The following is a 144,179-nucleotide window of genomic DNA, read 5'->3' on the forward strand; positions in this document are numbered from 1 at the left end:
GTCTTACTTCAGTTGACACAAGTTTTTATGCAGACTTTGGTTGACAAAATTCTTATGAGGATATCAAATGGTGTTGCTAAAACAAAAATAAAACATAAAACTAAAGTGAATTAAGTTTTGGCATATAAGAAAGAGCTATTATTAAATTTATTAAAAAATGGAGTGTGCTGCCTTATGAAGCAGTGTGTTCCCTATCACTGGATATATTCAAGCTGACAATGGAAGCATTCCTATTAATATGGCTTAAAAGGCAGTCTCTGAAGTGTGGAAGTTGGACAAAGTAATTTCTAGAGAACACTCCAACTCTAGGACTACATAAATTTAAACCCCATAATACCACACAAGACAAACTCCCAAGTGGGTTATACCACATGGTTTTCCAAACAATGCTCATTAGTAAGTAAATAGTTTAAACTTTCAAGCAGATTCCACTTGAAGGAATATGTATTTCTCACTTCCTTCTATTTCTGACAACTTTTTGTTATATGATTTAAAAATATACATGACTAGGCCACTGGGCTAAGCAAGAGATTATGCCTAGATTTTTTTTTTTCACTATTCTTAACAAAAGATCTAAAATAAACTGAAGACAGTAGACTGCTCTATTGGTAAAAGACGAATAGCAAGTGGAAAATTTAGAGTGGTGCTAAATATATCTACTTACTGCACTAGGAACTGCCTTATGAAATATTAAGCAGGTTCTATTTATTCCTCACCTAAATATTCAGATTAGATATGCATAATGTGCATATTGTTCATACAAATATAATCAGACATTTTTCATATTACATGGGAAAGAGCTTTATTAATAATGGTTACTAATTCAGTTTAGGTTGAACAGCAACTTTAGTTGCATAAAAATGATAGAATGACATATATTCCACTTTTAATACACAGGATCACTTCCTCCTGATTGTCAAATAATTATTTGAAGATATAAATAATTTTAAAATTTTTGGTTCAGGGACTTAGGGTGAAACTTGTATTTAGTCTACACAGAAAAACATAGATACACACGTACGTAATATATAATTTCAGAGGATTTTCAGACTCTGTTTTCTATGCACAAACACTGTAGGGCCCATAAATCCCAGGTTACGTGCACCTGGCCTGGTAAAACAATGTAATATAAGGTTTAGACAACAAATTAGTGCTGACAATGTTACTGGCATTGTTATTATATTGCACACTGTTAGGCATCCTAACTTCCTTGGCAAATTCAGTTTAAGAATCTTTAAATTGTTGCAGAGGCATTAAGTATTTATTATCACCCAAAACTGTGCCAAGTTTTGCATAAAACATATACATAATCTTTGAAACTTTTGGAGACATCCCTAGTAAATGCTGAATTTTTGCCTAAGGTAAATAACTCACATGACAAAAGACCCATAATAAAGTAAGTCATATCATACAACATTTTCTGGTAAACAGATTGTTAAAAATATAATCTTCCTGGGTGTTGTTTTACATAGGATCCCATAATAAAATCTCAGAAACTTAATGTTCCAAAATTAAATTTTGTTACTTTTATGTCTTATGTTATTTCATCTAATATTAAACCATTTATTGAGTTCAATGATAATGTGGAAAGACAAGTATGAAGTAGAGAAGGCAAAAGTATTCTAGTAGTTTGAACTCCTAATGAATCAGTCCAAAGAAAATATATGCTTCTAAAATAGTGCAGTATAAAACAAACCCAAAACAACTAAAGCAATTCTTTCTTCTGCTTTTCTTTGCATGTGCCCATAATAAAAGGTCATCAACAGCACACATTGATATTCACTCTGTTTGATATGGAAAATATCTGGCCTGAACAAAGAATAGCACATTCTGCTTAGTAAAATATTTTGGCATATGGAGAATTACCACACACAATCATTTTGTAATATTTTAGAAGCCACTTCAGGTTCTCACATTATAAACATTACAGAAATAGCAGTAAATGGCATAGTTAATAAAATACTAGGAATGATGTGGACTTATGTTAAATTCATTCATTCTACCTGCCAAACATCCATCCATCCAGTCATCCATCCGCCCATCCATTTTATATACTATGGGATGTATGGGGATGCAGTTGCTTGCATAATAGTTTTTCTGATCTCATGGAATTTTCAAAAAGAAAATTATGAGAAAAATACAAAATGGTTATATTAAATGATGAGATATTAAAAACTTCTAATTTTGAAATATTTATATATTGCTTCTCTCTTGCAGCTTTCAGATTTATTTTTTATCTTATCTTTGGCATTCGACAGTATGACATATATATATGTCATGGTGTGGGCCTATTTGAATTTATCCAGTTAGGAGTTCATTGAGTATCTTGGATGTGTATTCATGTCTTTAATTAGCTTTGGGAAGTTTTGGGCCATTGTTTCTTTGAATATTCCCTCTGCCCCTTTCTCTCTTTCCTCTCTTTCTGAGATTTCCACAATGCATCTATTGGTGTGCTTGATAGTGTCCCACAGGTTCCTCAGACTCTGTTCACGTTTCCTTATCTGTTATTCTTTCTGCTTCTCAGCCTGAATGATTTCAATTGTCTTATTTAAAGTTTTCTGATTCTTTCTTCTGCCAGCTCCAATCTGCTGTCAGAATTTTAAATTTCTGACCATGGTCTTTAGTTCTGTTTGGTTCCTTTTCATAATTTCCATCTCTATTAATATTTCTTTGTTTTCATCCATCATTTTCCTTATTTCCTTTAATTTTTCCCCATGTTTTCCTTTAACTCTTTGGGAATATTTAGGAGAGCTTTTTTTTTTAAAGTCTTTGTCTGGTAAGTCCCAGGTCTGGTCCTCCTCACTGATGGTTTCTAGTGTTTTAATATTCTCCTTTGCCTGGGCCATTGCTTCCTGATTCTTTGTATGCTTTGTAACCTTTTGTTGGAATCTGGACATTTTGATATTTTAATGTGTTATCACTGGTATTTTGACTCTGAGGCAATTGTTCCTTAAGCTTGTATTCAGATATTTTTATAACAGAGCTTTCCTTGAATGCTTGGAGTTAACAACAACAAAAAGAAGGCAAAAAAGAAAACTAGAGAATAGCTCTAAGCCAAAGAATGGTGGCCTCCCTGATCTTCCAGAACATGCATCTTGTCTTGGGCATGTGGGTGTGGCCCTATGAATTCCACTGTTAACATGTTTCCGAATATCCCTTCTTCCCCAGGAAACAGTTTCCTCACAGTCCTGCCACTGCACAGTATTTCTTACAACCAGAAATCCCTTGCCCCAGGAATCCAGTTGACTGCTCTCCCACAGCATTCTGTAGGAGAACCCAGTGAGCTGCTTTCTAAGGCAGGGCAAGTTCTAGGATGGTGAGTCCCTTCCTCGGGTTACCACCAGACAGATTGGACCAGAAATACATGCTCTCAGAATATACACAAGGTTTACTCTGCTCCCTCTGGGACCAGGACTAGGGATCTGCACTGGGAGAGTCAGTCAGCTGCATGCAGATCCAATGATGGGTGAGGGCGGGGCCAAAAATAGCCCACAAAATCCTTCTGCTTTTAAGTAGCCTTTTTCTTGATTTGGCCACTGCCCTGTTATTGCAGTCCTTTAACTGTTTCATGGAGCTTTGAGCAAGCTGTATCTCGTTGTTCAAAGCTTTTGTGGGGGAATGGAGTCCTAAAGCATTTTACTCCACCATCATTATCCATATAATGGAATTTTAAGAGATCTTTTTTCCTTCTAAATTTTTAACCTCATAATAATATCTGACATTTGAATGTCTTATTGTTTCAGAAGCTTTCCGTGTATTAACTCATTTGATCCCTGTAACAACTCTTTGAGGTAGGGACTATTAGTGTCCCGTTTCACACATGGGTATAAATAGAAGCACAGATAGGTTAAATGATTACCTGAGCTCACCTGGCTAACAAATAGCAGAAGCAGAGTTTGAGCTCATGCAGTGTCTTCAGAGATGGTATTCTCAAATCCTATAGCTGTATTGTCTCTCGATAATGGAGTTATTCTACTATCACCATAAATACTGCAACATTTCCTTTGACAATAGTAATATAAATTATTTTTATTGGTTATAATAGAATTGACAAGGGCTTACTGATATAATCTAATTTAATCATCACAACAACCCAATGATTTAGGAATTATTGTAATTCTTTTACAGAATGAAAACTGAGACACAAAGTAGTTAAATATCCTACCTGAAATCAAACAGTTAGTAAGGAAAAATAGCAGGCTTTTGAATCAGATCTGTTTGACTCCAAAATCTGGCATGGGCTTCCTCAGTATTTCTTGACTGATGACCTCACCCAGAGTGATAGTGGGGGGTGATAATTGAGCAGAGCATTTTTTGGGCAGGACTTTTTAACACTAGATTCCCTGCAATTGAAAAGCCAATAAAATTAACAAAGAGCACCACAAGAATCAGGATTTTGCAGACAAGAGGTTCTGTAGCCTTGTTTGTTTTTGGTGAGAGCCACTGGGGTCCAGGCTTCTGGGGCCTGGCTGTAGATAAAAGCATTTAAAAATGCTTTCTAAAGATAAAGAGAAGTCAATGGGTAGAACTCTTGAAGCCAGGCTTATAAGGGATAGTCCCAAGATTTCCCAGTCAGTAACTACAGCTCCTAGGGCAAGGAAGTAAGACACACCACCACGGAGAATTTCTATTATTGTCTACATCCCCACTATATGCTATATTATTGACAAAAGAGTCAGTGTTTTATGTTTAATTTTGCAGTTTTAGAATCTAGCACAGTGCTTGATACAAAGAAGGGAGTTAAAAAAAACGTTTGCTTCACAAATAAATGGCAATTTCTTTGATAAAAAGAGCCTGTGGTTGCAGATTCCTCAGTTTTGAAGAGATCTTAAATAATAAATATCAAGACATTTATACAAAATAGTTAAATGATTTTCAAGATCACACAGCTTCTTAATGATAAGATGGCTCTAGAATCCAGGCCCACTGACTTGTAATGCAGAGTGTTTAGTGATATTTTTAATATCAAATGCATATATTATGAGCATGTATTTTATGGTCTATTAACTCATACTAAGAAATTATCAGGTAATGTCTGTCTTTAAGAAGTTTGTAATATATTTTCTTTCTAGGGTTAATGTTGGAATCACTCACAACCCAAAGTAAGGATAGAGTTGATCCTTGGATCTCAATTTTCTTATGTGTTAAATGAAGGGGCTAGCCCTGATGCTTGCTAAAACTCGAGATTCACTCTTAAAGCTCTAGATTCCTATATTCTACTCTTCATTTTGGTAAAGGAGTTTAAACACATTATTTAATCCATGTTAAAATAAGCATGAGTGATACACTAGTTTTTTTGTTTTGTTTTTGTTTTTTAATTAAGCTAAAGAATCTCTATGCTGCTATAGGTGGCAAAACTCTTCTGCTATAACATAATTATCTATACTGAATAATTCAATTCGCCAAAGAATAAATGACTCATCCCTTTAAAAATTTACCTTCACCTGGGAAAGTTTCCATTCTCTGCTGATTTATCTGTGCATGCCCTATTGGTAGATGTGAGCATTTACAGATGACTTTTTTTTCAATGATTGACATCCAGTGAACAAATTTGTGTTTCAAACTATGCTTGAAGTAGTGTCCTTTAACTAACAGTCTTTGAAATGCTAAGTATTAATATTTATTCTAAAGAGATCACATATTTCTTTTTAATAATTTAATCAGTAGTTCCCAAATAGGCTTGTAGCAGAGCTTCTGAGGGAGAGAAGAGACAGTGTTTGACATTGCATTTGTCAAACGGCGTTACAGGTAGAAAAAAAAAAAAGAAAAAAAGTTGATAGACCCTGCTGCAAAAAAAATTACCTGGATGTTCCCAGAGATCTTTCATCAAATAGAAAAAAGGAAGTTCACAAAAGTTAATTGATTCAAAAGAATCAACTAAATCTAGACAAATGAATATTAATGATTATTTTTAAAGAATGATTATTTTACTGATAGAATTTAAATTCTAAAACTAGAGGTTGGTGTATGTATGATATAATAAAAGAATACAGTTCTAAAAGTGAGAAAGAGCTGAGTTCTGTTCTCAAATGTCACTGAATAATTGGGCCTTTCATTGTTCTGGATTTCAGTTTTCCTAGGAATCAAATGAAGGGACTAGCTTAGTTACTTGCTAAGGGCCCATCAGGTTCTGCTACTCTCTATCTCTACTAAATTTCTATGTCATTATTTTTGTAAAAGTATTTTATAGCCTCCATATCAAAAAGACTACATAGTACTTGAGGAATGACCACTACAATTCTTTTACATAACTAGATCCTAATTTCCTGAGTCTGTGGCCAGCAGATCAGTAGATCATGCATTTTAACCAGGTTCACATATCAGAATCATTAGCAGAGTGTCTTCAATCTAGAAACTCTTACTTAGTAGACCTGATAGTGGGCCTAAGTCTGTGTAGTTTGACCACTATCCCATTGATTTTTAAAAGAATTTTATTAGAGAAGTTGTAGATTTACAGAACAATCATGCATAAAGTACAAGCTTCCCATACACCACCCCACCACTAACACCTTGCATTGGTGTGGAACGCTTGCTACCATTGATAATAGCACTTTTTTGTACTTGCACTGTTTTTTTTAACAGTACTTATCTTTGTTACAATTGATAAAAGATTATTAAAATACTACCATTAACTATCATCCATAGTTTACATTAGGTGGATTTTTCCCCCATATACCACCACCACATTCTGTATATGTCTGTTATGTCTTGTTCGTTTATCATATTATTCATGTTCCCTGTTTTCCTTTTGATGTTCTATCTATTGATGACAGTGGTGTATTGAAGTCTCCAACTATTATTGTAGAAATGTCTATTTCTCCTTTCAGTTATGCCAGTGTTTGCCTCATGTATTTTGGGGTATCATGGATAGGTGCATAAATATTTATTATTGCTATTTCTTCTGGTGGATTACCCCTTTAATTAATATGTAGTCCTGCTTTCTCTCTTATAACAGCTATTGACTTAAGTCTGTTTTGTCTGACGTTAGTATAGCTACCTCAGCTATTTTTTGGTTACTATTTACATAGAATACTTTTTTTCCAACCTTTTACTTTCAACCTGTTTGTATCTTGGGTCTAAGGTGAGTCTCTTGTTAACAACATATAGTTGGATGATGATTTTTTTATTCATTCTGTCAACATGTGTCTTTTGATTGGGGAGTTTAATCCATTAACATTCAGTGTTATTACTGTAAAGACAGGACTTACTTTAGCCATTTTGTCCTTTGGTTTTTATATGTCTTACATATTTTTTGTCTCTCTTTTCCTTTATTGCAACCTCCTTGTCTGTATAGACATCTTTTGTGATGTATCTGACTGATACCTTTTTCATTTCTTTTCCTTTTTATTTTAAAAAAATTTTCCTTGTGGTTACCCTGGAATTATTTTACACAACCTACATCTATAACCTACTAATTTGAAAAGATACCAATTTAGCTTCAATAGCATACATGTCCTCTGCTCCCATATCCCTCTGTTTCCTCTCTTCATGTTGTTTTTGTCCCACTTTACCACTTTATATTTTGCATGTCCATTATCAGGAAATATGCCTTTTTCTGGTTCAATTGTATTTTGACTCATAGGAATTAAAGAGTAGAGCTGTTTATTGAGGATACAGTATTATTGGGTTTTGCATTTACCCTTTTACTTACCCTTACCAATCATCTTCATTTCTTCACATTACTCAAAGCCACTATCTTCTGTATTTTTCCTTTCAACCTGTGGAACTCCCTTTAGTAATTCCTGTGGGCAGGTCTTCTGTTGACAAACTCTCTCAGTTTCTGTTTATTTTTTAATATTTTAAATTCTCCCTTATTTTTGAAGAACAGTTTTGCCAGATAAAGAATTTTTGGCTGGCAATTTTTATCTTTCAGTATCTTAAATACATCATACCACTGTCTTATTGCCACTATGGTTTCTGATAGAACTCAGCACTTAGTCTTATGGAGGATGCCTTGTAGGTGACAAATTGCTTTTCTCTTGCTAATTTTAGGATTCTCTCTTTATCATAGGCATTTGACCTTTTGGTTGGTATGTGTCTCCAAGTAGCTCTATTAGGATTTATTCTGTTTTGAGTACATTGCTCTTCTTGAACATGTATATTTATGTCTTTCATAAGTGTTGGGAAATTTTTGACCACTATATCCTCAAATATTCTTTCTGTCCCTTTTTCCTTCTCTCCTTTTTCTGGGACACCCATGATATGTATGTTTGCATGCTTCATACTGTCACTCAGATTCCTGAGACACTGATCAATTTTTTCTATTTTTCTCTGTCTATTCTTCTGACTGTATGATTTTGATTGCTCTGTCTTCTAATTCACTGATTATTTCTTCTGCCTATTCAAATCTGCTGTTGTATGCCTTTAGTGTATTTTTAATCTCTACCATTGTGCCTTTCATCCCCATAATTTCTATTATGTTTCTTTTATACTTACAAATTCTTTATGCTCACACACTGTCTTCCTAATATTCTTTATCTCTTTATGCATATTTTCCTTCATCTCCTTGAATTGATTTAGGAGATTTTTTTGAACTACTTTGATTACTTGTTCCAAATTCTGTGTCTCCTCTGAAGTTTTAATATATTCCCTTCACTGAGCCATCTCTTCCTGTTTCTTGGTATGGCTTGTAATTTTTTGCTGATGTCTGGGCATCTGGCAATCTTGATGCGTTAACTCTGAAGGTCACTTTCTCCCCCTTGTCTAGGGTTTTATTTTTGATTGGCTTTGTGTTGAGGGTCTTCTTTGATGCTTGGTCTAACTTATTCTGGGCCTTTAGAATAGCTTGAGTTTACCTGATCAGATTTTCTCAGCCCTTCATCATCTGCTTCTTATCCTGGATATGCAGTAAAATTTTTAAAAATTGCACTTTTTATGTAATTGTTTCACCTCCCAGGGAAACCTTCCTGTCCTCTGTTCCTTCTCCAGGAATCTTGATCTGTTCTGTCTGTTTCTGTGTAGCATTTTCTCCCTCGTTCCTAGGATTTGTTTAAATTCTCTCTCTCACTCACCATCCCATTTTCCTTATACTTTTCAGTTGTAGGTACCTCCTGTCTTGCAGCAGTTCAGTTTATTGTCCCCCCCCTCCTTTTTGTGGCTGTGAGGCTTTTCTGCCTCCAGTTTCTTCCCCACTAGGGTACCCCACCCACCGGTGGAGCCACATGGGGTCAATACAGAAAGGTGGGTCACTCCAGAAAATTCCATTTTTTGTTTAGGTGGTCCAGCCAGCAGTAACTGGATTAATTGAGCACACCACTTGGCTGCTGCTGTTGTACCACACTCTCTCTTCTCCCTTACCCTTGGAGCCCTTTTGAATGCTCCAGTGTCTTGTGTTCCATCCTGCATCTCTGTGGACTTGGTTCCCTGTGCCTGGATATGTGTGGGGTTCTAACTCACAGCTATGAGTGGCTTTATAGTCTGGCGGGAGATGAAAGAGATACAGGCTGCTGTCTCTGAGGAACTCCCAAGCTTATAGGACCAAGTGAAGGGGAGGAAGAGGACTGGTGGGCCCAGGATGGAAGTTTCCTACCTGATATTTTTCTCTTTTTCTGATTCAGAATTGATGGAGTCCTTCTCTAGTCTCTTCCATCCTCCAGAGTTCTAAGTAAGTGGAATTTGTCCTTTTATTCACTGAATCTCTGAGGAGGTTTTTTAGGGGATGTTTTTGGTTGTCATGTTGATGATGTTACTGCCTCCCTTTGATATGCATCCCTAGTTAAGAACCACTCTTCCAGATTCTCTTTTTTTATGCAATTTTATTGTGATATATTCACATAACATACAATCATTCAAAGTGTACAATCATTTGTTCGCAATATCATCATATAGTTGTGCATGCATCACCACAATCTTTGAACATTTTCATTACTTCAAAAAATAAAATTAAAATTGAAATTAAAAAAGTATCCAAAACATCCCCTCATTCCCCCATTGTTCGTTTACTTTTTAAAATACAGTTTTATTGAGATATATTCACACACCCTACAGTCATCCACAGTGTACAATTGATTATTCACAGCACCATCATACATTTGGTGTTCATCACCAGAATCAATTTTTGAACCTTTTCCTTACTCCAAAATAAAAATAAAAGCAAAAAAAAGAACACCTTTTTTCCATAAACTGGGTAAAAGGAGTGTGAACCATAAGGTTTTCACAGTCACACAGTCACACTGTGCCAGCTACAAAGTTATATAATCATCTTCAAGAATCATGGTCACTGGGTTGCAGTTCGTCAGCTTCAAGTATTTCCTTCTAGCCATTCCAACACACTAAAAACTAAAAGATGGTATCTATATAGTGCATTAAGAATACCCTCCAGAGTGATGTCTCAACTCCGTTTGAAATCTTTCAGCCACTGGAACCTTATTTTGTTTCATCTCACTTTCTCCTTTTGGTCAAGAAGGTCCTCTCAGTCCCTCAGTGCTGGGTCCAGGCTCATCTCCAAGAGACATTTCCCATATTGCCAGGAGGATTTATACCCCAAATGTCATGTGCCACATGGTGGGGAGGCAGTGAGTTCATCTGCTGAGTGGGCTTAGAGAAAGGGGGCCACATCTGAGCAACACAGAGGCTCTCTGTGGGGTGGGGGGACTCCTAGGCACAATTTACAAGTGGGCTTAGTCTCTCTCCCTTACAGCAGCTAGCCTCACAAGGAAGTGCCTCCAGATCAAGGGCTTGGCCCACTAAATTGGCAGTCTTCAATGTTTGCAGTAAAATCAGCAATAACCCAGGTAGGGAAGTCCAACATTTCTGCATTTCTCCTTAGTTCCTCAGGGGGTCCCACAAATACACGTTTAGTCTCTGCCCATAGCACTCTGGGATGTATCAGGAGTTCACTCCAGCCTGTGCAGTCTCATCAAGTCCCACTTAACTTTCACAGCTCCATTCACCTATGGTATTCAAACAAACTGTTCATACAGGTTAAATTATCTAGTGTGCTACAGAAAATATAGATCCTGCACCAGATAAACATCTCCTCCCTTGGTCTCACACAAACATTGTAGTTTTAAATCTCAGTCAGTATCATCCTTTACCCTTGGGCCTGATTTGCCTTCGTCCTTTACCATATCTGCTTCTTTCATATCTCTAATTGAAGTCTGAACTTTTTTTCAGCTCTTTCAACCATTGCCATATGGGGTAATACTGACATTCATAGCTGCCAAGCTCTAGCTCCAAGTCTCAGATGTCACACAGGTACCCAAATTCCAGAGATCAACCAGGTTATAAACAAGGAGCTCAGCATCTCAGGATTTAGAGATAACCATTACAACTCAGGAATAGATGTGACTGCTATAAGAGCTTACAATCTAGGGGCCATTACAATAAGCATTCCCCTGACAATCTGTGCCCTAAGATTCAGTTCTCAGAGTTTACACTTATCATTAGTCCATATTACTGAGGTATTATAATGTTTGTCCTCTCATTTCTGGTGTGCTTCACTCAAAATGTTGTACTCAAGATCCATTCACCTAGTTGCATGTCTCACAGCTTCATGCCTTCCAGGAGCCACTCAATATTCTACTGTATACATACACCACAGTTCATCATTCTGTTCATCAATCAATGTACTCTTAGATGACCTGTGTCCATTACAAATCATGAATCCTGCCACCATAAGCACAAGTGTGCAAATGTCCACTCATGTCCCTGCTCTCAGATCTTTCAAGTATATACCCCATAGTGGGGTTACAGGACCTTGTGACACCCACATACCTAGCTTCTTGTGGAACCACCACACTGTCCTTCAGATAGGCTACACCATTCTACTTCCCCAACAGCAGTGAATACATACATCTCTCTCCAAGTTCTCTCCAGCACTTGTGTCCCTCTGTTTATTTTTTCCCTGCAATTTTATAGGGATATATTCAAATACCATACAATCATCCACAGTGTACAATCAATTGTTTACAGTATCATCATATAGTTGTGAATTCATCACCACAATTAGCACTTACATATATTCATTACTCAGAGAAAGAATTGAAACAAAAGAATAATAAAAAGGATAACAGGAAAAAAAAAATTAGATTAAAGTATAGCCACAAAGAAGAAAGAGGCAAAAAAGTAAAAAGACAAAGAAAAAAGAAAAAGAAAGGAAAAAAATGCCAACTAAAAAGCCACAAAAGAAAAGGTAAAAATAAAATAAAATACATTAAAAAAGTCAGACAACACTGATACCAAGATCCCATATCCTTCCCTTATGTTCCCCTCTTGTAGGCATTTAGCTTTGGTGTATTGCCTTTGTTACAATTAAAGAAAGCATAATGCAATGTTACTGTTAACTATAGACTCTAGTTTGCATTGATTATATTTTCCCCCAATATCACCCCCCCTTTAACACTTTGCAAAGTTGACATTCATTTGTTCTCCCTCATGCAAAAACATATTTGTACATTTTATCACAATCATTGACTCCTCTAGGTTTCACTAAGCCACACAGTCCCAGTCTTTGTCTTATATCTTCCTTCTAGAGTCCTACATGCTTCTGACCTTTCTCTTTCAACCATACTCACAGTCATATTTGTTCAGTGTACTTACATTATTGTGCTACCGTCTCCCAACATTGTGCTCCAAATCTTTCTCTCCTGTCTTTTCCTATCTGTCTATAGTGCTCCCATTAGTATTTTGCAGAGCAGGTATCTTGTTCACAAATTCTCTCATTGTCTGTTTGTCTGGGAATATTTTAAACTCTCCCTCATATTTAAAGGACAGTTTTGTGGGATATAAAATTCTTGGTTGGTGGTTTTTCTCTTTCAGTATCTTAAATATATCTTACCACTGCCTTCTTGTCTCCATGGTTTCTACTGAGAAATCTGCACATAGTCTTATTGATCTTCCCTTGTATGTGATGGATCCCTTTTCTCTTGATACTTCCAGAATTCTCTGTTTTGACATTTGATAATCTGATTATTAAGTGTCTTGGCATAAGTTTATTCAGATCTATTCTGTTTGGAGTTCACTGTGTTTATTGGATCTGTAATTTTATGCCTTTCATAAGAGATGGGAATTTTTCAGTGACTATTTCCTCCATTATTGCCTATGCCCCTTTGTCCTTCTCTTCCCCTTCTGGGACACCCATGACACATACATACATACACTTCATATAGTCACTCAGTTCCCTGAGACATCGCTCATATTTCTCCATTCTTTTCCCCATCTGTTCTTTTGTATGTAGGGTTTCAGATGTCCTGTAATCCTTTTCTTCTGCCTCTTCAAATCTGCTGCTGTATGTCACCATTGTGTCCTTCATCTCTTGTGTTGTGCTTTTCAGTCCCATAAGTTCTGGCAATTTTTTTTCAAATTTTTGATTTCTTCCTTGTGTGCACACAATGTCTTCTTTATATCCTTCATCTCTTTTGCCATATCTTCCCTCAACTCATTGAATTGATTTTTTAATTGATTTATGAGATTTGATTAATAATTAGTTGTTTCATTTCCAGTATCTCAGTTGACGTGCAAGTTTGTTCTTTTGACTGGGCCATATCTTTGTTTTTCCTAGTATGATTTTTTCATTGTTGTCTAGGCATCTGGTTTCCTTGATTGCCCCAATCAGATTTTCCCAGACCAGAGGGGCTCAGGAGGAGGCTGCATTCAGTATTAGGTTTCCATAAGGGTGAGTCCTAGATTGACAGACTTTTCTGTGAGGCCTCTAGACTCTGTGCTTTCCCTATCTAGCCCAGCAGGTGGTGCTTGTCAGCCTGCAGCTCCCCACTGGTGTAAAGAGGTCTGGTCCCTTTAATTCACAGTGGACCTGACCTGGGGAGGGGCCAAGGGTGTCAGAAGCCAAACTTAAGTTTTTTCTGGTTTCTTTGTTTTCTTCCAGGTCTGAATTCTCTGTGAGAGGGCAGCCACTTGAGCTGGTCCCACCCCCTTTTCTTAGGGAATATACACACCCTAGGGAGTTATCTTCTCCACTTGAATTCCTCCTTCATCCCTCTGGCTCTGTTAACTTCACCCTTTCCTGGGTCAACACAGAATTGAAAATGCCTGAAGCTTTCTCTGATGGGCTGCTTAAAATGAGAGAAAAAAAAAAAAAGAGCAAAAGCCCCTTTTCATAGCCAGTCCCCAGCCCCTCAGTGGGTACCCAGTTCTCTATGCCCCTTTTCTTGGGACACAGCCCTCTTCCAGTATTCTGAGCTCAACCATCTCCAAAAGTCTCTGTTTTTATTTATTTATGTATTTTTCCCCGTCAGCCCTGCCTCCTCCCTGCTGGAAGGAACCTGCTTCCCTTCCTGCTCCATACTATTATCTGTGTTTGCAGCTTGCATTCAGTAGTCCAAATTTTTTTATTAAAACCACAGTTGGAGCTTGGTTGAGTTACTTTCCCTGTAACCTGTTTCTTTTCTCCACCTGGCAGTGTTTCAGCTCGGCCTACCATACCTGAGGTGGGAGGAGCACCAGCTCTGGGTTTGTGGAGCTTAACCTATGATTCTGTGCTACAATCTGAGCTGCTCCACCCTTTCCAGGCTGGTGTATGATGTGTGTCCATTCACAGATGTCTCCCAACAGTTATTCCAGATTATTTACTAGTTGTTCCTGGTTATTTACTAGTTGCTCTAGAGGACTAACTAAATTCCACACCTCTCTATGCTGCCATCTTGCTCCATCCCCCTCCCAGATTCTCTTTTGACAAAATGTTTCTTGAGTTTTTGTTGCAGACAATGATCTACACTAAGAATGGTAACAATTGCAAAGTTATAATTAACCTTAAAAAAATATTATTTCTTTCCTAGTCATCTGTGGATAAGCTCAATCTTTCTGATTCCTTTCTTTCACTGGCTCATAGCTCACAGACCTTAGATATTTTAATTCTTTGGGTTGAAGCTGTGATAGTAAAAGACTGGGCAATAGAAATACTGTTGGCATCAAGAAGGGATGTTTATATAGAAGGAGGAACATACACATGTATATTTTAAATTACATATGCTCAAATACAGTACATAAACACATAAAAATAAGTAAATGCTAAACTTTTAATCTCTATCTTCTATTCGCTCCTCCAGATCCACTTTCCACCTTTTTCACCCTTCTCCACCCTGCTCTCTGCTCCAGGAGATAGAATTGAACAGTGTTAATAGTTCCCATGCCCTCTGGTTTCCAGTTGAGTTTGGCCAATAGATAACCCTGATAGGACTTCAGTAGAGTGGAGAAGAATGAATCCAGGATATTTATATCCCTGGATCACTCCTGGCTGTGTCCCTTAACCAAAGGTCGCTGATCCTCTTGAGTCAGTAAACTCTGTAATACTTTTTGTTTCCAAATTCTGATAATTGCTCCCTTCCCTCATCCCTTCAGGTGAGGTAACATCTCAGTAGTGACCAAGTTATTGTACTGGTCCTTATGGCTTTTCTGCATTTATACTCTGTAAACACATTTTGTAAATAAACATTCCAGGAATTATCTTATTTTGGGTATACTACCTCTTTCCTATTCACTGAGATCCTGGCTGATACAGTCTCCTATGTAAAAGGTATGTCTGAGAATCTTTTGGTCAATACAGAAAAAGGGAATGCATGGAAACTCATTCAGCTTTAGTTTGTAAAAATAACCTCTAATTCTGCTAAAATAAAGTATAAGACCTAAGCATCTGAGGAAGAGAACATAGACAAAAGCGGTATTAAATTGAGGTTGTAGTGGATACGATAAAATTGGATGTTTTATGATAGGTAAAAGTGAGGCAATGTGAATTTTAACTGTTTACAAATGCCAAGTCACAAGGCTGAGGCTGATAGTCCTTATTTACAGGTCCCAGAGAGACTTGATCTGTGATATTGCATTTATCTGTGGATGCCACAATAACAGAAAAATATAGGCAAGCTGGAAGTAGTTCATAGAGGAATAACAAAAGAGTGATGGAGGATTGACATGTGAGAACAGATTAAAAAGATAGCTAAGTGATGACCAAAGGGGAGCATGTCAACTGTCTACAATTATGTGACAGTTAAAAATTCCAAAAGAAAGACAGTGATTACTACAGATCAAGGGCATATTACTCTGTGTAAAGAGACAAATTAAAAAGGGAAGAGTTTAGCTCAAATAACAGTACCATTTCTAATGTAGAGTTATTTTATGTTTTTTAAAGCTAAGTGTTATATACTTTAGCCTTTGAAAAAGACAAATGCAATAAATTAAAAATCATATCAAAATATTTTATATGTGAATTCTCTACAGTATGTCTATCTATCAACTGTCATCTATTTATCATCTATATATCAATCTACTCTAGAAATAAGACTTTCAGAATCATATATAAGAATAAAATGATTGCTGCCATCAGTATATGTTTTGTGGTAGGCGTTTAACTGACAATTCATTTCATTTTTAGCATTGAATATTAACAATTAAGGAAATTGAAGATGAGTAAATTTGAACAACATTCTGAAGGTCACCCAACTAGTAAGTAGCAAAGCCAGGAGATGAATCCAGGGATCTTTATCTCCATGTTCTTGACCACTGGATAGTTAATTACTTTAGTATAATATTACAAACATAATTTTCCATTATTCTATTATTTATACAACTGTGTGGATTATTTTACTGTTCTATGAAGAATTTTGTTACTAATTTGCTTTACTACATGGGGATATACTTCAGATAACTTGGAATACGGCTACTGTGATGGTTAGGTTAATGTGTCAACTTGGCCAGGTGGTGGTACACAGCTGTCTGGTCAAGCAAGCACTAGCCTAACCATTGCTGTGAGGACCTTTGTGGCTGCTTGATAAACCAGAAGACTGGTTTGTTAAATCATCCGTCAATTGGCTGCAGCTGTGACTGATGACACAACGAAGGGCATGTCTTCCACAATGAGAGAATGCAGACAGCTGGATTTAATCCAATCAGTTGAAGACTTTTAAGCGAGACAGATGGAGGACCTTCACTTCTTTGACTGACCAGCGAAGTGTTTCCTGAGGAGTTCGTCGAAGTTGCCAGTTTGCTGCCTGAGGAGTTCATCAAACATCTTCATTAGAGTTGCCAGTCTGCTGCCTGCCCTACGGAATTTGGACTCATGCATACCCACAGTTGTAGGAGACACTTTTATAAATCTTATATTGATAGATGTCTCTTATTGATTCTGTTTCCCTAGAGAACCCTAATACAGATACTCATGGTCATTAAGTTTGTAAAGAATAGCTATTTCCAGAGTCATTTCCCATTCTTGAACTATTCAAGTTATCACCATCCTTTCTAGCTATGTGGATGAAGTAAAGCCTGAATGATTTCATATCCTTATCCTCCTAGATGCTATTCATTTGCAATTTTGAAAAATAATTTCTCAATCTGTGACCTTATGCAATTCAAATTATCCAATAAGTTATAACATATTTATGAAATTTCCATTTGAAAGTAATTTTGCTATTGGGACTTTTTTTTCCCTCTCTCTTTAATCATTTGCTTATCACACTTTATATTTTTTCAATTAAATTTAATTAATTTCATTTTAAAGATATTTTGAAAAGAAAACTATACTCATGGCTAACATCTCAAACAATCTTCTGACTGTTAAGTGAAACGAATAAGAGCCTCTTTCCCCTCCAAAACCTTCAACCTCCTTGGTTAGAGTTAACAACTGCTAACAATTACTTTTTTAACCTTCCAGGAATTTTTTATGCACGTATCAATGTACTTTTCTTTCTTTCCTTTCTTTCTTTTCTTTTTCTTTCTTTCTTTCTTTCCTCTTTCTTTCTCTCTTTCTTTCCCTCTTTTTCTCTCTTTCCTTCTCTCTTTCTTTCTTTCTTTCTTCACTTAGCCATGTATACTGTGTATCTTTCCTTGTCAGCACATATAGTAGCACTATATCCTTGTAAATTACCATAAAGCATTCTATTCTTTGAGCATAACATTATTTATCCAGTTATCTATTAATGGACATTTATATAGTTTCTAGAGTTCTTTATATAAACAGTTTTGTTATAAACACATTACTGCATTTAACTTTGCTTACATATCCCATAATGATAAGGCAAATTTCTAGCAAGGGCATTTCTGGACAAAGTATGTGTGCATTTAAAATTTTTATAGATTTTACCAAATTACAACTCCCCAAAGTGGGTTTTACATATTCACACAAAAAATTCATGAAAGTCTAAAAAAGCTCCTGAAGCTTTAAAACTTGCATCAAATTCCAAAACCTCATGGTATCAACTTCTGCTTTGTGAACATAAAATAGAAATTTGCTAAAGATGAACACTTTATTCTACATAAATGTTTTCCTTTTGGGCCAGGCTTACCTTTCCCACTTATATTTTCAAGTCAATAGCACATTACTTGTGTGTATTTTCCCATGGCTTAATTAAAAGAACCTACTAATGTTTAAAGTAACAGATTTGACCAATTCTTTGTTCTAGGCTTTGGCTCAGGCTATTTCTTTTACCAAGAATATCTACCTCTCCCCAACATTCATTTCCAAATTCTATCTACCCTTCATACTTTATTTCAAATGATACCTTCTCCCTCAGTCTCGTTTCCTTCCTCTGAACTCCTAACACTTATATTTAATTCTTTTATGGTGTACATTTTACACTGTAAGTCCTTGATAAATTGTAGCTATCATTACTAATAGGCTCTGGATCTTTTCAGCTCCATACACTTTCTTATCCTCCTCTCTGCTCTTGCCTGCTACAATGAATGGATTTAGCTCAAACTACTTATTTAGTATTGTGATGCTACTTTTGTTTGCTTTTGAATAAATGCTCCAGGTTTTTATTTTTAATATTAACTGATTAAAATATTATTTTTATTTTAGTGTTTCAAAATTTCTGACACATCAAGAAACAATTTTAAAATGTCTCTTTAGAACTTAGCTCATAAACAAATGCTGCTTTAAAAACTGAGAGTTAAATCTGAAACAAACTGGTGAGGGTAACATGGTTGCTATCATATTAAAGGCCTTTGGAGGCAGGCTAGCATAGTTCTCACACCACCGGACCTATTTATAGAGCTGACTCCTTTTTGCAATGTCAACAGTAACATTATACTTATTTTAATCCTCAGTATCTCAAATATCAGCCTATACTAGTTGTACAGTTCCCTCTTATTTGATATCAGAAAGCCCAATGGAGCCTTCTGAAGAACCTAGTCAGATTAGCAAAAATAACTCTTTAGAAGTTCCTAATTTATCTGTTTCCCTTTCTGAAGATGAAGAAGTTAAAACTACCTTCAAACCTGGTTTCTCACCTCAACCAAGTAGGCGAGGTTCTGATTCTTCTGAAGATATGTATCTGGACACCCCATCTTCAGGTACGAGAAGAGTTTCATTTGCTGACACCCTTGGATTCAATCTTGTGTCTGTTAAAGAATTTGATTGCTGGGATTTGCCAGGTGTTTCAACTGATTTTGAATTAGGAAAAGACATTTTCCACAAAGAAGAATATTTTTTATCTCAACTATTTGATTTGCCTTCTTCAAAAGAAGATCTTATGCAACAACTTCAAGTACAGAAAGCAGTGCTGGAGTCAACTGAGTTTCCTCCTGGGTCTACAAGTATGAAGGGCATTATTCGAGTTCTGAATATTTCTTTTGAGAAGTTAGTATATGTGAGGATGTCCCTAGATGACTGGCAGACACATTACGACATTTTAGCAGAATATGTCCCTAATTCATGTGATGGTGAAACTGACCAGTTCTCCTTTAAGATTTCATTGGTTCCTCCTTATCAAAAAGATGGTGGTAGAGTTGAGTTTTGTATACGTTATGAAACTTCTGTTGGTACATTTTGGTCAAATAATAATGGCATAAATTATACATTGGTTTGCCAAAAGAAAGAACAAGAGCTGGAACCTGTAAAACCACGGGAAGATGTACCTAATAGACAAATAAAAGGCTGCTTAAAGGTAAAATCAAGGTGAGGATATATCTTATATTTTTTTACTACTCATAATCTTAAAGCTTTTTTATGCCATTCTTTATTTCACACATTCCAAGAAGTAGCCATTCTATTTAAAAATATATTGCTTGTTGCGTATAAAACCATAGTGCCAGGCTTTAACAAAGTCAATACTATTCAGATAATAGCACTGTGTTATCTCTTCTAATGCGAGGAAAAAATATGGGTATAATATAAGAGATGGGAAGTAGTGCAATGTGTATATTACTTGCCTAATGAGTTGTAAGGTGCTTAAGCTCAAACTATGAAATTTAGATTCTTTACATGTAAAAACTGTTTTTTAATTTTAAGCATATTTATTTTGAGTAGTTTTTAAATGTCTGTGCTCTACTTTGAAACATTTCTGTTTATAGAGAAATGGTGTCTCAATAGGTACCTAGTGCTCAGAAGTTTGTATACTCACCCCAAAAGCTGCAACAAATTTCTTTAATGACTGACTGAGTCATACAGAGATGTTTTGAATGATACATGTTCTAAGAGTTAAGACTTTAATGACAAACTAATAAAAAGGCATAGCATTTGAGTTATGTATGAATTACACGTAAAATTTCGTAATTGTAACCAAATGTAACATTATGGAAATATTAGTATAATTTAGTAAAAATGGTGGGGCAGAATAAAAAATGACCCAAATAGAAATACACTATTAGGATATTGTGATATGACTCCTCATTAGCAGCTTGCTCTCCTGTTAACACGAAAAATAAAGAAACCTGGTTGAGCTGTCTCTATAGTGCAGAATGGGATAATTTCTATGACACTAGGTTAGTAGATAAAACATTCAGAAAGACAGGAAGAGATAGACCCCTTCTGCTTCTCATACTGTCCCAGTGGGAAAGTTTGCATGGTTCCACCAGCTAATGTCATAAATTTTTATTAAATTCTTGGGTGTCTTGATTGCTAATACTGCCCCCCCCCCGTTTGTTTTTTTTTTTTTTTTTTTTTTTTAACCCTATTACACTATTTCTGCTTTAGTTACAAGAATCTTTGGGTTTAGGGATTGTCCCTAAAAACAAATGGTTTGATGTTGGCACAATTTTAGCCTCTCTATGCCTTAATGCCTTCATCTATTATACTGGGACAAATAATACCTACTAAATTTGTTACTCCAAAGCATCAGTGTACTAAATACTAAATAGAAAAAAATTTCTATTTTTACTATAATTTAAAGTCATTTGAAAAACTGGCTTAATTAACTTTGTGAAGTATGTCAACTTTCTTAGTCCAAATCAAACTTCCTCAGATTTTAACTGATGATATTAAGAAAGATAATATAATAATCATCTCTACATATGCTAAAATAAAAATATATGTTTATAAAAATTTCAAGCTACATGTTAGCTATATAGACAAAATAAGGTCAACATTATTTCACACTGCTAACTTATACATCTAAGTATAACCATACTAAATACTTTACAAATGACATAATCATCAGTGACTATCTATTAAATATGCTGCAACTTTATATGCTAAAGAAAAGCAAAACTTAGGAAAGACAGTCATACTGTCAAAAGGAACATGAAAGAAGCAGTGTTTAACTCAGTGTATTCTTCTGCAATTTAAAGAGGCAGCTATAAAATTGTAAGCAATACATGCTGAATTCTGGTATAGATAAGGAATTCCTTTTATAAAACGAAGTTGATACTGGGATCAAAGCATGGGCAACTGATAGGCCTAATCTTCTACCCCAGTCATGATATTGTTGGAACATCTCCTAGCATAAGATATGTATGACTATATATATCCATACACACATTTGTATTCAGAACAGTAATCATTGGCTTCATAGCAGGCACCATTCAAGTTTTAATATTGCTTTTGGGAAAAACCTGAGAAGAACTAAACCACAAAACGGTCTAAAAGCCTGTAAAATTTCCTAATGAGTTATAAAAATGGAAAAAATCTCTCTCCTTCAAAACCACAAATACATTTTCTGCACTTCTATAAATTAAAAATGACCAACATAATTCAAACCACATTTTGAAGAAAGTATTTGCCTATGGAAGAGGCTTTTTGTGCTGAGTTTCAGTCCAACATGAATTTTTACATCTGATTTATATACCACTCAAAATGGAGTGTATAAAGGAAATCCTGACAGATCCTTAGAACAGCATGTGCCATAATAGAATATTTATACAGTTTTTCCATGATAAAATTTATATGCAATGGGGTTTCAAATATTCCTAAAACTCACACAAGAGAGCATTATCAAATTTCTAAATGAATATTGCAGTTGGATTTCATTGTGAAGAATTTGGTTAGGGAAAAATAGAATACCTTATTAGTGTTCTTTTACAAAATGTGTACTTGGCTAAAAGAAAAGTGAACTAATATTTATTTGATCAAAAAATTATAGCTTCTAAAATATCCTCCTCCCCCAAATAATTATAGACTCTATATGGGTCTTTCTTGAGCATTTCCACAATCCCTATGTAGCTTAATTTGGAGGTCATTTCATCTAGAAGATAAATATAGAGGAGAAATTTATGTGAATGTTTACTTCATACATGCAAGTAGATTAGTAATAGTGTATAATAAAAGTCAAAGTTAAAATGAAAATTAGGCAGTCCTAGTGTAGGGAATAATGACTTCAATTACTCCTAATACCAAAGTTAATTTCCTATAGGGTCTCTGAGATCGTATCTCCAGAAAATGTCAAAACCCCCTTCTAATAATAGAGAATGAACTGTGGCACCAAATGTAGCAAGGTGCGGTTTCTATGTCAATCACTCACCCAGGTACTATGTTTTCTCTAAGGAGATTTTTTTTTTCAGGTCAGAGTCTTCAAATCTCCATAGCGGAGTGGATCATCTATTTTTTTAAAAACTGGTTAGTCTATTCACTTTGGACAGAAAGAAATAGCTAGTGGAATATAAAAGCAGAGTTTGTAACTCATGGGCATGTGACCACGAGTGACCCAAAGGTATTTAATTGCACTGAAAGGAATGCATCATGAGATATTTGTTGTCATCACATGTGTGGCACTGGAGTACATGCTAACAAAAAGTAAACAGATGTCTGATCTACATCCCATGGCTTTTTTTAAAAGAATAACATGACTTCAAATTACTTTAAATGTATATAGATGGATAAGCTAAAATTAGAATGCAGAAGCAGTATAACTTCAAATTTAAAATTATGGGCTTCAGAGCTAGATATACCTGGGTTTGAGTCCAAGCTCTACCACATATTAGCTATGTGACCTTGGGCAAGGTAAGCTTGGTTTCCTCATACTTCATGAGATTTACTTGTGTTGATATATATAAACTTTCAGCAAAGTGTCTGGCACATAGTAAGTACTCAGTAAATGTTAACTGCTCTAAAAAGACAAGCTGACCCTAGTTTTAGGTGGATCTGATAAACCACAGAAGGACTCAACCTTGCCCAAAAGTCCCTACCATTCCTTAGTCTCTTGCAGGATTTAAATCAACAAGCAAAAGTAATTGAATTACACAATTTTTTTTTAATGTGGTCATTTAATATCTGGAACATCTTAAAGCTGAAGAGACTTCACTACTACAATTTCCACATCTAATAAGTGGGAAAATGGAGGCCCAGAGTGGAAGGGGTGGGGGTATTAATTTTGGTGTGGTCCAGATGTGTATTAATCCCAGTAAAACATGTATTTATTATCCATGTGGCTGTGGACATATTACTTTACTTCTGAAAGCCTCCATTTATTCGTCTGTAAAATAGGGGTTATGATGCCTGATGGTGTGGTGATTAAATAAAAACAAAATGAGATTATCTTTTTAAAGATAATAGATGCCGGGCATGAATAAGATAATCATCAAAAGTCAACTATCATAAATATTATCATCATCATTATCAAATCTTGTTCAGTTAACTAGTTTCCTGATTTCTGGACTTGTATTATTTCCCCATCTATCATAGGTTTCATTGTTCAGGTTCCAAAATTTTTCAACAAAGGTTCATTGAGGTTCTGTGAGTCAGATGTTGTGTTAGACATTGGCATCCAGCTGAGACACATGGCTGGGAACCCAACCCGGTAAAGATAAGAAGCCTCAAGAGAAAAGGGCTCACAAGGGCAGAAGGGCCAGAACTAGAGAGAGAGAGAACACCAAAACCAAGCCTGGATTCTTTGGGAGAACAATGGAAACCATGGATAAAAATGAAATAACAACTGTTACAATACATTTTAGGTTTTCTAGAAAATGTGACCCATAACTGACTTTGGAAGCTGACTAAAGGAGTGACTTTCTCAGCCCTCTTATTTTCTTACCCACCAGCTGCTAAATCTATGTGAACAGTTGGGTAAATAACTTGACTTCATTTGGTTTTGTATTTTATGAAGTCAAACTATTAATGTTTTTTGAAAGTAAAGAAAATGATACAGGTGTTTGATGGTATTTATATTTTGGCCAGGTGCATGCAAATAAATTCTTGAACTATTTTAATGTCAAAGGAGAAAACTGATTAGTTCATTTTGTTTTTTTACCTGAGGGTTAGAAGAACCAGGCACATTCAGGAATGGAAAAGAGAAACCCTTTCTTAAGCATGATTTTAAGAATACAGAGTTTAGCTTTCAGGGTGGTTAAAATCATTAAACTGAGGCCAAGAAAAGAATTGAAAAGGGGCATAAGATATGGCCATGTTGCCTGTTCCAGTCAGAGCCATTGAATTGTGACACTTCCTTAATTTATATTTACAGTATAATCTGGGGTCCTGGAAATATTGCAAAGAGGTGTAAACAGCTCCACGAGGCCTTTGGGACTTAATGTATTCCATAGCTAACTAAAGTCTACACTAAGTGGAAGCTGGGTCTGTTTAAGGCGGAGGAACTCTGGCAAGGTCATATGGAAACATAAAACAGCTGCACAGGGCCTGTCAAGGGGATTATTTGGAAACTCGTTGACAGCAAGGAGCCAACTAGCTTAAAGTTTCTTTGGAGATCCACCAGGGCTTCGTGGCTTCCTGGTTTTCTGGAGTTTCAGGCCCCTCTGAGCATAGACTTTTCAAAGTAGTTTTGAACCTTTGGGGAGAGAAGAGGATCAAGAGGGATCTCATCATTCAGAGTTTCTCTCAAGCTCAAGATGCAAGGAATTGCTATGGATGGCATGCCTCAAATGTGTCCTCTGGAATTTCAATGAGCTGAACTTCCCCACCTGAAGCCCATCAGCAGCCTATAAAAGTAAAATTGAATCTCAAGAATTCTGAGCCAGAATTTGAGCTCAGAGCTCAAAACGATGGCACCATTGTGAAGTGGTATAACGTATCTTTTGACCTTCTTTGAGTTCTAGTAACTCTTCTCTTGTCCCTTTTCCAAATATTTACCTTCTCATCCTAACAGGAATAACATAGAGGAAGTGATCTTATGGACAGATACCTGAGGTAGGCCTGACTGCACATTGCATTGCCAACTCCAAAGATCCTGTGTGCTCTAGACACCTCACTTTATAACCTTGACTGAAATTTGTATATATATGCACATGTATGTATGTGTGTGCATGTAAACTCCACCTTTAAATGTAGACACTTCTAGGATGACAAGAGCTATCTCTATCTTATACCCAGTTGAGGTCAGTTGCACAAACTTTAGATTCAGTCAATGGAAATTTCTATCTGTGTGATCTTGGATAAATTACATTTTGTACCCATTTTATTCAATGTAAAATAGTAATAATGTTTTCTACTTGGCAGGGTTGCTATGAGGGATATATTAGCTAACATACATAAGCGCCTGTCCCAGTTGCTGACACTTTGTAGAAACTCAAATGGTAGTATCTATGGCATTGGTGATGAATTTCACATTTTAAAATCTCTTATGTGGTTAGTTCTATGCCCAAGATAAATGGAAGATACCATTTTTTTTTTTTAATCTCATTATCATTCCAGCTGCCAGGACCCAGGCTAATACCATAGTTTCAAAATTAGTTATGTTACAGATTCCAAAGCTTTGGGGCACTACCAGGGAACCTAATATTTATGGCATTGCTTCTGTGGGGAAAAATGATTTCTAAATTACATTATATTCTGGGTTACAAAAAAAATTTTGGAACATCACCTGTTCATAAGTTGGAGACTAGGCTTTTTTTTTTCCTAAGCAAACTATAAAATGTTTCTTCTTAAGGTAGTGTTTTAGGTGGAAACTGAGAAAATTGAGAAACATTGGATAAATAGTCTTCAGGTGTTAATGGGTGGGCCTCAAACCCAAGCATTAGTTTCATTCTATGATGATATGTTTTGTTTTGCAAGAAAGAACATTTGTTTAAAATATGGTGTTAAGTCTATGAACATGTGCAATGAAAATGCTATTTTGAGGGCCGTGTTTACCATTTTCACCAACTCTGGATGATTGTCTTCTAAATATTTTGTGTTTAAATAGGACATTTGGCTGCCATTTGTCTTTACAGCTTTCCTTATACATCTATATCTCTAACTCTTTCTCTCTCTTTATCAGCTATCCCATCATCTTACTATTTCACATCTCACTTGTCTCATTCAGAGGAGAAGAAACATCAAAATGATTGCATGAAAATATAGTATGACAACTTGGTTTCTTATTAATTAATAGCACTGGTTAAAGATTATGCGAAAAAAGGAATAGTTGGTGAAAGTTCTAAATATCTGTTGATTTCAGTTGGACATAATTTGGCTTGAATACCTGCTACACACAATTTTATCTTATCAGCGCTGTATACCTATGAATAGAAGATGAAATTGAAGTTTATATAATTCATTTTCTCTAAGAAAATATACTATATAGCATTGCATGTCGGTCATTCCTCTTTTCCACATTAGTATATAAAAAAGAAAAAGCTTCTCAGGAAATATCTTTCAAATCTTTTCAGGTTTTTATTCTGCTTCTCTAATAGCTTTACTCAGTTTAACTGGCATGGTAGTGTTATTATCTATTATATAAATAATAACTTGTTTTGAAGCCTTAATTGCACGATCCTGCTGTTTAAAGATTTTATGACAAATAGAAATAAATTGCTAAATTGGACTGTTATACTGCATTGTTTAGTGACAGGGACTAATTGTACATTCAGCAAACCTGTCTTAGGAAATTTTAATATTCCTTCCCCCTAAAGTTATTATGAAAATGGTCTATGATATACATCAGTGCTCTTAAAGTCACAACTGTAAATGGAGTTCTAATATCTGTTAGACAATAATGACTATCCTGTATACAGGTGTGGATTTAAAATACACTTACTTCTTATGAAATTTGCAGCAGTAAAAAAGATAAATATCCCCCAAACATATACCTGTAAAGCATGCTTAATGTTGAGGCACTTTTCCTGATTTTCCTAGACCATTTAACACTGATGGCATTCTGATTTGTTTTACAGAATTAAGCCGTGAAACAATCCTAACCTATTGACTCCAAATCCATAAGAAAAACACACAAGCTGATTTTCTGTCTTAAAAATTACTGCGGATGTCTTTACACTATGACAAATCAGATAGCCTTGCTAAATTTTAGCCTCATAAACTAATCTAAGATGATGCAAAGCACTCACATTTTACTATCTCCTTTTGAAGATTGATATTTATAAATAATTTTATAATATAATGATATTACAACTTAAATCTTTTAAGGACTTACCCATGAAAACATTGAACAGAGGAACTGAAACTTAAGACACAAACAGACATTTGTAAACCAATGTTTATTGCAGCATTATTCACAATTGCCAAGAGATGGAAACAGCCCAAATGTCCATCAAAGGACGAGTGGATAAACAAACTGTGGTATATACACATGATGGAATATTATGCAGCTGTAAGACAGAACAAAGACATGGATCATGTAATAATGTGGATGAACCTTGAGGACATTATGTTGAGTGAAGTTAGCCAGAAACAAAAGGACAGATTATGTATGGTCTCACTAATATGAACAGACATTAATGAACAAACTTTGGGAGTTAAAAGCTGACAACACAGGCAATCAGGAGATAGAAAAAGGGCAGAGATCAGCCATTTGATGCTGAAGGACTACAGAATGTTTAGGATTGATTGCATAGATCCAGAAATAGATAGCATAATACTGTGTGATGGTAGCACGGTATTGTAAGTACACTGAACAAAGATGTCTGTGAGTAAAGCTGAAAGAGGTGGGATAGGAGAATGTATGACACCAAAGGTAAAGATAGATGATAAAGACTGGGACTGTATAATGTGGCAAAAACTGGAGTGGCCAATAACTGTTACTAAATATACAAATATAAAAATGTTTTTGCATGTGGGAAAGCAAATGAATGTCAACCATGTAGAAATTTGAAAAAGGGATGGTATTCAGGAAAAAACATAATGAAAGCAAACTGGAGTCTATGGTCAACAGTAACATTGTAATATACCTCCATTAAATGTAACAAAGGCAATATGCCAATTCTAAATGTATATGAGAGGGGGATATAGGGGAGTAATATGGGATTCTTGGTAGTGGTGTTATTTGCTGTCCTTAGTAGTATATTGTATTGTATGACATGTTATTTTTCTTTTTATCATTTTTTCTTATTGCTAAAAAAAAAAAAAACAATTTTTCTTGTAGTAATCAGTATGTTCAAGTGCTGATTGTGGTGATAAATGTACAAATTTATGATGATACAATGAACAACTGATTGTACACTGTGGATAAATGTATGGTATGTGAATATAACTCTATAAAATTGTAGGAAAATATATATATAGGAGTAAAAGTGTTGGAGAAAACATGGTGAGAGGGAAAAAAAAAAAATGAACAGATTTTAAAAACCACATTCAGGTGCAGCAGAAAAAGAGAACATTGTCTTCACAGATAATCTTAATTGGGTACATAAGGTTATTGTGTTTAGTTTAAAATATGTTATGATCATTGTTTCCAATGTTAATACAGCACTTGATAATTTCAGAACAGTTTCCATTGCATCTAATTCTATCCTTTGCTTTCAGGTAGAATTCTGAAAACCACCTAATCCAAATGGTCATATATTCTCTTCTTAAACATCTTATGGAAAGAGTGAGTTCTTCAATAAGGTGTTCTATCAGGAAGTTCTATGCTTTGAACATGGGCATTTCTCCTTTTCTATCTAGTGTTGAATTAAAAGTTAGCATTCCTCTCTTTATACTTTAAAGTTAAGCAGTTACCTTGTCTCCGCCACTGATTTCTATTTTCCACCTCAAATAACCTCAATAATTTTGATTTTTCCCTTGAGGTCTTAACTGGTAAATTAGTCTGTAGTGTTTTCCTGCAGAAGTCATAGAAGAAACCAATCCCCTAATTTATTCCCTTTAGGGGTGAATGATATAGATGTTGCCCTGGATGCTCTTCCTTACTAATGACTTCCCTTGACTGGGCCTTTTGCCTGTCAAGATCTTCTGCTGCTACTGAATTCCTACTATGTGGCCAAATACTCTACCAAGTTGTATACCACCATCATCTCTGTTTTGAGTTTTCAGAGTCTTGGTCTTGCCTCATGTGAAACCAAAAATAAAAATAAAAAAATTCAAGGAGAGTAATGCAATGCATGTAAACTTTTTCCTGAGGCCCTACAAAATTGTAGTGTGGTGGCTCTGCTATATTCTATTACTACCGTTTTTTTCTTTTAATTTTTATTTTGATATAGTTTTGGATTCACAGAAAAGTAACAGGAAGAATAAAACAAAATCCCCAAATTTCTGTTTACTAATTTTTAAAACAATATATGTGACTCATATGTATATATATACATATATATATATATATATATAGAGAGAGAGAGAGTGCTTTTATTTTTGGCAAGTTTAAGCAATTATAATTTTCTATTTTGTAGCTGATTGCTGGTTTTGCAGAATATGCACACATTTAAAATGCTATGTGAATATTAATAACCTCAGGTGTAGATAGTACTATTATCATCAGACATATTATAATGCTTTTAAAACTTTAAAAATGGTAATATTTTTCTTTTTTATGACAATAAGTAGGAAACAAACATATATTTTAGGAAATTAGCATGAATTCTAAATAATTATATATTTTATATGGCAAAAATATACCCCATCTGTTCTGCTTTGCTAATGCTGGCATTTTGCAAAACACCGGAAATGGATTGGGTTTTATGAAGGGGGTTTATTTGATTACAAAGTTACAGTCTTAAGGCCATAAAATGTCCAAGGTAAGGCTTCAACGATAGGGTACCTTCACTGGAGAAAGGCCGTTGGCATCTGGAAAACCTCTGTCAGCCAGGAAGGCATGTGGCTGGCGTATGCTTGCTCCCAGGTTACATTTCAAAATGGCATTCTCCACAATGTTGCTCTTGGGGTGTTTTATCCTCTTTTAGCTGCCGCTTCTCTTCAAAATGTCACTCACAGCTGCTCTGAGGTCCTTATGTCTGTGAATTCCTTTATAGGACTCCAGTGATCCAATTAATACCCACTCTGAATGGGTGGGATAACACCGCCATGGAAATTATCCAATCAAATGTTTCACTCACAGTTGATTGAGTCACATCTCCATGGAAACACTTACTCGAAGAATTCCAATCTCATCAACACTATAGATTTGCTCCCACAAGATTACATTAAAGAATATGGCTTTTTCTGGGGGACATGATATATACAAACTAGCATACCATCTTTAATGATAAATTATAGCTGCTTCATTATAGGATATGTTTAAAATCAGGTGATTAAGAAATATATCTGATTAACTCTGACATCACCACCCTTAACTAACATCTCATAGTTTTCATTAAGAATTTTACTAGAATTTTCCTAATACCATAAAGAACTTTATTGTACAGAACCTGAAGTCTTCACCCAAAGTATAAATGTATGGTAGAGGTAGGCAATGCATAACATTTGAAAATAGGAGCATTTTACTTCCTAGGAATAGAGTTTCAATGAAATTACTGGAAATTAAAGTTCTATCAAGTATATTTTGTTGTTTTCCCATTAACTTTCAAACTGCAAAGGTGGATGGGTTCCAAGTGAAAATACTACTTGTAAGGCTGAATTTTGCCGGACTTGGAATGATCTGTTGACTGAGCTACATGCAGTGATACTTCTTGTATTACATAGAATAAGCTTGTCTGTGAGAAATTGCAACCTGTGAGGAAATTATTTTTCTTTGACATTTTTCAAAATGATGTTGGCATGATTATAAGAGTTTCTGTCTTCAATTCCTGTAGAATTCCATAAGCACATATGGTAATTTTGGACAGATTTTCTTCCATTCTTCTAGTTTTGTAACTGAGAATATGTAATATCTGTTAGAACTCAGCTACAAAGCCAGGTGGGACTTTCATCTCATCAACAATGAACTGAACCCTATTGATAATATTAGTTTTATTACATTTTACTATGTTAATAAGTTAGCTTATTCTTTCATCAGTTTAGAAATTTCTAAAGAATATATGCTTTAAATCTATTATTTCTTGAGTGACGATAACATCATCTCCCTTTAGCTCACCTACTTACATTTGTAGTAACTAGGGCCAGTCCCATTTCACATAGGAAATTTAGGTAAAATGGGTTTATTTACTGAAGGCTGGGAAACACATAAGAAGAAAAGCTCCATTTGTTATCTGAGATCTCTAATTCCCTATGGCTTTAACCCTTCGTGCCTCAATAAATTAGCTATTAATTAAGAATTTATAGAGTCCTTATTAATACATAGACCTCTTCTAGGTAGTTCCTATCACCAAAATAAATCTGTTTGAGATAATATTTGTATACATGAAAATTAGCTATCCAAACAGTACATGCTAAATGGATTGGCACCAACTCAGAGGGGCTCATAGGAGATGAAAGCAGTAAGTGTTAGAGAAATGATTGCTGTGCCAGTTTGAATGTATTGTGTCCCCCAAATGCCATTATCTTTGTGGTCTTGTGGGACAGATGTTTTGGTGCTGGTTAGATTTGCTTGGAATGTGCCCCACCCACCTGTGGGTGGTGACTTTGGTGGGATACTCCCATGGAGGCGCGACCCCACCCATTCAGGGTGGGCCTTGATCAGTGGAGCCATATAAAACATGCTGTGAGTTTTGAAGAGGAGCAAGCTTGCTAGAGAGGAACGTCCTGGGAGAAAGCCATTTTGAAACCAGAACTTTGGAGCAGACACCAGCCACATGCCTTCCCAGCTAACCGAGGTTTTCTGGACTCCATTGGCCATCCTCCAGTGAAGGTACCCAATTGCTGATGTGTTACCTTGGACATTTTATGGCCTTAAGACTGTAACTGTGTAGTGAAATAAACCCCCATTTTATAAAAGCCTACCCATCTCTGGTGTTTTGCATTCTGCAGCATTAGCAAACTAGAACAGATTTTGGTACCAGAGAAGTGGGGTGCTTTTGCTGCTGAGTTTGCAAATACCAAACATGTTGGAACGGCTTTTCAAATGGATAAGGGGAAGATTCTAGAAGAATTGTGAGGAGCTTGATAGAAAAGGCCTAAATTGCTTTAGAGAGACTGTTTGTGGAACTATGGACTCTAAAGATACTTCTGACAAGGCCTCGAACAGAGACGATCAATGTGTTCTTGCAAACTGGAAGAAAGGCAATCCTTGTTTTAAAGTGACACAGAATTTGGCAAAATTGAGTCCTGGTGTCAGATGGAAGGAAGAATTTGAAAGTGACAACCTGGAATACTTAGCTGAGGAGATCTCCAGACTACGTGTGGAGGACGTACCCTGGCTTCTCCTTGCAGCTTATAGTAAAATGCAAGCGGAAAGAGATAAACTTAGAACTGAACTCTTGGGTTCAAAGAAACCAGAAGCTGATGGCTTGGAAAATTACGAGCTTCCAGGGGGTGGAATCCCAGAAGCTACAGCCCAATGTGAGGATGTAACCAAACATGGAACCCAGCCACCATTTCAGTACAAGGCAAGATTGGAGATGGAATTATCCAGAAAGGATTTGTGGAAACTCCTATTGTCTGATGGCTTTGACCCCTGCATGCTTCATGCAAAGCCAACAGAATTTTTGCGAGATCTTTATAGACAGAGCCATTGCCGGTCTGGACTGGGGGAGACAGACAAGGAAAAAAATTGCAGGAAAAATGTCTTCAAAGACAGAGCCATGGAGGTTGAGGTCTGGAGTCAAGAGGTCTTGGGCTGGGAGAGTGGAGCAGCCCACATGCATGGAAAGGGTGAGTTTGCCCCGGAGGTCGAGGGTGGGCATTCCATCTCGATGCTCTGGAAGAGTTTTGCCACCTCAGGTCCCAAAGAGGGTGGAGCACATTCCCAGGGAATTGGGGAGAGCCTGGCTGCCACCACACTGTTCTGAAGGGGTTGAGCGTGTGCCCTGGAGATGGAAGGGAATCCGGGAGCTGACCCGATGTTTGAGGAGGGTGGAGCCGAGAAGGTGGTCTCCCCAATGTGTGGGTATGTTGGAGCACTCACCTAAGCGTTTGGAGAGGAAAGGGCTGCCGAAAAGGCCCTTAGGAAGGGTTAGGCTCCTGCTCTCTCAAGCCCCAAGGATGCAACATTGTTCTGTTAATGACTCTCAGACTTTGAAATCTAATGGAATTTGTCCTGTGGGTTTTAGGAACTGTTTTGGTCCTGTTTACCCTGTTTTCCTTACTCTTTCTCCTTATGGCAATGGGAATGTTTATCCTATGAATGTCCCTCCTTTGTATATTGGAAGCATGTAACTTGTTCTAAGTTCACAGATCCACAGCTAAAGGAAAAGTATGCCTTAGGACTGACCATGCCTATATTTGATTTTGATGGGATTTTGTACTTAACTTTTGTTACTGAAATGGTTTAAGTTTTTGTGATATTGTGATGAAATGAATGTATTTTGTATTTGGAAAGATAATGTCATTTTGGGGTCCAGGGGGTGGAATGTGCTGGTTTGAATGTATTGTGTCCCCCAAATGCCATTATCTTTGTGGTCTTGTGGGACAGACATTTTGGTACTGGTTAGATTTGCTTGGAATGTGCCCCACCCAGCTGTGGGTGGTGACTTTGGTGGGATACTCCCATGGAGGCGTGACCCCACCCATTCAGGGTGGGCCTTGATCAGTGGAGCCATATAAAACATGCTGACTGAAAGAGATGGATGGAGTGCAGCTGTGAGTGACATTTTGAAGAGGAGCAAGCTTGCTAGAGAGGAATGTCCTGGGAGAAAGCCATTTTGAAACCAGAACTTTGGAGCAGACACCAGCCACATGCCTTCCTAGCTAACAGAGGTTTTCTGGACTCCATTGGCCATCCTCCAGTGAAGGTACCTGATTGCTGATGTGTTACCTTGGACATTTTATGGCCTTAAGACTGTAACTGTGTAGTGAAATAAACCCCCATTTTATAAAAGCCTACCCATCTCTGGTGTTTTGCATTCTGCAGCATTAGCAAACTAGAACAATTGTGCTGCAGGTTGCCTTGATTAGGGACAGCACTATGAGGAATTGAACTTGACATTGAAATTGTAGCTCTTGAGTAGGTAGAGAAGGGGCAGGAGAGCATTTAGGTAGAGTAAAAAATATTTGTGCAGTTGGAAGCTAAAAAGACATGTTGAAAGTTTCATTAGTCAATCAGACTGCCTGGAATGGAGGAAATTCTGAGTCAAATTTGAAAAGACAGATTGAAAAACAATTATACAGTCTTGTTAGGCTTAGGATTTTGAACTTTTATTCCCTAAGCTTAAGGGCAAAGTAGTGTTTTAGTTATATTAATGCAGAAAGAGTATACAGGATACATTAGACAGGAGAGAAAAGTATGATCTAGAGTATCAACCATATGAAGGGAAATTGAATGTAACTGTAAATATTGAATATAATTACCCAATTTTTTCTCCTTAGATCATTTTTCTTTTAATGATGTTATATGACTCATCATGGGCTTGAGAAACTACTTATGACATCTATGAACACCATTATATTTATTATCATGTTACTACCTTTTGCTTTTAGGGGTGTGTCATGGATTAAATTATATTTTCCAGGTTCATAAACATTTTTGCTTACTGTCTTTCTGTGTGTTGGAATGCTTAAAATACAGGTTTTCTCCTTTTAAAATTATTAATTATTAAGTTCTGCTATATGTCATTTTTTACATAAATAAGCAGGTATGTATTATGTTATAGATTTTTAGATATTTTTATACTTAGTTCATGAGAAAGTCATCTTACTACTCTCCTCATACATGGGGAAACTTCTTTTTGTAACTTGATTTTTATACAAATTCTCCCTTCAAAATCTAAAGTTTACATTTTAACTTAGTGAAAAAAAAAATTAGTCCAGCCATCTCAATGTTTGTCTTCTTGGATGGGCACTAATTTGGTTTCTTTTGTGATACCGGTGGCCTCACGGTTGAGAGGATTTGGGTCTTGGTTAAGAGGAATGAAAAAAAATCATCAAAATATCATTAGCAATGCTCTTACTGTGCTCTTCAGCTTGTGCATTGATAGAGAGTTAAAAAAAAAAATCAGTGACTGGAATCTTCATTCATTCAACAAATTTGCTGAAGTGTAGAACAAATGCTATTGTCAGATGCTACATCAGGGATACACCAGTGAAAAAGTGACAATTCCTGTCCTCTAGTGGAGTGAAAACTACAATAAATAATTAACATAAGGAATGTATAAGTTATGTTAGAAGATGATAAATGCTATTGAGAAAAGAAAATGCAGGGCATAAGAATTAGGAGTAAACAATGCAGCTTACTGAAAGTGTGACAATTGACCAGAGACTTGGAGGAGGTGAGGGAGTCAGCCATACACCTATTTGGAGGAAGAGAGTTCCAGGTTGAACGTACCAGCCTGTGCAAATATTCTAAGGAGGAAGTGAGCAGGAATAGCTGGAAGGCCAGCATGGCTGAAGCATAGTAAATGAGAGCACGCTTAGTAGGAGATTAAGTCAGGGAGCTAGGGAGCCAATTCATGGGTAGCATTATAGACCAGTACCTGTCTTTTAGCTTTTACACTAAAAGTAAATAAAAGGGAGCTACTTAAGTGTTTTAAGCATAAGGGTGACAGGACATGACTTCCATTTAAAAAGGATCATGCTTGGCTGCTATAAAGGAACAGATCATAAAGAGAGGACAAGAGACCTGTTTGGTGGCTATTTCAATCATCCAGGCAAGAGGTGAAATGATTTAGACTAGGATGGTAGCAGTTGAGCTAGTGGGAAGTAGAATGTATAGAAAGTAGAACCAATGGAAATACACAATTGACTGCATATAGGTTTTGAGAGAAAGAACACTCAAAGATGACTACAAGGTTTTTTCCTGAGCACCTGGAAGGATAGATTTGCCATATAATGGTATGGGAGAGACTGCAGGTGGATTGGGGTAAATGGAAATTGTGAGCTCAGTTTTAAATATGTTCGGTTTGAGACATCTGTTAGATATCCAAGTGGAAAGGTAGAGTGGGCAGTTGAATATACAAGTTTGGAGTTCAGAGAGAGATCTGGGCTAGAGATACAAATTGGGAAGTTGTTGGCCTGTGGATAGCATAAAAAACATGAGGCATTTATTTTTAAAGGAATATTTAAATATTAAAAAAAGAAAAAAACAAAACTCATCCTTCATAACATCATTTTCTTTGTGAAATTCATACCTTATTCCATTCGATCTTATTTCTTTAAAGAGAAATTAACAATTTGGGATATAAATGTCCCATTTTTTTCTTATGTTAGTACAAATTATGTACACACACACTCATCACTTTTTTTTTTAACAAAAATGAAATGAAACAATGTACAATTGGACCTGCTTTTGTATACTCATCAAGATACTATGTTTACTGCTCCAGGCTAGTTTGTAGAGTTGGAGGGTTCATTTTTGAGTGGTGGAGGCATCATGTTTTAAAAACAGAATGCTTATGTGGTCGAGTTTCCCTTCTGTTTTGCTGGGGTTTCATTAGGTGTCCTATGACTGTTCTCACAGGGAGGAATCACTATCCATGGGGTCCGTGAGAGGAAGGGAGTGTACAGGAAAGGTGCAGGTGAAACCAAGCAATCAGGGGTGTCTTTGACACCAAACTCCTTTCCTTTGTCTGCTTTCTGGCTGTCCAGAACCCCAAATGCTGACTTTTAGGTCTCCCTTTTCAGCTGAAGGACCTGGTTGCTAATTCTATTTTAGTGAAGGTGGAGTTGTGTTATAGCTACTCTGATCAAATAAGACATTTGACATTTGAGTTATCTTAAGCACTAAATCATTGTACCTATCATTATTTTGCTTTTCAAAATGTTTTGATTATTCTGAATGTGGACTACCAGTACTTTGCATATTGGGCATTTATAAGTTTATGTAAATTGATACTTTTGAGAAGAAAATTTTTTCATAAAATCAGTACCATATACATATAAATTAAGCAAATTATTGAAAAATGATGATGCTAAAAGATAGCAGGTGTAATCTTGGAAGTGCCTGCACTTATGTACCAAACCAGGAAAAAAATAACAAACACCAGAATACACACAGTTATGGTATTTTTATATGAAATATTCCCTCACACATGATAAACTCCGAACACATTTAATTATCAGCATTATTCACGAACTTGCATTTAAACCATTAAATTGCATGTTCTGCCTTTTTCAATAACTGTCACCTCATCTCTATTATTTTCACCTCAAGACTCTAATTGTTTCTTTTATGGGATCTAACCTACTAGTGTCCTTGGCAATATGCTTTATGGTGCTTGCATTTACAGTAATTGTTTGGGCAATTTGCCACATAGTACAACAACTGGAAAACATTTTGCCAGCCCAGGTCTTAATCTTCACAGACACCATCAGTTTTTATAATAAGCAGTATAGTTGTTAATGTAGAAATGATGAATGTCTCTCAACCTAAACAGCATCTAGATTTCATTTTAGTTAAAAAAAAAAAAAAAGCCAAAATTTAAATTCATGGATTTATGGATAGATAAAAATCTATGACAAATCAAAATTAACTGTTTTATAGACCTAACAATAGAAGAAGCACAACCCATACAAAAATTTATATTGATGCTACACACACACACTTAATAACATAGTATTTTTATCAAAGGACTTCATTTTATACTAACCGTGTCATCAAATAGTAAAAGCCAATGTACAATGGTCGTGCAAACCAGTGCATCTCAAATGTGGCTGCACACAGGAAATGTAAAAATAAAGTGCCCATACTCAGGCCTCCCTATGAAGATTCTAATTTGATTGGCCTTGGGCAGGTTCCATGCATTGTGCACATGGGTTGAAAACAACTGATGTAAACAAAGAACATAAACACAGGTGTTTTGAATTGTTTTAGAAAAACTAAAAGATCATTTAATTATTCTCACTATTCACCAAAAGATGTCATTTAAACAAAGGAAACAAAGGAAAATGAGTAAACCCAAATGAAAGAACACTTTTGTAAATGTGGTAGGAGAGAAGTTAAACATTAATAGCAATGTTAAAGGCTGTGAGATATCGAGATGCAATGAATAGGTTTTATAAATAAACCAGTTGAAGATGTTTTGCCCCTGTCATGACTTGGGAAAGGGAAAAGGACATATTAAATAACATGGTACAGTTAATCTTGGTTTCAGAATAAGGTAAACTTTCAGAAAGCATTCATTTTTCTTTTTGAAAAACATAACATTTTACAATTCAGGAATTCAAACTGATTAATATAGTCTATAATGCCCTGCATTATCTGACCTTTCTCCAGTCTTATCTCTCTTGACAAACCAATATATATACACAGCTGCAATTTAAGATCCACCTGTTCTTATCTTTTAGTTCTTTTCATTAGACATGTTTCTCTTTCTCACTACCCTGCCCTGTAATATTCCATCTGCCTGGAATATTCTTCTGCTCCCTCATCCTCATCTGACTAATCATATTCAACCTTCAGGTATCAGATGAAATGTTTCTTCCGCCAAGAAGTCTTCTCTGGCTGTCTCCTTTCACTGATTGTGTTAGTGTTTTTATTTTTTTTTTTTCTGCAGGACTCTGTGCTTTCCCAATCATGTGTTTTTAAATCGCCTATATGTTGTTCTTCCCTCATTTGATTGCTAACTTTATGAAGGCAGAGTTTGTTCAACCTTGACCTGTGCTAGCAATTTAACTTCTAGCACAATGTCTAGCACATATTAAATATTGTTGAATGAATACGCAATGAATTTTGTCCATTATTCTGAATTAGCTTCATGTCCAATAGGAGGACTGAGATTTTTAAACCCAGTTGATAAGGGTGTTCCTAGAGCACTGACTGTAGTCTTATGCTGCCTCATTAAAAGTGTGATAGAGATCCCCTTCTCTGGCAATAACTGCAGCTCAGCAGAATTAGGCTCTTGCAACTGACTCGCTTAGCAATCCCAGCATGTGGCCCAATTTTTTGTCACCTGTTCCTTGTTTGTATCTGATTCCCAACTCTTCTCCAAGCACCATATTTGCTTTAGTACTGATCTCCAACCTTTGTCTAGTTCAGTGAGTCCCTCTCGATTCATCGTCTTAGGATTTCCTTGAAATGAACGTTGCTCCATTTAATCTCCCAAAAGCCTTCAAACTGGGAGAGCCCTCTTGGCAATGATGAGCTCCTCCCCAGCCTACTCTCCTCCAGTGATAGGTCCCAGGGAAAGTGATATGGCACCTGTACTGTAAGCTTGGTAAAGCAGTTGGACTTATTCTCTTGAATCTACAAATTCAACTGCATCGTCACTGAATCTGTTTATATTTACTCCAGGCTAGAACCTGGGTAGGACAAAAACTGTTGGTTGTATTCTGGGATTTAGTATTGAAATGAACACTAGTCAGAATGTAAAGTGTAATTGGCTGCTTGTTATGATTATATTAATGAAGATTATTTACTTTAAAAATAGTATTTCCTCCTATTTACAAAGTTTTAATAAAAGAAAATCTACATAGGCACCCTTCAAAGTAGCAGGGACCTTAAATCTAATTCATAAAATTATATATTGATTTTGTTTGTGGATATGAATATTTATTTATATGTCAGAGTTTATATATTAAGAAAGAAGGGTCTATTTCTGAGAATTAGTAATGAAAGCTTCTATCTTATTTTAGACTGGGCTAGAGTAATAAAGTGGCAAGCAAATTAGTATCAGCAGCATATAAAAGTCCCAGGAGAAAAGTTATAACATAACATATTTTCCATAACATGGCATATACATAAGCTTCAAAACATACTTGAGTAACAGCATGAATGTGTAGCTAATTCTGCTGTAAGAAAACACATTTGATCCCTTTTTGCATAGTATGCTAATTCAAAGACTGAGCAACTTTTAATTCATAAGATTTTTTTTAATTGTTTCAGCAGGGAGTGTGGGTGTTAACTTCATCTTTTTTGCATAAATGCAAAATGCAAACGTAATAATAGCTGATGCTTATTTATTGCTTGCTGTATGCCAGGTACTAAACGGTGTACATCCATTTCCTCACTTAATGTATTACAGTGGCATGAATACTTATTCCTCCTTTGTGGTTTAATTGTAGTCTTTTTATCTTGACTCCTCTATCATGTACCTTTCTCTGTCTGTCTCTCTCTCTCTCTCTCTCTCTTAACTCCACTACCATTTCCCTATCCACCTTTGACTCAAATTATTCAACTGCTGTTATACTATTCATAATTCAGAGACTCATTTATTAAAAACAAGTGCTTTCTTCACTTTGGTCTGTCTTTAGCCATAAACCAATTTGACATTGAAGAAAAATATCAAATTGGATGTCTGACTGAATTTTGACTGATTTAGTCAAAATGGTTCAACTGGCTTGTGTGTGTTAACCTGCATCAAATCAAAGAAATGTGGGTTGAAGGGGAAGATGTCTTTGAATACGAAGTGGTCGATTCCACTTGAGTATAGAATCCTTTGTGAAGAAATCTGACAGAAGATAAAAAAAAAAAGTTCATAAAAGTGTGGGTGAGGGGTTGGCAAAGAAAATGTGTAATACAAAATGTGGACATTTGTGAGGTACATATTAGTTCACTGCATTAATAATTTGCATATGAAGAAGTCAGGAGTCTTCACATTAATGAATCCCTAACTAGTCTTTGACACAACAGACTGATCCATCCCTGGAGGAGTCATTACGGCCTATCATGTCAATGATCTGCATATTAATGAGTCTCTTACATTCTCATCAACAGGTAGCCTAACAGGCTTCCATTGAGTTCTTTTTCATTTGCTTTTTAAATATGTCCTCTCCTCCATTCCTTTTGTAATACTATTGTGAAGAATTGACAAAAAGGTGCATTAGGATGATTTTAATTCATGATGTAAGTTCACAAAAGCATCCAATTTAGAAATAATGCTTTAAGACTTACTGAGTCTGCCTAGAAAACTTTGCAAATATGGTTAAATACAAAAGTAGCTTGATAATAGGGCTGTAATTTGGATTTTAACATATCCATCCAATCCAATTTACCATATTTCTGTTTTCCTGTTATATCAGTTTATGGTATGATTAGCACAAGTAGAATGACTAGTTTGAAAATATGTTTGTGAAACTGGATTTGTTTAAAAATTGAAGTGAATTCCAACAGATTTCATATCATAGAGGTTATTAAACCCTAAAACTCAAAAGCAGTAGCTGATAATATTTTTTTTTTTAGTTAGAAATACAGAGGAAATAGTTGACATTACATAGCAATCAAGAAATATGCCCTGGATACAAAAAATTATGTTGATCCTTTCAAATTTATTATTTAAATAAAAGTATCCACATCAAGACAACTAACCTTGCCATACTCTGACTTTTATTAGCCCCAATTATCATATTATGATATCTGGTGATTTTTTTAAAAATGTGAAATCTGTGATCTCCTATAAGAAATACTGAAGAATTGAAGAGTGGCTCTTCTAATACCTTCATTAAATTTTACACCATTTCACCTGCTTTACTCTCCAGATGAAGGGAGGAGTATTGATTTATGCTTGCAGTTCTTTGTCAAGAGCCAGGAATGGGACAGAAATTGGGGAAAGTTTGCAGAAGCTTAGCACTTTGTTCCCCATAAATTAAAAAAAAAAAAAAAAAAAAAAAAAAACTGCATAAAAATATCACCATCTTGGGGAATGTTACAGGGCCCAGATGCTCAAGTGAATGTTTGGTACTCTGGTCTCATACTTGACTTTCCCAGTTCAGCAGGAGATCTCTTTCCTGAGAAGTGTCACTTCTGGACAATTTGATCTTGAAGTCTGGAAATTTCACGTCCCTTTGTATCCTTTCCATCACTCTCATAACCCATACACTGAGAATTTCACTTTATATTTTAAATGATCTTTTCTTAAAGCAGTTTTCAAAATAATACCATGTAACATAAATGCTATAAAGCTTGGATACTCAAAGCTCAGTATTTAACAAACCAGGCAATGGAGGTAATTGTTACATGTAGATTGCACAGAGAAAACACATTTACCAGGGTTTCTTTAACTGCAATTTACTGGCTCAGTAGTCATGACTCTGTGATAATAACTTACACTATCACAAACAAATCATTGTCATTATGAAGAAAATAACGCTCCGAATTTAGTTTTCTTGGGAAAAAAATACATAAGGCAATACTATTATTTTTGAAAAGGAGGCAGTATAAAGTTCTTAGCAATCACTTTGGAGGAGTTTGGGGAGAAAATGAGACAGTCTTTTCAGGTAGCAAGACTCTCAGCTGGACATTCACTAGTTTCTTGTCATCACTCTGTTCCACTGGTGACCATGGATTCCTTTAAGAAATCAGGAAAAATAAGGACTTTAGGTCAATAAATCTAAGAATTTCTTTCTGATATTTCTCTGATGTACAATCTTTGGTTTTCCCAGTATCCATCACTTAAAAACATTTACATTTCTCTCTTGATAGAAAAAAAATTGACAGGTGGCAGAGAAGTCCCTCGGGCCAGGTTTACTCAAAAGTCTTCTTTAACTTAAGATTCATGGATTCTGCTTGTAATTATATTTCATCCCAAAGCAACCTACATTTTTTTTGGTACGCACTTGGACCTCCAAGATTCTACTTAATTATGTACTAGATCCTCACAATTTAGTGCCTCTTTAGAAACTATACATTCCTAGAGAATTGCACATAGTGTTCAGATTCAATCATTGAATTAAATCTAAAGACGTTTCTTCCTGATTCCTTTGGGGTGAGCTGGAAAAATTAGCACCCACCACATTGGCATGACAAAACAGATTTAGACCAGCAAATCATGGTAGGAAACAGAGTTCAAAAGTGAAGAAACTGGAAAAGAGACTTATCAAAGAATACTTCAACAAGGTTTTATCTGTCTTTCAGTTACCACTTTTTCCTCTGCTATTGAAATTCTCTGCATCAAGAAGGAAAAGTACCATTGTCTTCAGTACAATTTCAAGATCAAGCACTGAAGCAATGTTCTAAGTTAGAAATAGGAATAGGGAAGATTTTTAGGGATAGAGTAATTCAGCTTTGTGGAAAACAGTAAAATGACTCAATAAAATCATCTGTCAGTAACAGCAATATGTTCTTAGGTGTGTGAATGCTTAAAGCAATTCACTACAGTTTGCTCAAGGGGCTTGTGGTTTGCCATGGTTTATGAATAAATTTTAAAAGTAATAAATTAGCTTGTATAATACATCTTACCCAATATATATGTTTACCCTAATCAGTCGTAGATATTGCTAATGTTCTACTATTTGAAAAGTTTCACTGGGGCATAAACAAAATAATGTGGAAATAAAGTCATTCCATTATTAGAAATAATATTAGAAGATACTAGCTCACAAATAGTATAGGTAGGATTTCTGATAACGCTGACAATAAGATTTAACTGAGAATTTATTTTTGGCTGTATTGCAATTTTAAGTTAACAGTTATTTTCATGACTCTATAAGCATTTACATTTCTTTTGAAAAATATTAAAAAATTCCCAAATAATATTTATAGAATACTCCTGTTAGTTATATAAACATAGAGCTCTAAAACTGGAAAGCATGTTATCTAGTCTCAAATCTGAGAAGGGCAAATTGGTTCCATTTTGAGCAATAAAAGGGCTGATGGCAGTGACCGCCTGGCTGTGTGGGGAAGGGTCACAGGGATAAGTCTGGTCTCAGCAAGGAAGTCCCTTGATCTGTTATCAGTGCTTGCCGTGGGCGCTGGAGAGGGAGGCCAGCACGAGTGTACTGTATTTGGATCTCTAATCTAATCCAGAGCCTTCACTTTGAAGATAAGAAATGTGATAGCCACAAAAATAATGTTCATTATCATGTGAATTATTAGTCCCCATATTCACCATTTAAGGAGAATATAAAGACATTTTAAAAATAGTGATGTTTTTTCCTTGAGATTATTTCTTGCTTCTTACAATTCCTGTTAATAATGCAGAAACTGTCTTCATTTTGTTTCCCTTTCTGGCATTATCATCAAAGAATTGAACTTAATGCATCTTTTCATTCTAAATTTCTTCTGTATAATGCCTTAAAAATTTTTTTCTTAGACACTTCTGTTCACAATTAGACATTTATCCCTCTAATTGTCTCTCTTTCAATCAATTATTTCAGCTCTGTTTTCAGTTTCAATCCTGATCAAGAAAAGACTGCCAGTATTGTAGCACCAAAGGAATAGAAATTATGCCCTAATGGTTAGCTAATTAATGTATTAAGGACTTTATCTCTAGTTAAGTACAAGTCTTTGCTTTCCTCCTTCATCCCATTTATAAGTGGCTATGAAATGTCAGAATGCTAGAACATCAATTTTTAGGGAAATATCACCATGATATTATGAAAAGAAATAGTAGGCAGTACATAATTATTTACCCTAGGAGAACCTTTTCAGTATTCAAGTATTCACTTATCAATACCATTGTTAATATAGTGTTCTTAAGCATCTTTTTTAAAAATCTGAAATGAGATTCATATTATTTCTTCTTTAAAAGCTTTCTATTCATTTTCTCCCTTTGTTTCTTGTTGGGGAGGAGGGTGTTGGGAATTGAATGAGGCCAAAAACTTAAAGAGGACTGGGCCAAACTTCTTGAGTAGTTTAACATTTACTTTTTTATCTATATGGAAAGAGAGGTGATGCCCAAGAAATGCATGTCTGGTTGTTTGAGCTGTACTGACCACTTTCTAGCAGAGTGTGAAGGAGACACAAATACAACATTCATGACTCACTTTGGAAATGATCATTTCTTATGCCAACTTTTTGACCCCTCTTGGAACAGAGTTGTGTTTCTGTTGCCTAAAACTTAATCCTGCTATTAACCCTGACTGGTTGGGTAATTCCATCACATCAGATTTAAATGTTGTAAAAGAGGTCACCAAGAGGTTTCACTCATATTTGAAGAGACATGTGGGACTTTTTGGCACAATGGCATTACAGGATCTTAAGAAAACCGTACTATTACTTATAGCAAAAACTACTAATTTTAACAGCACTAAAATTAATGGTAACTCCAAAAGCAGAAGTGCAACAGACTCAGAAACTCCACTAATATTAGCATGGAACCTAAATACTGACAATGAATAAATAATTGGATAATAAAAGTTGTGAATTGGTATCCCATGTACATGGTATTTCCAGAGGACACTTTTAAGTAAAGGGCCATTTCCCCTGATTTTTCCTTGGACAGTGATCCTCTCTTAACAACAATCCTCTATTAAACAGAGTGAAGCAAGTATGCTATCATGGACTCTAAATTTTATTCCTAATAGTAGCTTATGAATTAAAGAGATGAGATAGTATGGTAAGCATTGAAAATATAGATAATTTCAAATAAAAGATGGTAAGCATTGAAAATATAGATAATTTCAAATAAAAGAAGCATGGGAATTGGGTACTATGGTAGTACAGAACTAATGATCAGGATAGTATTTACTACATTTCACAGATAAAAACAGCAACAATAATAATATTTATTGAATACTTCCATGAGTTGGGCACTATACTAAAAATTGTTCAGTGGTAGGAGTAGACAATAATTTGGAGAAAAATGGGACATAGAGAGGTCAAGTATTTTGTCTGAGATCACACAACTAATAAGTGGTTTAGTAAGTGGTGAATAAGAGGGAAGACTGAGATTTGCATCTTTCTGCTCATTTTCACTATGAATTGAACCTCTATGTAAAGAGTACATGCCTTGGATCTAGTGTTAGCTTTGCCACTAGTTAGCTTGTACAACTTCTGTCATATAGTTTAACTTTGTTGGGCTTCAGTTTCTTTCTCTATAAAATGTTGGGCTGTGACTATCCAAGTGTCAGGTCCCTTAGAGAGAGCGTTCTGAGATCCTATGAATTCTAGGAATTTGGAATAAAAAAATAAAATAAACTGAAAGTCACATGGGCCTTAGAAGTAGAGAACCTGGAGAACTCAATTTTTGAGTCAACAGCTTACTCAGAAACACAAATTATTGTTTATTGGTTTATTAATTTATTAGATAGCTAAAAAAATACCCTTCAATTTCTACCCCATCAATGTTTCATCATTTTATTCAGTGAGGCACATATAAACAGTCTATACTTCAATGCATTCCTCCTCCTTTGGTACATATGTTATATATAAATATATTTTCTTTTGTGCACAGAGCTGCTGCTGTCCTTAGCATAGCTGGGTGTGACTTGTCAAAAATTCTGAGGCATAAAGAAGTACTTCCTGCACCACGTGCCTGGTGTTCTATAGCATCTGCCTGCAGCCTTTTCCATATGTGTAGTTAGACCACAGTGCTTCTAAACATAATGCTCCTAGAAACCTCTGAGGTGCTTGTTAAAAATGCTGATTCCCAACCCCACTCCAGAGATGCTGCTTCAGCAGATCTGGTTTCAAGTCCCAGAAGCTGCTTTGTAAGAAGTACCAGGTCATTTTCACTTAGGAGGTCTATGAACCACATTTTGAGAGGCCTCTTGAACTAACAGACTGCCAATTGATGCCCTGGATTTTAATCTTTCATTTTTCCTAAATTTTACCTTGAATTGCTTGACATGTTTAGAATAATGCTTTTTCATTGGTAAGGCATTTAACCATGATGCCTTAAGCTTGGAATTGCTACCTGGTCCCTCCCCTCTAGTCTAGCTAATGTTATTTGTTGTTTAAGTCTCACTTAAAGGCCATGTTCTCCTGGAAGCCTTTCCTGCCACACCCTGTACCTCACCAAACACAAATGGCTTCAGGGTAATTGCTTTGGATACTTAATCTTTCTCACCTACAAGCTTGTGATCCATGTGAGGGCAAAGACTTCATCTTGTTTATTGTGGTAATCTAGCACAATATTTGGAAATCTGTGTGCACTCAATAAATGCTTGTTAAATGATGAATGAATGAATGATGAATGAATATGGATGGCTATATATTTAAAATTAATATTGGACTGCATAACAGTCACTATTGGCAAGAAACCATTCACTTCTTCACATATTCAGTATGTATTTATTTAATATAAACTGTAGGTCATCACATAAAATTTAATGTTACACCCCATTTCTTTGAAGTGGGGGTAAATTTATCTCAAATTGTAAAGATGGTGTGAGTATTTGTGTGATGATATCTTGAGAGATAAAGAAAAAATAACAAAATCCATGTATTTTCAATTAATAAGCATTAACTTTTATTTCCCATAACTAATTAAAAAGAGCTTCCAACAAGTTTCTTTCAATGTACCTCATCCTCTTTCCCTCACTTTTGCTTCTCCTTCTGAATTGTCCATCTCAAGTGATGGCAGTTCCATCCTTTAAAATTCTCTAAACTAGAAACCTTTGAGCTATCTTGTATTCCTCTAGTCGTAATTACTGTGCAAATAGCAGCAAAGCATGCTTGAACTCATAAAACTGGTAAGAAGTAGGGGGGACAGGTTTGGGGCCAGGAGGAATGACTCTCTCCCAATTGCCTATCATCTATGGAAGGGGCCATCCACAAAACTAAATCCAAATGTCTTAATGCATTGATGCAAATCTGGCTTTATATTGACATAATTTTAGGAGATTCTCATCACCGTCAATCTCTACTGCCCTCCTGCTTCTACCCCCAGGTCTATTAATTTAGAATTTACAGTGGTAGAGCCTGTTGTTTCTTATACGAAGGCAATTTTGGGGACTGTTGTTATATTTGAGAGCTAGAGTATTCATCAAGGAAAGAAGGGTTAGGAAGCAGAGCTCCTGAACAATTGAGGTGGTTAACATTCCTTTATGAACTCAATTTCTAGTTCCTTAGAAGCCCATCTATGTAAATTTCAGAAGGAGGACCAAAATTTGGCAAAAGAGTTGGAAAGAACTGTTCAAAATGTTATGGACCCAGGCATAACAGACTGTGGATAGGGAAAACATTTTATTGTTGCCCATTGAAGGACTAGAAAAAAAGCCAGGAACCTAGCCATAGCTTTCTGGTCCATTGTCTACGTATGTGTGTTAGAGATTATGGGGGCAGGTTAAAAGAGCACCTGAGAATCAAACCATCTAGCCCATAAAACATCAGAAACAGTCTGTAGACTAATTCAAGTCTTTCCTCATCTGTTGTGCAGGATCCTCCAATAAACCACCAGCCTTAAGTCTCCCTGGCTCAGGTTGTGGAAGGAGATAGGCTGTAGACTTCTGATTCTCAAGAATGAAAGCAAAGTTAGGCTGGAGAGGCATTTTTTTTTAAATTCAATTTTATTGAGAAATATTCACATACCATACAATCATCCAAAGTGTACAATCAATTGTTCACAGTACCATCATATAGTTGTGCCTTCATCACCCCAATCTATTTTTTGAACATTTTCCTTGTACCAGAAAAAGTAAAAATAAGAATAAAAAATAAAAGTAAAAAAAAAAAAAAAACTAAATCATTCCTCCCTCACCTTATTTTTCATTTAGCTTTTTGTCCCCATTTTTCTACTCATGCATCCACACACTGGATAAAGGAAGTGTGATCTATAAGGCTTTCACAATCACTCTGTCACCCCTTGTAAGCTACATTGCTATACAATTGTCTTCAAGAGTAAAGGCTACTGGGTTGCAGTTTAATAGTTTCGGGTGTTTACTTCTAGCTATTCCAATACATTAAAACCTAAAAATTGTTATCAATATAGTGCATAAGAATGCCCACCAGAGTGACCTCTTGACTCCATTTGGAATCTCTCAGCCACTGAAATTTTATTTTGTTTCATTTCACATCCCCCTTTTGGTCAAGAAGATGTTCTCAATCCCACGGTGTCAGGTCCAGATTCATCCCCGGGAGTCATATCCTGCGTTGCCAGGGAGATTTACACCCTGGGAGTCAGATCCCACATAAAGGGTAGGGCAGTGCGTTCACCTGCTGAGTTGGCTTAGCTAGAGAGAGGGGGCCACATATGAGCAACAAAGAGATACTCAGGGGGAGACTCTTAGGCACAATTATAAGCAAGTTTAGCCTCTCCTTTGCAGTAACGAGCTTCATAAAGTTAAGTCTGGAGATAGAGGGCTCGGTCCATCAGACAGCCAGTCCTCGATGTTTGTGAGAACATCAGCAACAATCCAGGTGAGGAACCCCTAAACCTTTGCATTTCCCCCCAGCTCCTTAGGGGGCCCTGCATATGTATTTTTACCCCCTGCTCAAATACTTTGGGATGTGTCACTATTTCACACTAACTTATGCAAACCTACCAGGTCTCGCTTCCTATTAAAAGTTCCATGTAATTATGGTATTTGAACAAACTGTACACATTAAATTGCTTAGGAAATATAGATCCTGCACCAACTAAACATCTCTTCCCTTGATCTCACATGGAATTTGAAGTTTTAAGACACAGTCAGTATCAGCTTTTACCCTTTGGCCCGATTTGCCCTAGTCCTAACCATGACTGCTTCATTCTTATCTCTAATTGAAGTCTGGATTCTTTTCCAGCTTTTATAACAGTTGCTCTACGTGCTAATACTGACATTCATATCTGTTGAGCTCTAGCTCTGAGTTTCAAGTGTCACAGAGATACCCAAAGTTCCAGGGATCGATCAGGTTATACACAAAGGGACCAGCATCTCAGAATCTGGAGATAGCCATTGCAATTCAGGAATAGATGTGACTGCTGTAAGAGCTTACAATCTAGGGGCCATTACAGTAAGCATTCCCCTGATAAGGTGTGTTCTAACAGTCAATTCTGAGTTTACACATCATAGTTAGTCCATATTGGTGAGGCATTATGGTGTTTGCCTTTGTTTCTGGCGTACTTCATTCAAAATACTGTCTACAGGATCCATTCACCTCTCTGTGTGTCTCACAGCTTCACTCCTTCTGGCGGTTCCTCAATATTCCACTGTATGCACACACTACAGTTCACCATTCTGTTCCTCAGTCAATGTACCCTTAGGCTACCTCCGCCCATGCAAATCATGCACACTGTAGCAGAGGCATTTTTAAATCCATGAACAGTGAATTGATCAAGAAATCCTATTAATGCTGTATAAAAAAGTTACATAATGCAAATTTGGTTCCTCTTTTCTTTCCTCATTGCTATCACCTTTAACCCTTATCATTTTTTTTACCTAAAATGTAAAAACCTTAATATGGAGTCTTCCTGCTCCATTTTGTATTCCTTCCAGTCTCTCCTTTACTTTTATCCCCAGAGTTAGGTTCCTAAAAGTAAATCTGACCAGGTCTCTCCTTTTTAAAGAACCCACCAATCCCGTTGGTTACAAAGTGTCTAATGAATTCGTCCCCACGTTCCCTGGCATGCTAAGCCCTCACTCAAACTAACGTCCAGTTCCGTCTCTTGACACCGTTTCCCCCAAATACAATCCAAACATTTGGAACTTCTTGCTCTTGGATTACCTCTTTTGTGCTTTGTAACCCTTACTGTTAACTACCTGCTGTTCCCTCTGCCTAGAATGGCCTTACCTTTCCTCTCAATTGGAAAACTCCCTTTCTGAAAAATTACCTGATTCCCTCAACAGAGTGTTCTCCTCATTTCTGTCTTCTTTTTCTTATCTGTAAAATAATAATGATCATAACTTACTACTTATTATGAAATTTTGCTTATTATAATAATTTTAATAATAACAGGTTGCCATGTCTATTTCCATCATTGTAGAAATAATGACTTCCAGTGCTTATTGCAATACATGGCCCATGGTAGGTGTTCCAAAGTCATTGAAAGAAAGGATAACTCTTCTTATGATTAAATAAGTGACTGTATTATATGAATTAAGGTGCACTATAAATGAACTGCTCCACAAAATACATATTTATTGAGTTTTATTTTTAAGTGTATAATAGGTTTTTAATTTTATTTAATTGTTTGTTTTGCACATAATTAAAGCATTGTCCTGAACTTTGGAAGGAGTACTATTTTAAGCCTTATAAGACATGAAAAATTATTCAAGCTTTAATTTATTAGATCATTTTCTAAAAATAAATTTTATGCAGGAAGGAGAGAAGAGCAATGTCATGATAATGTTGGCAAGAGCTGTTAAGAGGCGAGAAGTAGAAAGGATGCTGTGCATTTATTCAATAGCATTTATATATTTATGCCACTATTATGTGCCAGACACTGTTAGCCACTGGGAGCATAGATAAATAAGCAACTTGCTGCTTACAAAGGACTCAGGGTACCTAAAAGGGAGACTAAAAATAGGCAAAAGTACATTTTTTTTCTAACACAGTCTTACATAGTGCTGAGCCCTGTTATCTTTAACCAACAAATTCTTCACCTTTTCCTCAAATTTTCTAAAGTTGTTTAAAACATTTATTTATATGTATACAGGAATCCTGTATTTTATGCACAATTGTTCTGCAAACGCATAACTCCTCTAATAAAAAATAAACACATTCTTTAGATGCAATTGGTCATATAACTGATACTTTGAATTTCAAAAAAGGATTGTATTGGTAGACATCCTGTACTGTAGGTGATAGAGCAATCCCTTTCTCTTAATAAATTATCTGAAACTAGAATTCACCATCTCATGTTATGCATAGAACATTTTGTTTCTTTGGACCTCTGGTATACTCGGAATTGGAGTAGTAATAATGCCTAGTTTATAACATCTCATCATTGGTTCATATATGACACTATCTTATTTAGTTATTTATTCAACCATTTTGTTAGCTATTTTCAATAATGTAATCAATAACTGCAAAACTACCATCCAAAATAATAACCAACTTCTAACCTTTTATTTTCCCCATCCCTTTCCCCTAACTTGCCCCATCTGATGTAACCATAATCTTGAAAATCAAGTACATCATTCCCTTGCTTTCTTTTTTCACATAACTTTGTATTCCTATACACATATAATTATTTTAGCAGTTTTAGCTTAATAAAAAAGAATATCCTTTGATGTAATATTTTACATCAAATGTTTGTTTAATATACTACTAATATTCATTCATATTGTTGTATACTTTTGTAGTTTATTAATTTTGTGTGCAAAGTAATATTCCTGTGTGTGATATTCCGTAGTTTTTTTTGTTTTTGTTTTTTTTTAATCTACTCTTGTGTTGATAGGCATTTGGGTTGATTCAAAGTGTATGCAGTTGAATGCTACCACAAAACTTTTTGTTGTTGTCTCATGTTCTGTGCAAGAGTTTCTCTTGGGTATATATCTAGGATTGGAATCAGTGGTCATGGATTATATCCATGTTAATTTTAGAAGATAATGTCAAACTGTTTTCCAAAGTGGTTGCACCTATTTATTTTCCTTCATATATTATATATATTATATTCATATATTCCTTCATATATTATATATATTATATTCATATATTCATATATTATATTCATATATTCATATATTCCACAATATGTATTTTCTCATTTGTTCTTGTCTTTTGTCCCATTCTATCAAATCATTGTGCTTTCTTAAGATTTGTAGGAGTTATTTATAAATTCTTGATACTTATTTGCTTTGATTTTGTGTAATACAAGCATGCTCTCCCAGTTTGTAACTTACATTTTTATTTTATAAAGTTTTTCTTGATGAACAAAAGTTTTAAATTTTAGTAAAGTTAAACCAATCTTTCATAACCAATTTTTAAAAAAATTATTATTAAGAAAAATTTTCCTACTCCAAGGTCTAAATGATGTTCACATATTTTTTTTACTAAGAATTTCAGTGGTTTTGACACTTAAGTTCTTAATCCACCTAGAGTTGATTTTTGTATATGTGATGTATCAATTTCAAATTGCTCCAAAAGGGTAGTCATTTTTGCCATCTCCATTTACTGAAAAGCCCCTCATTTCCCTGCTGTCTGATATGCCATTTTTCTCATGTACCAAAGTTCCAAAAATGTATCAGTCTGTTTCAAATCTCTCAATCTTATTTCATTAGGCACTTGGTCTGTTCCTGTACCAATATAATACTGTTTAACTAAGTTTTCATAAGAACTCCTGAAATCAAGTAGAGCAGGTTCCTCCTCTTTGCTATTTTTCAGAAATATTCTGGCAGTTATTAGCCCTTTACTCTTCTCTTTAGAGTCAGATTTTCAAATTCCGTGAAACTGTTTTGGGGTTTTGATTAAAACTGATTGAATCTGCAGGTCAATTTGGGAGAGAATTGACATCTTCTTAATATCTTCTTTTTATCTATGAATATGGTATATTTTTCAATTTTTCTAGTTCTTTAACATTTCGTGTTACAATTTTATTCTTTTTCTTGTAGGAGTCTTGCACATCTTCTGTTAGCTCTTGCTTTTAGATATTTTATATAATATTTAAATTTTATTTATTTTCAGCTTCCTTTCCTTATATTTATTTCTGAATCCAAAGTTTTTTTCCCTGTATTTCTAAATTTAACTATTTTCGTAAGATGCCCAATATATTAACACAGAGGTGGGTACCTAATTATTTGTCCCCAAAAATAAGTTAAAGGCAGGCACCTTTCCTTTTAAATCAATCACTTTTTTAAAAATTGAAGTATTTTAGAGAAGTTAGTTAGAAAAGAATATTAATAGCATTTTGGTTAGGTAAAAGCAAAAAGCTTTGAATGGCTGTTATTTTCCTTCTACAAACGAGATTTTAAGTATTGTTATGGAAAAAAGAGGAAGCAGGAGCAATTAAAGGCTCTTTGATAGTTTTGTTTAAAAACACATAGACATGTATATGAAGAAAAAAAGGGGCATCAGCTTGCAGTTGGAGTCCACAAAAATAAATCTTTGGATAGTTATTGGCTTTATTAAACAATACAGATTTACAGATTTAATCAGTTGTGTAAATAATATATTTTTCTAACAAACTTTTATTTATAAAGAAGCACTATTTTTATTTATAGACCCACCAAAGTTACCAAGTACTTTGGGTAATGTTTAAATTAAGCTTCATAAATATACACGAAACTAAAAATTACTTCCTTACATAATTGGGATGGAAGAATTTGCAATTTCTGAGATTTGGTGTAATAAGATTAGTCCTCCTGGGATTTGAATTAAAATTGCCTGTGCAATGAAGACTAGAATCTATTACACAAATTTATCAGCCATTGTCCAACTCTCTAGATTTCTTTTGTTGCAGGAAAAAAAAAGTAGTTGAGAAATGTCACTAGAAGAAAAGTCAGCTGAGACAGTACAAAAAAATGTGGATAAGGGGCCAAATATTTTTGATATATAGACTCATGAAATAACTGCACAAGAAGTGGGCTTTTTCACTAACTTTTCCTATTGAGTTTCATGAAGAAATTAAATTCTAAAAACTCTACAAATGTACCTACAAACAGATTATTATATTTGAAAGAAAAAGATATTTATCTTTTTCAATCAGTATGCAGAATACAATAGAAAAGGGAGAATAACCTGAATCATTTTAAAGTAAGAAAATAGATACTTGCATAAGAGCAATCTGAAATCAGTTATAAAATTGTCCTTTGGCAGTACACATATAAAATCTTTTAACTGAGTATAAATTTAGCTGCCTTTTCAGTTTTAGTTAGTTTGTTTTCTTCTCCTTTTCTAGAGAATTAATGTTACAACAGTTCAACTGAAAGAATTTTGAGTAAAATGGAACACACAAAAAATTAATAATTGAAACCTTAGAAAGCAATTTCCATGACCACAAATGGACTGTCAGCTCATAAAACTTTATCATTTAAACTGAGAAAAATCTTCTCACTTGTGAAGATTGAATTCCTGAATGATGTAATAATCTACATTTACATGTATTTTTACTTTAGTTTTATCAATTTTAATGTGATAATGTGAACTTGTCTAGAAATATGGCATTGTGTGAATTATCTTTAAATGTTTCTACAACAAAGCATTCACTGTTGCATCATTCCAAATATTAATTTTATTAAAAATATACAAAGTAGTACAAGAAAATATGAAAGGTTTTATATTACTTATTTGGCTTGTTATTGGCTTGAATTTCCTCCTGTCTAAAAATAGTTAGAATCTGTAGTCCCAGAAAAAATGTAAAAATTTGTTTTAAATTTAACAGTAAAGAAGAATCATCAGCAACATCAGAAGAGAGTAACTTTGAGAATTCAAAGAACACAGGTAATAGTTCTTATTTAATTTTAAACAAAATCTGTCTCTTTTGTTAAAACCTACAATTAAAAAAAACTTACATAGGTACAATTGTATTAACTTTTCAGATCCCTACATCCCAACAATTGTTTGTAGTCATGAGGACAAGGAAGGCTTGGAAACCAGTAATCAAAATGTAAAAGATGTAAACAGGGAACATGAAGAACATAATGAAAAAGAATTAGAGTTGATGGTAAGTGTTCCGGTTGCCAGGGTATTAGAGGAGATGAATTTATTTAAACTTCAAAGATACTGCAATGCCTGCCTTTCAATAGCTTCAACTAATGTAATTTCCAAATGTGAAAGTACAGCCTATTCTATCCCTGCATCTCTAGCATGATCAACAAGGCACTTTGATTTCAGTATGTTGCTTCTGGTCTCTGCAGCGGTAAATGAATAACATTCATTTCTTATCTCTTTACCAGTGGCCCTGAGTAATAGTTTGTAGAAATTACAGTAGTGGTAGCACTCTTCTGATGTGCATTTCTAACCTCTGTGACAAGTGTACACTTAGCATCAACTCCTTGTCTCTGAAATGAGAGGGCCGGATTAGATGATTGTTCAAGTCCAGTCCAGCTCTACCAGTCTCTGATTCTTGCATTTAGCAACATTTTTTCTTACTTTCTTCCTCATGAGATTCTCAAAGTTCAGTATCATTGTAGATTATCACCAAGTGAGAAGAAAATAGTCTAAGCTATAAGTTTTGAACAGGGAACAAATTCAGTACTGTACAATTTAGTATTGAATTTGTTATTGTAAATTTCACACTTGGTGAAACTTCAATCTATTTGGAATATTTTGGGGATGGTTTAGATTGCATTTTTATCACAAAAGAAGAAATAGAAGTAAATGAGTCACATAATGCAATTTACCCTTCACTATATTTAGTTGGAGCACATATCATTGGGATACATGGATTCATAATCATCTTATATTAAAATGACATTTGCCTCTTCAAGTGTCAGTGCTGAAACAGAAAAGAAATAGGGCTCATCTCTTTCTCCACACATTCCACCTTTTCTATAGTGATATGGGAAGCTGCATCACTGAAGTATGCAATTTACTTTGCTCCAACTTTAAGAAACTACAAAGTTGTCACCCATTGTGAGAATTCTCACCAGCTGAAAGTTAACATTGCCATTTTTTTTTCCAAACCACAGAATATAATGAAAGGACCCTAAAAAATCACATACTTCACCAACACACCTCATTACAATGAGCAGGCTCAATATAAAAGTTTGTTTAGAAGTTACTGAGATTGTATGTCCAATAAATGAACAGGGAGCTGTAATTTAGATGCTAATTTGCTCCATGCTGACGTTAATGCATAAAACAATGAAGCTCTATAATAGATGGAAATACAACCAAATCTGTGGAACCCACAGGCATTGGCTTACAAGACAGCTGTGCAGTTGACAAGTAACATGAGCCTTATGTGAGAAGAAGGGGAAAATGTAAGATTTGCATATAATTATTGAGATCATGCAAATGTCAGTTATGAGGAGAAAAAAAAAACAGGCATCTCACTGTTAAATCCTGACAGTTGGCATCACTGAAGAACTCAAATACATTTGAGTACCAGTTGGCAGAGGGTCATTAAAACAGAATTTGCACAGACATTAACTCCCTCACTTTTCTTTGAGTGACGTTTTGCTATTAATAGTTTGCAGAGGCTTTGCAGAAAACATATTAATAAGAGAAACTATAATGGGGGCACCTACAGCAAGTGTAAATGCAGCAAGGGGCACCCAGGAAGCTGCTCTCTAATTGATTAGCATGGAGCTATCAATGTGTATATCCTAAATGAGGAGAAAGTGCAATGACAAGTAAGAATAGTTGAATAATACAATGTGATATTTGGAACCTGGGAAGGAGAGTGATTAATTTGGACCCCTTTTCTTATTAGCCACATTCCCAAATCATACCCTACAAGTATCTCCCCAAAACATCCAGCTTCCAGAGTTTGTATGAAATATCCACGAATGAAATGAGTCAAGGAAATCTATCAGATACTTACTAGCCAAGTTAATGAAACATTCTGATTCATTTTGTATATTTAGAAAGATCATTTGGTCATTATTTTTTGTTGTTTTTATTCCTTAAGATAAATCAACGCTTAATAAGAACTAGAAGTACTTCTTCCAGAGATGAAAAAAATTCATTTTCAACAGATCCAGCCAATATTCCAAATAAAGCTGAGGGCTTAGAGAAGCAAATCCATGGTGAAATATGTACTGAATTGTTCAAAGGACCTTTGTCTCCAAGTTCATCAGAAGAAAGCTCCTTAAAGGGAGGTATGTCCTGCAATGAAAAATATTCTTCAGGAAATGAGTGTAGTCATCAACCTTCAGAGGAAATTACTTCAGATATGGGAGAAATCAAGCCATCATTAGAAGATACCAGTAGTGATGAATTAGAGCAATTACATATCAGCAGCAAAGAGGTACTGGATGATAATGCTAATCCAGCCCATGGGAGAGGCAGAGTGCAAATACCTTGTCCCTCCTTAGATCAACTGATGCCAGATAACCTTAATAAAAAACATGAAGGGGGAGCTAAGAACATTGAAATAAAAGATCAGGAATGTTTAAGAAGAAATTTCTGTTCAGATGTATCTGCATATCTGGAAAAATCAACAGAAAAAGGGTCTTTCAAGAAAGATTATGGCAACGGTAAGGATGAGGAGGAGCAAAGAATACATGTAACTGTTAATGAAAAACAAAACAAAAATTGTCAATCGATCTTACATGACCAAGAAAGGAAGATGGGCCACCCTGAAATAAGTGCGGTAGTGACTGGAGCTAGTAACAGAGACCTAACTGCTCTGCTGAGCAAAGAGACCACAATTCCCAGCTGTGCAGTAATAGCAGATACGTTCCATTCACCAAGACCAAATTTAAATTGGGAAGAAGCCATGTTAACAACCTCAGAGTGTGTTCTCTCAACTGAAGTCACCAGTTTAGCAGGGATGCCTGATCAAGTTTGTTCACCAAGAAATGGAAATGTTTCGAGGAATGATTATCTTTTCCAAGTTGAAGAAGAAAAATTAGATTGGATTAATCCTGAAGATCAGTGTAAGAACACTGAGCATAAACAAAGTTGGAATGTTCTGGAAAGTCAGGGAAAAGCAAGAGAGAGTCAGACAAATATAACAGGGCAGATCAAAGAACAAGCAGATTATGAAGACATGTGGGGAAAAAGTGATAATACAGGGAGTTTGAAAGCTACTCCTACGGAAGAATTGTTTACCTGCCAAGAAACAGTGAGATGTGAACTGTCTTCTCTAGCTGATCCTGGTATTACTGAGAAAGCAGAAGCAGGTACAGCTTATATAATTAAGACAACATCAGAAAGTACTCTAGAAAGCATGTCTGCTAGAGAAAAAGCAATAATTGCTGAGCTACCTCAAGAGACAGCACGAAGTGACAGGCCCATAGAGGAAAAAGAAACAGCGTTTGATCCACATGAAGAGACAAATGATGATTCACATTATACCCTTTGTCAACGGGATACAGTAGGTGTAATCTATGACAATGATTTTGAAAAGAAATCATATTTAGGTGATTGTATTGTACATGTAGATGAAGTGGAGAAAGAAGCAGCCATGTCTATGAACAAACCTGGGAAGACACATGACAGGGAGAAATACGGCATTGGAAATGTGTCATCTGTAGAAGAATCCTTACAGATCATTACAGGGGATCGAAAAGCATCTTCAAAACTGGATTTGCATTTAGAAATGTTGCCAACAGATGCAAAAATATTTCCAGAAAAGAAACATCATGGGCAGGTTCAAGAATTATCAAAGAGAGCAGACGTTGAAGCCCTTGTTCATTCTGCTTTTGACTCAGACACCAATAGAGCACCGCGGAAATGTTCTCACGTTTCCTCTCACCATACTAAAACTTCTGTGCCATCTTATGAAGAGGCAATTACTGTAGAGAATACAATGACTACCATGACTGTCCAACCTATTTTAACCAAGTCAGAATACAATTGTAATCTATCAAGTGAAATTCAGGGTATTGAGAAGCATCTTCCCCCTGGGTCTATACCTGAAGAAGTTTCCAAAAGTTCAAGAATAGTGACATCTGGTAGTAAAAGAGAAAGATGTATAGGCCAGAATTTCCAACAAGGAGAATACTGTGAGGAAAAATTTCTAGGGCCAAAGATTTCAATCAGTGAAACTTCTGAGAAAATGGAAGAGGCAGGGCATGAAAACGAAGGATTAAACTCTGGACAACACTTATTGTCTTCAGGTGACAAGGAATGTGAGAGCCCAGCCCAGGAAAGTCAAGCTCAAAGCAGTGAATCTCTGCTTTCAAAATACATCAATTCTAAAATACCTTATTTCCTTTTGTTTCTGATATTTCTTGTAACCATCTACCACTATGACTTAATGATAGGCTTGGCATTCTACCTTTTTTCATTGTACTGGCTATCCTGGGAAGAGAGGAGACAAAAAGAGTCTGTCAAAAAGAAGTAACCTCAGCAATATTATTATTCTCTCTTAAAACATAAGCTATTTAGCCCTAAACATTTGGATTGGTGAGAGACTTCATTGTTCAAAGAGCCAGTGCAGTTTTTCCCTTGAAGGATTATTTAAAAAAGAATGCGTTATGAAGTTTGCTCCTTCATATAAGTAATTATTCTATATAGGACCATTATGTTTGGATCATTAAATACCTATATGAATATGAGATCTGAAGCACGTCAAGTTGAAATTAGGTACAGCTGTTGCTCCTTAGCAGCCTATGAAGTTGTAATGCTTCATATCTCTTCACTACTTAGAGTACCATTTCTTGCATTCATTTCTTTTGCTATAAAGTTTCATTTTTTTCCCCTGAGAATATTTCCCCCCTTCAGTTTTTAAAAGTAGGTAAAGCATGGACAATGGCAGGAGGACCTTTTTGATCTTTTAGTGTTGACCATGAAATTTGCGTTTACTACTGTATCATTGATCAGCATATTTTGTTAGATCAAATCTTTCTGCTTTCATTTCATATTTTTTAAGAACAAATCCATGCATATTGAAATGTGTAAACCTACATTGAAGAAACACATTGTGTTTGCTTGAATAATACTTTATATTTATACATGCACACCTTAATCCCCCTTTATATCTTCAAAGTCAAGACGTCTATAAACTAAATTTGACAAAGACGGAAACAACTGGGGGATTATCTTTCTACTCTACAAAATTTTGTGGGTGGCCATCTTTAAAACTGTTTTTCTCTTGTAAAGGGAGGCTGTGTAACATAGCTTAATTTCACTGTTGACTATTATACAGAGTTGAAAATCAAAATGAAAAGTTCCACAGGCATCACTTAAGAATGAATTTGTATCTAAATGCATAAAAGCATTAAATGATAATAAAAATTTTACAAATGACCTGAGTATTTGTTCTACTTGGAAGTATTTTTGTCTTCAAACAAGTTTTTAACCTTTTCTCATTATAAGCCAATGAATTATCTGACAAGATGCATTTAGAGAACAGACAACTAAAGTCATTGGTGATATTCATATATGTTTACCAGGTTGTTAGGTGATACCTCAAAATTTTAAGTAGACATATAGGTAGATGTGGAAATCTACTGAGCGAGAAATGAATCTCCAGTATAGCTGTGACTTTGATTGTTGTTTTGTTGTTATCTATAACTGAGTGGTAAAATAATGGAACTAATAATTTATTCAAATAAGAGTAATACAAGGACTCATGTTTAGTTGCTTCAACAGCTGTTTATTGAGTGACCACCATATGCAAAATTCTGTGCTGTGTTCTAGGCAGAGCACTTCCTTTGATACCCCACAAAGCTGGGCCTCAGGGAGAATACGAAAGAGCCTATTTGGATGATTTGTTTTTCATAGGAACTTCTTTCAGAGAGCACGCAACATTGTTCTTCAAAGAAAGAGTAATCTGTTTATGCCTCGCCCCAGTAAAGGCACATTCAGTATGTAAAACTTGCCTATATAATACCACACATCTAAGAAGTGTGCATTTATGAGAAAACAAAATTAGAATAAGGCATTTAAACTGCATTTCATCCTGTATTAAATTATTTCCTTAATTTTCATTCAGTACACAACTATTTTCAAATCCTGTAATTGCATGCTTCTCTCAAGTCCCACTGAAACTGAATCCTTTTAGTTGAACAAATACAAACATCCTGAAGTAGAACTTAGGGCAAATATTTGATTGTTTGAGAAGGCATATTTTCATTTATTGTAAGTGGAAAATTCTTGGCAGTGCCTAGAATATTATCTCTAAAATTGCTGTCCAGATAATTTTGTTGACAGGTCTAAATTATAATGGAGTTAAGGTTAGCATTTCTTTAGTTCTTAATGGCTTGGTTTTTGCATTCCACCTTTAAGAGTTTTAGTCAATATGTCTTATCTTATCAAGACAAAGAATTCTACGTTACTTTATGAACACAGGTGCCTGAACTGTAATTATTCCATTAAAAATGTAACTTCTTTTATCTCTTTTATTTGACATTTGGTAACTTTAACTTCCTAAACTCCCTCATATATATATTTGTGATATGACAATAGAAGGTTTAAAGGATTTTAAATACTCAATTCTGTATTTCTGTACATTCAATGAATAAGGAATTGGTGATTTAGCTGACTTTCCAAACATTATTTATGAAGAGTTTGAAATAAAGTCATAATAACTTGTGAAACTATCACTAGGTGGAGAGAGAGATTTTTACTACCTGTTTTGGTCAGATCATTATGTTGAACAAGAAAAATGGGTACCAAGAAGAACTGGCAGCCCCCGGTTAATAAAGATTCAGCTGTAAGTGATCATGGCAAGTGTAATTTTTGTAAGCATAGCTCTTCATGTCTCCCCAAGTATTGGTTAGGTGCCAAAAGAGGGTGTGGCATGATAGTAAGCAAAGAGAAATGCATTGCACATCTGCTTCCTAGATTGAGTAAGAAATGTGATTTAGTAACCATCTTTTATCTTGCTGGGGCTTCTGATTATTAGACAGAAACAACATTCTAAAAATTAATTGGCAAGTCAAGCAACTGTAGCTAGTAAAAATAAAAAACCACATTTGTGTAAACCATCAGTATCTCAATAAGAGATTGCCCAGTGAAAGAGTAAATGAGTCAATGAGATGGCACTCACCCCTCAACATTAAAGAACATTGAACAAATGTAGTTTCTTTATTTCCTTGCTGAGACTTAATGTTTTGATAGTGAAGTACACACACACACACACACACACACACACACACACAATTTTGACCCTATTTGTCATCTTATATCAGTCTGCTAGTTAAATGGAAAACTTACAAATACACAGACCAAATTTTGGGCAATAATAGTACTCATGGTCCTTTCCTAATTATTTTTTTCAGTCATAAATATTATTTCATATCACCAGGACTGTTGTCTTCTTTATTATGCTCACTTTTTGCATATAAATAAAATACAAAAAGCAGACAAGACAAAACAATAGAAAAGTAGCAGAACTAGTAAAAATGCAGGGAGGAGGGCTGTCAATTCCAGTGCCAGTCCCTCCACTGATTTCTGTAATCATGATCTCTGAGCTTCCTTTCACATTTTTGAGTGACTATAGAAACTGAATCATGCAATAAGGATCTTTCTTATTATTTGAATCCTGTCTTAGCCAATTCCCGTGGAACTGAAGAATAGAATCAATTTTGATTCTGCAACAAGGTACAAAAGAAATATGACATGCCATGCTTTTCCAGCATCTCCACGACAGACAACTTACATGAAGAGAACAGCTAACAAGGTTACTTTTACTTATTTGATTGAATTCATTTGCTTATTTTTTTTATTTTTGGAAATAATTAATAATAAAAATCATGACAACATAAATTACTTTTCATCTTTTAAAAAGATTTGGTCAGAAATCCAGTATGTTTCTATCACCTTTCCAACCTCTTTAAACAGCAAATTAAATTCTCACTAGATTTTGAGCCTAATTTTGAATGCTCACGTTTTACAATGAATGTCATTATTGTAATGTGTTCAAATTCTATTTACAAAAAGAACTCTAAAAAGTCCAGTGTTTATTTTGCACCGTTTGTATATTTCTAAATACATAAAAGTTGTCTTCATTTTTTAAAGTATGAAACATTACATTATATAAAAATTAAAGAAAAAATTCTCTAAGTGTCTTCCTAATATATCTAATTTTTCATATTCATAATAATCAAGTAAAGAGAGGCATGAGTAAATCAATAGTGGATTACAGATAAATCATTTTTATTTGACCATGATGTCTCTAATATTTTGGTAGCAGAGTTCAATGCCTAGTTAAGTCACTTGGTCTTGAATGAAATTGGTGCATCTTTCATCCTATTACCCCCAACCAAACCATCCAGCCTTATTTCCCTCTGCTCTCCTATCAGTCAAGCAAGTTGCATTGTCCCCAGAACATGCCTTGCATCATTTGTTTCTCCATGACTTTGCTCATGTATACCTTTCTGCCTAGAAGACACTCGGTTATCTCTACTCATGTCTCCCTATCCAAATTCTGCACATTCTTCTATATACAGCTCAAGTCCCTGTCCTCTTGAAGTCTCCTAATATTGCAGCTGGTGGAATCTCTCCATCCCCAGACCTCCTAAGAAACTTAACCCTTCTTCCTTGCACCCTCACACACTGGGCATTTGGGTTATCATCCTACCTGGACTGTCCGCTCATTCAGGACAGGGGGAAAAGGTTTCACTTCCCTCTTTCCACTCTCCCCTCAACCCTGACCATGAGAATTATGTAGTAATCCTCAGTCAACACCTGTAGAATACAAGTGAATTGCAGTGATGTCTGCTTACTCTTCTGTTCCTGAGAGATATTCTATGGAGAGGATATTATGTGGTTGGATATAAAAATGAATACATGTAACTGAGAAAACTAGGAAGTTTTAGCAAACTCTCAAAAAGAAGGTAGAAAAATGCAAAGAGATTGTGGAGAGGCAAGAAAGTGCTGTACTGAGTATGGTATGTGGGAAGGAGAGAAACAATCCTTTCTCTGCATTCCTTTTAACAATCAAAAATTGTTTTTATATATTTATAAATTCTTCCTAGTGCATGAAACTTTTCCTTTATTCTATTTTGTAGGGAAAATATACAGATTACACATTAAAATAATAATAATGCATACCTTAATTCACTGGCAAATGTAAAAGTAATAGAAAAGGACATGTTTTCAGATAGAGAAACTCAGTGGCTTATAAAGCCAACAAACATCACAAGGAATAACCTGTAAGTAACTCAATCCTCTCAAGTGCTGCCATGCCCTTTGAAAATGGCTGATCTGTCAATTTCACACCTGTGCTGTATGTCAACTTTAGGGTAAACAAATAGGACAACTAGCAAACGTTGTCAGTGGATTTTTTAAAAATATTTTTCAAAAAAAAGACATCTGCCTAATGAACACATAAGAGAGCATACACAAATGCACAATACACACATACACACATATGTACATATTATCCCAATAGCTGAAAAATGACAGTAATGGCAGTGAACATAATCTACTAGTACTGCTTGTAGTGATGTATGTAATATATGAGGGTTGATCTTTTCCTTGACAAGAAACCTCATTCTATCAGGTTTAGATGTGAAATTAAAATGATAACACAAAGACATGCCTGTTTTTGAGGCAAAGTCCAAAGGAAAGTAGCACATGGTCTAAAAATCTGATAGCATATAATATAACAGCTTAAAACCATTACCAAGTAGTCTCTTAAGGCTTTAACAAGAGCCGCATACATGCCTACTATATTGTAGAATTCATCACTATCATGTATCGGTTGACTTAATTTTGAGTAGAAACAGATTTAAATTTCCTAAAGACACACTCTATAAAACATAATATCAAACAGCAGTAAGATGGTGCTTAGAATTCATTATAAGAGGTTAGAAATTCTCTTTGTAAATACTTAAATAACCCATATCTGCTTTTAGTAATTTAATGTAGGAGGCTTTTATGTTAGAGTTTATAAAATATTTTTTTAGCTAAGAGGCATTTATGCAAATAATCACAGAGTAAATGATTTTTATATATACTCTAAAATTGATATTGATATTTTGTTTCTGTACATTAAGTGACTCTTCCCAATCAATAAAAAAAAAAAAAAATAGAATACAGGTTACTAGGGGCCAGGGAGAGGATAGGGAATGGAGAGTTAATTCTTATTTAATGCCGTTTCTGTTTGGGAAGACAGAAAAAAATTGGCAATCTGTAGTGTAGATGGTAACACAATATTGTGAATGCAATTAACACCACTGAATTATGTATCTGACTATGGCTAAAAGAGGAAGTTTTGGGTGGCATATATGTTGCTGGAATAAAAATTTAAAAACAAAATAAAACAATAAAAACAAACATAGGACTGTACAACACAAACAATGAGGCCTAATGTAAACCATGTACTACAGTTACTATAGTTAATAGTACAATTATATAATATTCTTATCAATTGTAATAAGGGTACCACACTAAGCAAAGTGTTAAAAATGGGGCAGGTATATGGGAACTCTGTATTTTCAGCATGATCTTTCTGTAAACCTATAACTTCTCTAATAAAAATAAATACATACATAAAAATCTTTGAGAAATCCAATTTTCTGTTTTCATCATGCATATAAACTTTTTTGTGTTTTTAAGTGAAACAGTTCAGAGTTCTACCTAAAGAAAGGAACAATGGAAAAGAAAAGACAAGATTGTTTCCTAACTTCACCAATATAAGTGAAGTATGTTTAATACATTTCTATTCTTTGAAAATTGGAAAGGAAAATAGGAAGTAAAGGTAAGAAATTATAAATATCTTTCACATTTATTTGATAGTCTTCTTTATGTGGGATCAGGCCTATAAATTGCACTTAAGTCGTTTGGCTCCTCCCATGTGAATTCTGTGGCCTACCTGGTGTTTTTCCCATCCTTAAATTACTATTTAATTGAAGTTAAAGAAATGATTTGTTGCTACATAAATAATCAAGGCACACAGTCATAGACTGAATCTGTTAATATTTTTAACATCTACATCTCTGTGTGTCTGTGAATGTGAGGTTCAGTTCAGTCTTTAATAATAATAGTAATAGCCAACTCTTGAGTGTTTACAATGAATTGTGCACTATTCTATTTGCTTTATATGAAATAACACATTTCATTTCACATCTCCATGAGAGAAATACTATTATAATCCCATTTTACAGATAGACACAGAATTACAAAGGGGTTAATTTTTCCAAGGTCATATATCCAGTAAGTGGCAAAGTCTAGATTTGGACTCTAGCAGTCTGTCTCCAGAGCTGATCCTCGTAACACCACGTTTTTCTTTGATCCAAACAAGCACACCAGGTAATCTTATGAATAGCACAGTTTTATGTTAGCAAACTGCATGGTACTCTAACCATATATTACATGTAACACACCATATCTCTTACACAGATAATCCTCTTTATTAATGCCCCTGAAAGATAAAGTTCCTAAAAATATTCTGTTCATTTAAATTCACTTTCAATCAAATCACTAAATTAAAAAACACTCACTGAGTTCCTTCTAACCTAGAAACAATGTGGTGGGTCTACATCCTACCTAGATCAACTATAGTGGAGAAGATGGATACATAAACCTATAATTGCAATATCTTATAACCAATGTAATAAGAGAGGTAAAATTTAGGAATGAAAGTGCACAAAGGAAGGACTGTTTGGTTCTGTAAGCACTTTGCTGCTTCCATTTCAGAGATGTGCTATCTTCTTAACCCTACAATTTTAGGGATCAAAGGAATCACAGTAAAACCCTCCAAATGCCTCATTACAACTAAGTTTTACATAAATAATTACAAGGATCAGGATATACCTTGATACGCTTGGTATAGTGCTGGTTTATGCTTGATATTAATAGCATCCCTTTTTTCTTTAAAAGTAACTGGTTTGGATGATAAATTATATGGTCAGCCTAATAATCCAAGAAAATATCCTAGCCAGTAGGTGTAAATCACTCTTTCTCAGAGTGATGAAAGGGGCAGCTTCCAATACAAATGTCATCTATAACCTACAGAGTTCTTGTCATTGGGGTCAGAAGAATATAATTAATATACACCAGGTCCTGATCAGCCTAGGTAATATACGGCAACATTTATAAAGATTCGGTAATGCAGAGGACAATGATGAAGAACTAGGGACATTCTGTAAAAAATGCACTGGTCAAAATTCATTAGCAGTAAGTCATTTACATTACTGGCACCAGATAATTAATTAATACTTTGTGAAACCAGAAATGTTATAATTAATTAAAACATCATTCAGGATGTTATAATGCCATCATTCAGGATGGCCAACATGGAATAAAATATAAGAAACTTCTGCAAAAGTTGTGAAGGCCACTGTAAATTCCTCAGAATTATAATGGCGCATATTGCTGGAAGCTATGTTGTGAATGCGCATTCTGCTCATCATCAGTAAGAGGAACACATTTTTTGGAAGTAACTGGACCTTATCACTGGGACTTAACCACGAGGTGGGACAATACTATTAGAATAACAAAAAACAAATGAAAATATAAGCAAATGATCCAAAATATCTAGTAAGAGACAAAGATATTTTAAGGCAGAACCACTGTCACTCCATCTAGGTTTAGCCTTGCAACAAACTTAACTTTTTGCATCGTTTTATACAAGTAACAGTGTGCTGAGACTGTGATTGACCCTGGATCTGCACTTCCTTCACATCTGCCTGAGTAACATGTGCATTGGAAACTTACTCAAAGAACCCTAAGACCCCAGAACATGTTCATGCTGAATGAATGGCAAAGGCTAGTTGCCCTGAAAACCTTTATCCACACTTCTATGACTTCAATCTACTTTATATGTGCAAGACACAGAGAAGTTTTTGAATAATGTTCTTTCTATATTTTCTCTTCATTAAAAAAAAAATCACTAAGGTCAATGGTAAGTACTTATAAAGCTGTTCTATCATTGAATGTGTACAGCATGTTATGGTTTATAAAGTTGGGCATCATCATTTTTAAATGTTAGGGCCAAGGGTAATTTGATAATAGTCAAATTGTACCTCTTAAAGCTCTTTGGTTGGCAATAGAAAAAAAAAATCCTCAAAGTAGATTAAGCAAAAAAGTAGAACTTATTATAAGGAAATAAGGCTATCTCAAACCAGGGCTAAAAGTGAAAATAGATCTCACTAGGGACAGGAGCTAGGAAAGGGAAGTCTTTCATGTTCTCTCACCTTTTTTTCCTTTCCCTGCCTCCATGTTTTCTTTTTTTGTTAGTGGACTTGCTTTCTCCACTTACTTTTTAAGATACATGGTTTCTAAAGTAGAATTGCCCAATGGTAGTCTTACATCTTGATTGTAAATATCCAAAAATTAACTGGCCAGAGTTTTCTTGGTCTCGATTGTAAATTCCTAGGAGAGAGAAAATGATTGGTTCAATCTGGATCAGATGTTTAGTTCAGATCCAATCCAGGGAACTGAATTCAGAGGGAATGTGAAGGAAGACTCTATCTAAAAAGGGTGTGGGTATTAAAGTCCCAAGGAAGGGCAGGTGGGAACAGTTGATTTGTAATGCATGTCTCTAATGGACTAATTTTCATATTTGTATGGATAGGTTTCTGCATCTTTCTTTTTTTGTAGATCGACATAATCCTAATTTCTATAAATTTGTAATAGAGTTTGATGTCTGATGGGCAAGCTCCTCTACCTTGTTTAATATTCTAGAACTCATGGTCCTTTGAATTGTAGGATCGACTTATCAAGTTTCGTGACACACTTTCACTGGAATTGTACTGAAAGCATAGATTAATTTAATGAGAATTGACTTTTTTAAAATATTGAGTCTTTCCATCTGTGGCAGACTAGGGGTCAGCACACGCCCCATCCCTTAGGAAAAAGGGTGGAGTCTTGAACACACAGTGCCCAGTGACCAGAACACAGACATTGAGCCTAATCACTGTTGGTAATCAACTTTCACAAGACTCAGCTGAGGTTTCCTTGTAAACAAATCTCAAGAGGCTCTACTGAAATCAACTTTCAGGAGACTCAGCTGAGGCTTTTTTCTAACCAAATCTAGTGAGGCTCTGCTGAGCAATAAAAGGCACTTCTCTTCCTCTTGTTTGCATGAGTAATATGTGCATTGGTAACTTTCCCAAAGAACTACTATCAAAACCTAAGACCCTTCCATTTCCCAACCAGCTGCCTTTGGGAAAAATCCTCTTGTAAGTCAGTCCTTAAATTCATGGGCCACTTTTTGCCTGGCGTGTTTTTTGGTCTTGGGGTTGAGTCTGGCTGGAGTACCATCTATGAGAATAGGTGGATTCTGCTAATTTATTCAATTTATTTTTTGGTTTCTTCAGTCATGATTTGAAATGTTCTCCATGAATACATTACACTTCTACTATGAGATTTATTATTGGTACCTTTTAGATTTGGTTGCTATTGGGAATAGAATCATTTTATTCATATTATATTTCCTGTTTGGTGATTATTGATACACTGGAATACCATTAAATTTTGTGTGTTCACTTATTTAGCTACTTTGCTGAACTCTCTTATTAGTTCTACTAGTTCTGAGTTCTATAGTTTGGTAATTATACCAATAGTGTATAGGAACACTGTTGATTTTTATATGTTCTTTTAAGCAGCTTGCCAGACTCTTTCAGTAGTTCAACTATTTTTTTTATTACTAATCCATTTCTTACTCCTATTTTCTTTTCCTTGGCTTCTTGAGGTAAATGTATAGCTCATTTATTTTAATTTTTATTATTTTTTATTAGAGAAGTTGTAGGTTAAAACAAAATCATGCAGAAAATAGAAACCCCACCCCACCCCCAGTTTTAACACTTTGCAGTAGGGTATTATACTTGTAGTCATTAGTACAATGATGAAAGAATATTACTATAATTGCCCATTAACTATAGTTCATGGTTTATTTTAGGGTTCACTGTTTTTGTACAGTCCTATGTTTCTTTTAAAATTTTTATCCTAGTAACATATATACAACTGGAAATTTCCCCTTTTAATCACATTGAAATATATAATTCAGTACACATGACAACATAGATGAACCCTGAAGACATTACATTGAGTGAAATAAGTCAGACACAGAAGAACAAATATTGAATAACCTCACACATATAAAATAATTAGAATAAGCAAATTCATAGAGTCAGAGACCTAGCATACAGGTTACCAGGGGTGGGGGTGGGGCAGGGAATGGGCAGTTAATGTTTGTACTATACAGAGTTTCTATTTTGGGTGATGGAAAAGTTTTGGCAATAGATGGTAGTGATGGTAGTATAACTTTGTGAACATAATTAATGGAACTGAATCATTTATGTTTAATCCTTCCTCTTTAAAAAAAGTCCATATAATACTATAAAATAAGCCTAATACTTTAGCAGCATAAACATATATATTATATAATCTTTACTTTTTAGTCACTTCTGTTTTTAATTTCCATTATAATTACTAATTTACATTGTATTTTCATCTTTAACAAGAGTTATTTAGCAGCACATTTAAAATATTCGTTTTATGTTCTTTCATGATTGGCTTCAAATTAATTTTGACTATTGTCCAATATAATATGGCTTGTTGCCAATTCTGTGAAACGTGATAACACTTCCTTTGTGACCTACTACATTGTCAATTAGGTTTTTATTCCATGTACACAAACTCTCTTTAGGATACAGAGTTCTCTCTATATATTTCTACTTGCTCAAGGCTCTTAGATTGGTTGTTAAAAACTGCATTCTAACTAATATTTAGTATGCTTCAACTATCATTACTTAAAATCTCCCATTAATATGGAGGTATCCATTTCTCCATGTAATTATATCCATTTTTGCTTTGAATACTTCAAGTATATGTTCTCAATTGCAAATAAGTTCAGGATTATTACCATTTCAGAGTGAATTGTTTCCTTTATTATTGTACATAATGTCTTTATTAATATTTTGTCTAAAATTATATGTCATCTGATATTAATATTGCTGCACTAGTTTTCTTGTGATTAGGATTTGCAAAATGTAGCCTTACCCATCACCTTATATGTCTTTTGCCATAGATTTATAGCTGTATTTTTAAAATATCCTATCTGTATCTGTCTTTTAATAGGCAAGTTTAATCCTTTATACTGTTTTGATTACCTGATATGTTTGTGCTTATTTTTTCTTCTTTATTCTTCCTTCTTTTTTTTTTAAACTCAGTTTTATTGAGATACATTCACATACCATACAATCATCCACGGTGTACAATCAGCTGTTCACAGTACAATCTTATAGGTGTGCATTCATCACCCCAATATATTTTTGAACATTTTCCTTACACCAGAAAGAATCAGAATAAAAATAAAAAATAAAAATAAAAAAAGAACACCCAAATCAACCCCCCCATCCCACCCTATTTTTCATTTAGGTTTTGTCCCCAGTTTTCTACTCATCCATCCACACACTGGATAAAGGGAGTGCGATCCACAAGGTTTTCACAGTCATACTGTCACTCCTTGTAAGCTACATTGTTATATAATCATCTTCAAGAGTCAAGGCTACTGGATTGGAGTTTACTAGTTTCAGGTATTTACTTCTAGTGATTCCAATATATTAAAACCTAAAAAGCGTTATGTATATAGTGTGTAAGACTGTCCAACAGAGTGACTGCTCGACTCCATTTGAAATCTCGCAGACACTGAAGCTTTATTTCGTCTCATTTTGCATCCCCCTTTTGGTCAAGAAGATGTTCTCAATCCCACGATGCCAGGTCCAGATTCATCCCTGGGAGTCATATTCTGTGTTGCCAGAGAGATTTACACCCCTGGGAGTGGGGCCCATGTAGGGGGGATGGCAGCAAGATCACCTGCAACGGTGGCTTAGTTAGAGAGAGAGAGAGCTGGGCTTATTTTTACAGTGTTATTTTGAGTTTTCTGTTTGTTACCTTGGTACATTATTTTCTCCTATGAATTAGCATTCACTGGAGTGAAAACTTTTTAAAAATTTCCTTTCTTTGCCCTGCTGCTTTAGAAGTTATCCAGGTTATTTCAATTCTGTTAGTGGTCACTTTTTATTTTTAAACATATTTAACATTTTTTTTTCCAACAAAGTAAATTATGGTTTCTGTTCTGTCAAAACATGGAACTTTGTATATTTTAATTACCTTATATTGCTATTGTTATCTTTTGTTCTTTATTGCCACATTTAACACAATGTTTAAACTCAATAGTTAATTTATAGGCATCTCATTAAGTTTGGGGTTGACTCTTGTTTCTGGCATCTTATGCCATCGGTTTGGATTCCCTCTTTTTCCTGCTTAATAATGGTCCTTTTAGTGAAGATATTTTTCATGAGAATTTCTTTAGTCTTTGTGGTATTTTTTGCATGTATGGTATTCAGTAGCGGATAGTTACTTTTCCTCAGCACTTTGAATATATTCCACATCTTCTGGAATCTTAAATTGTGGTGAGAATTTAGGTGTTAGTCATTGTTCTTTAGCAGGCAAATTGTGCTTCCTCTCAGGAAGTTTCAAGCTTTTATTTTTCTTTTAACTAGATGAATATTGTATTCAAAAAAATGTAAATTTCCCTTTCTCCTAAAACTTCATGAAAATGAGAATAAAAGGAAAAAACAATGCATAGAGCTACAACAATAAAAATATTAGGGGAAGACATGGTAGCAACACAGTTTTGGAACCTCTAACACATATTGACAAGTGGCAATTTATTTAGCAGACCAGGTAAAGCTCACATCTATCCCAGCATTGGCAGAAGCTCAAAATCAATCCGATTGTACCACATTACACAGGAAATACTGAGAAACTTGAGGTACTAAGTGCCTCTGAAAATGATAATGCAGTTAGAGCTGAAAACAGAAGGAATAGTTTAAAGACCATGTGATGGACTAGATTTGCTTGTTTTTCCTTCATATTCAACTTTCAATTAACTGTGCCTCCCCAACCCCATGAGTCCTAGAGGTTTATGCTCTGAGACACTAACATTTGGAGGCCCATAACTGACATAGCCCAGTTAGATCACCCTACCTTGAAGACCAGCAGTCAACAAGTCAAGCCAATACTCACAGCCATTTGAAAATTATTTCCATGGAGGTGTGGACCCTGCCCACTCAGGGTGGGTCTTGATTGGTTCACTAGATTACTTAAGAGAACTCAAGAGCCGACACAGCCACTTGCTGATGCTTAGAGATGCTTGGAGATGCAGACAGAAGGACGTTTGGAGATGCTAAGCTAGGAGATGAATCCCAGAGTTTGTCCTAGAGAAGATAAGAGAGGACTCCCAGACACTTAGAGAGAAAGCCACTGGAATCAGAAGCTGAAAGCAATGCAACCAGGAGCAAAGGACTGGCAGAAGCTAGCCATGAGCCTTCCCAGCTAACAGAGGTGTTCAAACGCCATTGGCCACTCTTAAGTGAAGGTATCCTCTTGTTGATGCCTTAGTTTGGACACTTTTTTGGGCTTAGGACTGTAAATTTATAGCCAAATAAACCCCTTTTACAAAAGCCAATCCATTTCTGGTATTTTGCATAATGGTAACATTAGCAAACCGGAACGAGGGTAAACAAGGATATTATGTTTATTAGCAGTCTGTGTTTCAATATTGTATATTTAGAATTATCACACAGCCATGTTTACTCCAGAGAAAGACTTTGTTTTGAGGCTTGGTTTAATTGATCCTTTCCTATTCAAAACAAACAAGAGATATTGGTTGAGTGTATTGTCTCTTATTCTCTCTGATGGGCACTAAAAGTATCTTAAAATTAGTGAGACTTTAGGTCAGAGATGCTATGAGAAATTAATTATATTCTCAAATATTTACAATGTATACATAAATGCCACTATATTATATCCTTTCATGGACTTCAAAACATATACAGCCAATCCTTACATTTGAAAGAAAAGGGAATGACCCATTATTGTAGGTTCCTAGACAGTTGGCAAAGTGTTTGTTTCATTGTAGTCCAAGAATTCCCCAGGACTTGAAAGATACATGCCACAATGGCTCGTGAAATCAAACCTCCTTTGTCATGAATTATGGGTACATGCATGCAAAGTACTTAATATTATTTTTCTCATATTTCTCTTATATATGCTATAGCAGGGAAACTGATGGTGGCCTGTACAGTGGCACATAATTCCACTGAGAAATCTGAGAGGCAACTCAAGATTTCAGATTCCTAGGCTTTTTCTTTTCCCCTTTTATTTTATGCTCCACCTTCCCCTCTTTTCTTCCTAATCTTTGCTACTAGGAGTGTATTTCTGCTTCCTTGAGAAAGTTCATCAGATACTTTAAAATAAGAAAATAAATTCTAGATCTCAAGATTTAAGGGCTAAGTCAAAGCAGATGAGTGCCATGACTCACTAAAATATGATGACATTAACATATGAAATAATACCCCATATTACTTAAATCATTCCCTTTAAATAACTAGAGGGAAAAATATGAACAATTATTTGTGATAAAAATCACATTAGTAAATGCATGACTTAGACTTTTGTAATGTTTCAGTTCCAAAAGGCATGACCAAAATACAGCAACATCAAAATACCTCATTGCAACCTTTCCTCGGTTGTGTCACTCTCCTGAACCATATCGTGGAGTGTGGCTGACTTAACAAGCTGTCTACTCCTGATAATTATTGTAAAATTCCTTTCATCTTATTCAGGGAAAACTCCTGTTATGTATTTACTTGTCATTATAAGAAAATACATCTTTATGGATTACCTCATCAACACATGCTTTAATATAACCTAGAAAATTGAGTATGGTTCCTCACATACCAAAACAATTCCTGTATGAGAAAATATTGAATTAAATTGGGATTTACTATCATATTGAGTAAACACTTTATCACTGATACGTTAATACTACCTAGGGACTTTGAGAGATTTTTTTCTTCCAATTTATAAATTAGAATTTATACTAGGTGTGACCTGGTATAGAGTTTTGTTTTCTTTATTTCTGTTCCTGTCTTTCAAAAGTGTCCTGCTTCTTAGAGGGATAGTTTTTAATTCGGTGCAAAAAGATTGGATCCAAAACATAGGTTAGACAATCTTTTTTTTTTTTTTGGTTATTACCATGAGAAAAAGTTCCTGTCTCACCATGGCTATTTCTCACATTAAAGCTCACTATAGCTGACCATAATTATTTCCTAAAGCTAAGAAATAGTTATACTTAGCTGCTGTGTAAAGTTAGAAATATGCTATATTTTGAAAGAATAATCCTGGTGGAATTGTGAAAGATTTCACAGAGGAGTTGGCCTATGTGCGGGTCCTTAAAGCTAGAATAGGATTTTGATAGGAGGTTAGAAAGTAAAGAAGTGTTTTATCCACGAGGGTCGAACTTAATTCAACTCAACAAATACTAAAAATGAGCTATAATAAGTAGAGTTAACTCCTACTGAACAATGCTAGGTTCTGGTTACTACTCTAAGTACCTAACATGAATACCTAAATTAATCTATTAAAAAACCTATGAGTTAGATACTGTTAGCAATCCTATTTTATATATGAGGCTCTGAGGCACAGAGCAATCTCTCATGTATTAAGTGGTAGAACCAGGTTTCAATCCAAAGCAGCTAACTTCAGAGCTTATACATACTGTTAAAAACAAGGACCCTGGAGCTGACTACCCGACTTCAAATTTTGACTCCATTGACAGCACTCAGATCAGAGCTCAGCACATGGTAAATGCCTAATAAATGTTCACTATTTAGTTATATTTATTACTATTCACAATAAACTGCTATACCATAACTACCTCTGTGTGGCTATGTATAAGTTCTTCAATGTGTTGTAAGTGATACAAATTTGAGAAATAGAAGATCTCAGTCCTCAATGGACTTGCATTCATTTAGGAGAAATAAATACATAGCCCAGAGGCATAATGGGTTAAGTATGAGCAAGATTAATTTCAACTGGAAGAGATCAAGCACGTCCTCAGGGGTGGTTTTTGAGCAGAAACACGGAATGGAAAAGTTTGCAGTGAAGAGATAAGAGGGGGAGCACTATGGAATGAAAGGACAGTGTGCAGAACACCTTGGCTCATGTTTCGTTTGCATAGAGTGGGGAGGGTAATGAGAGGCCAGGCAGGAAAGCTGTGGCCTTCTTCAGCTCTCATGGAGCCTTAAAGAAGTGTTTAAACAAAGCATTTTTTGGAAGACTGTTTTGGTAACAAGGCATAGAAAGGAAGAAGAGAGGGCAGGGCTATTACTCGAGACATTACTAGAACTATGTAGGGGCCTGCTGCCATAGCTTAGTTCCACTTTCATAATTCTAACAGCACACTATCAACAATTTGTTCTATGTTGGTGGATGAGTTACTCATGGTTTTGATATCTATTTTCTCATCTGTAATTAAGGATGCTGAATTGATAAGCATGTGATCATCAGCTTCTAGAGTACAGATCATCATCAGCTGGACTCTCTAAGCTTTGTTTTGTGTTTAAATACTTTGATAAATAATTTTTGCCCAGGATGGTGGTTCAAGATACTAGTATTTTCCCTCTATCAGTAAATTCTTATTTTTACTTAGTATTTCCACTCATTTGGTACACAATACTATATTGTTAATTATTATTTTACCTTATTTGTATTTCTTCTCAACTAAACTATAAGCTAATTGAGAGAATGACTACATTTTATACTTTTATATCTTCACAGTGCTGGTATATAATAATAGGCTCAAATATGTGCTTATTTAATGGATTAATGACAACACGAAATTCTGTTCGTTGATTATGGTCCTTTTCCAGTGGGTTTAAAAATTTACCAGACCCAGTTTTTAGAACAAATTTTACAGGTAAAATTAAAACAATGATTTGTTTTACCACCACTGTTTATGTAAACTTAAAAAATATTAATTTTTATTGTGTGACTTATAGCTTACCTACAAAACTAGAGCACATATCACTGGAAAGAGTGGAATAGGATGTTATTTCTTAAACATAAATGTTCAAATCCATAGAGTTTAGACGTTATTATAGAAAGATTATTTTTAAAATTATCAAAAGTCTAAATATATTATACATTCCAAATAAGGAAAACTGACTTCAAGTTAAATGGCTTCTACTTTGGAATTTTTGTTGTGACTTTCACATCATACTTTCACTGTTCTTTGGATTAGAGTAAAACATATTATCCTTTGATGTTTGATGCCTGAAGGGCCCCTTGATACTTTAAGTTGCTACAGCAAACAAAGTCCTGTTGATCTGAGAAACTACTAGAAGTAAATTTTAAAACTAATTATGGTTCTCCTGCTGAGAGTTTCTTTAAGAGCCACTTTCCACTTCTGTCAAACATTTGCAGTTCTAGTACAAATACATTTACTCTTTTTTTTTTTTTTTCAGAATTAATTCACTTGCATTTAAACTTCAGGATAATGTTTGCCTTTCGTTGTGAAATAGGGGAGGGTTATGAAGAAATTTTCAAAGAATTAAAAATTAACTCTTAATATCCCCTTTTAATTTTGCAAAAATCCAATGGATCCATTCCTAATAATCAAAGAGTTATATGATTATCTTATGGATTTATGAAAGTCTCATTGCCAATGCAAGGTTTTAAGAAATAAAAAATCAGATTCTTAAGAAATAAACTCTCTAAGTTGGCTGTATTGCTAATCTAAACATTAGTGGGAAATTGCTAAATGTTCTTTCTTCTTTTGGTCACATTTATGTTTTTCCTCCCATGAGAAACAAACATAGCAGCCATGATTTCCCTGCACTATTTTCTGATCAACCCAGCTGCAATGTAATTGCCTGTAGATGATAACTTCTTGCCAGTCAAGAGTTACAGGGAGAATTTCTGTTGTTAAGATGTCTCCCTGACTAACATTTTTTGTTGTTCTAGAAAAGTACGTGTATGGGATTTAGCCAAATTTGTCTCTAATATCCATAACTGAGCTTATGTTCAAAAAGAGGAATTACAGTCAACAATAAATCTAATAGGGCCATTGGTGAAAAGAACACTTGTTATTTCACCAAAGAACACTTGTTATTTAAAGATCAACTTTTGATACTTAGGTATCATATGTAAAAGACTTAGTTATTTGAACACACAGATTGAACTTGAGTTGGACTGTGCAAAAGCTTTGGTTTATTGCCACCATCTAACATAAATAATTCATGGAGAGTGTCTCTCGTAGCCTCTATTATATTAATGGCCTCAGTGTTTTGAAGGTTGCTGTTTAGAATTTACTAACATCTAACAAAAATGTGTAAAGTTAGTTTCATTAACTAGGTTTACCTAATGCACTTTTCTTATTACCATCATACCTCTTATGACATTCAAGAAGATCCATTTAATAAATTTTAAATGAATGACTCACTTTATTCTTGCTCATTTTCATTTGACTGAACTCAAGAGCTATATCCAATAAGAAGTAAGTTTAAAATGAAGTTTCTGTCAACTATTTTCAACTAGCAAACATATGACTCACCTTCCAAATAAAAGCATATCAACATGAAAGTTTCTCAAGTGCATATTCTAGGTCATAGTCTTTGTGTTAATGAATTCCTTACTGAATGGTAAATTGTAAGAATATATTACCTTATTCCTATAATGCATTACCTGTCAGCAGGTAATTACCCATCAAAACCTAACCAGAGGGGAAGATTGTCCTGTGACACCAGTGACCTCTACAGGTAATATTAAAGAATAAAGTATGCTGTAATTGGAAAAAAAATAGTATTATATATTAGAATATATCTAGATAATGCCAAAGCATTTAACATTTACCAGAAACTCCTAATGAGATAGGTTGTTATTGCTTTATAATCAGTTTTGGAAAGTTTGTAATACATAGATTAAATATATGTTTTGAGATTTTATTAAGCTATTTTGAGCACATTTACCTTTTGTATATCACCTACAGTTTCTACAGAACCTATCCAGATAGGTCCTTTAAAATCTGTTTGGAATTATTTGATTAGGGAACTAATAGAGATAGCAAATAGCCAGCTGGTTTATTAGCCTGCCTGGAGATCTGTTTCCATAATGAGCTGAGTGCTTATGATGTACGAAGCCCTTCACATGCAGTCTCAGGACCACCCAATGAGATAAGTGCATTATATAGAAAAGTATATATTGGAGAAAAAGACTTCTAAGTGACAATAAGTGGTAGAACTGTGAGGTGTGTCCCAAAGCCTCTGCTTCTGACCATTATACTACACTGGATAGATGAAGGTATTGTTTGTAAAGCTGTAAATAGATACATATACTTCAATTCTCAATGGCATATATTTAATGACCACTTATTTATTTAGTATGTATGGAGGGCTTACTAAATATATCATTATGGGCTGGTTCTGAATAGGTTGAATAATAGACAACAATTAATATGGAGGATTTTTAAAAAGAACAATGAATCACATTATTGGTTTAAACAAATATAGTTTGGTACTCTAACTGATGGTAAAAAGACAATGGTCACCACTCCAACCATTTCATTTATATAACTAAGTCATTATTTGTGGCACTTAAATCAACATTAAAATTCTCCAGTAACCTAAGAAAGATATGAGTAACTTTTATAGCTACAAATTTCTTATTGATTTCTTATATTAAATTTTCAGAAAGGATAGAGTTATCTTTCTCAAATTCACACTTTAGAGTTCACTATTAAGTTTATCTTTATCTTCTCTTTTCCCAAGTAACCCATGTAAAATGCGAGACACAAACAGAAGAATGATTATTTATGTTACTTTTACAATATAATGATGAAGGTGTGATATAGTCAAATATTGCCTATAGGGAGCCAACCAACTTACTATAAAATTCCTAAAATCTTAATGTTGTCATAAAAACAACAATAACAATAAAAACAAACAAAAACAAAAGCAGAACATCAGTACCTTAGTATTTCTTTGATTTGTCATGTATTTGTAAGTACATAAACAAAACCAAAAATAGAATTTTTAAAAAAGCACCAAGATTTCATAGTAAAGCCAAACCAAATCTTAAATGTCTATTCATTTCTTCCACCAATATTTAATGAGTACCTAATATGCGACAATCACTGAGACAGGTACTGGGTGTATTAAGTCAACAAAATAGACATATTCTCTGCATTCACAGAGATTACAGTCTAGAGGAGAAACTGGTAAGAACAAGTAAACAAATAATCAGGAAGTGTGTTAAGTGCTATAAAGGAAATAAATAGCAGAAGATCAGATAATGACATGGGAGGGATCTGCTTAAATCCAGTAAGCAGCAAAGGCACCCATAAAGAAGTGTTCTGAAAATGAGCAGAGAGGCCTGAGTAGTGAGAAGGAGCTAGCCATGGATGAGTAGAGGGAACAGTGTGAATGGAGAATCTGATGAGGGAAAAAGCCTGCTCTTGTTGAGGAACTGCAAGAATCCTAGACTGGTGTGGTGAGATATGATGGGCAGCATGACAAATGAATTGAGTTCACACCAGGAAGCATCTTATGGACCATATGGGAAGTTTGAATCTCATTTAAGTTGTAATGAGCTTTAGGCAGAACCTAACTTAAATGGACAAGATTAGAATGGGAAGATAAGAAAGGAGGATATTGTCATAGAAAAAAAGCTAGGTCTTAATATTTGAACAGCATCAATTAATTCCTCAGTTTCCTGTGAATGGACTAGGTCTAAGGATATTGTCTTAAAATATTAAATTGCCAAATTAATGATAAAGTAAAAGTCTTGTGTAGATTGAGTCTAATTAAATACTGATTATACCAGGTAAAGACATACTTTGCCACACTATATAGTATGTGCTACAGTTAAGTAAAATAAAATAGTTTCCCTTTTAAAGAAAAAAGCAGGAATTTTTTTCATCAGTCTTTAAAAAGAGTAGTGGAGAGAAATAAATCTTCAAAAAGGTAAATTACGGGTGATTTTTCCCTCTATAATAAGAACAGCCAAACTATAAAACAGTAATGAGTCAGTCTGTACATAAGGCCAAAACAACCAGTCAAGTCAATGAGGAAAAATTAGTCAAATAAGTTATTTGGCTTAAGAGAGAATTTAAATAGATGGGTTTTCTGCATTTCACACCTTTTAACAACTTATTGGCCTCATGTAATTAATTATAATTATTAACAAGTATAACTTGTTCTACTTATATGTAAAATAAATATTATAATGCTCAAAATAATAGGGTTTAGGGGAGAGTTCATATGAAGAAATTCTTACTTAGAGCCTGGCACATAGCAGTCATTTAGTTTATAACCAGAGTTCAAGGCTTCCCTGTAACTGAATCTGAATCACAGATAGAATTAAGGGTTTGAGGAAGCTATGCTGATTTACTAGCAGTTGGTAAATCAGAATAATTAGTTTCAGGTTATTTTTTAAAATTACATCAAATTTATAATAAGCTAGGAAACTCTATTCTTAAATTACTCTACAGTGTTTTTCAATATACCAAAAAAGAGACTTCTTTAATTAGATTGAGAAGGTAAGAGAATCAGTGAAATTCAAACATAACTCATCTTGCAGCTATCATCCTTGCTAGGATGTGCTTCCACCTTCTTATATGGAAGTAAGTAATCTAATCCATAATTAGGTTTTAGAAAAGAGAATTGAGAAAAAGCTGGATGCAGACCTAGCAGACAGTAGTCTTCACTCTGTAGTTTTGTGGGGTAACTCAATCCCATCAAAACATGAGAAAATAAAGACCATGTGTAATGAGAGGATACCAATAGCATTTCCTCCTTAAGCTTAATTTTGGTTTGGTCGACAGTATGTCTTAATAAACAAACCAAACAAAACAAAAAAGCAAAACAAACAAAGAACTCCTGCCCCCTACCACACATGGTAATTGTGTCTTCTCTTCTGAGTCTTTAATGCCTCATTTAAGTTTCAGACAAATGTTTATCACTGCCAGACCTCCAGATGCTGCACATCTGTAAAGAAATATGGACTCTTCCATTGGCTTCATGCATCTTTAACAAAGGTGCCATCTGTGGTCAAACACCAGAAATCTCTTTTATTGGTGATGATGTATAAAACTGAAAGAACACAACCTGATTTTTTTTTTTTCAGACCTAGGTACAGGAAATTGAGCTCACGGCACTGCAAGTCAGGAAAACTTTGTTTTAAGGCGTGTAAACTGCCTATAACTTTGTGAATGTATTCATATGCATGATATTAAAATAGCTTATATGTGCCTGAAATCCTAGATTATAAAAATAGCATCCGGTGAAAAACTGTTTTTAGCCGATGCGCTCTCTTTCTGTGGCCATTATAGTTTTCTGTGTCCTGTCTTTCCTGCACAGTCTTATTTGCCATCAGTCTTAATCCACTTTCACAAACAAATTAAGGTGGAGAGCCAGATGAGGTATGCAACTCTACTCCCTATAATTCATTTCCCTATGCCTCTGTCAGAATCAATAAATACTCATTCAAAGGAGCAGGGGTTAAGCAACTCGTTAATCCTCCTGCTCCTTCCAAAATATGGGTGGCTTGTTACGTGCCCTCTGAAATCCACAGTGCAAAGTGTAGCTCTTGAGCACTGCTAAGGACCTAGAAATACGGGCATAGATAATGGAGAGAGGAAATTATCAGTGATAATTACACTGGTGTATGTGCATTCTGTGGTTAATCCACTCACAGTATTTTCCGAATAATGTCTTTTCTTAATCAGGATATAGGTTATCATTGTTTTCAGAAATTCATCCAAGCCCACTATCTCCTTGTTGTTTAAATCTGTCCTTGAACATAAACAACAATCTGGAAATTTCCAATTTTATAAAACACTTTTCAAAGCACATAAAAAAGAAAGTTGTTCAAACTCAAAAGAATGACTAGTGATTGTTGACTTGTAGAGTAAACACTGAAGGAGATGCTGTGTAGAAACTCCTTCAGCAATTCATCTAAGGAATGTGGATAGTGACACCATAGAAATTCACATGTGATATGGGGGGTTAAAGGAAACCAGGCAAACATAGACCCTGAATGAATCTATATGCTTGGATTTCTCACTCTCCTTGACCTTAAAGTTATAAGTATGATATGTAGGGCTTACTCTTCGAATTCTTTTGTTGCCTCAAGTTTGGGGATTTTATCGTTATTCCTCGTGGATTTTCTAACTCTAAGGTTAGTGATGTGAAAAATAACATCAACCTGAACTTGGTAACCTCTACTTTATTTTATTTTATTTTTTTTAGTTTGACTTGGCTAAAAGCCATTAGAGCTCCTGTTTATTATCTCAAAACAGCATTAATACTTACTATGGGATTCATTTCCATGTAAATTTTTCTTTTAGAGAGCTTCGATTTAGAGCAATGTATGCATTAGGGTGAAAACATCATATAATTATTTACTCAAGAAACAAGAGAGAGGTGGGTTGAAGAGAGCATATCCCATGAGATTTAAGACTGACAGATTAGTAGCAGAAAACCTTTTGTCTGGAAAGTAAGAAAATGATCCTAAGAACAAAGCACAATATACCTCTCAACTTGTCAAAACGAAGGAAGGTGCTTTATATGTGCAAAATGTCCAATTCTCTATTCTCACACACTACTAACTTGGAAATTCATCTGACTTGGAAAATAACCAAATGGAAAATAAAACCTGTAATCATAAACACAAAATTTTTGTAGATAAAAAATGAAACCATTGGATTTTTCAAAAATAGGATTTTGTCACTTCATAATTTCAAATATTATTCTAGTGTATTAACCTACAGAAAAGTATAACAAGATGATAGCCTATGAATTAGACAGTGTAGTATATCAAATTTGTGAGTAATAAAAACAACAGCTACCATCTTCTGATAATTTACAATATTCTAAGCATAATGGAAAGTCTTTAAAGTCTTAAGTGTAATCAGTGTATTAAGTCAACAAAATAGACATATTCTCTGCATTCACAGAGATTACAGTCTAGAGGGTTTCCTTTAACCCTTTAAAAGTCTTTCCTTCCATCACTAAAATAAACCTATGGATCCAGTAGTATTTTTTCCATTAATTGATGAAGACTCTGAGAAGTATAGAGGTTAAGTAACTTGCCCAAGATCACATAACAGCGAAGTGGCAAAGTCGGGTCATATCCATGTGCATCTACCCTAAAGTAGTTGTTTTTCATCTTTTGTTTTTGTTTTTTGTCTACCATGCTCAAGCAGAAGTAATGAAATCCATTGGATTTCATGAACTCAAAATTATTTTCCCCTACTAACAAAATGATCACAATTAACTTATTTTGGGACTTGATTATGCAAAACCTATTTTTGCTTTTTTATTTTTTAAATAACCTATTTTAGAATACTTTTAAATTTGCAGAAAAATTGAGACATAGTAGAGTTCCCATATATGCCACACCTAGTTTCCCTGTTACTTAGTTATTTTTGTTGTTTTTCTTCCTCTACTAGAGAAGTTGTGGGTTTATAGAGCAGCCATGCATAAAATACAGGATTCCCATAAACCACCCAGTTATTAACAACTTGCATCAGTGTGGAATATTTGTTGCAAGTGATGATAGCACATTTTTATAATTGTACTATTAAATATAGTCCATGGTTTAACTTAGGGTTCACTGTGTAGTGTAGTTCCATAGATTTTTTTTAAACTTTCATTATGTTACCATATATACAATCCAGTATTCAACTCTTTCAGTCACATTCAGATATATATTTCAATGTTGTTAATTACATTCACAATGTTGTGCTACCATTACCACCATCCATTACCAAAATATTTTCATCATTCCAAATAGGAACTCTGCACATTTTAAGCCTTTACTTCCCATTCCCTATCCCACCCCATCACCTGGTAACCTGTATTGTAGTTTCTGACTCTATCAGTTTGCTTATTTTAATTATTTCAAATCAGTGAGATCATCCAATATTTGTCTTTTTGTGTCTGGCTCATTTCATTCAACTCCTCCGTGTTGTCTCATGTATCAGACATCATTCCTTTTTATGGCTGAATACTGTTACATTGCATGTATATACTACATCTTGTTTATCCAGTTATTGGTTGATGGACACTTGGGTTAATTCCTTCTTTTGGCAATTGTGAATAATGCCACTATGAGCATCACTGTGCAAATATACGTTCGAGTGTCTGCTTTCAATTCTTTTGAGTCCCACATTATCTCTTTATATTTTGCATGTCCATTATCAGGAAATATGATTATTTCTTATTTAATTGTATTCTCTTATAGGAATTAAAGAGTAGAGATGGACATTGAGGATACAGTACCATTGGGTTTTGCATTTACTCTTTTAATTACTTTTACTGAAGATCTTCATTTCATACTGTTCTAAGCCACTCCTTTCAACCTGAAGAATTCCCTTTAGCAATTCTTTTAGGCAGGCCTTTGGGGGGAAACTTTTTGTTTTTATCTGTGACTGTCTTAAATTCTCCCTCATTTTTGAAGTCAGTTTGCTGGATGAAGAATTTGGGGCTGGCAGTTTTTCTCTTTCAGTGCCTTAAATATATCATACTACTACCTTCTTGCCTTTATGGTTTCGGATGAGAAATCAGAACTTAATCTTATTGAGGATTCCTTGATTATGATGAATCACGTTTCTCTTGCTGCTTTCAAAACTCTGTATCTTGCATTTGACATTTTGATTAGTATGTGTCTTGAAGTAGGGTTGATCCTGTTTGGAGTTTGTTATGCTTCTTGGACTGTATATTTATGTCTTTCATAAGAGTTGGGAAATTTTCAGCCATTACTTTCTGCCTCTTTTCCCTTCTCTTCTTCTGAGACTCCCATGATGCATATGTTGGTATGCTTTATGCTGTCACACAGGTCCCTTAGACACTGGTCGGTTTTTCCTTTTTTCCATGAGGATTTCTGCTTCAGGTAATGTTCACGTTAGGGTATGCTGTCCCAGGGAGCCTGATGGGGTCAGTGTGTAAAAATGTCCATTTTTTCATTTAGGTGCTCCAGCAATTAGAGACCAGTTGAGGATTGTGCACCGTTTGCCAACAATTCCACCAGGAATCTCTTTTTGTGTCCTAGGGGCCCTTTTGTATGCAGGTGCTCAAGAGACACTTGAGTTGTGGCCTTGGGTCCCCTGCCTGAATGTTCATGGGGTTCTGGTTTGCTGCCCTGAGTGGCACTGTGGTCTCTGACCACAGCAGAAGGCACCTAGGCTGTAGTGTTGCTGCTGAGTGACTCTAAAGCCATGTGGCACCGAGCGAGTGGCAAGGGTCCTGACTGGCAGGTCCAAGTTGCAGATCTCCTACCTTCTCTTTTGGTGTTTTATTTTTTCCCTTTAATTCAGCATTTGTGGAGTGCTTTTACAGTCTCTATTGTCTTCCAGAGTTTCAAAAAGTGGGATTTGTCCTTTTATTAGTTGTTTCTGAAGGAAGACTTTTCCAGGGGCTGTCTTATGTTGCCATGTTGATGTCATCACCAGAATTGTTACTATTTAACATCTCTGCTTCTTTCAGTTTGCTTATTTTATGAAATGATACACACAAATATAAAGCCTTTGAACCTTCCCCCTACATACTACATACTACATTTCTGGATGTTTTCTTCTGCATGTATCTGCAAGTACAATACAAAATTAACCACAGAAATGCAATCAATCTCTCAGTCTTCTGTTTACTGCTTCAAGTTTTAGTATCTGGCACAGTACCAAGTATATAGCAGCTACTCAATAATATTTCTTGAAAGATGAAACAATTCGGTAATGTCTGTCTATAGATCAGCAATTCCTTAAGTAACATTCCACAAATGGGACTGATATAAGAAATGCCATTAAGACACACCATAGTATGGATTCAAGTCATGCTCATCAACATAAATAGCAGGAGTTGAAAGCCTACTCATAATAATCAGAATTGGGGTCACTTTTAACTCTCTTAGCTGTTTCTTATGGTGCAGATGATGTACTGTCATCTCTATTAATACCCAGACTATTTTTGATTTATCTGTTTTAGACATTTATTAAATCCTGAGATGATAGATAAGGATTTAGCTAATATATGACCCTTCTGTTTTAGTTTCCTAGGCTGCTCAAAGCAAATTACTATGAAATGTTTCTGCGTAAACAGTGGGAATTTATTCATTCACAGTTAGAGTCTGGGAAAATGTCCAAATCAAGGCATCATCAAGGAGATGCTTTCTTCCTGAAGACTGGCTGGCCAGTGATCCTTGGATCCTCTGCCACATGGCAAGACATATGGAAGCATCTGCTGGTCTTTCCCTTCTCTTCCCGGTTCCATTGATTTCAGCTTCTTGCTTCCATGGCTTTCTGTCTCTCCCTCTCCCTCTTTTCCCCTCTCTCCCTCTCTCCCACTGCTCCTCCCTCTCCCTCTCTATGTATTCATTCCATTTATAAAAGGCTCCAGTAATAGGATTAAGACTCATCCTGAATGAAGTGGGCCACATCTTAAGTGAAGTATCCTTATCAAAAGGTCCTACTTACAATGGGTACCCACCCACAGGAATGGATTAAATTTAAGAACATGTTTTTCAGGGGTTCACACAACTTCAGACCACCATACTTTCCTTCACCCACTCTCCTATATAGTTATATCATTATTTTTAGTCATATCCATGAAGAATATTTGTATTACAAAGCCTGCAAATGTTGTACACTGCAGAACCAAGTCTTTTACTTTGTTTTCTTTTAGCTTATTGTTTCACTTTTTGGTTTTCATGGTATTTCTTCTTGCATTTACTTTCTTACTCTTTTTGTCTTGTCATATATTAAATTTTTTTTCAAACTATCATATCAGAAATTCCATCAAATCACCTTCACCTTCAAATTTCCTTCTAAATTTACTGCTTCAGTTGGGATTCCTTGCTTTCTAGGCCTGTTACAGTTCAGCGGTCATCCTGGAATTTCCTTTCATTGTTCTCCTGAGCTAGGTCCACTGCTCCTGGGTCCTATGCTTTTCTCTTTCTTGATTTGCTTTCTGGTGTCACAGAAATGAATTCCTAATATTAGATGTAACAGAAGAAAAATTTCTGGGATCTTACACATTTGACAATCTCTAAAGAATAATGTTCATATAAAATGTTAAAGCAATTCCTAGGCAACCACACCCAAATCCAATGAGTGATAAAACAATTGCTTTCCCTGGCTCCTTTTCCTTATCAAGTTTGTCTGAATTACGGGCAATATACTACAGAAGTAGTCTTCTCAAGACCATAAAAATCATTTGGAACCTTTTTTATTAGCAATCTTGGGATTTCAATTTTGATTAATATTGAAGATTTTCATTATAATTACAATTCATTCTCACTAGATGTAGGTTGTATACATATTATGCATAAATACATACTTATACATATGTACCTACAAGAAGAACTCAGTGTAAAACTAACCATCACGTCCACCACTGCCAAGGGAATGAGTGTAGGAAAATTTTGGAGAACTGTTCAGACAGCAAAAAAGTCATGGAACTATGAAAAGCAGCATTAATTTAGAAGGATTAAATCTGGGGAAACTTGAATATGTAGTAGTCCCAAGTCACCTTATTATAATTCAACTCACTTTATTACAGTTATGATATTCTACAGATTGAAATTCTATTTGGATTAACATGAATTCTCCTTTTAAAATGTGAATATTTCTTATAGGTTTTATAGTAAGTGGTGCCATTTTGCTACTCTTTAATGAGAATTAGCTCCAACCCTCCAACCTCTACCCTCTTGGTGTTTCTCTTAACATCTAGCTGAGATTAGCAGTGTCAGCGTTGAGAAGATAAAGATAATTTTAGTGAGTGGTAGAGCCAGATCAGGGCAACATCATAGCAATGTAAGGCTCTGGCTTCAGTGCCAGGAGGTAAAATGTGTCTAGTAAACACATAGGAAATAGAAGAGATTCTAATTGAGTGACTCCTAATTGGGGGAACTGCTCCATCGCTAAAGGATAACAGTTAGTGGCTAGAGGTATGAGAAGAAAGAAACTGGCTAAATAGGAGCTAAACTGGCTATGATCAGAGGCAGAACTACAATCTAGCTAGAGACTGGAAAACTCCTGCTTGACCTTGTCCTTTACCAGGGCCTATACGGCTTCATAGGATCAGATGCTTGCTTATTTCTTCAACCCCATCTCCTGCTACCACTTTCCTCTCAGCTCACTAAAGTTTAGCCACAATGGCATTCTAGCTATTTCTTGAACATGTTAACCTTGTTCTGCCTTAAGCTTTCACATTTGATGTTCCCCCTGACCAGAACTCCTAGCCAAAAATTACCTGGTGTCTCCTTCATGTTGTTCATGATCCAGCTCAGATGTCACTTCCTTTGAAAGTTCTTCCAATTTAAAATAGATATTCTCCCCCAACCTAGGCATTCTCTTTCTCTATCATTTCACTCTGTTTATCTTCCCAGCACTTATCACTTTCTGAAATTATCTTGTTTGTTTATGTCTTGTTGCCTGACTTTGCATGAGACTATAAACATTTGAGAGCAGGAACTTTGTCTTATTAAATCTTGTGTCCTCAGTTCCTAAAACCCTGCCTGGCCTATAGAAGGTATTCAATAAATGCATGTTGAATGAATAACCAAATTAATGAACTGAGAAATGATGGAATAGGGATTAAGACAGAAACTCAGACTGCTAGTCCAATAGGATGGCAGCCGTGGAGGTAGGGGAAAGCTATGATGCTGCAGACTGTTGTGGTCAGTATGGAAGAAAAGCTCAAATTTGCTGCTGTGTGACAGTGGGAAAGTTACTTACCTTCCCTGAATCTGTTTCCTCAACCAGCTGTGAAATGGAGAGAATTATATATCTGTACAATGTAAAGATTTAATGAGGTGAAATAGTGACTATATAAATGTGTATAAGAAGAGTAAGGTACAGCGAAGGTGCTCAGTAAATAGTAGCCATTATAATCATCATTATTTGGCCAAATGAATTTTTGCATGCCTAGTGTGTTGACACTGTGGCTGGAAAAGCTTATTTAAGAAATCCCTACTCAATTTCCTTCTTTTTCTAAAGTATGCTTTTTAATGCAATGCATTATATGTTTATGAAGGTAACGGTAACTTTAGTGTATTTTGCATATCAAACAAAATATTCATATGGGCTTGGTTTTCAGATGCAGCCAACAATAATTTGGACCATAAAGTATGAATATTTTACCTAGAGTTGAAGTAGTAGTAATCATGAATAGGAGAGACATAATGGTTGGTCATAAACTATGATTAACCTAGTTGAAATGGAAGGCCTTAGCACCTCATAAGTGGTGAACTCGTTAGTAGGCTATAGAGGTTCCACATGAGTGAAGAAATCATGTATAATGGTTGCTCATTACATATCCTATTTATTTCTAGGGTGCTTTTTGTGAAGCTTGTTTTTCCAATTAAGTTTAAGCAAGAAGAGAGACAAGCTTGATATACCAACTATGTTTAAAAACAGTATTATTTTAGGAAATTGGTCTGTATTAATCAAAAGAAATTTAACCCTTAATGATAAAACGTGTTTGGTGTATATTCCATTTGTGATCAAGCCATTTAACACTACTTTAAAATGAAGACTTCTATGAAGCAGAACCCTTTAAGGGGCTATTTCCATGAGGATCATGGCTGGCCTGATTCCTCTCTCCTTTTTTATTATTACCATTACTGCTTCTTTAGCCCTAGTTTTGCCACTAATTCTGTGACATTGGGTGGTATAATTAATCACAATGGGCTTCAGTTTCCACACTTGTGGTGGTGTAAGAAGGACACCAATACTGCTTACCTTGTAGCTCAAAACAGGACAATACTTATGAATGTCAGAAACACGTTAAAGTACCATGTGCACACAACATGCTATTACAGAGCCCTTAGTGCAATGCCTGTTGTATAGTAGGTGCCCATTAAATATTAACTTAATGAATGGAAGCATTGTGAAAACTGGCTCAGCCTTTTTATGATGAGATCAGTGGGACCAGAATCTAACCTAGCTCTCTTACATGTATTATATATCTGTAAAGTGGTAGGTGATAAAGATACAAAATTTATTAACACTTACCTCATTTTGTTCTACATTAAAATATTTTGAGGATTATAATTTGGCTGTATTTCACCAACTTTAAAAATTCTTTTTGGTACACAGAAGCAAATATTTTAAACATTTCTTTATTTGAAAATTTTGAACCATGTAAACTAGTTTTCAATGGGAAAGAGTCATTAAGTGGAATTAAAAATATATACATTAATATTTTAATATGCTATAATATCTGCTGAAAATGTTCATATTTGAATAAAACTTGGAGCATGCATTGTTAGAAAATATCATGGTGCTATCATAATACTTTGTACTCAGATTTTCAAGTTCAATTTTTGGATCCTTTTAAAATAATCACATGAATAATCTCAGTTTATAACTTAAGGGGACAACTAATAGATTAAGATAAATTAAATTAGTAATCAATTCTTTATCCAGTAAAACAGAGCAATATAGGATACCCTTCTGATTAATTTAGGCAAAAACATTTTATTGTTTCTCAAGAGCAAATTTTGTTTGAAGCAACCACTTACCTCAACACATCCTTTAATTTTCCAAATTACTCAATCAGTCATTCCTACATTTACTTTTTCAAAAAATGTTTTGTGTGTGCCAGGGAATTTGTCAGGTTCATGGGAGCATAAATGGTTAAGATGGCTCTTATGCCTGAAGAGAGACCACGATGATGGGCAGTGCTAGTTTTTTTTTTGTTTTTTGTTTTTAAAAGGATGGTATCTACTTAAAGGCAAAAAAAGTCTGAAGATTTTGTTTTCAAAGTAACTAACCAAACTCAAAATATCTTCTTTGGGTTCTAGGTTGTAAGCATAATTATATACATGGATTGAAATATTGTAAGTAGATTCAGTTTATACTGCAATTTAGGAGACATAAAGGCAGGTTTAAGAGCATGTACCCTGAGGTCAGACTGTGTGGGTTTGAATCCCAGGACTATGAACTGTGTGACTTTGATCAAGTCACTTAATCTCCCTGGGCCTCAGTTTCCTCAGCTGAAAACTGTGGATAATTAGAGTACCCACTTTACAGGTTCTGAGGTTTAACTGAGGCATTATATGCATAGCTCTTAAACAGTGCCTGGCAGAGCATAAATCATAGAACTGTTAACTCTTACTAGCAAAAATAAAGTATTTATCTAATTGAATCATGATTGCATGACATATCAAGCAATATACTTGCTACTGGTAAACTGAAAGTTATGTCTTAAGTGAAGGAATATGCTGCTTATGCTGAGATGGAAACACAAACAAGGCATCCAACTTTGTCTTTCCACCAAAAATGAAAACTTTACCTTTTTAAGATGGATATGGGTTTAAGGGAAGTTATATTTACTTGAATTGGCTTATCTTAGTAATCAATGTTGTACTCCTTACCATGGAGGATATAGAAAGGGAAAAATTCAAATCACATAGACTAATTCCTAGCTACACACACACACACACACACACACACACACACACAAATACACATTATAATGTGTGTGTGTGTGTGTATTCAGTAGGATTAATTACCTGGTACTCCAACACATATCTATTTATAGAACTTTAATAAAATAAGTTCTATGGCTTTGGATCTAAAAATTTAGGGAACAAATCTCAGAGAAACAGAAAAGCCTCCTTTATTGAAATAAAATACTAAATCTCCCATGATTTGAGTCAGTAATCTTTTAATTTTAACAGAACTGGCCTTTGTCCTTGAGTGGGACAGAATACACAGGTCTGCTGGTTCTTGAGGCCCTACTAGATATGAAAATGTTTCCTAAAATGTGCTTAAGCCTTAGAGAATGAACAAGGCAACCCTGGTGGCTGGTGGTGCTGGTAACCAAGCCACTCTGAGTAGGAGAACATAATGGCCAAAGCAAAAGCTTCCCCAAAGTCCTTCTTACTGAAGAATCTCCTTTTGGTTTATAATCATTACAACTTTATCAGAATTCTGCTTCAGTGAAAACAAAAATGTCCTTAGTAACTTTTGTTTTACTTTTTGTTCTCTTTAAGACATAAAATTTAGAAAAGCAGTATTTATTTTATTTGCATACCTTCTTGCAGTTTTTCAAAGTGGGTAATCACACAAATTTTCTGTTATAGTCAGCTTTAATTTTTTCTGCTATATAATATTCCTTTAGGGGATTATATCACAATTTAGTTATGTTCCTGTGGGTGGACATTTGGGTTGTTTTTAGTTTATTTATTTATTTATTGCTTTTACACACAATTCTTCTATATGACAATAAAAACATAATATTGAATATATAAAAGCAAGGTTTGGAAGCCTACATGGTATCGTTTTTCAAAGACAAACAAGCAAAACTTTTCATCTCTTGTTTGGAGATGCATGCATTAACAAAACTATTTTTTAAAGTAAGGAAATGTTAAACACAAAATTGATGATAGTAATTGTGAGGATGATATATGCAGAAGCACACTGACTGAACAGCATTATTATAATATCCAATTACTTATACTTAAGCAAGTTCAAGAAGGTTCATTTTTAAAATTTTGTATTGTAACCCACATAATATTTTACATGTATAAAATACTAAAAATTTTCAAACTTGTCTTCAAACCAATCCTGTGAGCCAGGCTGAGTAGATATAATTGCCCTTGTTTTACAAGTGAGGGAAATGAAGCTGTGTGATTTATTTTCAGTAAATTTTGGAGCTAGAATAGAATCATTAATCAATCAATCAACTAATTTGATCAATTTGATAATTACTTCTCATCTCTGGGAGTCATTATGTTTCACTAGTGACTCAACTAGAAACCTGAGTGTTGTTTGTAATGTTTCATCTCTCTACTTCTACAATCGATTAGTGACCAATTCCCACTAATAGACTTAAGTCCTCCTTAATAGACTTTCATCAATTCCTTACTCATTATCCCTACGGCCATGACCTTATAGATCAATCTGTCTTCATTTTATCCTGAAATTACAACAACCACTTTTTCACCTGTCTCTAGTCAATGACTAGTCTTGTCCCAATCAAATCCATTGTCCAAGTGAAAACCAGAGTGTGCATTTTAACATGTGACTCTGACTTCCATTCCTGATATTTTTTTATTGTCTCTGCATTCCCTCAAGAATGAAGTTGACACTTCCTATTACAGTATTAAAAGGCCCTCCACAGCCTGGCTCCTTCAGGCACCTCCAGCTTCATTTATTACTATTCCACACACTCACACCATACATTCCAACTACTTAGTTTCCAGAGCACTCTTTTTAAGACTCACAGGCCCTGGGACTTCTTCCTTTATTTAGTACATTCACATCTTACCAGATATATAACAGTAAACCTACATTCCACAGTAGAAATAAATTACAGATAAGTGTATACAATTAGCACAGAGTTGCAATTGGCTAGGTAACATGATGCTACATTTTGTAGAACTGAGATGAATACATTCATTCAGTAACTATTTATTAGGCAGCTACTACATGCCAGGAACTCTTCTAGATACAGAAATAACTCCGCGGACAAGGTAAATAAGTTCCTGCTTTTGTGGAGTCTACATTTTATTTTTTATAATTAATTTGATTTAAAAATTCTCTCTTTTTATATTTCAAAGGCAATATAAATTGTGTGTGTGTGTGTGTGTGTGTGTGTGTGTGTTTCAAGATCTCAAACATTTTGCCAGTCTTTGAAAGCCCACAGGCCCTCGACAATGGCCCTCAAATACTCATTAAAACAGCCCTGCCAAGACACTGTAATTGCGCCTGTCCCCAACCTTTCCAAATGCTGCTTCCTCTGTCTGGCATACTTTCCATTGCATTCCCTACTCCCTGCAACCCAGCTGAACTTATTTACCTGGATTATTCTTATGTATCTTTCCAGATAAAGCTCAGATGCCTCCATTTCCAGAAATCTTTCCCTTTCTAACCCACCAGGCCCAACCTAGGCCTGAGCAACTTCAATAAAAGCATATTATAATGTTCCTTTACTTAAAACATTCCACTGGCATCCCATCCTCTTAAAATCCAGTTTTTACCGTGGCTTTTACATACAAACTGCCCCTTGGCCAGCCCTTCCAGTCTGTTTTCCTTTTAGTCTTCTTATTCCTCCCTCTGTTCCTGTTATACTGCCATTCTTGCTGTTTTGACACATGCCAAATATGGTTCTGCCCCAGGACCTCTGCACTTGCTATTGCTGCAGCTTGGAATGCTGCTCTTCATATGCTGTCATGACTTGCTTCCTTCATTCTACCATATGCTCAGCTACGGCCTCTTCACCAAGCCTCCCCTGACCACCTCATCTAAAACAGGACCTTCCTGCTACTATCTCTTTCCCAGCCTTTCATGTCTTCATTGCACTAATCCTTACCTGACATTATACTATATATTTGGTTGTTTATTGTCTTTCTCACTCATTAAAATATAAACTCTGAAAACTTGTTTTGTTCACTGTTATATCGCCAGCACCCAGAAGATGCTTGACACACAATAGGGGCTCAATAAGTATATTTGAAATGACAGAAAGAAAGAATGAATGAATGGCACTTAACACAGAAAACTACAATCTCTGCAAGTATCACAATCGGGGGTGGGGGGCATTGTGTTCCTCCTTGCTGCCTCATGCTTCAGGTAATGGCCAGCTCTGTTTATTTGCTTGTATTCCCACTATACTGTCAATTGCTAAAGGACAGTAACCATATTTTATTTATCTCAGTGCTTAGGATACGGTAGAGACTAGTGTAGGCTGATTTTCTCATTTCCATGAGAAAATGCAATGAGTAGAATTCCCTGTGCAAAGTACTAGGCTAGATATTCAGAATTTAAATATTTTATCAGGCTAGAACTTTTCATGGAATCTGAGAGAAACATTTTATTAGCCTTCATGAAATAAATAAATCATGGGTAATTAATTCCCCATCACAGGAGGCTCAATTGTGTATGTGTAGAGTTATTATATTTACTTGAAATAGACTCCTACTTTGCATATATTTTCCTACTCAGACATTAACCATACTTACAAATGTCCTTTAAAATAAGATACATAGAAAGTTAATGAAAATTTTTTTAAAAAAAGTAATACTTCAAACTGTGTCCTTCAAAACCCTAGTTCTTTTAAGGATCTCAGAGATGAGTACTGACAATTTTACTCATAGTCCATGGAAGGAAAAGAGAGAGACAAGGACCCTCCAGGATGAGTTCCACAAAAAGGGGCCATCTGCTTCTAGGGGGCACTTTCATTTATTCATTCATTCTCATTTTCCTTCATTCATTCAAATGTGTTTTGAAATACTTGCTTAATAAAGATAGATCAAACAAAATTGATTCCATACCTCTGGAGGTTTACCGTTTTCAGTTAATCCATAGCTTATCTCGTTCCCTGAGATGCTGCATTTTCTCCCTTCTGCGGCTACACAAGGCACCCATCATGTGTCTTCAGTCTCTCTTCTGTTTCTGCTACCCTGTGATGGAGTGGAAACCATTTTATTCATTTCCTTTACTAAAATATGTATCAAACTTGTGTCATGTATAGAGACCCTCTTTCAAAGGGGAGAAGGAAACAAACTTCTCATAGACGTATAAACCTATGAAAACATCTTTCTATTTAAAATATATACTGCCAAAAAAAAAAAAAGAACTTTTATAGCTGGTAAGCTTTTTAAAGCTTATCACCAAAATCAACAGACAAATTTGAAACATTAGAATTTTGCACCGCTCCCCCAAGTTTTCCAAGGATCCTGGGAAACTAGTTTGAGAAACTCTGCTAGAACCTTGACCAAGGCTCTTTCAGGTGAGAGACCCATTATTATGCAAAATATGTAGTAACAGTTCTCCTTGAATTTTAACTTTCATTTTAAAGGAACAGTGCTTCTAGGAGCCAATTAAATGGGCAGGGAGACTCACTGCCCCACAGGGGAACTTTCTCTTAAAGAACCTTGACCTTTATCATCTAAAGCTATAATTTAGAATTTCATTCATTTATTTTTTTCTTATCCATTCTCTGATATCCATAATTAAAGTCCTATAATTTTGCACTCTGAGTGAACTTGTCTATTGATACAAACTGTCGGTCTCTCTTCTCTCCTTTTTGTCTCTCCTATGGAAACTGGCTATGTCAAATGGCCTGGATGTGTGACAGACTAGGATTGCTGCATGCTGCTTAAACAAATGATTCATTCATATAGTCATTGACTCAGGACTCATGGTTTTAAGTTGGAAACACATACTTGAATAGTAGAGAAAAATTAATTGCTAAGTATTTTAATAGAGAATTAATAGTATTAATAATATAAAAAGTATTAAGTATTAATAACAGAAAACATCAATTAAGTATAATTATTAAGTATTTTGTTAATACTAGTCAATTTTTTTCTTATCTGCATATAATATGTAAATGATGTACTTGCAATTATTCTAGAATGAACTGTATAACATATCGCAGGAATACATAAAACAGATTAACAAAATCAAATTTCTTATAGATCTTTCATGATATCACTCCTTTGCAAAATATTTTACAAAGTAAATTACTCAGATATGTCCTGAACAAACTGATAGAGATACGTATTTAATAATTACCCACTAATGTTAAATAATGTATAATTTTAAAAAACTAAAATAAAATGCATACACTATTCACAGAAATCTGACATGTGGAAAAAATTGAGGAAATGCATCCAGCACCTAGGACCTCTTGTCAAAGAAGTGGCAGAAGCTTTGAGAAGATGCTGATGGGGTAGGAGAGAACTTGGTCACAGGAAACCAAAAGCAACTAAAATGTATACTCTGTTTAGGATGGTAAAAGCCAGGGAATTTCAGAGATGCCAATTCTTGAAAGATTTGTGCATTTTAGATTGTTTTGATATTAAATCTAAATTTGATCGGAGGAAACAGTCAGTGAATATTTTTCCCCCTCTATCACACTTACTGCAGTTTGGTCACTCTTTCCTGATGCATGTGGTCCATAAATGTGGATTAACTAAAATACAAGAATCTTCTGTCCCTAATTCCATTGGAAAGTACACACATTTTAGCTTTTCTGCTCTGAAATGAAAGGTAAAGTCAGTGTCCTATAAGGAAGCAGCAGCTTTAATGAGGGCGAGTCACAGCACTTAGCAAGGCAAACCTATTTATTTTTATTACACAACATGTTTAACTAGGACCTTTTAAAAAAGGCCAAATGACAGATAGGAGCCAAGATTAGATGCATTCCCAGTAGACAGCTGGCATGCCCCTGCCAGAACAAGGATTTACAGGAGTGCAGCTTGTATGAAATAGCCAACCATCAGAGAAGAGGGAGCTGCAGAAAAATAAACTCCCTGAGGAGAGTTTAAAAAAAAAAAAACAGGTCACAGTAATTTCCCACAGGACTAAAATACGTGACATGAGCTTTTGCTGTAAATCTGAAATTTCAGGTTAGAGGAACTAGGAAAGAAAGCAAACCATGGGGAATAAAGTTGCTTTTGTATTTGGGAGGGCTCACATAAAAAGTTCCTGAGTTCTTTTCCAAACTGACTAGGTAAACGAAGTGCTATTTCTCAAAAAAGAATTTGGTTCTAGGAAAAAAGGAATTACGTTTGTTTTCCCATTTCACATTCAATTACAGTAGAGAGTTTAATAACCAATCAACTAAGGTGCATGTGGTGGACAGAAACTTCCTTGTACTGCAGCAAAGTGTATTCCAAGACTTATCAAGTGACAGTACCCTAAATTGGACCCATGGCATCACTGAAGCAAACTCATTGTTGACCATTACCAAAAGTGATGATGCTATCTCTAGCTTCTTCTAAAAATGACTGTCCTGTTTATATTTAGTCTCTCCAAAGATACCACTCTCCTGCATTTAAACTAAGCAATAATTCAGTGCATAAGTTTGTATTTGTTTTGGAGCACCTTATGTTGAACACATTTCACTCTTCTTCCAGAAGCAGTATAAAAAGTATTGTCCAAGGCTAAAATAATGAACAGCTCTCCAGAAGTACTTCTCTGAGATGAGTGAATTCCAAAAGAGCCAAGCATGTCATATATTATGTAAGAGTAAATAAAAATCAATAGCAACTTCTGGATCCCATTTGCAGAAGTTGCTGGGGAAAAGGGAGTTGCATTTTATAGCCGTACACCCTTACTAAGAGATGGGACTCTGTCAGGAGATCCACAAGGATATAGAGGGAAAAGAAGTGATACCTCAGTATTACCAGAAACTAATGCAATTGCCTGGAACTCAGTTTGTTTTTTGAATTAATAAGGGATGACTTTTGATATGGCAGTTATGAATAATTCTGCATGTTACCAAAATTTGCTACAAATAAGAAAAGTTAACTATAAAGTTCATATATAAGTCTTCTAGGAGATCAAAACTTGTGAATTTAAATGGCCTCAATAAAGATTTTTGGGGCAGATTAAGGGACAAAAATGTTGAAAATGATTGAAAGTGATTTCCCCCAAATTAAACCATATAAGATGAGAGTACTTATTATATGTTATGAAAATCAGTGACATAAATTAAAAAATTTAAATAAACACAATACAATTCATTTCTAACACATTGACTATCTGATATAGGTATGGAATATGTAAGTCAATGACCATATCAAAAGACTAAGATGCTTGAGAAAATGCATTTATTTAATAAATAAAGCACTGAACATCTATCAGAGGGGGTTGATTTAAATTTAGGAGCGATTTCCTTAAAATAAACAATTCCACATTCACTTTGTGTGTGGAAAGAGAGGTCTCAGTACAGGCCTTCAATTAGCAAAGAGAAAGAGAGAGAGAATTTGATTATGTGCATTAAAGTTTTTAATTTCCCAGGACAGCCATTGAGAAAAGGGGTTTTGGGACCCAGAGTAAAGGAAACAGAAAGTAAAGGAAGAAGAAAATGAAAGAGGAGATGAGGAAGAGCAGTGAAGAAGAGAAGGAGGAAGAGGAAGAGGAGCAAGGATTTGGGACAACATCTTAGTGATGGGAAATGGCCAAGGGACAAACAAGCTATCTGATATTGAGCTTGAAATTGTTTATCATGCAGTCCTGAAAAAAGTAAACCCTTGTCTTTGGTACGGTAGTTTTGCCTTTTTAATTGCAGTAAAACATAATTTGGTGTACACCATAGTAAACTGAGCTTCATAAGAACAATCATTTAATTTTAACATATTGCTTTGACAATCTTTTAAAAACTTTTAAATGGATATTTTCAACCGTATACAAAAGTAGAGATTAATATGTCATCCTCTAGCTTAAACAATTATCAACTCATAGTCAATTTTGTTTTATATATAGCACTCCATTCTCTGCTGACTGCCTGCCCCAGATTATTTTGAAGCAAATTCTAAATATCGTATCATTTCATCCATACATATCTCAGTGTCTTTCTTCAAAATATAACTAAAACCACAATACATTATCATACAAATATTACCAATAATTTCTTTTCATAATCAACTATCTAGTCAGTATTCAAAATTTCCTGATTTATCATAAATATTTTAAGCTATTTTCTTAAAATCAAGATCCATATCAGGTCTAATTATTGCAATTGATTGATATAGCTCTTAAAATACTTTCATTCTAAAGCTTCCCCTTCAATCTCTCACACTCATATTTTTCCTGAATATGTTTTGTTAATGAATGTTAGGTTGTTCATCCTTTAGATTCTGGATTTAGCATCCCTAACACATTATGATAACAAAATTTTGAATTTTGCCTATTAAATGAGAAATGATATCTCAGTGAGTTTTAATTTATATTGTGTGATACTGTACATCTTTTCATGTTTAAGATCCATATGCATATCTTTTTTGTGTGTGTGTGAACTTGCTGTTCATCTCTTGTTCATTCTTTTATCTTGTAATTTTCTTTTCTATATAAGGATATTTAATCCTTTGTCTGTGATATAAACTGCAAATATTTTCTTCCTAGTTTGTCATCTGTCTTCTTACTCTGTTTATGGTAGTGGTGGTGATGGTGGTGTGAGCATATATATTGTCAACCAAACCAAAATTCATTTTGGGGCAGTCAAATTATCAATCTTTTCCGTTTTTTGTTTCTAGAGTTTGAGTTACTGTAAGAAAATTCCCAAATTATAGAAAAATACACTCAGGTCACAAGTTTTTGCTGGTAGGACTTTGAGGAGTAAGGAATTACTGCTCTGTAATAATAGGATGTATAGGCACATTACGGTTTCTTCTGTAGTAAGAGGGCTAACCATTTTTATTTAAGCATCACAACAAAGGGTATTTCCAGAGTGCTGGAGACCTAAGCCTTGGGTAAATGCAAGCAATTGATAAGTGGGTTACATATGGCCACATGTTATATACATATTCACAACATTTCTCCATGGACTAAACATATCACTTCAGAGACACTTTTACTTAGACCATCAATTTAACCTGAACCTAAATACCAACATATTAAAAAGGAAGGGGCACTTTATAAAATAAAAGACTTTTCCTTTGAACAAGGAAAACTGTCGCTCTGTAACTTGGTACATAAATTAGTCTATTCTTAGATAAGGATTAAGCAAAGTGATTCAGTGGTGTTAATCCCATGACTATCGACTTGACTTTCTTTGGTTCAATCTAATTGAAGTGCTAGAATTGTGGTTATGAAACAGTTCAGCCTTGTGAGCTTAAGTGTATCTGTTAATAATACCGTTAAAATGCTTTTCTAACTTTTCTCTAGATTGACACATATACAAGTATACACACTATAGATTTTATTAATATCAGGCACACCTATGATCATACTGTTTATGGCAAAGAGAATACAAAATAATCCGAGCTTCAAATTTTCATTTTAAAACAGTGTAGTTTCTCATTGATGCATATGAAATATGAGATACATTGAATTATGGCTTTTCAAAACATAGCAAAGTAGGAAAGTTACCTTGAAAAAAACATGAGAGCATAGCTATTACCTCAACTAATCCTGAATAACTACATGTACTCTGCCTTTGGTCTATAAACCAAAAGACGTATTAACTCTTGAAAACAGAGCTTTTGAAGGATTGTAACCATAAATGGGCAATGCCATTTGTGTTGGAGGCTACATAGTACAGACAGCCAGGCTTAAATCTCTGTTATCTCTATAGCCAAGTAACTTTTCCTGAGTTTTGGTTTCTTTCTTTACTTGTAGACTGATTTTGATAAATTGACACTATCTACCTTGAAGGATCTTTGGGAGGATGAAAGCAGTCCACCTGTATAAAGCTCCTATCACTTATTGGCTATATAACAGCTATTCAATAAACACTGGTTCTCCACACAACACCCTGCTCATGTTCAGTGCTGTGGATACACAGCCTAATGGCACAGAGTGAATCATGTGCTTGCCTTGAGATTCTAGGGAAGAATGCCTTTTCATTTGGCAAGGTCAGCCTATGCCAAATACTGTCCTAGGAACCTGAACTGCATCTCTTAACCTTTTCCAGCTTATAAAAATCTCCTTGGATTGCCAAAATGAACTGGGATATTTACTGGCTCCTATGAAGCATGAGTTATCAGGTTAATTTAAGAGCTCAAGTGTTTCATAGTACATTTGTCAGTTGGATTAGACACATCTCTACTAACCAAGAGAACTTTGCATAGTGTTTCCTGGCTCTATACTTAAACACTGGTTGGAGAAATGGGGAAAATTAATAAGGTGCCAATCAAAACAACAGTGAGGATTGGTCTTCAGAATGCTGCAAAAATAGATGGATATTCCTTTCAAGGCTTCAGGAAGCTCTGATTAATTCTGCATTACAAAGTCTGCTTGTAAGGAGACACAAAACAAATGCCCTTCATCGACTGTGTTCTCCAAAAACAAATGTCCTTCATCAACTGTGTTCTCCAAAGCCATTCACGAGTTATGAAAATTGGATCTGGATTGACCTCGATATATCCTGCACAACATCTATAAAGTAAAAGCAACTTTTTGATGAAATAAGAAGTGAGGCATATGTATTTAACTTAAGAGAACATTTGTTTAGAGACAGTTGCTAGCACAAATTTATAGATGAAGGAACTAATTACAATGAATCCCTTCTCCTTAAAGTTGATTTTGAAGGACCTTCACTTAAAATCCTCTTGTTAAGAGTTAGAGAGTGGTCTTTGTTTTAGCTATTTCATTGACAACCATGTGTTTAATCCCTCAGTTTAGTCTGGATCAGTGTGGATTTACATTACAAACTACAAAAGTTGGCCCACAGGCGGGACAGATGTGGCAAAATAAATTAACACTTCAAAACACTACCAATTTAGTGACCTACTTTTAGGGATGATTAACCTATAGTAAGGATATGAAACTAAATTAAATTCCAGTTAAACTCAAATATTTTTCTTCACATACTGAGTCATCTGATGCAGACCCTGCAGGGTATAGTGTTACCTTGCTTTCTGAACCACATAATTTAGAAATGTTCTCAATGTAAAGTTTATCCCTTATCTGACTTTATACAGGCTGTCTAGCTAGGGACTCCTGTAGAGTTAGTTACCCTGATGCATAATATGGTCCCACATGGTAGGTCAGGGCCCAGCTGCCCCTTTTTCCAGTCTTTGTTGATGGATTGAAAATATCAGGACAATGACTGCATGTCACATTCGTTTTATAATTCCCATTCTAACGTCTCTACAGGGGCTCTAATTCCACATAATATGCATAAAACAAAGCAATACATGTTACTTATTATTGAGAATGGAGAATCAGGGACCTATTGTGAGGCATTGTACGTATTGATGGAATTCTAAAGGTAGGTTATAAAAAAGTCATTTCTTGAAGCATTAATGATAAAGAACAAGGCTTCTTGAAGCTAAAATACTTAACATGTAAAGAGACTTCTATTTGAAGCATTTTAAGAATATGAACTAATGGAATGCAAATTGTATTTCTCATAGTGTACAATATTCGTTCTACAGTGAAAGAGATTCAGCGTTAATTGAGTGAAATCTCTAAGTAGTTAAAAGTAACAAATTTGTATGTTTTAAAGAGAATTTTTTTTACTTAGATGATGCACATGGTTGACTTTAGATATGCTTCTCTTGTTTAAGAGTGGGAGAAAAAACTTTCATAGAAATATACTGGTGAAAGAATTTTCTTACTACTCATTGTATAAGTAAATAGGAAAAGAGATGGAAGTGATAATGGCATCATCTGAGGGAAGGCAGTAAAAGGTAAGGTCTAGATTAAGTGGCCCATTCCTTTGGAATGTCATAGTGTTACCCTTAAGGTAACCTTAAGAAAATTCCTTATGATAACTAGAATGCATGAAAGACTGAGGGGCAGGTGCTGGAATGTCAATGTATTCATTTGCAATTAGAACTAGAGCAATCATGGACTAGAATACTCAATTGGCCTGATTAGCATATTTCTTTCATAGTCAAACTACATAGAAAACTAAATCATAATCAGAAGTATGCTATTTGAGAGTAGAATCTGAACAAAAGGAGTAAAATGAATTAAATATTTAATAACTTTATTCTAAGATTGCTTAACACATCCCTCTCATACAGTAAGGTGTTTGTCAGTGAAATCCATTGACGATAATCATTTCCATCCATCTCCACTGGAAGAATAGCTTTGCCATACAGATTGGAAATACCTAATGGCTGTTGGCAAGTCTCTCTCCCTGCATTATAGAATGTTTCAGTGAACTTGCTAATAGCTGCCTCTATGACTCTTTTATTTCTATGCTGACTATAGTCCTTTCAAATGTGTGCGTATGTGTTAATTGGATTAGAGTTAAGCCCTACTGTATGGCCTATGAGGCATTATGTCTCTTTCCAGTAACTGAATATCTCTTCTGTGATCCATGAGTTGTTGCTCTTAAAATTTATTTCTCTTTGGACAAGCTCATTTGCTTTATTTCCAAGTTCTTCGAGGGACACCTATATATAGCCTCATAATTATTCAGAAATGTTATACACTTTTTCTCACTGAAAACTAGAAAGATAAATGAGCTTAACATTTCTAACAACTAATAAAATGTTCTACCTCTTCATGTACTGAACTCGTTTTAGAAGAGCTAAACAAATTTCCACTTGATGATGCAATGATTTAGTATAATGAATAACCTGAATTATCTGTGGTTGCAGCTACTGATTGACTGGTTTATAGCATCATAACACCACACATATAAATCCTATATTAACCATTATATGACCTGACATAAGACATTAGGGGAAGAGAACTTGAGAAGGTTTTTCCCCAAGTCTAGGCTCCACATTTTCTCCACCTAGCCCTTGTCTTGGTTTGTTTTGGATAATATGATGTCAGCTTTCTAACCTTATTATGAGAACAGAAAAATGCATCTTTTCACTGAACATAAAGAAAAATAGACTTTTAACCAGCAAAAACAAACTGCCCCATCTAAATTTTTCACAAACGATACTCTTGGGATTTGTTTGATAGCACCCAGTGATTAATGCTGAGTAATACTGCATGTTAAGTGAAGGCTCAGACATAGTACTTTGAATTAGTTCATAATGTTTGCTTTAGGAGTAATAACTGCTTTCTAAACTTTTAAAAACCAATTTGGTTTCTAAAACACACTGCCCTAATTAAAAAGTTCTCAAAAAATTAGTCAACTCCTTTGATAATAACTGAATCCTTGTGGATAGTATCAAGCATTAGAAGTTCCCATGTTGAAACCACAATGCTGGCTCACAACAAAATGCTTTCTAGCATCACTTTAATATAGTAGTCAGAGTCGTGGACTAGGTGTTCACAGGTATAAATTTTAATCCTAACTAGCTATGTGATTTCAAACAAGTTATTTAATCCTTGGCTATTGGCCTCATGACAAAAGACGATAATTCGATTCCTTTGTTATAACCCTCCAGACCCTCATTATTTCTGTTTTGCATTATTGAAATTATCCTTCCATCCACCCTTGATGCTGTTGCAATCATCTTTCAGACATGCAGATTTGATCTTGTCAATGCCCTATTTAAAGCCCTTCAGTGGAATACGTACAGGGTAAGGTTTACATTTCCAAGTGTGACGTAAAGGGTCTTTCATGGTCTATTCCAAAGCTATCTTTTCAGTTAGCCTGAAAGGGTAACTTGTCCATATTCCCATTTCCTCCCTGGACAGACTTGCCCCTTAAGTTTGAGAGATCATTCTTAAAACCAAGTGCAAGGGAACTGAGAGAACAGGACTGTGGACACTGTTGGAGAAGATTAAAAGGGAGAGGAGATGATAAATGTGGGGAAGAGAGAAAAAATGATAAAAGCTCATAAGTTCACATAGTTTCTGTGTAAATACTTTTTTATTAATATTTTAGGTTTTTTTGTTTTATTTGGAGTTGCCGAAATTTTTCCAAACTTCTAGTGGCATAAATGGCTGCTTTGTAAAAAAAAATTTAAGTTAAAATTGCAGGTTTCTATATATGGAAAAACACACCTCAGTGAAGCCTTTCTATGCATACAGGCAAGACTAGTTAGCTTTTCTCAGTGTTGCACAGTACCCTCTATAAACCTGTATTTTGTCATGTGTCACATGAGGCAAATATGTTACTCTAGCTCCCAAGACCATCAGCTACTTGAGGTCAAAGACCGTGTCCTAATCCTTTGTTTCAATTCACTATATATTTTCAATACACTATACATTTGACTATTAGTAGATAATAAAAAATCAAAACCAAAATGAAACATGGTGAATGACCTTGAGCTCCATAGGCCTTAGTATCTTCTCCTGACTTATACATTGGTTCTTCTCCATATACATTTTGACCAAAGTGTGAAACAATTTAAAAGAGTCAATTAACATCATGTTGAAAACTGAGAGAGAATAAATAAATTGTTTAAGAAAGTAAAGTTACAATATGACATTGCCATATGCTTACTAAACACACACCAAAATTGCTTGGAAGAATCAAAAACTCTTGCTACATATATAAAATCCTGGTTGCACTCACCTATGGAAATGTCAACAGAGAAACAGTTGTATTGCGGGTCAACTCCTGCCCTTCATGACTCATATTTGAAACCACTGTAGTCTTCTCTTTTCATAGCAGCCCCAAGCCTTCTGCTTTCAGCTGCCACCTGTGGATAATTGCTCTTTCTTCAAAGTGACCTCTATCACCATCATCAATTAGGATTCTCTAAAACATACCTTCCACACTCATCCAACCATTCTCCTGTGATCCAAACCAATATACACAGAAATTTGATTTTAATCGACAAAGATGATAACCAGAGTTTACCTAGAAAGAGAAATAGCTTCTATCACACCCTATCAAACACTGTATATTTAGTATATTGTGACAATGTGTTTAGACTTTTAAAAGACTGAGTAAACATTATTATATTAAATTGGAAAGATTATCAAGCAGCAAAACAGACTTAAGGACTAGGTCAAAGGTTAGAGTTGGGGAAGATGAAAAGAGTGGAGGCTGTCAATGGTAAAAAAGAGAAACAAAAACAGCCATGCCTTATAATTCACCCAGGTACTGTGTATATATTTCTTGACTGCTTAAATGAAAATTTGAATTATAGGGAGTTTTATTTTGAAGCAAAAACCTTCCAGACTTTAGCAGCTTAATTGCGGCTTTTAAAAACTTGGAAAAGGTTTGAAAATTACAATCCCAAATTCTATGAAATAGAGCCACTTTAGTGCTTCTAGATCCTATTACTTTAAGCTTTAACATTTTTTCTTGAACTAAGTGTGGAAGATTAAGGTAACATAATTTGCCTCCTGGGTCAGCCTTGGCATTCTTTACCCTGCCCAGATGTATATGATTACATTTTCTATTCTGAGAACAATGGTTCATATGGTATTTTCATCATAAAGTGAAGGAATGAAATTTCTTTAGGAAAGCTGAAAAAATTGCCTAACTTAGAAAACAAGCTTCCTACACTGGGAAATTTTTCTGCTTCAATACCCAGTAGGGTAAGTGTAGTATGTGTGTGAGGAGTGTGGAATGATGGATTAAGGGTGGAAAACAAACACACAGAGAAATAACTAAAAAAGAATATATAAGCAATAAGATTTGGTCAAATTTTAGATTGTTCATGGTTTATACTAAAAAAGGAAGAAAAATCAGTGATGCATGCATAATCTAATAAATTTTACTTCTGAAAAACTTTGGCAAATGGTAAAGGTACTTGCTAAAATATATATATATATCTATATATATTACCACACATTCTCCAGTGTTTCTGCACTGAATCCTTGATTAAATGGAAAATACACTGAAGGCTCGCAAACGTTTTCCCATCTGCAATTTGACTTTACAAAACTTGGGTTTAGATTCTCTCCTCTACCGAATGAGTTAGGAAAATAAAATATAACAAGTAGGAGATCCCACAGTGAAGTTTGAGTTCAGCTCTCACTATTCCATAAGTGCTTTTGTGAGGTGAGTAGCCAGCATGCAAATTTTGATCTAATGAAGAATAGCTACACTCTCATAAAACATTTGCTTTACTTTCAAGGATTTTAGTATATACTGGATTAAGCATCCATACTCACACTCTAAGTAGATAACATACAATTCTGTTACTCAAAACCATCCAAATAATTAAGTGGTAAGTGATAGGAACAGTATTGAGAATATTCTAATCGTTCATTCTTCTTCTTTTTTTTTGACCACCACCAGCCAGGAATAATTTTCCCTACAAGTGAAATACAACTAAAAGTTGTATCAGTGTAGTATCAATTTAACAAAAATTGTCTGGATCAAAAAAGATGATGATCTCATTTTCGACGAAATAGAGGCTTCTTTGAGAACACATTTTAAAGCTGCTTTTCAGGGTAGAGATAGTATCAAAACATTAAATAGGAAATTTATCTTGATATGAAAGCATTCAAGAAATCCAGAATTTTTGCTTTGAAGCATTTTCTTATGAAGGAGATGGTCATTATATACAAGAATGTGGTGGAAAAACTATCTTGGTGATTGTAATTATGCTCTTAGGTTTGCCACAATCGACAAACACATTATCATTTAAATTTATTATTAAAATCACCTAATTAAAATCTATTTCTAGTACTTTGATATTTGTAAGCCACTTCTAAATAGAGTGTTGGGTCATTCAAATGGAAATATTTTCTCTTATACAGACCACTCTGCTCCATTGCTCCTGAAATGATAAAGTAATTAGAAGTATAGCCCAGTACAAATGGTAGAATGTGCGTCAAAGTAAGCACTTAACTTCAGATTGATGTGTTCTTAGGAATGTTCATTTTTTCCTTTAACTATTTTTCTTTTGGTAAGCAAAATGCTAGAAAATAAATATATTTGGCCATAAAATATTTAAATAATATTCCAAGAAAGGTAGAAATGGTCAAAAAGCTTTTGGAAAAAAAATGTGGATTTAAAAATAACTAAATAATAATGATGACTACAATCATCATGCAGAAAATACTTTTCAAATTAAGATAAAGGTAAGAGGAATATGGGAACTGAATAGTAATAAAATTATAGTGAAAAAACAATAGTCATTCTCTGTGTTCATTTTGTATTTGTCTGAAGTTTTAAATTTTGGTGACAGTTCCCTCTTTAGTACTTTTCTGAAGTCCTTATGTTCCTGAACTCTGAATCTAAATGTTGGAGTTATTTTGTTGATAATAGCAAGCAATGCTTATAAGCACATAAAAGCATCTGAGCTGCCCTCATTAATTAATACATAGAAAGGGTGCATCTGTTTTGATTTAATCATAATTTGAAACCACTGGCTCATGATTACTGCTGACTTTTCTATTCAAATGCCCTTTTATATTAGTGATGAAGTTCTCAGTGCCATTCCTCTTGAATAACTTAAATCAAGGCACAAAATATGAAACAGCAAAAAACATGGTAGTTTAGTAAGATCCACTCTTTGTATGAAAGTGGTTTGCTTTAAGGAGGCATAGTTAAGGATATGATAGTAACATTAAAGGAATAAATCACAAAGTATAATGATTTTTCTCAGCATAAAGTGAAATGGAAATTTGGTATTTTTCTGGTAAATTTGACATATATAGGGAGAAACAGCTGCAAACCTCACTCCTTAAAATGTGTACCCAATAACTGGTTTTAGAATGTATTTGAAACTGTTCTCTTTATCTCACTTTACTCACTGGTTAAAATATTATTCTTTTCTGGCACCATGCATTTCACATATGTGCTTTATTTCTCACTATGTTTGATGTTTATGTGACCATATTTATTTTAAGAAAGCACTAAAATGTAATAAAATAATCAACTAATTTGCTTTATATTTAAAAAAAATTATTCTAGAGATAATTTCACCAAGAAGTGCTTCAGAGCATAAATACTTATAGTATGGATACTTGATTTTTTGAGGGACATTCTGTAAGCCATATGAAAGGCAAATCAATTTTGTGTGTGTGTGTGTCTATATACATGCATACATGCATGCCTACATATGTGTGTGTGTGTATATATTTAATTCCCAACGGAAACATATCATTAATAACTCTAAAAAGCCATTTTCAGTGCTAATCATATTCACCTCTCTGTAGCCTTTGCCTTACTTTACCAACTTGCCCTTTGTGAAGTGCTGGCTTCTGTGACATTAGAACCCTTCTGTTTTCTTGTTTCTGTTCTTTCCTTCTCAGTTACCTATCCCTCTTTTATGAAACATGCCTTTCATAATGGCAGTCTTCTTTTTCTCCTACCACTCTGCTCATCCTGTCTCTGTTACCTTGGTGGTTTATTTTTGTTCTCCTTCTCTGAGCTGTTTGTGTCCTAAGAGTGCAGGCATTTACTCTTTCCTTTCACACACCTCACCTTCCCTTAGTAACCTCATCACTCCTATTACCAGCTCTAAACTGGTAACTACCAACACAACATATTCTACCTAGAGTACAGATCAGCAAAGAATTTCTGTTAAGGGCAAGAGAGTTAATATTTTAGGCTTTGCAGGCCAGACAGTCTCTGTTGCAAATACCCAACACTGCTGCTGTAGCACAAAAATATCGATAGACTATATGTAAATGAATGAGTGGGGCTATTTTCCAATATAACTTCATTTATGGACACCAAATTTGAATTTCATGTCTTATACATGGACTATTATATTTCTTTTTATTTTTTTCCAACCTTTTAAATATGTAAAAACTATTTTCAGCTCACTAACCATACAAAAACTTGCTGGCCATAGTTTGCCAACCCTGATCTGGAGCTTACTTCTAAGCTCTGCTTTATAAGCAGACTCTATTTGGAGGCCCTCAGACTCCTCAAACTCAATGTGCTCCAAGTAAATTTATCATAATTTTGCACACTCCTTCTCCTTCTTTTGTGTCCCCTACCTTATTTAGGGAACTGCCATATGCTCAGTAACCCAAACCTTAAACCCAGTAGTTATACTAGATTCCTCCCTTTCCTTCATTTCCCACATGTGACCGCAGCTTTTACTAGTTTTACCTCTTGAACTTTTACTTGTCTGTGTGACATCTTCTATCACTTAGTCTAATGTAATACTGTGCAAGTTTGTCTTGATCTTTAGTCTTGCCACTGAAAGCCCTTGTCCCCATTGCTGTGAGATTTTTCTATAATCTAAATATAATTGCATCACTCTTTTGTTAAAACCTTTTGAAGCTTTCTGATATTAAATCTAAACTTCTCAGCATGATACATATAGTTTTCCATGGAGTCCCATTTTATCAAATTATTCCTTGCTGAACTCATGGAGCCAGAATCTAGAATATAGGTTACCAGGTGATGGGGTGGGGATAGGGAGTGGGAAGTTAAGGCTTAAAACATGCAGGGTTCCTATTTGGAGTGATGGAAATGTTTTGGTAATGGATGGTGGTGATGGTAGCAAAACATTGTGAATGTAATTAACAGCAGCGAAATATACATCTGAATACGATTAAAAGGGGAAATGTTAGATTGCATATATGGTAACACAATAAACATTTTAAAAAGAATCCATGGAACTCCACTGCACAAACAGTGAACCCTAAGTTAAGCCATGGGCTTTAATTAATAATACAACTATAAAAATGTGCTATCAGCAATTGTAAAAAAATGTTCCACACCAATGCATGGTGTTGGTGGTGGGCTGGTATATAGGAATCCCGTATTTTATGCATGATTGTTCTGCAAACCTACAACTGCTCTAATAAAAAAAAATCAAAATTATTCCTTGCTGGAGCCCTCTCTCTTTCAATATCAGCCCTTATAAAATCCTGCTGTTTCCAGAATGGGCCATAGGATTACTTACCTCCCTGCCTTCACTTGTTCTGCTGTTTTTGCAGTGCATCTCTTCTTCCTCTCTGCCTCACGGGTATTTGCTCCTTAATGATGGGAACTATTATTCATCTTCAGTTCTTACACAGGCTTAGTAAAAAGTAGGTTCTTTCAGTATTTAATGAGCTGTAATCAAAAGAGAATTAAAAGAGTTATGTGAGAGATGCTAATGTGTATATATGTATGTATGTATATGTATATATGTATCTATGTATCTATAGGTGTGTGTGCCAGTTTAAAACTGTTATGGACCCCAGAAGAGCCATGATCTTTTAATCCAATCTTGTGGGGTGGAACATTTTTATTAAATGTTTCTTTGGAGATGTGACCCACTCAACTGTGGGTGAGAACTCTGATTGTATTATTTCCATGGAGATGTGGCCCTGCCCATTCAGGGTGGGTCTTGATTAGTTCACTGGAGTACTTAAGAGAGCTCAAGAGCTGACACAGACACTGATGCTTGGAGACATTTGGAGATGCAGACCAAAGGACATGTGGGGATGCTAAGCTAAGAGATGAAGCCCAGTGTTTGCCCTGAAGAAGCTAAGAGAGGACCCCCAGATGCTTAGAGAGAAATGCCCTGGGAGAAAGAAGCAAGGACACACAGGAGCTAAGAGAGAGGAACAAAGACAGAAGCCCAGAGACATTTTGGACATTTTGGACATTTTGGAGAGAGCCATTTTGAAACACAGCCTGGGAGCAATGGACCAGCAGCCACGTGCCTTCCCAGCAGACAGAGGTGTTCTGGACGCCATCAGCCGTTCTTCAGTAAAGGTATCCTCTTGTTGATACCTTAGTATGGACACTTTTATGGCCTTAGAACTGTAAATTTGTAACCTAATAAATCCCCTTTATGAAAGCCAATCCATTTCTGGTATTTTGCATAATGGCAGCTCTAGCAAACCGCAACAGTATATGTATATAGTATATCTGTGTGTGCATATACATTTTACACATGAAAAATCTTTGCTTTGTGGCATGGCCAGCAGTGGTGTAAGATGTGTGACAACTTGGGAGTTGGTTTGAAGGCCAGTTGGACTCCACATGAACTTGGTTCAGAACACTACCAGCCCAAGGCAGAATCCAGAGGAGCTATTGTCCGTGTACATTTCCTGCTCACGCGCTCCCCTGTAGCTTTGTTTAGAATGTCTCATACCAGGCATGTACTGTCTTCTGTTTCAGTTATTCAAGTCCTACACCTCTTTCAAGGCTAAGTTCAAATCCATCTTCCTTCAAGAATCCAAAAGCCTTCCCCCCCATGCCAGGATTCACTGACCATTCCCTTCTCACCCATATCATTTAATATCTCACAGTTCAGCACTAACTTTTAAAATTGCCTTCTGAGTCCAAGGCCTGTTAAAATGTCCTGAATTTTAACATTTTTAGGTCACTGACCTTTTTGAAAAAGAAAAAATACACGTGTGTATACAAACTCACATGCCTCTTGCACACAATTTTTCATGTATTTGTGAGGATTCACCTATCCTAACCTACCAGGATATAAGTTCCTTTCAATGTTTAGCACAGTACCTAGCTGCTCAATAAATCTTTGAAATAAACAGAACCAAACTCATGCCTCTATGAGCCAACATTTCCTATATTTGTATTCCATGCAGTACTTAGCATGGTCTTTGCCATATAGTAATTTAATAAATATTTGTTGAATTGAATTGAATTCTGCTTTCTTTGTATCGCAGAGAAACACCAATTACAGTGATATAGATAGATGGGGCTAAATAAATATTTAGAAAGACTCTTTCAACAGTTAATCTTACTGTTTTAACATTCTACAGACTTGAGTCCACTAAATTAAATATGTTAGTGTTAATGGATATACTCTTTTAATCTTTTTTCATGAAGTGTTTAAATTTTAAAGCATTTGAGTTACAAAAGAAACAAAGTAGAACTCATTCCTCCTTTTATAAATGTCACTACATTCTATTTTGAGAATAATGTGAATAAGGACCAGGTCTGAGAATTTTAAAATGAAACATTTTTACCAGTGAAGTGAAAGCAAGAGGCACCTTTTTCTTCCACAATCAACCCAAATGTCTCACCACATAAAACAGCTTCTCTTCTGCTTGGGTAGCAATCCTGTTCTTAGCAGTTTTTGGAATAATGAATAACCCTCTTCATAATGACAGAAGTTTGAGCCTTAAAAATAAAATAAATAATTAAAAAGGAGAAGGGAGAGCTGACTTATTGGAACGACACCAAATTTTTATTTTCAATGGCATTTGTAGCTGCTAGAAGTGACACAATTTGTGTCAGTCTAGAAACTCGAGGTAACCAAACACAAATTGTAATTGACCAAATTAAAGTCAGAAGAGTTGTAATTAGTTCATTAAATAAATGATGTGGAGAATTTCTGAAGTTAACAGTGAGATACAAACCATCTATTGAAGAGAAAACAAGATGAAAAGGGTTAAAATGAGAATATAAACCTTAACTTTCTCTTCAAAGAAAGCAAAGACATGATGATGGAAAGAAACAGTAAAAAAGGAAGATTCAATTAATAAGGAAAGGGAAAAGGAGAGAAATTCAAGTGGGACTCTCTGGGAAGGAAAATAATGTGATGAGAGTTTAGATCATCATCTATAAATAGCCTTTTATTTTGTAAATCCTTCATGTGATACATCATGGTAAGCCTCTCTCTTCCTCAGTATGTAGTCTCATAGTACATACCTTTTAAGGCAATCTTTGATAGTAAGCACAAATAACTAGGTCTGGAAAATGACTCGAGCTTCTCTCTAAAAAGCCAAGAAAAAAATGAGAAGGGAATCTGGGAACAATGCACAAATTGTCAGGAGGGCATAGGAGGGATAAGTCTTAGTAGACTATGAAATAATTCAAAGAAATGGCATGCCCCGCTTCTTATAACTTACCAAATGTGAGGATAACATTAATTGCCATCGTATAATGAGACTTCTTCCAAATAATACAGGCAACCACTTTATCTATCATTCTCCTTCACAAATCTGTCAGGTCCTATGTTCTATTTGTCTCTTCTCAACTTTTTCTCCTGATTTTTAACCCTATGAGATACTAGCGGTGGTGGAAGAGTGCTACGGATGCAAAAGGACTAGTGTGAGAGGACAGGATTTCACAGTTAATTCTTGCTATGTTTTGTTGTATTAGCAAGTATGCCTTTCCATAGTATTTCCAAACACTTGAATCTGAGAAACAGCCTTTGAAATCCTGTACCAATCATACTGCTTTCTTCCAGATTTTTAGCAGGGCAAAGAATTGGCAAATATAACCTTTATGATAGTTCACACTTCTCTGGAATGTTCTTTATTACAGCCATTATAATTTTTTATTTAAAAATCATTATTTTTAAAGAGGAAGTAAAATAGCCCCTGAGATCCTTGAGATAAAGGTGTGTTGTACACATTTGCATTCTCAGCCTTTCTTTCCTCCCTGGCCAGGAGAACCAGAGTAGCTGAGGAATAAAGCACTAATCTGGTAGTTCGATGAGCTTGGTCAGAGGTTCTCCCTTCCTTTTAGATGGGTTTCAAGACATTTAAAAAATATATGCCCTCTTTTTTCTTTCTAGTAGTATAAAGATATTACACTTTCTATCAGCACCTATCTTGAAAATCACTGTCTTCTGCACATTCCCTGTAGCCATAAAGATTATACAGAGCTTTTAGTATTTTTTATTACAAAAGAAGTGTGTTGCATTTTAAGAAATATGTATGTATATATATATATATGCACACACCCACTCCCCTTTGGCACTTTTTCACTCTAATTCTCTTTGTGGTCTCACTGAGCTTTCCAGCAAGTTCAAGGAGACAACTATTTAATATAATAAACTAACATGAGCCAATAAGAGAGGCTGCCTTTCTCTAAGGAATATTTTCATGCTTCTTCATAATAAAGTACATTCATTCTAAGAGTCATTGTCTAGATTTAATATCCCAACTTTCATTGTTTAAACTTCTTTCTGGACCACAAAAATGTTGTTTCATATCTCTTGGCACTTTTCTCATATCTTTACGCTTTCTGTGAGTGTGATGGCTAAGTTCAAGAATCAACATGGCTAAGTTATGGTGCCCAGTTGTTTGGTCAAGAAAGCACTAACCTGATTATTACTGTTAGGGTATTTCATGGATTTAAATCATTAATCAGTTGATTGCATCAATGGCTGATCACATCTATAATCAACAAAGAAATAGCCTTCAGCGATGACAGGAATCTCCTCATTTAATCAGTTGAAGGTCTTAAAGGGAGAACTGATGATTTCAGTAGTCAGAAAGAAGAATTTCTATTTCTACTTCAGCCAGCCAGCTTCTCCTGGGGAATTCAATGTCACTGAGTTCCCAACTTGCAGCATGCCCTAGAGAATTCAGACTTGCCAATCCCCACAGTTGAATGAGCCAATTCCTATAATAAATCTCTTAATATTTACATATATATATATATATATATATATATATCTCCTGCCAGTTCTATTTCTCTGGAGAACCCTGACTAATATGGGCAATCTCAAGCCCCACCATAACTTAAAATATTTTCTTTTTAACAACAGCCCCCAAATCTACACTGCCAGCCCAGAATTCACTTCTGAGTTTTAATACTGTAGGGCCTATCCATCTACTTGTCCAACATGTTCATAAAGAAGGTCATTTGACTACCTAATCTAGGCCAACTCATCCTCTCAGATTTCATCTCTCTATTAAGGTATCACAATTGACTTGGGTCATTTTTATCACCTTTCTTTTCTTTCACAATTTCATTTCATCCCTGCCTCACACAGACAGACACAGTGGAATCTAATGAGTCATCAAATCCTGTTAAGTTTTCCTCCGTTATTTCTCTCAAAGGTATCTGTTCTAGTTTGCTAATGCTGCAGAATGCAAAACACCAGAGATGGATTGGCCTTTATAAAAGGGGGGTTTATTTGGTTATACAGTTGCAGTCTTAAGGCCATAAAGTGTCCAAGGTAACACATCAGTAATCAGGTACCTTCACTGGAGGATGGCAAATGGCGTCCGGAAAACCTCTGTTAGCTGGAAAGGCATGTGGCTGGCGTCTGCTCCAAAGTTCTGGTTTCAAAATGGCTTTCTCCCAGGACGTTCCTCTCTAGCAAGCTTGCTCCTCTTCAAAATGTCACTCACAGCTGCACTCCGTCCAGTCTCTTTGAGTCAGCATGTTTTATATGGCTCCACTGATCAAGGTCCACCCTGAATGGGTGGGGTCACGCCTCCATGGGAGTATCCCACCAAAGTCACCACCCACAGCTGGGTGGGGTACATTCCAAGCAAATCTAACCAGCACCAAAACGTCTGTCCCACAAGACCACAAAGATAATGGCATTTGGGGGACACAATACATTCAAACCAGCACATTCCACCCCCTGGACCCCAAAATGACATTATCTTTCCAAATACAAAATACATTCATTTCATCACAATATCACAAAAACTTAAACCATTTCAGTAACAAAAGTTGAGTACAAGATCCCATCAAAATCAAATATAGGTGTGGTCAGTCCTAAGGCATACTTTTCCTTTAGCTTGGATCTGTGGACTTAGAACAAGTTATATGCTTCCAATATACAAAGGAGGGACATTCATAGGATAAACATTTCCATTGCCATAAGGAGAAAGAGTAAGGAAAACAGGGTTAACAGGACCAAAACAGTTCCTAAAACCTGCAGGACAAACTCCATTAGATTTCAAAGTCTGAGAGTCATTTACAGAACGACGTTGCATCCTTGGGGCTTGAGAGAGCAGGAGCCTAACCCTTCCCAAGGGCCTTTTTAGCAGCCCTTTCCTCTCCAAATGCTTGGGTGAGTGCTCCAACATATCTACACATTGAGGAGACCACCTTCTTGGCCCCACCCTCCTCAAACATTGGGGCAGCTCCCGGATTCCTTTCCATCTCCGGGCCACATGCTCAACCCCTTCAGAACAGTGGGGTGGCAGCTAGGCTCTCCCCAATTCCCTGGAAATGTGCTCCACCCTCTTTGGGACCTGAGGTGGCAAAACTCTTCCAGAGCATCAAGGCGGAAAGCCCGCCCTCGACCTCCAGGGCAAACTCACCCTTTCCATGCATGTGGGCTGCTCCGCTCTCCCAGCCCTAAACCTCTTGACTCCAGACTTCAACCTCCATGGCTCTGTTTTTGAAGAAATATTTCCTTCAGTTTTTCCCTTGTCTGTCTCCTCCAGTCCAGACCGGCAATGGCTCCGTCTATAAAGATCTCGCAAAAATTCTGTTGGCTTTGCATGAAGCACGCAGGGGTCAAAGCCATCAGACAACAGGACTTTCCACAAATCCCTTCTGCTTAACTCCTTTTCCAATCTTGGCTTGTACTGAAATGGCGGCTGGGTTCCATGTTTGGTTATATCCTCATGTTGGTCTGTAGCTTCTGGGATTCCACCCCCTGGAAGCCTGTAATTTTCCAAGCCATCAGCTTCTGGTTTCTTTGAACCCAAGAGTTCAGTTCTAAGTTTATCTCTTTCCACTTGCATTTTACTATAAGCTGCAAGGAGAAGCCAGGGTACGTCCTCCACACGTAGTCTGGAGATCTCCTCAGCTAAGTATTCCAGGTTGTCACTTTCAAATTCTTCCTTCCATCTGACACCAGGACTCAATTTTGCCAAATTCTCTGCCACTTTAAAACAAGGATTGCCTTTCTTCCAGTTCACAACAACACATTGATCATCTCGGTTCAAGGCCCCATCAGAAGTATCTTTAGAGTCCATATTTCCACAAACAGTCTCGTTAAAGCAGTTTTGGCCTTTTCTATCAAGCTCCTCACAATTCTTCCAGAAACTTCCCCTTATCCATTTAAAAAGCTGTTCCAACATGTTTGGTATCTGCAAACTCAGCAGCAAAAGCACTCCACTCTCGGTACCAAAATCTGTTCTAGTTTGCTAATGCTGCAGAATGCAAAACACCAGAGATGGATTAGCTTTTATAAAAAAGGGGTTTATTTGGCTATACAGTTGCAGTCTTAAGGCCATAAAGTGTCCAAGGTAACACATCAGTAATCAGGTACCTTCACTGGAGGATGGCAAATGGCATCCGGAAAACCTCTGTTAGCTGGGAAGGCACGTGGCTGGCGTCTGCTCCAAAGTTCTGGTTTCAAAATGGCTTTCTCCCAGGACGTTCCTCTCTAGCAAGCTTGCTCCTCTTCAAAATGTCACTCACAGCTGCACTCCGTCCAGTCTCTTTGAGTCAATATGTTTTATACGGCTCCACTGATCAAGGCCCACCCTGAATGGGTGGGGTCACGCCTCCATGGGAGTATCCCACCAAAGTCACCACCCACAGCTGGGTGGGGTACATTCCAAGCAAATCTAACCAGCACCAAAACGTCTGTCCCACAAGACCACAAAGATAATGGCATTTGGGGGACACAATACATTCAAACCAGCACAGTATCCCATCCTTGTTAGTCCTGTTGCTGGTTTCTGTCACAATATTTTACCATCTCTTGCTTAGATTATTGTAAGAACATCCTAAATGGTCTCCAATTCAACCTTTATATGCCTCCAGATATTTCAATCTAAAACGAAAATCTGATCATTCCATTCTCTCTAATGGAGTTTTCCAGTATATTCTTATAGGTTCCTTTTAAATCTGGCTCTGGCCTACCTACTCAGTCTCATTTCCTTTTACTCTCTCACTTAACAAATGGGCAGAATTCCATACCAAATAAAATACCTATGTATTTTAACAGCTCATATTAATAGCTAACTAGTTTGCATTGTATATATGAATTATAATATCTTTTAGAAGTCCTCTATTAATATTTCTAATTTTTTTTACCATTGTAAAAAATACTAAAAAGACCATCTTTGTGCATATAAACCTACATCTTTGCACACTCTGTCATTATTCTTTAAGATAAACTGTGAGCCTCAAATCCACAGGGTGGATGCAAAGAGGATCAGATGATACTTTCAGTGGATTGCATTAGAAGAGAGGAACCCTGAGATTATGGAATCTGGTTCTTTTAAAATGTATGAGAGGCATGCTTGCCCTTTGCCCTGGAGGGGGACATATCACTATTCTCCTGGACAGTAAGACTGTCTGCCCTTTGCTCTGGAAGATAGTATCTTCCAAGGCTATAAACACATCTGTTCTTTGTTCCAGATGGAGACATTATCTCCATCTCTCAAAGCTGTTCACTAAATAAACATCCTTGAAAAGATTCTCTGGAACAATGGGCAGTCAGTGCCTCAGTTTGCAAGATGAGCAGAAACGGAGAGACCTATGCTTAACTCTCTCTCTCAATAATATTCACTATGCTTAACTCTCTGTCAACAATATTCACTACTCGTTTCTAAACTATTTAAGCTTCTAGTGAATTTTGCCATAAGCATGCCACTTTCTCAGCCACTCTGACTTATCTGACTGACAGAAACTCAGACCAAATCCATTTAATTTGTCTCACACAGAATCTAATAAAGGCTGTCAATAGGAGTCAAGCAGCAGTCTGAGGCCAACCATAGTCCCAGGGTCCTGCACCCAACCAGTTGAACAAATCCCACAAACCATCATAGTCTACCTTCGAAAGCCAGGTGGCTTTCTCTTATGTCTCTGTTTTGACCTTTCCACTGGGCCTGAGGCATTAATCCTGGTCGAGCAGGATGTATCTGGCTACACGGAGGATATCTAGGGCAGATAATCTGTAACAACCACAGTCAATGAGTTGAGGCTAAGAAGGTATCATGAATCACTTCAGCTGAAGTCAGGGACAAATTCCATGCCATATTTTCTAATTAGGTGATTCTCAGCATAGGGATAATTGTCCACAAGTACACAAACATAATAAAACTTTCCCAGGTAACTAAGGGTAGCCTCATCTTGGAGAGCTCTCGCCAGCATCTAGGATTACATGATTTACTGGTGATGTTTCCTTAAAACACTTGAAAGTCTCTTATGACCACCCCTCAAATGCAAGTCATCATTTTGGGGATACAGGCAAGGTAATACTTGGCCTCAGTCCAAGGAGTATATTCCCAGGGGTGCACATGGTACCTGCGTAAAGAATGCATTATTTGCAGTTGTTGGGTTTTACCAGTGGGAAGAAGAGTTTGACAGTAATTCCAACATGGCCTCATGTTGACCAGTAGGTCTTACTCTTCTGTTTGAATTATTAAATCTAATCCTCAGGCAGTTCCTCCAACCTGTCCTGTTTGTCAACAGCACCAGCTGGCTAAGCGACAGCTACAGGAATGGGGAAGGGCAAGATGTTTGGGGATGTTGAGACATGTTCTGTGTGGGAGGTGCCTGAGCTAGCGCCATCATCTGCTGTTTCTGATAGACTTTTTGGTGAGGTTACAGAAAATGGCCTTCATATTGTGGTCAGGGTCATCTGGCAGGGGATGGCAGATCAAGCAGCCAGTTGTATTCAAGATGCTTGCAAGAACCAGGGAGAGCGATACCAAAGCATTTTCTTTCATGAAAAAGGCTGAAGGACTGATTATGAAAGACAGAACTCATTGATGTCTCTCTCTCTCTCTCTCTCTTTCTCATAATTTTGGGGGTCTGAGGTGTTCCTTTCCTAGATGCCAGAGTTGTTGTTTCCCTCCTCCAACACAAAATCAGTGTATAGCTATAACTTCACCTTTTCATCAATCATCCCCTACTCATATCCAGACCTTCCACACAAACAGTCTGGTGCATGGGCATTTTTTATAAAACTTGGAGACCCAGTTTGTCCCCCACTTTGGCTCACATTAGCCAACATAGAGGGACTCTCCAAGCAGTGTATTCAACTGAGTTGGTCACTATCCTTATTTTCTAGAACCATATCATTGCAACAAGAGAATCCAGGTGACTGAATCAGAATTAAGTTTGGGATTCATTAGGTCCCCTTTTGGCTTTGCTGCTATCCAAAGTATAAAAGCAAGATGCATGATGCACAGGAATGGTTAGGACAGAATCCCAAATTTTCAAAATACAGTAAGTCTATATGATGCCCCCACTCCTTTCCTCCTGATTATTATCCAGGAAGTGGCTGAGGGAAGATGATCTATTTCTGTAGAAAACCATATTCAGCAATCAAACTGCCTCACTAAGATGTGTGGACCAGGAGGAGGTGAGGGACGTAGAGTAAGAAATTATTTTGGGTTGATATTTTAAGAGGTGTTCCAACATGCAACAATATTACATGCTTCTGAATAGTATAGTGCATGGAAGATCCATCGAAAACCTTGACTATCAAGCCTTTCTTCAGTGACTTTTGTGATAAAAGATGCACAGTTCTCAGACTGCAACTGGTCTGGAAAGCTGAAAACATGACCACATTAGTGGTCAGAGTTGGCTGATTGGACTGAAAGAACACCACCATAACCTGAAAAACATCAAGAGTTGTGAGGCCTCACATATAATCCTGAGAGGAAGTCAAAAGATATAGACAATCTTTCAGAAAGAGGCAGGGACAAGCTCTATGCAATGGGACTTCCCGCAGGAGAAACCAAATAGGTTAACTATTGGCAGAAGCCACAAGTTTAGCATCAGTGGTAGCATCAAAAACACAGAATCCTTTACTCCGTGCTCTGTCTATGATGGTAAATGAATTTGTCATGTACAGTTTGATGATTGATCCAGGCAGCAAAGGTGGTAACCTGAGCAGGCTCAATCATAAGCTTGATGCCAGTTACTCTTTTCAGAGACTGTTCTTTTACCATGGGGATTACATGAGTGGCACAGATAGTTTGCTCAGCAGCCATTATTTATTTCTACATTCCTGATCACAAAGAGGGCTGTTTTTAATATGTCAGGCTGCAGTTTTTCCAGTGGCAAACCAAATAACTAGACCATTGGCAACAGCCCCAGAGTAAAAATATAATAAAGATCATCAAGGACAGTAATGGCTAGAGCTATGAGAAATACCTTATGCTATGCCCACTGAGCAGGGCAACCACAGTAATTTTTGCTTTGCATAGCTGGCACTTAAGTTGAATAGCCATGACAGCCCAGTGGAGACCACTGGGTTCCAACTTGGCTGAACTATTAATGAGAACCATGCCCAGGAATTTAGGGGAACCTCTGTGAATTAAGAGCCCCATTGAGCCAGCAGCTTTGCTTTAGGCTGCAGATATGACAGGGGAATAGGTTAGGGAGTGATGCGACTCTTCCTGATCAGAAGAACCCCCCTGGAGTTTGTGATTATTCATAGTACAAGCATGTAAAACATCAATATATTGAACAGGGAGAGCCACATATAACATTGAATTAGCCCAAAGGGTCCCAACTACAAAGTAACTTTAGCTTCCTTTTCCCATTGCAAACCTTGCCCAAACCCCATCAGTTGAATTTAGGAGCCCTCTCCTTCCACGGGACTCTATAGGTTGGTGACTTGCTGCCTATATCCCAGTTAAAAAGCTTGAGTCCTTCCTCCCCACCCCCACCCCCCAAAAAAGTTCCCCAGCCCACTAAAATGGGTAAATATAGATTTCAGCCCCCCTTGGGGATAGGGAAACTTTAACTGCCCTCCTAATGATATTTCTCCTGAACATCTGAATTTAGGCTAGAGGGGGTGGGAGGGAACAGGGAGTGTGGAGGGAGAGAACAGGTCTGTGCCAATAAATAAGGTACATTTACTTTAGGTCTCAAGAAACATGGTGGTTGTCCACAGCTCAAACAAAAGTTTCAATGTTATTGGTCCACTCAGAGGCCTTTATTGGGCAGCAAGGTTATCATCAATGCCAATATATCAACTTCATGAACCCTATGATTCAGCAGCCATAGGCATATTGTTTTGTGACTGCAACCTCTGGGTTTGCATCCTTTGACTGACGTTATTAATTTTTAAGGCATTTATCTTAATGTGGGGCATTTTTTGCCTCCATTATGAAACTAGTGTCTCTCAAGTTTATGCCCAGTTTCAACATAAAGGATAAGGGAGTTTTACATGGACGTAGGGCTGATCCCAAGAATGTACCTGGAATCCTCTGGGTCAGTTTCTCATTCTCCAGTGAATTATCTACATCAGTATTTTAAACCCAATCCAGGGTAGTAAGAGTCCAAATTTTAGTCCATGCCTCATCTGTGGTTTCTCATAGGAGTTTGTCTCAGAGAAATTTACCTGAGAGGGCCAAATCTCAGGCAGTTGTGACCCACTGCAAAAAAAGTTTGTGACTCTTTACTATCATCTCAAATGGATGTAAGTTAATCATGATAAACTTCAGAAAGTTCTGAAACATAAGATAGTCCAGCTATTGTGAGTCTTCCTTAACAAGTGATATGTTCTAATAATTTTCCTGGGTTCTGCTCATACTATTCATGAATTTTCCTCCTTTCAGCTCAGTGTAGTGCACATTTCTATTGCTATTGTCTGAAATGGCTTGGAAACTTCTGTCCGCTCAAGATGACTTTTAGTATTAGTTGTTACAGTGGGATGGACCTGAGACTGACCACCATACTGGTGAGGAAGTCTCCCTGTCCTGAGGAGACTTAGCAACAGCCAGAGCACCATTTGGGCAGCTGTTTGTGAACCTATGTCCTGGTACTTGGCTTGCAACCACTTCCCTAAATAGTTCCTCATTAATAGACAATAAAATAGAGGGCTATTTTTTGACAGATTGGCCATAAAATTTAGCCATACAAATCCTGGTAATTGCCCCATGAGGTTTACTTTTTCATCTTCCAGGAAAAGGAATCCCATTTTCATCATCAAAAGTGTCAAGAACTGGATATGGTCTGAGATTTTACCCTACTTGAGAGCTAACAAGTTAGCCTGCCTCAGTTTTATGAATGCTCATGGTAAACGTGAGACTCCTTTGTCAGAATCAAAAATCTTTGCTACTCACAGCACAGTCACCAGTATGAGAATCAGCATACATTCTACCAAGTCTCTCTGCCCTAGTTCCCACAGAGCAGCCTGAAGAGGGCTGGATGATAACAGGTGTGTAGTGGATAGCTCCTAGAGATGAACTCTGAGCTTGGGAACCCAAATCTTTTATAATGCACAATACGCATTCCTGTCTTTGTCCTGGAGAGAGACATTATCTTTATTATACTGGGCAGGAAGCAAACCTGCCTCTTCCTCTAGAGAAAGACACCATCTCTATCTTCCAAGGCTGGTTGCTATACAAACATCCTCAAAAAGATAGTCTGAAACAAAGGCTTTTCAGTGCCTCTGCTAATAGGACATGCTGAAACATGAAAGAGCCATGGAGTTTTTTCTCCTATCACTATCTCTCTGCAGCCCAGAAACTAGACAACTGATTCCAGGATTCAGGATGTTTAAATCTGTCATACCTCACCATAGTTAATATAGCACTTAGATCATGAACACTTCCATTCAGAATTCCTGTTATCTTGGGACATATGCCAGTTAAAAAATCAAGGCATTCAAAGCAGAGCTATGTTGTACCACATGGATCCTTACTTACTTTTGTGGTTTTCCTACCACTTTTTCATTTCTTTTTTTCTTTTCCCTGCAAAATGTTGTTTACTTGATGGATCATATTCTTAAAAATTTAAGTACTGTTTTAATAAACGAAATAGATTTTACTTATTTTATCAAGCATTTTACTAAGTATATTTAAAATATGAGTAAGGAAAAAAAAACTTACCATATCCTGGGCAGCAATTTTAAAACCTAGGAAAATATAGCCTGCACTCAAATTAAATAAAGATGGAAACAATATTGTTAAGGTTATGAACAAATGAAGATTTACACTCTGCACAAGATTTAGTGTTTGCTATTCCCCCCCAAATCTGAGAATTGCAATTTAGAATGGGGCTGAGGAGTGAGGAATCTGCCTCATATTTCATTTAGTTGGTTAAGTTTTTACAGAGGAGATAGGATTTCAATTCAATAACTCTAAGATACATTGTTTCAGCCCCTTACCTTAATGGTTTCAGTCTAGTTCTATATGAAATGTTTATAAAAGGGATGATGGAAAACCACAATTTTGGTAAAAGACCAGAGTAAGTGTTAGGATTCTTAAAAGCACAAAGATATCAACAGCAGAATGTACTAATGGTTCAAATCAATTCATTCCACTGGGATGCACTTAAGTCTACCTTAGTCACAGGAAAGTACGAGAAGTACATATCCAGCAATGCATGGTCACAAACAATATTCTTTATAAAAGAAGGAATTGAGGCCAAGTTTCCCTCATCATCCTAAAAGTGTATTGTAATTTACGTAATTTAAACAAATCCTAACTAGCTAATATCAAACACTACTTTTTCCAACTCTTCATGGTTAAGTTGACCATTTACAGAATAAAAAGCTATAGAATATCTTTGTTGCAGTTTTCTTTTGAAGGAAATGGTAACATTTCTGAGATGTGTATGTGACTTTAACAACCCTTAAAAGAACATTTCTTTAATACTGAGAAATTTTAGCATTAACTGACAATGAGATGGAAAGAATTACATCTTGCACTATAAAATTTGCTTTCTTTTCCAGAATTCAAGTGATATAAAAGATGAGGCCTATGACATGTCCTTTAAAAATACAAGTACAGAAAGTCATGCCATTTGCTTCCAATTGTAATTGTTCTAGCAAGCAATAATTTTCTAACACCCTGTCAAGGAAGGGAAAAATGGTCAATTGAATTCTTAGCTACAAAACTATCTCAACACCAGGAATCTCCTGCCTGCATGTGGAAACTACTGGATCATCACAGGGTTTATCCGAATCCCATGGAGAAAGCTATTCAAACTCGTGTCTGGATTGCACAGGTGATTCCATCTGTCAGTCTTTTGAGACTCTTTCTGCTCTCTCTGTCCTTAATTGTTATCTATTTTCAAGGAGTTCCCTAGCAAGAGAGCAGTAACCATGGCAAGCTGGGAACCAGAGTATTATCAACGTGTTTGTGTATGCTTTCTCACTTGGCTGTCTGCAAAGCTTTAAGAACAAGAAAAGGTGGTATTGGTCTGTTAATAATTAATAGCACCCAGTGCAAATGAAGCACTTCTGTCATAAGGCTTCACAAGTAAGGTCATGGTACAATAGGGGTTGCAGGTTCTGTAAGCATGAGTGGTATTTGCATATGTCAGAACAGACTGTGCATGCTAACAGCACAAACACTTCACATCTGCTTCTGTTTACTCCCATGCTAACACCCAAAAGTAGAGAAGTCCTGTGTTAATTGCTCAGTTACATACTGACTGTTGATGTGTTCTCCACAGAGCTTTTCATAAGTGCACTGTTGCAAATAAACTGCTAATGACTTTGCTTATTCCAGCCACCCTTTCAAGGAAATCTACAGCATACACAGATTAATGATTCCTCTCTTTAGCAGTGTGTCTTGTGACTAGGTTTGCATAGAGGCCATATCAATTAAGTAGCAATTATCTGTAAAGTGGAAAAAAAAGAGGGAAGATATAAATAAGTAATGAGTGTGATGCTAGAATCTCTGAGAACAACTGGAATTGAACTCTGAGGCAAGGGCACCGACTAGTGAACATTTTTTTTTCCATCTCTTCTTATACCTAAATCCCATACACCTCTCATGAAAACCAGAATAAGCAGAAATACTTACGTTCATGAGTGATTTTTTTAAATATTTGATTTTTAAGTGGACTGCTAATTTGAAACAATAGAGAAACAAGGGAAAAAAGAGCTGTGTCTGAACACCATTAACCAAACAGGCTACAAAAAGATTAGGTCTGTAAATGTCTGTTTTATATAAGGACCTGACTAAAACGTATCAGATTCTCTTTATGTTTTAGTAACAGAGATCAACACAGATTCCCAGCGATATCCCTCTCTTGCTATGAAACAATGGCCTTTATCAGTACCTCATAAGACTTATCTGGAAAATTCTACATTATCTGGCTGTAAAATAAGAGACCAGGTTAAGGTTTTGAGGATATCCAGAGTACATTTTGATAGGATGTGTGACAAACTTTATAAGGTCTATTTTTGTTTACTAATCTTGGCATGTGACAAATGAATAGGTTCTGTCAGTTCAGCCTCTTCTCAGCAAATATTCAGATAGGCAGAGGAAGTGGAATTCACGCAGAGGAAATGGGAGACAGAGAACTGGGATCAGGTGGCTCTGGTCTTTGTCAGCCAAGATGGTTTTGAGCCCAGCATCTTTCATCAACAGTGGACTGGGAAGAATGTGAATTAGAGCACATAGTAAAATGTTTTAAGGTTTCTTCCAAAAAACCTAGAGTTCAATTCCTTTGATAGCTTTATATCCTCACAACTCAATCATCACTATATGCCCAAATTATTTCTTATTTTACCTTCTTTTATATTTTACCTTTTTCTTACTTTACTATATATCTATATTATTCATACTTCTCAAATCCTAAATCAAGTCATATGGTTTGTGAAGTATACATGGAGAAAGACAATTAGAAAAGTGGATTATATTGGCTAGAATAACATTAGAAACTTAATACAACAAAAGTTTATAAGCAAGGAGGTATCTTTCTCTCTAATATTCTAATCCAAGGTGAAGCTTCTGGGTGCTGGGCTTCTCTGCTCAGCAGAGTGAGTCAGAGTAAGTCCATGGTAAGGTAGGGCTGTGATGGCCATGGAGATGCACCACTCAGATTTCCTTAAAGAAAACCTGCTGTGAGAAGTGTCATTCACTGATAGCCTCCAGCAGCTGTACCTTCAGATCCGCTGTGACATTCACATTGAGGCCATCCTACTGCACCTTCCTCTGCTCCACACCCTTACTGTGGACTGCTCCTAGACAATGACTAAGCATTGTGGGGCTACTAGGGTCAGGTCATCACTGCCTGATGCAGGACTCCTCTAATGGGCAGTCTTGTTCATGGACTCCATGTTGGCCTGGCTGACAATGACTCTGCAGTCTAGAGCTCCCCCTGCCCAAACCTCCTTCCTTCCTGCTCTCCTTTCACGGGTGTCAGAATTGCCTGGCAGTGTGAAAGCTCTTCCCATTTATTCCTCCTCTCTCTCACCCTTTATGTTTTACAGCTTCCTCCCTCAAATATCTGCTGTAGGTTCAGGTTCAGTCTTATTTAGGTGCATTATTTTCTTGCAACTAAAAATCTTCAAACAACTTCAGGTACTCAGTTCCTTATCTGATACACTTTGGACCAAATGATTTTCCAGATTCAGAATATGGTGCATATACCTTATGTTATGTAATAACCCCATTCTGGTTATTACACAATGAATATACAGTGAACCTGAATGAGTCACACGATGTCACAATAAATATAGATCACTTTCTTGCAAACATGTAAGTTTAGATCTGATTGGGAATTGCCTCTAAATAAAGTCCAAAAAGAAAAAAAAAAAAGCTTTTTGGTTTTCAGAGCTTTACGGATTTCAGAATTGTGAACAGGGGATAGTGAATCTGTTTGTCTTTTGCACTAATGTTAATTGCTTTCTTTACTCTCAGATACATTATTTCTCTCTCCTTACATTATTGATCTATTAGATTCTAATCCAGCAGTTCTCAAGTTTCAACATCAATAACGATCACCTGTGTGGCACTTTTCTACGCATAACTCCCAAATATTTATTCCGTAGATCTAAAGTAAGTCCTGGGATTCTGCTTTTTTAATGAGTTGGGCACTTCCCAACGCCAATTGTGATTCTGATGCAGGTCTCAAGATCATACACTTTGAAAATACTGTCATACACACTGAGTTCACTTTTAGCAGTGGTAAACCAATAATATCCTTAGTTCCTGGGTAAATCTCCTGGATTTTGAGGATTTTTGTTTTTTTATTTAGAACCAGCTAACTGACGTATTCTGTGGTTCTTCCCTTCTGACTCTGCCTACTCTTGCTGCTAGGTCATACAGCCGCATTTTCACTTTCCAGTGATATTAACTTGCCCAATAACTCTCTAGGGATGTTTATCTTGCAGTGGCAGGAGTTAGCTCTTTGAACTGAAATAGAACTGAATAGTTTCCACTTATCTTTGAGTACCTGTATTATCAGAGTATCAGCTTTGAGCTTTATAGAGTTGTGAGAGGAGTTCCTCTATTGTCATTATAGCTGGAGTTATAGGTAAAAAAACTATAGATAAACTCTAATGGGTAAACAAAGCTCCAACAGGTATAGCAGGACAACTGGCATGGAATGAATTTGTAAGTGTGCTCTCAACTCAGCCCTACTTTTAGCTTGTTTCTTTTGCAGGACCAAGTCTCTTTGTGTGAGTAGAAAAGTTATGTTTCCAAGGTTTCCTTTCCCTTTCCAGTGATAAAGTTGATTTCTATTTTAAGCCAGTCTCCTGAGTGCTTTCTGCAACTGGAAACTAATCACAGACTGTAAGGAGATATGTTAAGAAGATAGGGGAAGAGAAAAAAAGTCTGAAAAAGGATTCAGGTATTTATTTGTTTATACGTTTCCTGCAATCAAATGTTTTCTCCTCTCTAAATAGGAATTTAAACTCCTGCTAAGAACAGATTAACTGGTTATATATTAATAAAGAAAACACAAGAAAATCTAAACTCAAAAGTGTCCTTTAGAATTATATGCATAACATTATTTCTATAAGTTCAAGATTATCAAACTGGAGCATATGACATTTTGTAGGAACGTACCTGGAAACAGAGGTTAAATAGAGAAAAACTTCGAAGTAAAAATCATAGAGAAAACTCATAATTTTAATTTTTAATGTTAAAATAGAGAGAATTCTGATGCAGAATACAAAATTTGTTGTTTTAATAAACAAAACACAAGCCTGTTAAGAAATATCAGGCTTATGGCAGCTCTTTAAACTTAGACCTAATATCTTATAGGGCTCTGCCTTTATCCTCGGTGATTCAAGGTAGGTTGGAGAGAAAGCTTGGGAAACAGCATAGATGATTGTGACATGTGTGGTTAGATATTTCCTGTAAAGAGCTTGAATGTGACCACTTTGTTATTCTAGTGCTTGCCCTTGAATTTTCCATCTCAACTGGCAATGTATGGAGTTGAAAGCTTTATAAAAATCATGTGTTTCAGTTGCACTACCAAGGATATGCAACAGGATGTTAAAAACAAACTATTTCTGTGTCTGTTTTGGCTTAAGTCCTAAGACAATATTTGGCAACTATTCCCACACTCTAAAGTCAGACCACCTATGTAGGACTTGCAAAGAAATAGAGGAAATAGAGAAGGAACCCACAATGTCCCTTTCCCCCTGCAGGTAACAACCCACAGCAAGCAAACTGCAGCAGAGGAGAAGCTCTAACTTTAAATGAATTGGATATTCCATAGACAGGACATTTTAATTGCTGAAATGAGACTTTTTTTGTGATTTTAGCTGACTGGAAAACTTTCTATTATCTACAAGTGACCAAAATTCATGGGACTTCCTCTAGATTTCATCTGAGTAGTAGAGAAAACAATTCCACAGTTTGAGTTTGACTTGGTCTTAGGGGAAAATAAATATTTTTTTTTTGACTATATACCTGTAACTGGGAGATGAATCAGGAAGAATGAAGCCATGTATGTAAACATTTAGAGACTTCTAACAACTCCTCTTAGTGTTTGTTTGTTTTAAGGGGCTATAGTGCTTACACTATGGCCCTTAGGCTTCCATGAAAAAATAACTTTTCTTTTCCATTTTGCAGCACTTCTTATACCTGCCCTTGTTATATATCTTGAAGTCTTTCCCCATTTCATGCTGCTCTTGGCATTCCTCTTTTCCATATTTCACTTGCTTAAGAATATTGGGATGGCATATATCATCTTCTGCAGATTTCTACATTCTCCCATTGATGATGTTGGAATGACTTTCTGATTTCTGGAAAGTATCTCCCAATTTACAAGAACACTTAAGAAAAGGAAATTACACTGAATAAATAATAAATAAATAAAGGTTGTAACTTCCCAATAAAGTGTTTAGCATTTGGTCTACAAATTCTAGAGCTGCTTACCAGCTTAACCAGGTGGACCAGACTGGAATCCAGGATATATAAACGGAACTCTATTTTTCAGATTACAGATATTTTTCCTAAGTGAGCAGAGAATAATTCATTTTACCATCAGTGAAAATATTTTTTAAAGAAGTCTTATTAATTATATGAGAATTGTTTTACTCTGTAAAAACAGAGACACAGATTCAAACTGAGATACTTTTTAAAGGTTAGGTTTTCAAAAAGTGAGGGATGTTCAAGAATGGCTCTTGAGAAGACACGGATAACAGATGAATACGTAAGACAAATATTTATTGAGCACCTATTAAGTGTCAGGTACAGTGCTGAGTTCTAGCCATATACTGGCAAACAATGGATAGTTCTTGATCTCTCAATGCTCATGAAGGTAGAAAATAAAAAATTTAAATAAGTAAATTAATATTTAGACTCATACATGCATTAAGAGGACATGTAAAATATAAAATGGGAGATGACCATAGGAGGGAGGGTTATCTCCATTAGAGAAGCCAAAAGAGCCTTTTTGTCAAAGATCAAGTCAGCAATGGGTTTTGAGGAATGGCTCAGGATGAGATGGAAACTCCAAGCATGAACCTGAATAGACATTTCTTCAAAGAAGATAATATAAATAGCCAATAATCATAGGAAAAATGCTCAACATCATTAGTCATTAGGGAAATGCAAATCAAAACCATACTATGTTACCACTTAACACCTTCAAGGATGGCTATTATTAAAAAAAAAAAAAAAAAAAAAAAAACAGAAAATAACAAGTGTTGGAGAGAATGTAGAAAAATTGGAACTCGAGGGCATTGTTGGTGGGGGTATAAAATGGTGCAGCCACTGTAGAAAGTGATATGGTGATTACTCAAAAGTTAAATATAGAATTATCAAATGACCAGGCAATTCCACTTGTAGATATATATCAAAAGAAAGTAAAAACAGGGTCTTAAAGAGACACCAATGTTTACAGCAGTATTATTCATTATTCACAATAGCCAAAAGGTGGAAACAAACCAAGTGTTCATCAACAAATAAATGGATAAACAAAATGTCGTACATGCACAAGATGGAAAATTATTTGGCCATAAGAAAGAATGAAGTTATGAGACTGCTGCAACATGGAAGAATCTTGAAAACGTTATGCTTAGTGAAATAAGCAAGGCACATAAGGACAAATATTGTATGATACCATTTATAAGAGATGACTAGAAATAGAAAATTCACAGGACAGAAAGTAGAATAGAATTTAACAGCGGATCAGGAGAGGGGGAAGGGAGACTATCTTTTTGGGAAAAAAAAAAAAAAAGTACCAAATGAATCAAGGCAGGATGTAGGGAAATCCATATACAAACAAGAGGAAACTAAAGCTTCAGTGTCCAGAAGGGATGGAGCACAGAATTATGAAGGAGGGTTTATTAAAATGTTCTTGTCTTTTCCCCTCTTGCCTTCCTGCTTTTCACAAGCATGTATTGAGCATATTGTGCTAGACTCATGCTGTGAATGAAAAATAGACAGTGCCGGCTGTGTGTCGGTACAGCACTTGTGAGGGGCACAGTGCTCCCAGGAATGCAGGTAGAGAATACATTATTTCTGTGTCTCTGGCATGGCACCCAGAGTCTTTATAACTTATCTCTGCCTGCCTTTCTTTAGTCTCACATCTCACTCACTCACACTTTGCTCCACTCTGAATTAAAAAAAAATGTTCCCTCTTACCCCTTTGCACTCAATTCCTTCCTTTTATTCCCCACCCCTGGCAACCCGCTCATTTGTGTTCTGTTTATTTTTGCCTTATCTAAAACTCTATAAAAATAGAATCATTTAGTGTGTAGCATTTTGTGTCTGGATCCTTTCACTTGGCATAATGCTTTTGAGCTTTATCACATTGTGTTTTGTGAATGATATTGCTGAGTCGAAGTCCTTTGCATGGATACATCACAACTGACTTACGCATTTACATGGTGATGGACATTCAGGATGTTTCCAAGTTGGGATTACTATGAATAAAGTAACTATGAACATTCACATACAGGTCTTTTTGTGGACATATGTTTTCATTTCTTTTGGGGAAATATGAAGGAGATGAATTTCTGGCCTGTATAGTAAGTCAATGTTAACTTTATAAGAAACTGTCCAATTGTTTTCCAAAATAGATACACCACTTTACATTCCTAAGATAAATATATTAGACTTCCAATTGTTCTACATCCTCATTAGAACTAATGATGTTCAGCAACTTATATGGATATCTGCCATTTGTGTACCTTCTTTGGTGAAGTGTGTGTTCAAATATTTTGCCCATTTAAAAGATTAGGTCGTTAGTTCTTTGTATGTTCTGAATAAAAACCTTCATCAGATACATGCTATGAAATATTTTCTCCTATTTTGTGGCTTGGCTTTTAGTTTTGTAAACTCTCTTTTAAAGAGCTAAAGGTTTTAATATCCATAAAGTAAATTTTATAATATTTTTCTTTCATGGCTCACACTTTTAGAGCCCTGTTTAAAAAAACCTTTGCCTATATTTTTCTTTTTTCACCAATATTTTTCTTTTGTTTTCTTTAAAAATTGTTTAGTTTTGAGTCTTATGATGTTTATATCTGTAAGTTATTTTGATTTCAATTCTGGGTATGGTGTGTGGTAAAGGTCAGGGATAAGTTTTTGTATATGGATATTAATTGTTCTGGCACTATTAGATGAAAAGACTATTTTGCAACAATGCTTGTTGGAATTTTTATTGTGATTGTGTTGAATCTATCGATTACTTTGTGCAGAGTTGTCAGCTTAACATTATTGGTTCTTATGATCCATAAACATAGTATTGCTTTCCAGTTATTTAGATCTTTTGTAATTTCTTTCATGAATATTTTCTAGTTTTCAGTGTACAGCTTTTGCACATATTTTGCTAATTCTGTCCCTAAGTATTTTATATTTTGGTGCCATTACAAGAAGAATTGTTTTATTTCAATTTTCACTTTTTCATTAGTAGTGTACAGAAAAGCAATAAATTTTTTAATATTGATTGTGTATCCCACAACATTTATAGGTAAACTTAGTTTTGGTAGCTTTTATAGATTTCTTAGGATTTTTCTTCATAAACCGTCACATCATCTATGAAGAAGACAGATTTACTTCTTTCCAACCTGTTGCCTTTATTTGCTTTTTCTTTCCTTAGGTGCACTAGCTAGGATACCAGTCACAATGTTGAATAAAGAAGGCAAGTGGACATTCTTATATTTTTCCCAGTCTTACAGGGAAAGGGAAAGCATTACACCTTTCATAATTACAGGATGTGAACTCTGTAGGTTTTTTTTTTTTTTTTTTTGGTAGATGCCGGCAGCTCTATTTTAAATTAAAATAGATGTTCAATTATTTTAAGTGCTTTTTTGCATCTATTGAGATGATCGTATGGCTTTTACTTTTTTAGTTTAATTTTTTAGTTTAGTTTTTAGTTTTTTTTTTAGTTATTTAGTTTAGTTTGTTGATATAGTTAACTTCACTGATTGATATTTGAATGTCAAATTAACCTTGCATTCCTGGGATAAATTCCACTTGATCATATATAATGCCCTGTTTATATGTTGCTGGATTCAAGTTGCTAACATTTTGTAAAGGACTTTTGCATCTATGTTCAGGAACTATATTAGGTTGTAGTTGTCTTTGTGTAAAGTTTTTCTGCTTTTGGTAGCAGTAATGTTGGCCTTATGAAATTAGTTAGGAAGGATTCACTTCTCTTCTCTTTTCTGGAAAAGATTGTGTAGAATTGGTACTATTTTTTAAAGATTTGGTAGAATTCTCCAGTGAAACTGTCAAGGCCTGGAGTTCTCTTGGTTGGATAATCTTAAATTTTGGTATTAGCTTCTTTAATAAATATAGGCCTAGTAAAATCATTATCATTTTAATATCCCTAAGATTTGTGGTAATGCCCCTATTTATTTTTAATTTTGGTAATTTGCATATTCCCTCTTTTGTTCTTCATCAATAGAGCTAGAAATTTGTCAACTTTATTGATATTTTGCAATAACTAGCTTTCCATTTCACAAACTTTCTCTATTTTTGTTTTCTATATTAATGGATTTTCTCATCCTTATTATTTCCTTTCTTCTGCATCCCACAAATATTTTATATTTTTGTTTTTATTCAGTTCAAAATATTTTCTAATTTCTCTAATGATTCCATCTTTGAACGAACATTTGGGAATTTCCTAGAGATCTTTCTTTTATTGATATGTAGTTCAAATCTTGTGGTCAGAGATCATATTTTATCTGTTTTCAATCCTTTAAAATTGATTGATATTTATATTATGGCCCAGAATATGGCCAGAATATTGGTAAACGTTTAAGGTGCTCCTGAAATAAATGTTTATTCTGCTGTTGATGGGGGGAGAGTTCTATAAATGTCATTTAAGTCAAGTTGGTTGTTAGTGCTGTTCAAGTGTTCTATTAACTTAATGATTTATTAAGTTAATAATTTATTATTTATTTCTTTTTTTTTCTTGCCAAACATATATTGGACAAAGATGTTAGCATCTATTTCTGAACTCTCATTTCAATTTTATTCATCTCTATAGACCAATAAATATCCGTGTGTGGATGCCATGGTGTTTTTATCACTGTAGCTAAGACATTAGCTTTAAAGTCATGAAGTGGGAATCCTCCAACTTCATTCTTCTTTTCTAAGATGATTTGGCTATACGGGGCCCTTTATCCTTCCAGACAATTTGAAAATTGGCTTTTCTATTTGTGAAAAGTAGGCTTTTGGAGGTTTGCTTGGCATTGTGTTAAATCTGTAAGTCATTTTGCAAATACTTGACATCTTAAAAAATAATTAGTCTTCCAATACATGAGCATGGAAAGGCCTTCCATTTATTTAGATCTGCTTTTATTTATTTTAGCAAATTTTGTAGTTTTCCCTTTATAAATCCTTTACATCTTTGCTTAAATTTATTCTGAGATTTTGTATTCTTTTAGGAGCTATTGTAAATGGATTTCTTTTCAGGATTTCCTTCTCAGATTCCTCATTTCTAATGTATGGAAACTCTATAGATTTTTCCATGTTGATCTTATATTCTGCCACTTGGCTGAATTCATTTACTAGCTCTAGTACTTTGTTGTAGGTATTTCAGGACTTTCCATATATAGGACCATGTGATTTGCATATAGGAAAAGTTTTACTTCTTCTGTTCCAATTTGGATGCCTTATATTACTTTCCCTGGACCAACTGCTCTAGCTAGTCTTACAGTAAAATGTTGAATAACAGGAGGGACAGTGGGCATCCTTGTATTGTTCACGATCATAGAGTGAATGCTTTCAGTCTTTCACCATTATTATGTTAGCAGTGGGTTTTTCATAGATGTTCTTTATCATATTAAGGAACTTTCTATTCCCATTTTTCTAAAGGTTTTTTTCTTGAGAAAACTTGCAGGATTTTGTCACATGCAGGTTCTGCATCAATGGTGATGATCATGTGGATATATCCTTCCTTTTGTTAATGGGGTTCTTTACATTTATTGGTTTTCTTATGTTAAACCACACTTGCATACTTGGGATAAATACCACTTGATCATGGTGTTTAGTTTTTTAATATAGTGTTGGAATTGATTTGCCAGAATTTTCTTGAGGACTATTAATTCTGTCTTATTTGTCTTACAGTTTAGTTGTGTACATGTTAAGTATAAACCCTTGAGAACAATTTTATCATTTTATTTAGACTGTCAATCACATTTTAAAGAGACTAGAAATAATAAAAATATCTCTAATATTTACCCATATATTTACAATTTGCATCATTGTTTATTCCTTTTCATATATCCAAATTTCCATCTACTGTAGTTTCATATTCTTCTTGCCAGAAGAAATTTCAACATTTCTTCTAGAGCATTTCTTCTTTTGTTTGTCTAGAAAATTTTTACTTCATCTTCACTTATAAAATATATATTCACTGAGAAAAGAATTCTAGATTGACAGGGTGTGTTTTTTGTTTTTACCTTCAGTACTTAAAGATGCTGGTACATTGTCTTCTGGCTTGAATATTTCCAATGATAATTCTGTGGTAATTCTTATATTTTTTCTTCAGTATATGATGTGTCTTTGCTTCCTGGCAGCATTCTAGGCTCTACACACATAAACTACCTTTCCCCCTCCTTGCTCTTGCCCCTAATAAAGGTGTAGTTTGTTGTTGCTTGTTACTCAGTGTAAGGTTGATCGTAGGGGAAGAGGTAGTTCTCAATTCTCCTCCATCCCAGTATTCAGAAGTTTGACTCTTGTGCGCTTGAGTGTGTTTTTCATATTTATCCTGTTTGAGGTTCTCAGAGCTTCTTGTATCTATGGTTTGTTATCTTTTGTTAATTTTGAAAATTCTTGACCATTGTCTCTGCAAATATTTCTTCTTCTCCATTCTCTATTCTCCTTCTGCATCTTCAATTACATCTATTTTAGACCATAATTCTTAATGCTCTGTTCTGGATTCATTCTCATTTTCTCTCTCTCTCTCTCTCTCTCTCTCTCTCTCTCTCTCTCTCTTTCTCTCTCATCTTTCTGTCTCGGTATTAATTTGAATAATTTATATTGCTTTGTTTTTAAGTTCACCGATTATTTCCTCTGCTGGGTCCACCCTGTTAAAATGCCCAGTGGAGGTAAGCTTTTTCTTTGATCCCATGTGTTTCACTTCTGGCATTTCCATTTGTATCTTATATAGTTCTCACTTCTCTGCTGAACCCCTTTCCTGTTCACGCATATTGTCTACATTTTCCACTAGATTTTAAACATATTAATAATTATTTTAAAGGTGTTCTCTGATAATTCCAGCATCTACATATGGTTCTGTTGACTTCTTTATCTCTTGGATATGTTTTTTTGTTCTTTATTTTTTGCATATCATATAATATTTACTGAATTCCAGACATTTTAGAGACTGAGATAAATATTTACACTTAGAAATGGGCTTATTACTTCTTCTATTAGAACATGAGTGTGGGATTGGGGTTGTTAATGTAGTCAGTAGTTTATCTGGATTTGGTTGCTATTGTAACCTTTAGGATTTCACAGGCTTCAGATTACTCCAGTGGTAGACTGCCACTCTCTTGTGCTTAGTGCAGGGGCTTGGGTGCCAGAAAGCTTTTCTCAATGTTCCTGCTCTACCCTCAGCCTTCAGTAGGCCCTACACACATAGACTACCTTTTCCCCTCCTTGCTCTTACCCCTTACAAAGGTGTAGATTGTTGTTGCTTGTTATTCAGTGTAAGGTTCATTGTAGGGGAAGAGGTAGTTGTCAGTTCTCTTCCATCCCAGTATTAGGCAGCACCTGTGCATCTGAACCTCAATAGTAGAATTTTCTCAGGAGAAAGAGTAGGTTTTCTCTGATTTGTCCTTCGGTGGTGGAAAAGTACTCCCTCCTACACAGTGTTGGCTGTAGAGAGCAGAAAGCTTTCCTTTCCCTTCTCTATGGCAGCCTAACTCTGCTTTCTATTAGTGGGGGAGATGGCACGCATATTTCCTGCTCCTCCCCAGTGCCATCAGATACCTCTTTTATATCATTCAGGATCCTGAGCACGCATGTGTTTCTTGCTTCTCTAATAGCAACAGGTAGTTTTATCCTAGTTATCAGTGCAGGATGGTAGAAGATGGACTGGGTTTCCTATTCTCACTCCCCTTAGTGGCAGCTTATCTTTTCCTGGTTCAGAAAGTCAGGAAATTTTTCTATCTCTTTCCCAGCAGCAGCAGGTCACTGGGTTTTTAAGTAGTATGTATCACTTACACCTATATTCCATTGGCCTCAACCGAATCAGTTGGTCCCATCTAGCTCTAAGGGGGAGAACTGGGAAATGCAGTCTTCCTGTGAATACAAGAAGAAACTGAAACTGTGGTGAACACATAGCATGCTCTCTTCCTTACCAAGATGATGGAAAAGGGACTAAAATTGATGACTCCCCAGTAGATTTAACCTCCTTAGCTTTAAAACCATAATTCCTAATCTGGCTTCTGTCTGTATCTCTAGCATTATTTTCTTCCACATCCCACATATACATCATGTGCTGCAGGACAACTGTTTATACACCCTGAATTGCTATGCTCTCTCTGCATATGCTTGTCCCCCCTTTTCAGTTTCCCTTTATACATCACAACTCCAGGAAATGTCAAGTCTTTCCTCTATAATCCTATAAAACTCTACATTTTTCTATTCTAACAGTTATCAACTATAACTATTGTAAGTTCTTTTGAAAATAGGACAGAAAAGTACAAAGACGTGAGGGCATGGGCAGCAGATTTCATCTTCAGTTAAGACACTATAGTTGTGCTAGTGGTCTCAGAGCAATCTGTATACTCCACACTGACTGTTCAATTCCTTTGTTTCTTCTGTTCTCTCATTCTGTTTCTTTTGAAAATTTCACTACTCATTAGGTGATTCTTTGTGCATCTCATATTCTTTAAAAAGAAATATTTAATAATATACAATAGCTAACACATTGATAATTATTATTCTAAGTATATTACATGTATCAATTTATTTAATTCTCACAAAAACCTTATGAAGAAGATATTATTGTCCTTATTTAATAAATAAAAAAAAGAAGCAGAGAGTTTATTTAACTTGCCCAATTTCACACAGCTAACAGTATATCTAACACAAGCAATCTGGCCTTACAGTCTGAGCTATTTGGACAAGTATTCATCCTCTCTCCAAGTAGATATGGCAATAATAGTGACATTTCTTGGTTCCAAGACTGTATCTGTCAGGATCCAGGTGGGAAAACAGAGATCATTTATTATAATTTATTTAACAGCATTGAAGGACTTAGCTAGACGGAAACACCGAGTTTATAGTAAATGACACTGCTAGAGCCAAGAGATAGAAAGAGAAGAGACTGTGTTTTTAGCATCTAAAAACTTGGAGGAGGAACCCTGAAGAGTTAGGACTCCATATGCTGAGGAGATATTGCCTAGCTGAGCAGGAGTTCAGAGGAAATACATGCAGAACAACACTGGAGGAGACCTAGAGGTGCCATGCCAAAATAAATGTGAGCAGTGTTGGAAGCTGCTGGAAAGTAACCTGAGTGACACTGGCAGGCTACATGTGTGGTAACTGGCAGAGTCATGAGGTCCAGTATAATCAGCAACTGTCATACAATAACAGCTGAGGCCAAAAGGCTACAGAGTGGATAGAGTGAGGGACACATTTCCAGCTTCCAGGGAGAATGTATTTCCAGTCCACAATCCTGTTACTGGAAGGGACCACCTTGGGGATACAGCAATTATTATAGTGATGATGGTGGTAATATGGTAGCAACTATACTTTTTTATTAAGTTCTTTCTATGAGCCAGGCACCTTGCTAAATGCTATACATACACGGTCTTATTTAATCTTTATAGACCAACTACAAATTTGGTTCTATTATCTTTATGCCCACTTCACAGATTATGGAAACTGGGCTTAGAAAATTTAATTGTTTTGGTCAAGATCACATCAATATAAATGACAGATCCAAGAATGAAACTCAGATTTGCTGTCTTAAAAGTTTATGATGTGAAGTATTAGGTTTTGGGAAGAAACTCAGGAACAATGATGACTTTCTTCACCACGTGTACTGTTACTGATGCTCATTGTTTGTTTTCTTCCTAGGCTCAACAGACTGAAAATTGAGGGTTATACTTAATAGCTTGTAAGGATGATGGATCAGGCCTAATTAAACCGAAATACCTAAATATTTTTGGAAATGTAGTGAAAAGAAGTGTTTAGAATTCGTCAGAAAAGCTGTCATAGGTCTTTTGAAACCCAATAAATCATTAGACAAGACAAAAACAACCTACTGTTTGGTTTTACATGCAAATTTGTTATGTACAAGTTAGGAAATGCAAAGTATTTGAAACGAACAACACTTGTATCATACAGAGAAAAGAATTAGACATGAGTTACATAGCTTTGGCCTCTTTCTTTTGACCTCATAATCACTTGTGACCCTACAGTGGCACAAAGCCTTCAAGTATAAACTTGAAACTCTCTTGTGTCTGATTGCAAGCTATGTGCCTTCATTATGAATATGACATTGAATATATCATTTCTTATCATCATCTGTCAGGAGAAAAAGCAAAATAAGGATTAAAGGTCCTTAATGGACAGGCTTAGCACTGATGACATTTTTTAATGTCTCCATTTTCTATGTACAACATTACATATACTGCAAAGGTGTTGCCATAAGACCCCAGAGAACAAATGGGATTAACTAGAAAGAATTCTGAGTAGTGATAAAGGAACTTATCACTGATTGCAATGGCCCTTAGAGCTAAGAACCAACAAATCACTTTAGTCATCACCTAACAAAGGGCAGAATGCCTTTCTTAATTGGACATTGCATTCTCTTTCCACAAGTGTACCTCGGCCTACTTAAGAATTATTGAAATGATTCTCTTTTAGTTTTGGAGACTTGGTATGGAGTGGTAGAGAGAAAAAAGAGAAACTGGTGTTCCCTACTACTTTCCCTTTTCCCTCTTCTCTTTTTCATTTTTCTCTACTCTTGTTCCCTAAAAGAGACTGTATTAACTTGACAAATTACCCACTCTCTGTTGTAATTTGTTTCAATTTCCTTATCAGCAAAGGTGATATGGTTCGATTTATAATTTATTTGTCTGGCCCCTTCCTATAATTCTGCTTCATTTGCTAATCTGCAAAGCTGAAATGGGTAAAAGAGTAATGGAGAAGTAAAAGAGAGAAAGTGGAAGTGATATTGTAGGTCCTTAGTTCAGGGCAATGTTTGGTTATTCATTAAGCAATATTTGCTTAAAACATTAAAATATTTTACGTAAAAAATATAAAATACCAAGATCTTTTTTTTTTCTTTGCATTCCAATAAAACTTTATTTACAAAAAACAGGCAGTGAGAGAGATTTTGCGAATCCCTGATTTAAAACATAGGATACACTCTCTTATGGAATACCCTGTTAACCAGAGTAATGAGAGACCTGTGTAAATCATGTGGAATGTACATCACATTCACCAGGCAAAGAGAAGGGTATCATGTCAGTGTTTCCCTTGTCCTCGGTCCCTAACTTTTTAAAATCAATTTTATTGAGATATAGTCACATACCATGCAATCATCCAAAGTGTACAATCAATTGCTCACAGTACCATCATATAGTTGTGTAATCATCACAATTTTTGAACATTTTCATTACTCCAAAAAATAAAAAATAAAAAATAAAAGTAAAAAAGAACACCCAAAACATCCCCTTCCCCCCATACCCCGTATTATTCATTTAACTTTTGTCCCCATTTCTCATCTGTCCATACACTGGATAAAGGGAGTGTGGGCCACAAGGTTTCACAATCACACAGTCACACTGTGTAAGCTACATAGTTATACAATCATCTTCAGGAATCAAGGCTACTGGGTCATGGTTCAACAGTTTCAGGTATTTCCTTCCAGTTATTCCAATACACGAAAAACTAAAATGGATGTCTATATAATACACAAGAATAATCTCCAGAATGACCTCTTGACTCCATTTGAAATCTCTCAGCCACTGAAACTTTATTTTGATTCATTTCTCTTCCCCCTTTTGGTCAAGAAGTCTTTCTAGATCCCATGATGCTAGGTCCAGGCACATACCTGGGAGTCATGTCCCAGGTACGGGGGAGAGCAGTGAGTTTACCTGCAGAGTTGGCTTACAGAGAGAGGCCATATCTGAGCAACAAAAGAGGTCCTCTGGGGGTGACTCTTAGGCACAATTGTAAGTAGGCTTAGCCTCTCCTTTGCAGAACAAGCTTCGTAAGGGCAAGCACCAAGATCAAGGGCTTGGCCTTCTAAATTGGTAGTCCCCAGTGCTTGAGAATATCAGTAATTCCCCAGGTCGGGAAGTTTAATATTTCCACATTTTCCCCCAGTCCCTCAAGGGAGCTGTGCAAATATTTTTATTCTCTGCCCAAATTACTCTGGGATCTCTGTGTATCGGGGCTACACACTAACCTGTATAAACCAACCAGATCTCACTCCCTATTCAAAGTTCGATGTAATTATGGTGTTTGAATAAACTAACCATAGAAGTTAAATTATATAGTGTGCTATAGAAAGTACAGATTTTGCACCAAATAAACATCTCTTCCATTGGTCTCAGACAGAAGGTGACATTTTAAAACACCGTCAGTATTGTCCTTCACCCTTTAGTTTTATTTGCCTTGATCCTAACCAGATCAGCCTCATTCATATCTCTAATTGAAGTCTGAACTCTCTTTCAGAA

General features: G+C 35.6%; 1 protein-coding gene across 1 annotated transcript; it reads left to right on the forward strand.

Annotated features, from left to right (window-relative positions):
• The first annotated feature begins 19,058 nt into the window (after window positions 1-19,058).
• Window positions 19,059-60,502, forward strand: PPP1R3A (protein phosphatase 1 regulatory subunit 3A). Its single transcript, XM_037836342.1, has 4 exons — window positions 19,059-19,846; window positions 55,087-55,145; window positions 55,244-55,368; window positions 57,280-60,502. The coding sequence occupies exons 1-4, from the start codon at window positions 19,059-19,061 to the stop codon at window positions 59,659-59,661; spliced, it is 3,354 nt and encodes a 1,117-aa protein (XP_037692270.1). The 3' UTR covers window positions 59,662-60,502.
• The last annotated feature ends 83,677 nt before the right edge of the window (window positions 60,503-144,179 follow it).

The sequence above is a fragment of the Choloepus didactylus genome, chromosome 5, assembly GCF_015220235.1.
Source record: "Choloepus didactylus isolate mChoDid1 chromosome 5, mChoDid1.pri, whole genome shotgun sequence".
In the NCBI taxonomy this organism is placed as follows: Eukaryota; Metazoa; Chordata; class Mammalia; order Pilosa; family Megalonychidae; genus Choloepus; species Choloepus didactylus.

Bases quoted from the DNA above. Each gene is read 5' to 3' on its own strand.
- PPP1R3A (XM_037836342.1), top strand. From the start codon at position 19,059: ATGGAGCCTTCTGAAGAACCTAGTCAGATTAGCAAAAATAACTCTTTA. The intron at 19,847-55,086 runs GTGAGGATATAT...TAAATTTAACAG, and splicing joins TGCTTAAAGGTAAAATCAAG to TAAAGAAGAATCATCAGCAA. The intron at 55,369-57,279 runs GTAAGTGTTCCG...TTATTCCTTAAG, and splicing joins AAAAAGAATTAGAGTTGATG to ATAAATCAACGCTTAATAAG.